This window comes from Cinclus cinclus, chromosome Z (genome assembly GCF_963662255.1).
Source record: "Cinclus cinclus chromosome Z, bCinCin1.1, whole genome shotgun sequence".
In the NCBI taxonomy this organism is placed as follows: Eukaryota; Metazoa; Chordata; class Aves; order Passeriformes; family Cinclidae; genus Cinclus; species Cinclus cinclus.
This window is the reverse complement of record NC_085084.1, coordinates 42,547,585-42,688,630: the sequence shown is the minus strand read 5'-3', so window position 1 is coordinate 42,688,630 and position 141,046 is coordinate 42,547,585. Positions and strand designations below refer to the sequence as shown.

The 141,046-nt window shown below is 38.4% G+C and overlaps 1 protein-coding gene across 2 annotated transcripts; it reads right to left on the bottom strand.

Moving 5' to 3' along the window:
- Positions 1-38,256: 38,256 nt before the first annotated feature.
- CDC42SE2 (CDC42 small effector 2) lies at positions 38,257-119,667 on the bottom strand. 2 transcript variants are annotated; one of them, XM_062513285.1, is made up of 7 exons: positions 119,414-119,667; positions 118,393-118,458; positions 104,793-104,875; positions 70,264-70,583; positions 45,083-45,184; positions 40,599-40,716; positions 38,257-40,167 (listed from the first exon to the last, which is right to left on the bottom strand). In XM_062513285.1, the coding sequence occupies exons 4-6, from the start codon at positions 70,315-70,317 to the stop codon at positions 40,618-40,620; spliced, it is 255 nt and encodes an 84-aa protein (XP_062369269.1). In that variant the 5' UTR covers positions 70,318-70,583; positions 104,793-104,875; positions 118,393-118,458; positions 119,414-119,667; the 3' UTR covers positions 38,257-40,167; positions 40,599-40,617. The 2 variants fall into 2 exon arrangements, with proteins under 2 accessions (XP_062369269.1, XP_062369270.1); XM_062513286.1 differs by lacking the exon at positions 119,414-119,667 and adding an exon at positions 119,000-119,251.
- Positions 119,668-141,046: the final 21,379 nt, after the last annotated feature.

Genomic DNA, 141,046 nt, shown 5'->3' with positions numbered 1-141,046 from the left:
TTATAACATTTTTCACTTTAAAATTCACATTAAAAATAATATTGCTGATGTCTTAGAATGGTCTTCTGAGAAATGCAGTGGGCTGGAGCTGGCATAGATTGTGCCTTTTTGGTTTTGAAAACAAACAAAAAAACCTTTTTGGTTTTCAGTTGCTAACTCTTCTTTGCAAGTTTTATTTCTATACTACTGATTTAGATTCTGAGTGATTGTTTTAAAAGGCAGCAGTAGTTTTAATTAATGTGTAAGATGAAAAAGCAGCTTATAATCAGTTGATCTTTGTCTGAAAATAGTAAATAGAACAATTCCAAATATTATGATTGTTTTTTCCAGAAGACAGAAAATAACAAACATGTTCACTATTGGGGCAGTTCACGAGTAGAAAAGAACATAAGATGAAAGCTTACTTTCTTCAACTAGTGTCAATAGCTATCAGTCAATATCAGTATCAATTAATTTGACTGATCCAAGTGCAAATAGTTGATTCTTTGGTGGAGGCAAAAGCATTTGGAGAAATGATCCAATGATTTTGGTATTGATCCCTAGAAAAGATACTTTTTTGGTTAATGTCCATACAAAGAAGCTGATCAACTCCACCAGCTCTGTTGTTTGCTATCAAAACCAGGAAGTAATGTAATGCAATCACTTTCTGTTCTCCTAGGCTTGCCACATTTTTCCAATTATAAAACATTTACATTTCATCAAAACCAGAAAACAATTGGGAACATCTAGAGGTAATTCTAAGCAAATCTTAGCTCCTTCTGTACCTGATAGGTAAAAAATCTTGGAATGATTCCTTGGAATGTGTTTGTAGTTATGTAGAAAGAAAAGAAAGCCCTTTGTTAAATTCTGCTTAAGTAGTGCCTGAAAATTCTGTGTTTAGTTTTGTGATCCTGTAACATTACCCATTTTTCTTTCTGCTCTAAGCACAGCTGGTGAAAGAAGAATAACACATTGTTTAATTGTCAGTAGTCTTATCACGAAACGGGTGGATTTTGCAATAGGAATTTTTACAGTCATTCCATATTTCAAGGTTTTTTGTATATGGATCTCATCAGGAAGTAAGTGAGACAATAAGAATTTGGAATTGTGGCACCAGCATTCCCAGACACATTTCTTTATTCCATATGGAGGAAAAAAATGCTTGAAAACCGTTTGTAAAATAACAGTACATTTTCCAAATGATTTTTCTGTTAAATATTTTAACCAAAATCGGGCATATGTGGCTAGCGACAGAAACAACACTTGTCACTTCCTCCCTTCCATACTTACACTTACTCATAGAGAAATTTGAGCAAAACTTCTGTATCAGATTCTTGTCCCTAAGACTCCAAAATTACATGGAAGGGTTTGAAAGAATATCATTGTTGCGTAGATCCTGAGATCTCACCAACAATTTTTGATGAGTGCTGCAGACTTCTACAGCCTCACTGAAATAGCTCTAGCAGCTAACATTGTTTGCAATCACCGACTCAGGAGGATTACTCTTGCTCCCACAGTCTTAGATGAGCTGTAGTGTCCTAGTATCCGAAGTGGCTAGCTCGTGCTTACTCAAGTAGCGCACACTTGGAAATGAAGGGTCAAGTAAAAGACATAAAATCCAAACTTTTCCAATTTTTGTAGTTGTTTTCTGATTTGCGTTTGTAATCTGCCAAAACCAGGATGTGAGGATGGATATTTAGGGGGCCAACTACAAAAATTCAGGTTCAGGTTAAAGATGAAATATATTTAAATACTAACCAAGGAATTCCAGAGAAGAAGGCTGACCCATTATTTTTGTGGCAAATTGGAAAAGTTACCTAAGAATATTCCTCCTTTTATTTTTATTTGTTAGTTTGTTTGAAAGCATAAAGTAAAAAGTGAATTGAGATTCACACAATTTTGATGTTTTCTCCTGATCCTTCAGTCTTACATTTACACAAACATAAGAGCAACACATTTTGCCTATTGCCAGACCCTTGTGGAGATGAGTAAAATTAAAATATTACGCTGCTCAGCAGATGAAAACTGTTCATGCTATTTCGCAACTAGCCTTTTTAACAAATGCAAAGTGTTGTGCACAAGGGGACATCTGCTGCCAGCAAGAGGCAGTGCACTAAGGGCATTTGAAGCTTGAGCTCAGGCAACAATGTTGAAGGAAAGGGAAAGTTACGGAGGTCATCAATTGCAACTAAATTATATTTAAAGTATATGGAACTTAGGTGGGATTGGTTAGCTGACCTGATCAGTACCTAGGAAACACATCAGTGGATAAAAGGCAAGAGTAACACTAACAAACCTCTTAAAAATCTGCTCAATATGGAAAGTGTGTCAGAGTGATTATCAGGGGAATTTTAGATTGGGGCACAGTGATATTTCACTAGAAAAAAAGTGTACTATTTATTATTGATATTGTATCTATTTCTAGTTAAGTAATTTTCTTAAAACACTGTTAAATTAGTTTTCCGTTTGGAAAATCTGTACCACACTGTCTATCATTAGACAGTTGCTGAAGCTTCTTTCAAACATACATTTCTCTGTTTTTATGGTATTTATCCTTTAGGAGGCTAAGAAAAATGCATTTCTTATCAGTAAGAGTATTCCTATTAATTTGGGGCATTTAACCTAAAAGTCAACAATGTACTGTAAAGACAAAACTGAAATGTTAGATATAATTGTGTTGCTTATATCTGTCATAAAGATTTTTCAAATATCTTTTAACTTCTGAGTGTAGCACATCTCCAGTATGTTCACTATCACGATTATAAACACTATCTTGTGTTTTGTTGATGAAAATATTATGGCAGTTGGGAACTGCTCAGGCTCAGCTAGTTAAAGAAGTTTCAGAGCAGGCAAATCAAAATAATCACAGGGATCAGGGAAAAAAATGTGAAAATCATACCAGAGCTCTGAACTATGTGAGCTGGTTCTGTTTAAAGAAATCCAACAAAACAGAAACTGAACAACCGACAAACCAACCAACCAAACAAAAAACCCACAAAACACAAAAGAGTGTAGGAGAAGGCTCAGGACAGCACATATTCCCTATTTTCTAGACAGCATCTATGATTTAGAGTATTAATGATAGAAAAAATACACATATACCACAAATTTAGGCTACCATACATACTATACATAGGTCTTTGCCTTGATAGTGCTCAGAAATTGAACACTTCCTTGCTTGATACCTTGCACCAAGCCCATAGGTAATTTTGTCTCTGATTTCCAGCTGAAAATCTGACTATTGGAGCTTTATCTCTGACTCTGACACTCCTGTGGATAGAGTAACACTATCTCCCACCCACAAGGAAATACTGCAGTTGCACCTGGAAAATCCTTAAGGTGTGTGTGCTCTGCCACCCACCAAGGGAACACTGCTGACTCAGTTTATCAGGATGAGTCTGAGCAAATTTCCTTTTTTTAGACCAAATCTCTGATAAGATAATTTTCCACCTGGGCCACAAAAAACCTCAACCCAATAATAAAAGCAAACCACCTTGAAAACAGAATTCTTTACAGTACATTTCCTCCCTGGGGTGAAGGATGAAAGCACAAACAACATATGGTTGATGTTAGCCATGCTGTTTTAAGCCCTTGCAGAAGCTCAGACAGCATGGGAATAGGTGCTGAGTGAGAACACAGAAGCAGTAGAAAAGTGATCTTTAGATAATTTCTGAGGTTGGTTGCAAGGTGCTGAAATGGAAAGACACACTGATGTTCCAGAAAACATTTTTGCTGGGATTGTAGGGAAATAGACTGTTGAAGTTGGAGCTTAACCTGTGGTGAATAATCTATTAACTGTTTTTTTGTTATTCAGTTTACAGCAGTTGGCCCTCAAACATTTATTAGCTGTTTAATGCACTTGCATTTATTATAAATGAAAGGTTTTTCTTGGTTTTCATTGCTGGGCTTTTTGAGGGAGGAGTTTGTGTTTTTTGCAGGAGCAGGAGAGGTTGGATGTTTTTGCTTTCAACAGTATTGATCTATGTTCAAGTCAAGGGATTAATTAATATTTTAGATGGCGAAGAAAAGATTGCAGTTGTCAAATATAATTTTTAATATTGAGTGGAGACTAGAAGAAAACCCAAATTATAATTCTGGGACAGATTTAGGGGGGTTAGACAGTCAAGACAGTTTTCATTCTGAAGAAACATGTTTTATATTTTCTTACAACTCTGTAAACATGGAAGTCCTAAAGCAATTAACATCCCCCAAAGGATTATCTTTTATTATTGCTCTAACTGCCAATTGCATTAAGTAATTTTTTTATCAGAGTTTAAAAATAAAAAAACCCAACTAATTTACGGAAAAAGACCAAGCCAGAAAGATTTAAATGTTGACATTATTACACTGGAAATATATCATTCCTGTATCTGGTACATTCTTCCTGTGGCTAGTCACTCATTCCTGACTGTCCTGCTGTGAAGAATGCTGTCTTAACCATGAGGTCTCCCCTTGCTTCTCCACAGTTCAATGTTCAATATTTCCACTTTTTGTGATCACTACTCACCCTCTCAGGTTAAATACAAATGTGTTGCTACAGCTTGATCCCAACATGAAAATCTTAGTTTGCATGTATGTATATCTTCTGGCTTTCTTCTCTTTGACCTCCTGTGAAACATCAGCCCAGGATGTTTTGAGCAATTTCTTCACTCAGTTATGCTGTGAACAACACTGCTGTGGCTCTATTTTTTCAAGTCCCTGAGAAGGGCTGCAAGTATGTCTGACCCAATACTTCCCAAAATCATCAAGTTATATCAGTACTAATCTTACAGATACTACATATGAGAAGCAGTAAATGCATAAACTTTGTACTGGTTAGTTAAGGACAGTCTTATATGCTTAATGCAAATCTTTTATTGTTGTGCAAGTGCCTTTAAACAATACTGTGCAAAAGGAAAATATTGAAGTGGTAATATCCCATTGTCAGAGAGTGCAAGTAGAAGTGGAAATCCTTGGTTAATTACAAAAGGTGATGTGTGTAACTCAGATCCAAGCTGAATTGTCACCTTATGAAGGCAGAGCCTGATATTTCATTGTACATTTACCGTGTGTATGTACACAGATCAGCCAGGGAACTGCAGATACCTGTTTCCTTACCACTTAACTGTTCTGGGTAGTCCAATGGGAAAATTTAGATAACTTTTCTAACTGTTTTGTAGCAGTGATTCCATAGGAAATAATCTCCAGAGTTTTTTAAAAATTTCAAATCTGAAACTGTATTAAAAGTTTGTGTCTTTGAATTTAACATCCATCCTGATGTAAATATTTAGATTTAATTGGTATCCTTTGACATTATACTATAGGTTTAAATTTAGTGCTGCTGGTAATTTTTTTCATGCTGCAATATAGTATTGTAGGAAATAGCAACAGGCACTTGGACAGTGGCTACCTAAGATATATCTGGGGCAGGTGCCCGGTTCATACACAGTTGAACTGCTTGCTTCCTCAGGAACTAGTTTGCTATAACTACTTTTTTTACTTTACAGAAAACAAAATACCTGTGTCTACTCTGTTGAGGCCTTTGGTTAGCTTTGTACAGCAGCCTTGTGATAGCAGAAATCTGCAAGTACTGCAAAACGCAGGAGTTTCATACAAGCATGAAACAATTTCATTGCCCCCTCTAAGTCTCCCGGGAGAGCATCTACATACACCTTGCCAACATAGCACATTTTTGCTAGTGTTAGGCAGCAGCTGCTCTGTGATGACTTTGTTTATAGAGACCAGACTGACTATCTCCCTCACCTTGGTAATTACCTTCAGCAGTTGGCACATTGGTGCCTTAGTTTGCTACCTGTTTGGGGCAGGGACCATCTGGCTTTTCTGGGGGGGTCTTCTCTAGTTGCATTATAAGGAGTGTGCAGCAAAGAATTATTTTGCAGTACTGCAATGGAGAAATATATTGGGGAAAAGTGCTAAAGAATGAGCTATTTATAGCTAATCTTGGTAGACAGGCACACAGGTTAGGCATCTGTGTGCCTTTACACATGTAAATGAGAAATTATTTCTTCTTTTGAAAAACAAGAGTCAGGACTTCAGATGATATAAACCTTTTGCTGTAGAGATTAAAAAGAGAACTTCCAAAATATTTTGGTCTTCCTTATTTTCACAAATGTAAGGGCTGGCAATTAAGAAAGTTAGCATGCTCTATTAAGTCTCTGATTGTTATGAAGCACAACCTCATTTTTCTTTGACACACTTTTTTTTTCTACTATTTTTTATTTTCTTTTTACCAAACATCTGAGAAATCCATCAAATATCATACAATTTAATTGATACAAGGAGAAATCCAGATATTTCTTAGGACAGTTAACTATTAACTCTTAAGTATTTATAAAACTCAATTTTTTCCTACCAATATGGTCAATTTTATTCTGCCATTATGCTGTCAAATATCCGGTGGCTTGGAGGCTATGGCTATGGCAGAACTGGTCATCACCTTCTTTTTTTGTGCCAGTCAAAAATGCACACCTAACTGCTGCTGAACACCTGCATATTAAAATGGCCAGTGTTGGGTAGACTTTACTTCCTGGACTGGAAACTACTGGTTCATTCCTCACCCATCTATCTATTTCAGCCAGGAAATCTATCTATTTCAACCTGTGGAAGTTGTGGCAAATTTAGTTATTCTGCTGCAGTTTCATCTGACAGTGTTCATAAGTACACATGTATGTGTGAATTACTAAAATGAAGAACGAAGTAGCTGACAAAGCAAAGAAGCTGGAAAAGGTAGTGCTACCTAGTCTAATCTAAACACAGTTATGATGTTAGGAACTAATAACAAGGTGTAAAAGTCTTCACAGGGAAAGGAGCTGACTTAAAATTCAATTGTATTCACAGTCTTTCTTAAAGACTTTTTGAAATTTCTGCAAGGAAAGATGTAAATAGGAAATTATTAAAATTATCTGATTACATTGTTATCTCCTATTTCTATGGTTACTTCCTAGTTTGAAGAGGAAGAAATGATACTGACAAGTAATATGTACATTGACTGTTGATATTCCTGTCTTAAAAGCTTTCAAGATTGCTGATTCAAATCTGCTAAACTCATTCAAAATTCATGCCAGTAGTATATTAGCTTTTTCAGTTTCTTTAAATTTGTTAAATTTGTTCTTATGATTTTCCACCGTACCTCAGTTATATTTTAAGCTGATTAAAAGAGACTGATCTGGTACTGATAGAAAAATTGACTAGAATTATCAGATCTGAACAGAATGATATACTCTCAAGTTCAGTCACTCAAATACTGATTTAATTTATCTTTTTTATATTATTATTATTACCCACGCTGCAAATCAATTGATTTACTTAAATTACCTCAGAATTAACTGTGAAATCTTCTATAAAATTGCTGTGATAATTTTTGCCACTAGAGAGCAGATTTGCACTATAAAGAGTGATGCACGTTCACCTGAGATGTCAAAAGGCTGGGAACAGCGTCCTTTGAATAGAACTTGGTAATATGCATTTATCAACATCTTCTGAAAGCTACTTTAGATTCTTCCTGATTATTATAAATTGTTTCTTTCAGAAATTATAATGGTTAAAAGTTGGGTTAAAAAGTTGGATAAAAGTGTGTTTGAGGACTTAAATGAAAGTCTACAATTCTTTTCATATTAACCTGAAGGTTAATTCAGGAAGGAACAAAACATTAATTTATACTGTTTCAAGTATACTACGCTGGTAAATGCTATATGAACTGATGGAAAATAATTAGCTCAAATTAATTTATATAAAATTTTTAAATGTGTCATTCTTTTAAATCACTTGGATGTTATATTAAGGTGTATTTAGAAGCAACTTGGAAACACCTTTAGGCTATTAAGGTACTGCCAAGTGCCTATGGTGGGGCAGGACAGCGTTTTCACACTGCTTTCAAGCTTTCTAACAGTCTGAAAGAAAAAAGGACTTGTCAAAAGCAGAAAAGAAAGCTCAGAAACCCTGTTGTCTGTCCAAATACACCACAAAACTGTAATATTCAGAGGGTAGTTCTGAGTCTGTTAAAATCAGTAGTTGTGGTAATTCCTTGATAAAATAGGTGTAAACCCAAGATTCACTGCCAGGCAAATATCCTTAGTCATGTTGCATCCTTCAACTAATGACAGTTAATAGATATGAAAAATGGTATTTTGTATATGATCTGTATATACTTTAAGATACTATTTTGATATATATTTTGTAAAACACTTTTAAACACATTTTAAACACTTCAGGATGTTTTTCTTGCTTCACAAACACACCATGGAGAAAAAGTGCTGCTCAACAAGGTCACAAACTGACATGGTTGGTGTGACAACCACAATTAATGGGCCAGTGAATAAACAGTGATTTATCCCTTAAATTATTCTGGTAGTCCATACTTGTATATTAGGTAGTACATATTTTTCACATGCAGTTTGCTAGCTGAGTTAGAAGCCCAGCATGCAATATCCTGTGATTACTACAGGATGCTTGAAGAACTTCCACTGTTAACTTTTTTCTACTCAGTTTTCTTTGCTGTCCTGCCAACTTGAATGCATGTACAAGTCAAAAAAAAAAAAAAACAATATTATGGTTCTGAAGATTTGAAAATATATCAGAGGCATAGAATGTTTTAAGTGTCCTATGATCTCATTTAAGATTAGCTTATAGATTCTAAGTACGAAGAATCTAACCTATGTAACAGTTGTGTAGCTCTTTGTGAGGTGTGGCTTGAATGTTAAGAACCACAAAAATTTCAAATTAAATTTTAATCACCTCTGAGTTATGTGACAGTTCCCTTCTGTGAAGGGATTGAGAGAAACCTTTATTTTGCTTAATCTTGGTATACTAAAAAAATGGGTGAATATATTCTTGGACATTCTTACCATATGCTTGTTCCGTGTTTTGGCTGAAGCAACTATGGAAAAACAAATTAAACTGAGATGTGTAAAACATGTCTGGACAGAGGATTTCAAATGCATGACCACAGAAAACTTCAAATAAAAGCTTATGTAACTCAGATATTCTAAAATGCTGTTGCATGGCATCCATCCTCCCAACAATACTCACACTATTTTTGCCTTTGTGATATCCATTTGCTACTGGAGAATAAGATAATGGGGAACAGAAGGGTACAGAAAGGTAGAACTTCTTAACTGCTCTAGTGTACATAGCAATTATATAACTGCTTTTTAAATGTTAGGGTTTAATGCTATCCCAATATAATTTATGCAGGGTTGAAGGTTCCTGTGAGTAAAAGAGAGGAATGGTGAGATCCGGTTCTCTTGAGCATTTCAGAAAGGAGATATGAGAATGATCAGATATGGCTCAATATTGTCATATGAGGTGCAATAATATGATGTCTCATTTGCTTTCTTCTTAAATAATCAAACAATATATTCACTTTGTCATTCCATGAGGTTTATTTCCCTAGATCTCCTAAGAGTTGCAAAAATACTAGGAGATGTCCCTGTCCTTCCCTATCAATTTCTCCATCTGTGATGGGGATCTGAGTATTCCACAACCAGCACCACAACCATAACCCTTGTGATGTCACCTTGATGATGCCACCTAGGGTTCACTGAGAGAAGAACTGGAGTCCTCAACATCTGCTGGCAGAATCCAGCTCAGCAACTCAGGTCATGGCTACTTCTATTCCTTTAAGGCATTAAAAACATTAAGTAACATTAAAAACATCATTATAAACATTAAGTAAGGAGAGAAGCTTCAGCAGAATTTGTGCCTACTACTATATCTAACTTAGTTATGCTAGGACTCTCAACTGGATGTACATGGTATGGTTTAAGTATTATCCCTTTGATTAATTGCCATACATACAGCCCTGTTACAATGAAGGCAGAGGCTGGTTGTAAGCATAGCCAACTCATCAGAAACCAGCTGATCAGGAACCAACTGTTGCCCTGAAATACTTACCACAGTATGAAAGTGTGTTAGGTGCAAGACAAAGCAGTATTTCTTTGGGCACTAATGAAGTCAGATTTGTAGTCCTGAGTAGGCAGGGTATTACTGGGCTTAATTATAATTAAGGTATGTGCAATTACCATTTCTTCCCCACTTTTTCATTAATGACAAGAAAGTGGGACCAAGAGGAAGAGTTCTCTGATTGGTGGTTTTATAACTGTAATTCTATTTATTGCCATCAACACAGTGGGAAATTCTGATTTCTCATCAGGAAAAAAGGAAGCAAAACACAACTTCCTCCTGCATTAGTCTGTCCAGCTGAACTTCCCAATATTTGCAGTTTTGCAGAAGCTAATGTGCTAAGCCTAATGTTTTACTTCCGGTGACAGAGTACAGAATTTTTTTTAAGGCTGATAGGTGTCAGAATATATCTTCTATCATTTGAATGAAAATAATTCAGACTAGATTAATTGACATTTAGATATTCACATTTACAGGCTAGACTAGGCTGGTTGTTACACAGGCTGATGCTAAGCACTGAGATGCAGTGATCATGGAGAGTGGACCAGAATATGCAGTAAGTTTTGAAGCTAGCTGGAGTTTTTGTTTCTCTTCCTTCTAATTCATTTGCAACTTTTTCTATCCTCTTTAGTGTAGTTTTCCTCCTGTTAACATGGAAATGCCAAGATCATACACCCACAAATTCTGGAAAAATAGATCTGTAACTAGTCAGAAGCTTCTGCTTATTGCAGGGAAGTGTGACTTCTTCCTGCAGTGTCAACTCCTGCTATTCCAGAATGATCTTTTGAGATTCAGGGCAAAATCGTAGAGGCTATTTGAATATTGCTTATGCTATTTTAGTAATGTTAATCAAGAGCAACATCCAGGGACCTAGTTCCAACTGAGAACAGTCTCAAAGTATTACTGATCCATTCTAACAAATCTGTGCTTTTCCTATGTGCCAGAAATTTCTAGGAATATATCATAGGATTGACTTTGTGCTTCTGTCTTAGGACATATGGTTTCACAATATGAAACAGCACCTCCAAATAATAGCCCTTAAAAATTATAACTGCCTTTTTTACGGAGGAGTGCTCTACAAACATTGGTTAGTATTAAATAATCAAACCAAGACATCTTGATGTATTTCTAGTGTTAACGTGCCAAACGCCAGAGACAGGCTGGCAGTGAAATATAATGATGTAAAAATATTGGAATATATTAACTAAATATGTTGTATATGTTCAAATAAAATTGGAATAGATAAACCTTAGTTAATATGATTTATGCAGATTCTTTAGGCTGGTTGAAGAGTGTCATTTATTAAACTAGGGAAGACTCCAGCAGAAACTTAAGTAAGGATCCCAGCCATTTTTGCACTCCTCTTAAGGCCTTCTGTCTTCAAAAATAGTAAGTATGTATATTTAGTGCAGTACTTTCTTGCAGCACTGATGACTTTTTTTAAAGTTGATGTTAGATAAAAGGTTTGTTGTGTATGTGATACTGCTTCTCATTGCTATGCGACAATTAATATATTAGTCTGGAAATCAGGAGAATGAAATTTGATTCTCTTTATTTGATACTCAAATAAAGTTTGATTTATTTCATTAGAAAGAAATATTTCTAAGTGTCTGAATCTCACTTCTCTTTCAGAAAAATGCATGTAATTTTATTTCCCTGGTATGATACATCATAAGATTTTGAGGTGCTCACATTCTAAAAAAGCAGCAAAAAATTTAATATTAAATGCACAATTTTAATATTTGCACAGAAGAGCTATCAGAGTAAGAATCATTATTCTCTCTTTACCTTGCAGATGTTCAAGGATGTTGAATTGAGCCTCCCTTGTTAATATGAGAAGAAAAATACCCATACAAGATATATTTCCCACAAATTTTCTTAGTATTCATAACATACAAAAAGAAAATTGTAGTTTAGTTATCTGGCATACCAGTATATTTTCACTTCTTTTTTTTTTCAAATATTAACAGCAGTATTTAAAAAAATATCACAAAATATCACAAGTTTTTATCACTTGTGATAAAAAACACTTGTGATAAATCACTATGATTTACAATATTTATTATTGTGCAATGCTGCATTAGATTTCTGAAAGCAATTGCAGAAACAAAAGACCCTTTGCCTCTTGGGGTTCATTCATAACCAGAACATAGGTTGAAAAAATTTTTCTTCTCTTAGACACCTCTTATAATATCAGTGTGTCACAGTATCAATTCTGCTTTGTCTTGCCCAGTTGATTTGTTCCAGAAGTGACCTTGGAGGAAAGGCAAGTCTCTACATGGGTAGTTTTGGGAAAGTCACTTAAAGCTGGTGCTTAGGCCCCTAAATAAAGGTTTTAAAAAAAAATAAAAGGGGAAGTAAAGGTCCTTATGAGAGTTAATCTTCTTTATTAATGAAATGGTTTACATTTGTGCAGTGTGAATGATTCATTATCATAATTCCTTTATGCAAACCCAAGAAAGAAGAGAAATTATTATTCTCTATCATTAAGCTAACCTGAACCAGAAATCTCAAAAGTTTTAGTTGTTTGGAGAATCCATGGCTCCATGCTTTAGCTCTTCATTGCATTGAAAATAAGATATGTGTAATCAGCACAAAAACTCAGAGCCTTATTTGTCTGAATGCTGAGTAAGTAAAAAGCTGACCTCACTTGGATGCTTTCACAATTAAATACTTTAAAGTAGAATGTTCATTCAAGAAACACACTAGTCCTAATGGCTCAGGTGGTGTGTTGATATGAACTGGGAAGCCTGGCCTAGTAAGGTTGTTGAATATAGCATTTGGTGTTTACAGCAAACTGCAGGGTCAGTCCAGCTGAAGCCCTTGGTGATAAGGAGGTCCACCTTCATAACCCCCTCCACCCCCCTCCCCCCACTGTTCCTTGGCCCTGAACTTCAGAATTGTCAAAAAATGAAAAACGTTATAGGTCCTATTTGCCTCCTCTGATAAGCAGACACAGCAAATGAGTGAAGTGTACCATAGTGATACACCCTGAAATACACACCAAATCAGGATGTACATTGCAGGCATCAGTGGGGAGGAGGATTCTGCCAGCACAAAAGCAGTGAATCTGGTATCGGATGTTGGTGCTACTTGCTTTTATTGTAATGGATGCTGCCAAAAATTGTCATCAAGAAGCAAGAGATACAGGACCAAATCCATTTCTGTAGATACTGGAAGATCAAAATAATAATGACAAACTGAATTCAGAGCATTCTTCATCTGCCTTGTCTGGTGCTGACACTTAGAGCAAGGGGAAAAGTTCTACTGCCATAAAAAACACAAGAAGGATCATGGGTGATTATCTTTTCACAATCAGGAGATTGTGAAAAACTGTGGATTAGGGTTCCTGTTTCCAGCTGCTGGGAATTTTTTTAGTTGGTTTGATTGGGATTTTTGTTGGTTTGCTGGTTTGGATTTTTTTGGGGGAGGGAGGGAGAGTCATCTTGTATTTGTTTTGTTTTTAATTTTGTTTTTAGAAGTGTTTTGTCCAAAATTGGGTCTTAATGTGAAATTGTTCTGTGAAGGACAAAGAAAGCTTGAAGACATGCTGCAGTGTTGATGCGCTTCAGAGGAACTTAAAACTGAGTAGTGTTTTAGTTGAAATCATGCTTTTTAGTAGTTTGTCAGCTATTATAGAAAACAACTATAGGATCATCTTTCCATCCTCTGGCCTACTCCTTTGAAAAACTATCAAAAGTATGATTTTATTGCATTGTAAACCTGCAGGCCCTTCTTCTTTCTACATGTTATTTCTTTTTGGCAGCCTTCCATCCTATGCTAGTTTTGAAAGGATATTTAGCTGAAATTCAGTTTTGTCTTGCAGCAGCATTTAATTAACCTTTGTCTCTCTGAGATGGAGATCTAAAACTGTCAGGAAGTCTGTTATCTATTTCACTTTTCACAAGTGATTGCTAAATGGAGCTGACAAAATACTCCACCAGAATACTGTCAATTTTGGTAGCAATCTGTAAAGAACTCTTCAATACTAGTAAGTCTGTAGAGGCAGTAACTGGTAGAACAAACATAACCATCTCACATTGTAATCCACAGCATAAGATACTGGAAGGAATTTATTTTAGCCAAAACCACATAAAAGGATGGATTAAAATGCTGAATCAAGATATCCCTATATTATGTCACCATTATGTTACAGGCTTGTCTCAGAAAAGATGACTCAGCATTTTAGTGGTGAAGTAATTTCCTAAATTGTAACATAGCTATAGAACATGACATAGATTGCCCAGAAATTACAGTGGAAGGCAGAAGGCAAGAGAAGTGATGCAACTGTTTTTCTTCTCTAAATTTCTCCCTGTTTGTTGTTTGGTTGGTTTTGGCAGTCTCCCAAGAGGTTTCTGTTCAGCTAAACACCAGGTATTTAGTTGCCAGTGTGCAAACCTCATACCAGTGACTTCAGACTCTGTCTTCTCAAAAACTCTGAGGTCGAGTCAGCTACTGATCTTGGTGACAAGTCTGCAAACCTAGATGGATTTTGTCGGACACAATGGAGCCATTTCAAATAAACCATGTTTAATAGATTGGAATCTGGCCTGCTTACTAATTCTTTTTGTTGTGGAAAGTGGAAAGAGAAAATGAGAGTATTCTTGACCAAGAGGAGTTTCCTTAGTGGCCTTATACAAATATATAAAGGAGTTAAGTAACAGGACGCATTTTTTGCCTCAGTTGCAGTACCTCAATGTCCTGATGCAGGAAAACAACAAAATTAATCACAGAACATTCCAATTACTTTCTTCTAAAAAGAGATTTTACTTAAGGACTTTATTCAGTCAGATTAAAATGACAGATCCTTAAATTAATGTATTTCTCCCTTACCCTGCATAAAAGATCTCAACACACCCGTGTTCGCATAAACTTTCAATGTATCTGTCTGTCACAATTTAGAACTGGTACTCTCAGTATTTTAGGTACATCTTGAAGCTGCATTTTACATTATATTTTCTGTCCTTAGAGCATCAAGGCATTCTCAAGCCTGGGAATCCTGCAACTTTTCACCCTCAGCTCTTCAGTCTTCATTATTTTGCAGCAGATTTAATTTTAATTTTTGGGTTGATTTTACTTATTTAGAACTTTTTTACAGCACTTTACAAGTGTCTTTTGGCTTTCCAATAATAAATCCGGGCAATTTCTACTGTTTTCTCAAGCTCTGTAACTCACAAATTGTTACATAGAGTAATTTTAGTTGCTGCATTCATGTCCTGCTTCATTATTCATGGCATTTGGTGTTTTTTGCCACCAGACACACAGTCCAGGAACAGGTGTGTGTTAAAATCTGCAAATGTTTTTTCTTAATGAAAACAAAGACAGTAGCAGCTGTTGGCTTAAAACTGTGTGCTTCTTACTTTCAGATATTTCTTAATACATAAAATACAGGTGGTCTTGAATGTATGCGAAATAAATCCACAGATGGAAGACAGAGAGACGTTGACAAATCAGAGGGCTGGGCAATCACCAGCTGTAAGAAGTTCAACAAGGGTAAGTTCTGTATCCTGCATCTGGGAGGGGGAAACCCTGGATAAACTGGCAGACAGGGGAATGACATGATAGAGGGCAGAGCTACAGAAATGGACCTGGGGGTCAAGGGCAAGGGTTGAATCTGGTCAAGCAGTGCTCTGGCAGTCAGGCAGGCCAGCTCTGTCCTGGGGTGCATCAGACACAGAATCACCAGCCAGACAAGGGAGGGGATTGTCCTGCTTTGTTCTGTGCTGGGGCTGCCTCACCTCGAGTGCTGGGGCTTTCTATTTTGGCAGTTTTGGGTGCCAAAACGTAAAGAAGATATTAAGTAATTAGGGGCAAAGGACAGTTACAAGGATGGTGAAGGGCTTCAAGGGGAAGCCGTATAAGGAGTTGCTAGGGTCACCTGGTTTGTTCCTTTATTCAAGATTACTATGAACTCAGTTTATGGTGGGTAGATGTTGATGTTATATAACCAGTGACACTGGGCAACCCTGTAACCAATGTGAATTGAATAGGCTGAGCAAACTCAGTTCTCCTGAGCAAGATGCTGGAGCTGTAGAATCTCCTGAATGAGCCAAGAAGAATGATGAAATAGTGAGTAAGTCAGGAAAATTAATATAACCTCAACACTTAGAATAAATTTCCTTTGGACAAGCTGTGGTGGGTTGACCTTAGCATGTTAGGTGCCCAGGAAGCTGCTCTATCGCTCCCTTTCTTCAGCAGGACAGTGGGGGATAAAATCATATTTAAAAAGCCTTGTGGGTCAAGATAAAGGTAGTTTAATAAAGATAGAGCAAAGGCTGTGTGTGTTAGCAAAGGAGAAAAAAACATATACTTTCTCCATCTCACCAGCAGGCTATGTCCAGTCAAGAAGGGTCTCAGAACATGCAGCAGTTGGTCCAGAGGACAAATATCTAAAGAATGAATGCTTCCCACCCCTTTCTCTTATCTTTTATTGCTGAACAGATGTCATAGTTTACGGATTATTCCTGGGTCAGTTTGTGTCAGCTGGTCCTTGTTGAAGGGCAGCCTTGAGTGAAGGGCAGCCTTGATGCTGTGGAAGCCCTGCAGCCAAAACACTGGTATGTCAACAACAACCTTCTAGCTCCATATATAAAGTGTAAAATTATCAGGATTGCTATAGAGAAAGTTAATTCCCACACTCTACAGACCCAATACACAAGCTGGACAGGATACCACAGTGAGTCAGTGATGAAAGTTTTGTTTGAACTAGTTTTGGTTTAGTTTTCACTCGCCTGGCCTTGTGAAAGGTGAAATCTCCCTGGCAGTTCAGACAAATTAGATTCCCAGAAAATCCAAAAATTAATCTAAGCCTATAAAATGAATGCACACTTAAAGGAGGAGAAATTAACTGTAAATAATGTTTCCTACATATGCTATTTAGAATAGTATAGCTCTGTAACAGCTCTGCAGTATAGGCAAGAGTGAGTAGATCCATATTCTGGTGGCATATGTACCATACTGTAACCAAGTGAGCTCTTATTTGTCTGAGAGTAACTCCAAGAGCAGGGAAAATTATTGTGGTAAGTAACTAAAGAAATGTGGACCAAATTGCTATCTAGCTGTACAAACTTAATACTGTCTATATGCATGAACACTGAAATAGTCTCCAATGCATCTGCATTGCAGTCTGCATTTCAGCAGAGCAGGACGGCAGTGTGCACTGGGGACCTAGAGGTGCAGATGAACCTTCTAGCTGGTGCATGTGTGAGGTCAAGCTAAAAATGCTGATCTCTTTGGAATAAGAATATTGTCAATGATCTACATGTTTTACTGTAGAAAATGCTGGAGTAGGTGTAAAAAAATGTGTCTGAAATAAACTGCAAATCATAGTGAAGTAAAATGTTATGTAACCTGAAAAATATAAGTAGAGGTCCCAATTTAATATTTAACATAGCAGCTTCTCATCTAAAGCTTACTTATTTTGATCTCTCATGCCAGCACAAAGAATTTTTAACTGATAATTTTTCACACCAAGAGCTGTCAAACTAGCCTTAATAAACTCTGTTAGCTATTCCTTCTCCCATACAGTTATACCCTCAAACATGAGACCCTTAATAGTCAAAACAGCTGAGCCAAAAAAGTTTGGAAGTCTCACTGGCCTGAATTCATCAACTACCTTGTGTGCCAACACAGCAAATAAATACATATTTCAAAGATGTACATTATGTCTTTTTACTCTACTCTCTTTAACCCCAGTAAGCAGAACAGGACCTAGCCTGTTAATTTTCTTTTCAAATCAATCAGTCTTTTGATGCATAATGTTACCTTTTTTGTACCACTTGTGATTTGCTTTAATGGGAATGAAAGACAGAACTGCTGATGTCAGTTCTTCTGACATGGATATGAATAAGGGGCCTTCAGAGCAAGTGTTTACCCATGGGGGGTCAGGAAATAGGGAAGACTGTATGCTAAAGTCACGACAGCAAGGATTTAATGTTTCACTGGGCAGCAGCCAATGCTACACCTGCATTAATACATAATGCTAAAATTCTCAAAGAAATAGCAGCACTGAGATATCTCTCTTAGCACTTCATCTGTAACCTCTGCTCTCAGTTCCAAAACAACCTGGTACATCCAAGAAGACTAAAGTGTCTGATGCCATCTAAGCTGTTAGCAGAGATAAGACTGTGATACCTGATCAGTCAGATTATTTGCAGCTTTCAGCACATGTGTAAGGAAAGCTCTGCTGTCTTTATACATTTATAAGCTTTTTAAGGGTATTCCCTATGAAAGTATTACAAATAGATTGCAGTGCTTTTTTTCTGATAAATAATGATCCCATTATCCCAGCAGAAGGAAATTTGGAGACATTGTCAAAGCAGACTGAGTTTTACAGAAGTAAAATCACCTTGACGTTATAAATGTACTAGAAAATTAGCTAGTGAATGCCTTCCTTTTTGATTGTATGAAAATGATTAGCTGATGTTATTGCTTAGTATGCATTCAGAAACACTTGTTTATAAGCTGCACTCCCAAGAGTAATATCTGGAGCCTTAAATTAATTAGTGGTGTCCCTTGACTTTCTGTAAAAATTACATCTGTTTTTGTAAGTTATTAAAATATCAAGTTATCGATAGAAGTGTGACATAGTATTTGGGATTTTTTTTTTTCTTTTTCTCAGTGTATTTTACATGTGCAAAAAGTAGACAACATAACTTCACCAAAAAAGAAAGAAATTATGTTTTAATATATTAAAAACATCAGATTTAATAGAAAGGGATAGATATTACTTAATGAAAATTCTTCTGGTGCTTAATAGAAAGTTATATTGTAACATGTGGGGTAGAAAAAGGGGATTTTTTTTCCTTCTTTTTTTTTTCTCTTTCAAATGTTTGTCTCCCACAGAAACAAGGGACAATGTGATGGTATGTCCAAAAAGGAATTCTGCTGACCTACCTATGGTGGACAGTGACAGGAACTTCAGATGCCTGAGAAATGTACAGGAGACCAAAGTCTGTAATGTAAAGGTAATCATGAGAAAAAAACATACCTAATTGGTCATGACACTGAGGAAGATTAATTACTTGATTATTATTGAATGTATTGAAACAGGAACAGAACCACAACTGAGTTGCTTAGGATAAATTTGATCTCATGTTCTAGAGGGATGGAAAAGTCTCCCAAAAGCTACACAGTGTCAAGATGGAATTATTCTGAAGTGATAGGAAATAAAATATTTGCAGATACAACCAACCACAGACTCCTGTTCAATTTACTGAGCATGTCTCCTTGGCCTTCTAGGCAAGCCCTTGCCACAAAACTGTGCTCCAGAATTTGAAATTTCCATTTAATACTACTAGTTCTGAAAAGGAAGAATAAACATGTAAGAAATTGAACCAGATGCACACTGCTACTTGAAGCTCAAGAATGCTGACTCACTATCATAAAGATCTTTAGCTCCAGTGGCTGATTTCCTCCCTCAAGCCTTCCCTGAGGACTATTTACCCCAGTACTGCAGGAGCATGCAGTGCAAAGATATGTATCTTCTCCCTATTCTCAGTTCATAATATATGCTAAGGTCATCAGCAGTTTATACATATCAGGCTGGAAGCAGTGGTAAAGAATATGCCATACTCACTGGAAGTGATGGGTCCATGGGTATCTGACCCCAGAGAAAAGCTACTATTTTTTATTTGCTTATTTTAACCTTGGTCTATTTTTTGGTTTTGTTGATTGTGGCTTTAGAAGCAGTCTCACAGACTTCACAGCCATCAAAACTGGGAGAGAACATGACAGGGGGGAGATACCAGGGGGCAGAGAGGCAGGAACTGCTGGCTTTGGTTTTGCCAGGAAGTGTCTCTGTCACCATAGCCAGAAGCAGGGCAGGGGATAGTGTTGATTGTGGGGAACAGGAAGTGCTTCTGTGCCTGCAGCTGAGCCTACTGCAAATACAGTTTAATAATGTCTGTCTAGACAGCATGTGAAATCCATAATTTGTCTCAAGGATAAACTGTCCCAGCAGTCTATAGCAATCTGTGTCACTAGCCAGCTGTTCTGCAGAGTACCTTGGTAATCTTCCTAGCTTCATTCACAAGTGCCTTCTAGTTGTTAAATTAGAACACTGAACTCAAAAACTGTGTGTTTGAGTACCATCTTTAGGATTTCAATGCTAAACTCCTTATCGTCAGTACAAAAATCTACACTGACCTAAAGATATAGATAAAAAAATGCATGTTAATAAAAAAAGGCAAAAAACCTCAAAGACTTGATTATTAGAGGTGTCTGGAGTTTTGTCCTGTAATGGTGGAATGACTTAATTTTCTTAAGCAAGCTGAGTTTACTCCTGAGACCTTAACTCAGGTCAATACAGAAAAGCTTTGCTACGGGGTCCTCTGCCAGATTCCTATATTCCTATATTCCACAGATTCCCTGTGTGTCTGCGAAGTTTGTCTGTCATGTCAAAGCTGAGGTGCTATTACACAGAGATGCCCTTTTCCTGGGACTTGTTATGTGGCTTGCATAGCAGGGCACATTACATTGTGTTTATATATAAAATTGAGGATAAGCACAAGCAATTCCTGACTTTGCATATGTGTCAACTAGACATATTTTTAATTGCTGCTGTTTAATTGCTGCTTCACATAATATAGGTGATGAAGGTGTCACATTCTGTGCAAATACTCATGAGAAAAAAATCCCATTTCTGCATCACCTGGAAACAGCTAACCAACAAAAGATAAAAAAAAAAGAGCGAGGGGAAGAGGAGGATTTTACACCTGCTGAGCAAACCGTTGCTAGGCTGTCAGTATATCATCAATTTCTTTTGTTGGTGGCTAAATATGTAGGATAGAATAGTGCTTACTCCACTCTTGTTGACAGGAAACAGACTTGTCATGTGGAAGTACCACAAAAATTAACCAGGATGTGCAATTTAAGATACAAAAGCTGGATAACAGGCCTTCCAAATTCACACTGCTGCCTAGAGTTTTGGTTTATCTCTACAAGGAATGAGTTCAGTGTTAGCACTAACACTATGTGTGATCCCACAAGATAAGTCTTTGCTGTCTTGGACAAAGCCTCTATCTGATCAGCATTTCAAACCTATCTGCAAGTTCTAGGTCAGCAGGTTAATTGGAAATTTGTGACTGGCTTGATGATCCAGAAAAACTAGAGTCATGTCTCACAGGTCTGAATTTGTAATACACAAATATGTTGATGTCAGTAAGTCAAAGGCCTTAGAGAAGCATCCCCAAATTTTTTCAATTCCTGTCAGCAGAGCACTATTACTATTTAGTATTTTGAGATTTATTGCCAATAGGAAACCTCTAATGTAAAAACCCCTGGAGCTTGTGATGGTATAATTATAAACAGTGTAACAATACATTTTGTAGCTTTTATCACTCTGGTGCCTGAGGCCTACAAACTGCAGTTCTGTGAGGTTTACTTCCTCAGAAAAATTTAGGAGCGGGTATTTGAGTAGTAGAGATGTTCAGAAGCCACAAAGAGAGTGATCTGTATCAAAAAGAGAACTGAAAGTAAAGGGTGTGTCTTGGGCAGGAATCTCATTCTGTTGCATTCCTCCTGCTGGTGCTACTGTTTTCTCATGCAAACCAACAGGCTTCTTCTGCACAGTGATTTGCTACTCCTGTAGCTCTCCCAGCATGCTATTCATTGTTTCTGGCATATCTTTTCCAGCTGTTGCTTGGCAAGAGCCTTCCTGTCGCCCTGTTAGTGTCTCAGTCTCTAGCGGAATGTTTGTGATGTGTATGCTTTTGGAAAGGCATATATAATGATTGTCCAGGCAGCCCCTTGATGGCAGCTTCAGGCAAAAAAAGGAGAGTGTGACCAATACCCAGTTCACATTTTGTGCTCTTAGTATACACCATGGAATACAGTAATGCTTTCAACATTTCCTATCTCTTTTAATAAAGAATTATACTTTAGTTTCTTTTACAAGATTCCAGTATGTTCTTTTTCAAAACTGTAAAATATAGTTTAAGCCTTTTTCTTTAAATTTATCTTCCTCATTCTGTATGGATTATTAACTTTGGTTGTCTTTAACACTATGAGACAGATACCATAAATTGTTAGGGGACTAAATATATTCATGTTGAGATGCAAATTTCCCCTCTTTGCTTCCAAACTTCCTGCCTCACGTTAGGCCAGATTCTTTAATCAAGAAGTGCAAAGGAGGAAAAAACCCTTGTGGTCCATCCAAAGACAAACTGATGCTTTAAGTCAGATGCTTTTAAAATCTGCATTTACACTTCCTTTAAAGCCTTACCCAATTTTCTGTCTGTAGAATTTCTCTGCTTCAGAGTAATAGCCCCATGGAAAAAATGTTCCATGCTGCAACGTACCTTATTCTTCAAAAAATCTACACAGAAGTCGTAATTCTCCTGAACTTGCTCTGTAGTTTTGGGCAGTCTGGAGTAAACCTGTTTCCTCCTTAATACTTCATTAAAAATCCTCTGCTAGTTCTTAGATATATTTGGTTAGCAATTAGATTTAATTCTGTTATATAAGATTTCCTTGGATACAGTCTATGTATGGAGAAAAAAGGATCCGCTTTCCTATCAGAAATTTCTGCTCAGAGCAATTAAAAAAAATATTGCCAAGAATCATACTTAATTTCTTGGAAGACAATAAATGTCGGTAATGAGAATGAATGGCTATTGGGTGAAACATAATTAATTTCTCAATTTTAATCTTCCATGCTAAAATTCAGTGTTCAATTTTTAACAGTTCTGCTGGGAATTCACAGTAAGAAAGGACATTTTGGTGGGACAATGTCATTATACCATCACTGGAGTGCATGATCTTAGCTCAAAATATTGGTATCTTTGTCCATCAAGATAAACAACTCCATTATTGCTTGAATTCTCTGATATCCATACCCTTTTTAATATTTTACTGCAAGATAGGAACCAGACCCCCAGAGAGCTGGCTCCTCACATATTTTTTTCTTCATCAAATGCCACAGGGTCAATTCCTGCTAATAATGCAACAAATCTTGTGATTTAATGTATCTCTCAATTTATAACAGTCTTCTTGATGTTCATAAAATGCACATTTTTCAACAGATTTTGAATTTTATCTAAAATAATTAGAGAACAAATTGTTTGGTTTGACATTTTTTGTTTTGGTTTAATTTAGGGTCTTTTGTTTGGTTGTTTTTGCTTTCTAATCTTATAGATGTGAAAGAAAACTGCTATACTGAATATGTAACACTGGTGAATTACCTAATATACTGCTTTGGAAAAAATATGATGACATTCATGACCTTTTCTCCCTTGCTAAGTTGCTAAACATTTTCCCTGCAAATCCGAAATCAGTACATTTCTGCTTGCATTTGTATAGTGTTAGGCATGTATATGAAAATATGGAGAAGCTTATATTTCAGCAACCTAATAAGTGTGCTTTCATCTTGCATTTTTTACACGCATGGAAAATATCTCTTTGCATACATGGGAGTAATTAAATCTCTTGTTTGCAGTAGCATTTTTTTGATGACCAAGATGTCCAGCATTAGGTAGACTTGCTTCAGCCCGTGAAAAACTTGCCAGTCAACAGAATAGCTGACTTAAGGTACTAAACAAATAAAACCTTTACTAAGTGAATGCTTTTCTGCCTTTCTGTACATACGCTCCATTATTTGAATAAAAGCTACATGTGACTGTTGAGCTTTTCTTCAGCCTTAGGACTTGGGCTCACGAAATGTGAATTTCCCTTCTTTAATCTCCTTCTAGGAGAAACTTCTTACTGATATTTGTGCAGGTATGGCTCTTCCTTTTTTTTTTTTATTTAAGCAAAGTGGTTTGGAAGGGCAGAAATGCTTTAGTGCCACTGAAAAGGAGAAACAGCAGACTGGATCTCTTGATGTAGTAAGTAGACAAGGAAGAAGCAAAAGTAGATTTGGCTTGTTTGCTATGAGGTTTTTCTAACACCATTGTAAAATAAGGAAACAAAACATAAGGTAATTATGAGTGGAATGTACATCTAATCTACCAGATATGAGCAGATAATGCACTTTTGAAGAAGGCAGGCTATTTTCAGATGAGAATGCATATTGGAATGGACATTCCCTCATGTAACTGCTACTTCTTCAGTAGCTTTCTTCTAAGTAACATTTTTTCATTGGGAAGGATTCCCAAGAGCTATTTCTAGGAGGAATGATAGAGAAACCATTGTGGTTTTCCTTTAAACTAGCATTTAGTTACATGAGATGCCACCTACAATGTACTAAACCATCTGGCTTGTATTTCTTTCATTACTGTAAATTGGCTTATGGAAAAAAAGAGAACCACATTAATGCCAGTTCAAAGTTTGGACTGCCACACCTACCACCTAGAGAAAAACTATAGTAATGTTAAAGTTACTCATCCAGCAATTATTCTTCAGTGTGGGCATTGATTATGTTCTGTAATGGAATGGAAAGGGAGCAAAAAGACTTAATATTTGACATGTTTTTAGGACTGATAAAAGACAGTCATGAACTATTTCTGCAGAAATACTTCCCAATTTGGCCTGTTACCTCCTTCACATAAATTAGGCCACAACCTGAAGGCACTAAATTTTTGGGGGTTGAAAAATGGCAATTCTATGTAATTTTTATCTGACTCCCAAAACTGATGTCTTATCTCTTGTTTTGTTGGTTCAGATTTCCCTTGGAGAGCTTATAGTGACTATACTGACTATTCAGAGCCTATTGAAAATGGGGTTCTCAGACAAAGCTGGAGCCTCAAGGAATAATTCTAATTTAAAAAAACCCCAAACAACATAGTTCAGGGTACCACATGAATGAATTTGTAGATTTCCTAAGGCCTTTGTTTTCCCTTGTGAGTAATTTTAGGTATATTAATTATTTAACAAGTATGACATTGCAGATGTAGTCTGAAGATTGTTGCTAATACACTTCTTTGTCCCATTGGTTATTACCTGTCCTTGAGGGAATTCATGTGCTATTCATGCTCGTAAGTCAGGATGGCTGCCTACTCTTCTGACATTGTTTGAAAGTTCAGTTGGCTGGAGAAGTTAAGAGAGATTTATAGTTGAGCAGAAGTAGTTCAGAAATGCACCAACCCCATTACTAGCTAGGGACACTCTGCTCTTGTATTTTGGGTTTGCTTCTAAGTGGAAAGGAAGAGTGGAAAAACACAGAAAAGGTCAGAATGACCTGACCTGACTCAGTTCCTCTCAATCTTTGTCCTACACTTCTTCCTCCACAGTCCCCAAAAATGTCAACAAAGAACAGACTCCAAGTTTCACTTCAAAATAACCATCCCTTCTGTGTCTGCTGTTAGTTTAAAGCAAACATTACAGTATTCATACTTTAGTAGTGATATACTTAATTTTGCAAGATTGATAACTATCATTATTTGTTAAAACAGATATGTAGCCTGGTACTGAAAGCTTAAAAGAACCCAACAGCTACTAAGGAAAGGAAAATACAAACTAATCTAAAACTATACTTCTCATGTTCTTGGGACACATCTATTTTTCTGACCATCTGGCTCCTCTTTTTACATAATTAGACTTTTTTGTGAGTGTACTCATGCAAAAACATCACAAAAGGTGTGCAACACTTTAAGAAGTGTCTGTAATTAGGATTCACGGCTAGTAGGAGCACCAACTGCTCAGAGAGTCTGTGGATCACATGCATTTCTTTGTTACTGCATTTACTGGTATGAGTCATGGAAAAGAAATGAATGGGTGCTCCAGCATGTTTTCCAAAACTGCAGTAGTCAAGTTCCTTTTGGTCTTAATTGCTTGCTTACATATGCATATTGTGTATAGACAGATTCATTTTGATCTACAGCTTCAATACAGAGGGAGAATATCTTGTAAAAGACAGAGACTCCAAATGGAGGAATACCAAATATAGGCACGTGGTGGTGCCTTGTGTGTCTCATCAGCTACTGGCCACTGTGTGTACTTTTTACCAAGCTGTTCAATCCTGGGTCATAGTGACAAAACTATTTTAAAACAGTTCACCCATATATGAATGACAGAAGAGAAATTAGAGAAGCCTGACTATCCCTGATGGAATTTGCCCATTGTTACTTCCTTTTGTTTGAGTCCTGATACATGTGTTTTTGTTGTGAAAGTTGGAAATTTTTGTTGTTAGTAGCTGCAGGCTGCATTCAATTGCTGTTTTCTCTCAGCTGGCATCAGGCTCCAGGCAAGCCTCAGCCTCACAGCTGAGTTCACAGCTGTCCTGTGATCTCACTACATTGTGCCTAATTTATTTGTTCTCATGAGAACTGCTGGAGTGCTGTTTCTTCTTCCCTAGCAAAACTCTCACCTAAAGAACCAAAACCCCAAAAAGAAAATACAGAAAAGGAATTGACTGTACACTTAGAGGGTTGTTTTCTAACCAGCACATTCCCTTCCATACTGCCTGCAGAAGAAGTCAGCAGGTGTTGAGGAAATCACAGTATTCTGCATAGCATGCTTGAAGTACCAGTGCAAAAGCACTATCTACAGTGTTATTGCTTCATCAGTCTCTGTGCTCTGTCACAGACTTGAGAACTCTTAACATTAAAATTTCCTTGCATCTTTCCTCAAGTGTATAACTACTTCTTAAGTACTCAAGAAAAGCTCATAGAGTATGGGCAATTAAGGCTCCCTTCAGTTTCCACCCCAATATACACCACTTCATGAGACCTGCCAGCCTAAGAAGCTCCCTTACAGTAGATGGGACCCAAGACAAGCTTACTCAAAGGAAATAGTGGAAATCTGTGGAAATAACTCTACCATCAGAGGTGAGGACATGTTTAACTTCAGAGGTCAAAGTGTTCTAGTAGCTGAAATATTTCTCTGAAGAGGAGCTTTTGCCAAATGCTTCATTGCTATAATGTAGAACCTTAGTTATATGAGCAAGAGTTGTGGCATATCTCTTCTAGAGAATCTAAAAATCAAAACCTAGAGTATGAAGTTGCTGGTAGCTGATCACACTAATGGGACAGTGTTGTTCATTAACTAATCTTCCCACTCTCTCCCCTGCTTTTTTTTCCCCATTTTCAATTTTTTTTTCTCTCTTTTTTTCTGTGTCAAAGGTTGAGAAAATAGAGTTGTACTTTACACTGTCCTTTTGTGGTCATGCACAGAGGAACTGGAAAAAGGGACACACACCACAAGGTTCTGCAACAACACCAGAATAAAATAGGGCAAAAGAGAGCAAACAGAAAATCACCATGAACAGCATGTGGATGAAAAAGGTAAGAGCACTCTCATAGCATGGAGACAAGGCATAAAAAGTATAATGTGACAGCAGTAGCAGACTACCCATAGCTTTGGCCATAGGATCAAACCTGTGAGGAGAGGAGACTTGAGAAAGTGGCTCCTTCTGATGTTGCTGACCCAAGATCAGAGCTCCCATTCAGACTACAACAGAGCTTTAAAAACACTCCTGTTCTTGTGCTTTTATTCAGGCTTCTTCAGTAACAGTTTGTTCGACGCAGCTTGAAGAGAAGATTGAACTTTTTTATCAGTGTTTGAGGAGTGTGGGAACAAGTAGGAGGTTGGGGAGAAGCCAGTTGCTGCACAGATATCTTGAATACTTCATATTGCAGACTGGTGCAAGAAAATGGGTTTTATAGGTAAATTAAATGCATGTACGACAATTTTCATGCCCTATATTTGCAGTGTAACTTGCTCTGGTTATTATTTTACAGAGTGCTAACTTTATTTTTCTTCACTGCAGGAAGCACACATTTATTTGTGTGTTAAATGTACCTGACACCTTCTAATAATCCAAGGTGTACAGACACATGGAGTGAAGGGAGGGGAAAATTGAGTGATGTGGAGATTAATGGAGCAATGCAACCAGCAGTCACACTGCCACCATTTTCAGTGTACAGGAAACAGCCTAGATAGCACAGCTGCATGAAGCTCAGAGCAGCTAGTCCCTTGGTAGCTGAGCAGAATAAAATTTTCAATGCATATAGCTTCATCAAGAATTGCCAATGCCCTGTAGGTTGCCTAGGCAGCTTTCAGATCTGCTCTCAAAATACTTAATGTGTCTGCAGAGCTGGTTTCTTATCCTAAGTGAAAATTTGAAGAAGCATGCATATGAGCTTTGCTGTTGCACAAAGCATATATTCCCAGGGCTGAGGGATGAGGAACTTTCTTTTCCTGGTGTTGGCAGTGAACTTCTACACATGGCACTAGAAACCAGCTTGTCCTCATGGAACAGCATTTCAAGGAAAAGCAAATGCAGAGGCCCAGAGTGGGAAACACTCATTTGCTCTGCCATTCCCTAGTAGAGAGACACTGGAGCCTTCCCAAGGGAAATGGCAGTATCATAGCAGCATGAGGCCCTTGGGATTACTGCAGATATGATGTGCTCTCTGTGTGGCTCACTCCTTATGCTTTGAGCTGTTCATGCATCTTGGTCCAGCATATCCTACACTGCTAGGATCAGCTTTAGGACAGGAAAGATAGAGTGGAATGTGAGAACAAAGCACTGCAGGAATATCTGAGATAAAGCTGGAAGGTTAGTCATACTCTCTAACTACTTAATAATATCTCATATAACCACTCTCACAAACATCTTACAGCCAATGAAGCATTGAAAAACAATACCAGGCTGTAGCCTGACCTGAGAACCAGGCATGCTTTTGTCCATGTACACTCTTCTTGTACAGCATGTTTCAAAAACAGTACATTTCCTATCTACTTCAGAATTGCATTTATTCCACCTAGATAGAATAAAGGTGATTGCACAAACAGCTCTTTGAATTTAACAATAGGGAAGTAATAGAGATGAAAGACGTCAAAATACAATGGTTTCAACAGTGCTTGCCAGGCCAGCTGCTTCCCAGATCTAAGAGGAGACAAGAGATCAAGAATTCAGCCAGACTTGTTGGAAAACAACAGTATCATAGTTTGAATAATGCATTTTCATCTTCCTCCTACATATTTTTGTGCCAACTAGGGCTTATTTCTGAGAGCCAAATGCAGCAGAAAATATGTAACTTTTTCTCAGTTGTGCACGTATTTGTTAGAACTTACTAGTCTCTTGCTAGTGGGGGAGGGAAGAAAAATCACTGTCTCTAGTTATTTCTTTGATTTGGTCCTCAGAGATTTGCGACAGTCTTAAGAGCACCTTTTGTACTTCTGAGGTGGTAAATATCTTAGTGTGGTAAAATGTTTCTTTCCAGTGTCTCTGGTGAAATGGGTAGTCTCTGTGTGGAACTGGTGCTAAAAGGCCTGGGAGAAAGGCTCATAGCTAGAAGTGAGGAGACACAACGCAATGGGAGCTAGAGCTGCCAGCAGAAAGCCATTGGCACTGCCAGTTAGAAGTTCCAGCTTTAGCAGAAGCAAAAGATTAGAACAGACAGTAATATGGCACAAATGGCACTGTGTCAAACAAGCAACTCTGTTTTACTCTTTAGATGGGAACTTGGGCTTTTCTGCCTTTTTTGCCTCTCCTTTGAGTTGAGGGCTCCGTGAGTGTCATCACAGAGGTAATCATAGTGGGCACTAAACTCCACCTGTGCTGCTGAAAGGCACAGCCCAGAGGAAGAAGGGTTCACAGTGCAGATAGGCACACAGCAGGAGTCCTGATCTCACTCAGCTCCACTGAACCACCCACTGTAAACTGATTTGTAGCAAAAGTTTATCAAGTGTTTGGGATCTAGTGGATAAGCAATGTTGCAGTGGGTTTTTTCTTAATTTATATGATTTTTTAGGACTTTAGACCATTGTAATACAGACAACCAGATGCTCAGTGATAAATGGGGTTTGGATAATGCCCTGTGTGAAACAAGTCTCCATAAAGCTGCAAAGTGCTCCACAATAGCAAGAAAGAAAAGTCAAGTGAGAGAAAAAAGCATATAGGGTTTTATTATCTTGATTCATGTGTTTCTATTATTCTCTTGGAATGAGAAACCTATATACCAACCACATCAGTGTGCTTCTTAGCTGTTTGTGGTGCCTTCATCCAGAGAGATATGCATAGAACCAAAGGCAGCAGCACACCACAGAGTCTTACATGGCAACTCCCACCATTACTTGAAGTATGTCAGAGGAACTCTGAACCCTTGACGTTCTGCACCAAATTAAAATAACCCTTATACTCTCAGAGGTAGATCACCTCTTAACATGAATTTTGGTAGCAGACATCTTACACCACCTGTTCTGTGCAGTGTTTTGAAGAAAATGAAGCTTAGCACTCACCTTGTCCAAAAGAGGTTAATGTCTGTTCACCATATTTTTCAAATAAGGTCTCAGGTATAAAGGAAAGCTTAACACCAGGGGTGTATTGAGGTTGTTTGGTTTATGCAGCAAGGTTTGGATAGAAGGGAGGACTGCAGGGATGGCTTCTGTGAGGTGATGCCAGAAGCTGCTCCCGACAGTACCAGTTCCATCTGGTTCTCAGATGCACTCACTGCTGGGCAAAGCCGAATCCATCAGGAACACTGGTAGCAACTTGGTGATAGTGTTATTAGGAAAGAGAAAAAGCCCCACTGTGCAACCACAGCTGGGAGAGAGAAATAAAAATATGTGAAGGAACTCTGCAGAGAGTTAGGTCAGTGAAGGAGGGGAATGAGGTGCTGCAGGCACCAGAGCAGAGATTCTGCAGCCTCTACTGCCCCTGGTGAAGACTATGATGAGGCAGGCTGTCCCCCTGCACAGTGGAGCAGGTATCCAACTGTAGCTTGTGGAAGACCCCATGCCGGAGCAGGTGGATCAGCCTGAAGGATGCTGTAACCCTGTGGAAAGCCCATGCAGAAGCAGGGTCTTGTCAGGACCTGTGGTGCCGTGGGGGACCAGGCAATGCAGTCTGCTCCTGAAGCACTGCACCCTCTGGAAGGGATCCTGTCAGAAAAAGCTTGTGAGGAGCTGCAGCCTTTGAGAAGGACCCATGTTGGAGAAGTTCTTGGAGGACTCTCTTGTGGGAAAGACCACACACTGGAGCAGAAGACTGTGAGAATTCATCTCACTAAGGAGGAGGGAGCATCAGAGATGTGATTAACTAACCCTATTCCGTGCCCTCCTACACCATTGCAGGGGAGGAGATGGAGAATTTGGGAGTGAAGCTAAACCTGGGAAAAAGACTTAGCTAAATTTAACTGATTTCCCCAAACTGTTTTGCCTGTGATTGTAATTGCTGATGATCCTTTCTTGACCCTTTTTTGATTCCTGTGCTTTTTGTAACATTTTCTTTCCACTACCCAGCTGAGGAGGGGAAAGGTAGAGCAGCTTTCGTGGGCACCTGGTGTCCAGTCAGGGTCAACTTACAGTAGCTGGCAAAATGACACAAGGGTCAAGAGTAGAGTGAATGGAGCTGGGCAATATAACAGTTTTTCAGCATTATGATTCCTCAGACTACATGACAAGGTGATAAAACTTGATGGAGAAATCAGGAAAAGACTCCTGCAACTTACAAAATACTTCAGTTCATCAACAGATATCACTATGTATTTCATCTTAGCCCCTTCTGCATCAAAACCATCACTGCTCCTCCTGAAGGGAGCTGCCCCAGTTCAAGGTCAGTTTCCAGTTTTCTGTGAGATTAAATAAATTAATGTCACTTAGTGTGTCATCTACCTTGAGTCCTGGAATGCTGACAGTTGTGTCATTTGAGACTTTCAGATTGCCATCTGTCAGTCCAGAAGGACCAGGTGTCTGTCCCAAAAGGGTTCCTTCCTTCAGGGACCAGGTCTGGGACCATTCCAAAGACTTTTCACATTTTCCTCTATCTAGGCAGTGTTACCTGACCAAAGAAAGTGGAACCTGGAAGTGCAGTAGCTACTGTATTTTCCTTTTCTCACTCTCAAAAACTGCTGCCAAGGCTGGCTTGTATCTGTGGGCTTTTATTTTGAGACCTGTACTCAGGCTCAAAGCAGCTGGACAGCTTCACTATGAGTCTGGCTTTTAGAGAACTGCTGATTCTGCAACACACACCTTTTAGTGCACTTTCACCTCCAGGCAGGCTAGGATTTCTTCTGTTGCTTCCCATAACACATGAATGCAAACATCAAACCCATTTGCTGATAAAGGAATCTCAAACAGTCAAAATCAATATTGAAGCATTTAGCTCTGAGGACTACATAGTGCCATGTTCACAACAGCATTCCTCAATTAATCACTCTCTCTGTACAGAGAACAGGTGGTATGTTTTTCACACCTCTGTTCTCAGAGATAAGAGCTGAAGATGGTATTACATCAGTGACAGTGTTGTGTCATTTGGGCTGACTAAGAGGATGCATTAGTGTTGTAAACAACTTCTCTGATGATCATATGCAGGCAGAGAGTCAGAAGTATTTGTCAAAACCATGCAAAGTTGCACAGCCAGAGAGCTCTGAGTCTTGGAAAAAAAAAACCTGGTACTATGACACTGTGTTTGAGCAAAATGCCAGATGAGCAGCCCTTGTGGACAGAGCTCTCAGTTGCAGCAGTTATGACTGTGACAGCCACCTTTCTGCTCTTCCCTCTCTTCCTGGAGGTGTTGCTTATAAGAACCAGAGGAAAAAGAAGCATCCCACCCACCTGTGTAAGTCCCTGAGACTTACCCCCTGTGCTAGGGTGTTTCTTCCATTGTGTCAAGATGTCATTAACAGGACTGTCTCTGCAGAAGCTTGGCAGAGGACAGATCTTGTTCCCATGTCCCAACAATGAATAATTGAGATAGATGTCACTGAAAGTTGTATCTGAAGTTGTATTAGAAGTGGAAGTTTTTTTTTCACCAGATAATTTTAAGTGTTCTTACATAAATGAACAAAGTAAAAGTAAGTTTCAGTGACCTCTGGTAAGGCAAGTTGTTCTATCCTGGCTTAGTTCCTACAGTTCTTGTTCAAATAAATCTTTTTATTAAAACAAATGAGGGTTTTTGACAAGAATGCTGTGACCCTTTTTACTTTTCTCAGAGGATCTGTATTTTCTTATGTCATGGTAATTACTTGAAGTGGTAGAGAAGTCTCTTGTTAGCCTGCTGCTTCTGCAGCAGTCTTATCTTTCTGACTACAGAATACAGGCAAGTGAAAAGGCAATTAGTTTATGGAAAAAAGCGCATTTTTATATAATTATTATTCAAAAAATATGAGTTTTTCAAAGTGTCTATTATACCCTGTGTGCTTGTGCATCTCACTAGAAAGCTCTGGAATAACCTTACAATAAGTATGACTGATGGAGTGAGGGTAAGGCACGGGATGCCGGTCATTTTATGCTATGTAACAGAAGCAGAGCATGGTAGTATTGTTAGCCTTTAGAGTGTTTAAATCCCCAAACGAATTTCAAAACACTGCTGATGCTACTGCTTTTGGAGCACTGTAGATATTTAGGGGCAGTGTTTCTATGTTCACTATTTCAACTCTCACTTAAATTCATTAAGCTGCATATTCCTGACAATCCACTGAAATATGGCTATGATGCCATCTGTTGTGGGAGAATTAAGACATTCCTCAGGTGAAACAAGAAACAGCAGTAGCACACAGTCATTAGAAATAGTTCTCAGGAACTCCAAAACCTTAAGTAGTACACAGTGAAGGAATAAAAATGCAGATGACGTGGTGTACCTGAAATTTGGGCAAGAGGTTGTGCATAGGAAAAAGCAAAGCATTGAAATCCTGAACCATTATTAGTTCCGCAAAATCCTTGCAGCCCTCTGATTCCAGATTCTCTTGGCCTTATTAGAAAAGGCTATTCTAATTTGCAGGTTTGTTCATTGTGAGAGTATTGGACTGTAGATTTTTCAACTGGGAAATAGTCCAATGTGCTGTGAAACTGGCTTTACCACGAGAAAACAGGGAATCTAAAGCAATTGCCAATCTATAGAGGCCAGTGCCCACTTTCTAATTACCTAAATATTTATTTAAACATTTTAAACATATTTTAACGTGAACATCAATACTGCAGATAATGGGGCAGGGCAGGGGAAGGTTATGAGCCTTGTGGCATGGTTTGTTGGACAGGACTGTGGAAATTTCTTACTTAAAGACCTTAAATTTAGAAGGCATGTCTGTTCCCTGGAGGACTTTTCATCATGGGTGTGGAGAGCTTTCCTCAGTGAGAAAGCTATTCAAATGAGCAGCTGCACATACTTGATCACAGTTTTCCATGCAGTGACAGCTCTGATTATTGTATTGATAATAGCCAGCTCCAGTTGCCCTTCCATTCGCTGACTGTGCAGGCATAATCCAGCTATAATGGGGGCAGCAAGCAGGAGGACCTGACTTTCTTTACACAGAGTTAACCAAGTGCCCTTTCTTAGAAAATGTGATTTGAAAAGGATTTTCTTAGTGCAGTACTGTGCAAATTTACACTTGGGAAGACAGCAGTGCAGCCCAGGAATGTGATGTAAATGCCTCACTTAGTGTGTGCGGAGGCTGGAGGAGTCTGGGGCTGCCTCAGCTGCCCCCTGAACAGGGCAGCTGCTGTGGTGGCATGTGTCGGCTGACCACTGAGCTGGGGGCATAGCACTTGCATCAGGCTCTACCTGCTGCAAGCACTGACAAAAATAGCTGCAAGTCCATCGCACCAAATGGCTTTGGCACTTTGGCTTGGGATACCATGTCCATCCGTCCTATCAGTGCTGCACTGGCCTTCACATTGCTGTGAAATGGATGTTTGAAATGCTGCTGCAAAAAGGAGCAGCTAAGAAGTGCCTTGAGCTCTCAGAAATTGCTAGGCACTCTCAGAGAAGAAATTATTATGTCTCTTTTGTATGTAAGGGCCATTGCATCTATATAGGTCAGAAAGTTTTAATTTTGCTCTACGAGACTATGCCAGTATGTTGTAAGAGGCAGAAAAGTCTACTTAAAATTGTTCTAGTAAGCAGTCATCTTCATGTAACTTTACAGTTCAAGGTTTTACAAAGTTGTTGTTTTAGCCACAGTATTTCCTTCTGTCATGTATTTCCAGTACTCTGGTTGTGATTCAGAGAATGAGCAAGGAAGTACTTAAATCATAAAATGGCATGGCAATTAAATTCCCGTCCATGGACTGGGCTGGGTGCATTTTGGCAGTCTAAAGAAAACTGCATCTGTGCAATTGCAGTTAGATGTAAGAAGACAGAAGTGAGTGGTTCTAGTAAATAAAAAAAAATATTGGGACTTGAATCTATAGCAGTAGGTCCAAGTATCATCTTGATTTTGTCCAGCTCCAGTAAATGAGTTTGGAAACAGACTTCCAAGTAAGCTTTTTTAAGAGATGTGTAGATGCATCAACTCACCATCCTACACCCATTCACAGTAAGAAAAAGTTTACATTCAATATGGACTTTGAAATTGTCAAAAAGCATCTCATTTCCTAGCTCTATTCACCACAGAGCCCTGTTGCCCTGGGCTGCTCCTATTGCCTGTTATGACAGATCCTGATTATGCCAACTGGAAACCAAACATCTTACCGAAACTTAAAGAAAGAGTAACTGTCTTGGAGTCTACTACCTAAAACAGTGAAAAATGAACAAACCTTGCTGCATTGGGCTCTGGTTTTTGTGGCTGTTGCCAATAACTCCTTGAAAAGAATGTCATAGGGAATACATACAGTGCTTGGTCATCTATCAAAGTTCACCCTTCTCCCCCACTTCTTTCTTTTCACTCAGCCATCATTTATATCTGCCCTCCCCACTGTATTCCATCCCTCCAAACCCAATACTGCTAACTGAAATGTGATTATTCCTTATTTCCACTTTTGGAAATGTTTTTCACTATTATAAATGTGAAATGAAATGCTGTACCATGCCCCCATAACATATGCACTACTGCTTAATGCATATAGCATACATGAGATTATTTTTACTGTTCCAGAAGGTGGAATTTTGACAAGTGGGAAAAAAAAAATCTATGGAGTGCCAAGATGTCCATTAGCATCAACCACTCTGAAATAGGACTCTTTTCCAAGGTGCGTGATTCTCTGAAGTTTTATTGATAATGTAAAGATGATTTCCTAAGGAAAACTGCTTCAGAATAGCCATTTCCCTAGAGTTGCCACATTTCAAGAAAGCTGAGGACTTCAAAATCAATTTCAAGCAGTACCCATTTCCCTTCTTGAGGCAATGTTTTAAGAACCGGCTTTGCACAACAGCAGCCAACCTCACACATTGGATGAGGGATCATGGTGAATGACAGCAGGTGCAAAAGATAAACCCAGGCTCCTCTGTGGTGCATGAGGGTTCCTCACACCACTGCTCCATCAACAGGAGTCATTCACCTGGAGTTTCCCACCACAAAAGGCACAAATCTGATATATGTTTATTTTGCCTGACCAATTATTTCAAATCAATTGTGACATAAAAAGACTGATGAAATAGTGAGAGATTTAAAACACTGAAAGCCAACCCCTTCCTGGAACTGAAGGCATAGTATGGGTGAAACAAAGCATGCTCCTGGGAAACATTCCTGACACGAAGAGCACTGGTAGAACACTAATGCTCCTATAATGTTTACAAAAATGTATCTTACTGCTCAGCACTCTGAGGAAATGTGACATGTATCCATAATGGGTCTCTCACTGTTGCATGCTGAAACAGCTCCTACCCTCAGTCACTTGCTGGACTAACAAAGCTTACTAGGATCCTTACAAATACCACCTTGACCTGTTGTAAAGTCAGAGTAAGCTAATTTCAGTGTTACCTACCAGACCTCCAGCCCTGCTTTGTGCCTGTCATCGCATACCAGAAGTGTCTTATATAGCAAGCTGAGTCCAAAAGCATTGTTCACTTTTCTTGAAAGAATAGATAAACCAAACACAACACTCTACTTTTATTTTCTGCTGATAAGCTCTGTTACTATTTTGTATATAAAAATACATCACGAAATTTCTTGAAAAACACTCCCAACAAATCAAGAAGTTTTCTATAGACAAATGCTATAAGCTCATGGTGCTTAAATAGCTACAAATGAATGCACCTTTTGCATTACAACTTACTAAATGGACCATTCTGTATCATATTTAAGGAAGAAAGTTTGGTATTCAGAAATTTATTGCGAACTCAGCCATCACTTTGAGTTTTTCAGGCTTAATAGAAAACTTACTTGAAATCTGAACTTATAATTTCTCCTTGTGTGAAGGTAGAAAGTTATTTCTTGTGCAGTGCTGATAGACAGAATTATCACTGAGAGCAGAAGTTAATCATACTGCATGAGGATGGCAAACTCTTACTCATGATGTGGTCTTTCTTTTGGAAATATGTTCAACATGCTCTGTGCCTCCAAACAGAATAGTCTGGATGAAGCTGCTGAAAAAGAGCTTCCAAAATGTGGAATTGTCTTTCCAGTAGATATATTCACAGCTGCAAAGTCTGAATGCTGTGTTTTGGGTGGGTTTTTGTTTTGGTTTTATTTTTGTTTTGTTTCTTCTTTGTTTGCTGTTGTTTTTTGTGTTTGTTGTTTTAGATGTATTTTTTAAATCCAGAAGAAGCTTGATGTTTTTCTACAGGTTAAGCTATCACTGTTCCCTGTAACAGATTATCTCTGATCCCATGACACTCCCATGGTTACTCTGAATAAGCATTAAGCAACTGATCCAGGTTGAAACTAACCAATTTGGTCACACAACCCCAAGCTTTACTATATAGGTTAGTATCCAAGAGTTAGCTGCTGAATCAGTGTCAGGGCTAGCATGGACTGTAAGGGTAAGCAGATGGGAGCAGTCCAAATTAGTTTCAGTGGTATGCCTTTGAAGTAATCCTACTAATTACCAGCAGAAGCAACACATAATTTTTAATAAGCGTTAATGTCAGTCACTGAATATGCACTTACAGCGTAACATCTGGTCTTCAGGATACACCTTTGTAGACAGTTTTATGTGTCTACAACTGCAGCATTAAAAAAAATTAAAATAAAAGAAAAAGAACCCTTTAGTTGATTGGTATCTCATGGATTTATCTCTGTCTTTATTTTCCTTTAGGACCTTATTTCCTCTCCAGCTTTTTTTTCCTCAACTGGCCATTTAATGGACTTGGCATGAGCTAAAGAATTAATTATCAGTCTTTAGAAAGACTTTGACATGAAATTTAAAGTAGTAAGTTAGTGCTTAAGGAATAAACATTGAGAGTGTCAAATATAAAAATTAATTTACCCAAATAGAGAGTAGGCAATATTGTACATTGAAGGTACTTTTAATGTAGATGAGCATATTATGGTGACAAGTCTTTTACTGATCACCATAGTAATCTGCAGCACAATCAGGGAAGTAACACACATATGAGTGGCAGTCAAAAGGAAAGGTTTCTGAAGTATTTTTAAGACACTCTCCCTTCCTTGCAGAAGCCCCTGGCATACACGGTAAATCAACGCAACAATACTAATAAAATTATGGTTTAATCCATCTGGCAACAAAAGGGTCAAGTGACACATGAAAAAAACTCAAGTCTGCAAATCATTTATTGTCACTAATAGGTTACTCTTTTTCACCACAAATCTGTCTCTAAGATGCAAGTGTTTTTCTAATGCAAATATAATTTATGGAAAGGAAAAAGGGTAGGCCACCAACTGAAAGAAAACATTTATTGAATCAAAGTCAATACTTTCCTTTTAATATCTACAAGCCAACAGTGAACTGACTTTATTCAAGAATGAACACAATGTACAAAAAAAGTACGTCTGTTATAAAAATATGTCAATTCTTTTCCTGGCTATTGAGCTGAAAAGATTTTGGCAAGTGCAAGATAGGTTTGGCAAGCAAATTTAAGCTTCTATTACCAATAACAAACATCAAATAATTTTGTAATAGTTTTGTAGTTTATTTAAGAGTCGTTATTAAAGTGGCATTAACCCCTAAAAAAAATATGTATCACTGCACTGCCATGTGTTTATGCACCCAGACCATTGAATATCTCATCAGGAATCGGTATCTATATCAGTGAATACTATCCAACCTAATTTGAACTATTCAACCAGGTAAGTGACATCTAGCACTCAAATACAACCTAGGGAAGGCAAACTACCTCCATGGCTGTGTATTTTATGTGTTGTTTACAAACAGAGAGAGAAGATTAGGTAGGTTCATAAATCACCAGACTGCTGCTGCAAGGTGAAATCATGGAAAGGATAGAAATAGAATAATTTATGACAGCAGTCTACATGCATACTTGCATATAGACATGGATTTGACTAGGCTCAGTTATGCCTTATTTTTTTGGATGGTTTGGGGTTTTTTCCCACATAAAAATTTAATGTAACCAGGCCTCAAATAATTAACTCTCTAAAACCACCTGCAAGAAGCAAAAAAGGGACCATTTATAGAGATAATCTGAAAACAGTGCAATATTAAAATGCAGTTTAACAACATGTGAAAGAAACATGCTTTGGAACCTGAGCAAAAGGCATTTTACTGACTTAGTAAAAAGTCACCCTGTATGTTGTTTTCATTGGCACCTGTTCTGCCAGATTACTATGTCTCTCTTAGCAACTTCCATGGCCCCTAAATATTTAGTACACAGAAACTGCCAACTACTTAGAAAGGTCTATTAAACTTTTCAGCCAATATTGCAAGCAGTCTGACATGCTGCTAATGGAAATGACTGTACAGGCTGAAATCAAGAAAAATTGTAGAAAGAAAAAGAAGCAGCCAAACATGTTGCTCTTCTGTTTAAATAGACTAAAGCGATTCCACAACACTTATTAGATACGGTACTACACTGTTTTACAGTCTCAAGGTCAGCTCTTTCAAAATAAATATACTGAACATTTACAACAAATGCCTCATGAATGCAAGCTCTCTCTTTATTATTTCAAGACCAATTGGATAAAAACTAAAATAAAGACATAGTTCTGAAGCAGCTAAGTTACAAGTCCTTTTTCAGAAACAGACATGACTTGGTGCCACAGTAAAATTTTTCACATCTGCAGTAAGCAATTTTTTTTTTCTTTTAGCACCAAGCAGGCCACCATAAAAAGCAATCTCACAAAGCATGCGGTCATCTAATCTTGATTTTGTATGAAACAATTATTTGTGCTTGCAGGTCTCAGACCTTTCAAAAATTGGGTGAACATTAGATGATTGAAGACATTAGTGGAACTCATTTATTTCTAAAATATTTGAGTGGAGAAATTATTAAAAGACTATAAAGCAACAGAATGTTGTACATTAGTATTTCTGAGGAATGAGGAAAGCTAAGGTCAGTGCTTTAATGTGCCTAAGAACAACTGAAAAAGTGACAACCAATCATAAACAGCTCTAAGTCCATGACACTAGTAGAGGCCAATGCGTGCATGCCACTGAAAGGCACAGTTGGACCAATCTGATAAATGGCATCATCAGAACAGAACAGCAACTTATCACTGGACTAATCACAAAGGGTGAACAATAAGCCATCACTTCTCTTGTCAAGAGCACAGAAAGCAGTCACCAAGGCAAAAGGGAGGACACAGGAAAGAAGATACAGGAACTCACATAAACCTAAAAGACAGAAAACATTTAACAGATTAAACCAAGTTTAGAGCATTACGAGTGACCATTTTTCAACTGTAATACTGCTATACATTGACTTAACACTATACATTTTAGGAACCACTGCAAAATGGTACCATAATCACATCACAAACATCTTATTAGATTTGTTTTACAACCAACTTCACCTGCAGAGATCAGCCTACAATATCAAGTTTGGTTAAAAATGCTTAAGGTCAGGCTGATACAGTCAGAACAATCTGCTGTCCTTTCTGTGAAAAATTAACATTCTTACAAGATAGCTGATCTTTTACTCCGAAATGTATTTTAAAATTTGCCATCATGAAGACAAAGGTTTTTAAAGGGAGATAATTATGAAGCAGTATGATTGTTTTTCATACTGCTCTAACAGCACCTAATAAGTAGAACAAAATACTTACAGGAAAGGTATCCCCAAGGCTATCCTGCCTTTGTATCTACGAGCTGCATTTGAACATTTGCAGATATGCCACCTCCATAGCCTCCCTTGGATTGCATCTGATTCTGAATTGAGCTGACCTGGGGAGAGAAGGGAAAAGGGGGATAGAGGAAAGAAGAAAGACAGTGAGCTGTAGCATCTTCTTGTTTCTAATTTTATTGTTTTTCTCTAGGTTTAGTTTTCAGTTGCTCCTTTATTACCCGTAAAGCTACATTACTTTTCCACTAGGACATGTGCATCCAAAGCTTGTTGAAATTTTAACTTTGGTGTACAGCTCACCAGAAGTGATGAAGAAGTGGTGCAGAGGCAGAAGTTTTTCCTCTCTCCCAAAGAAAACTGCCTGATTCATGGTTTCACTGATCCAGTTTATTAATCAAAAAAATAAAAGAAATCCAATCTCTTACTGGCATCGCTTCCACCTGGCAAATTAAAATTTTTCTTGTTACATAGAAAATGTTCTCTGGCAAGTATGATGAACCATAAGTTCATAATTTAATTAACATCATTATGTTAAAAGTGTAATAGCCAACGTGAAATATCTGTATAGCTAATTCACATCATTTAAACAGGGCTAAACTAGGATTTTGTAAATCAAAAAGGACCTTTTTATTTAGCATTTATTTTTTAAACCACAGTGAATCTGAGCTTCCCTGAATATAGCTGATTTGAAGGTAGTTTTAGCCTGATGCATATAAATACATAGAGACACACTCTTCATGCCCCTTGTTTCAAGACATGCACATCCTGCTATGACTTTCACTGCCTCTATAACCAAACAGAAACAGAACCCAGAGTTCTTTCCTGCTTGTATTGCATGAGTCAAAATAATCATGTCCAAGTGCCTGCAGGAAGACAACTTGAATCTTAAAGGTTTCGCCCTTTTTTCTCTGTATCCCATGCATAACAACTACACAAAGAGTGGAAAATAACATTCATTCAATGCTACGCCTGCAGGGCACCACTTGCAATTATATCATCTATGCTCCTCCTTCACAGAGACCCAAAAACATCACTGGAAAGCTGTATTAAAACAGAACAGAAGATACATTTCCAAGCAGCTTGCACGATATTCCCTGTCTACAAAGACAAAAGAAAACTATTTTTTTTTCACAGCAAGCAAAACACATGCACATGTATGGAATACATCAGCAAACTCATTCTTCCACCTAATTTTTCAAACCTATGTGACAAAAGAGCCTGTTTTTTTCATCTTTTATCTTCAACAATGCGGCATATTGCAAGGCTATGCAAAAGATTGTGTTTTTTATGTATTTAAGCAGTGCAATGTAAAACCATTTTATACTTTGGCCTTTTGCTAAAGTAAGTGATACAGCCACAGCAAAGCAACATTATCATCTTATTTTTCTTCAGGGAAAAGTGTTCAGAGCCAATTTTCTAGTGCATCTGACATCAAAGACTACAAACTCAGTAAAAGAGTGTGCCAAAGTACATGCGGACATATTTAAGAACTTTCACATTTTAGCAAGCTTCTCATCTTCTTCACCAAGCATCTTTTGCTGCCTGTGGAAAAAAAACTAAGTTTGAATTTAGATTTTTTTTGGTCATAAAATAATTAATCTACATGTAAATGAATTCACAGAAGAGAATACAGGATGTTGTTAATTTTATCTGAATTAACTCTGACTCCAGCAAAAAAGAACAAAAATCCCCAGGCCACAATGACTTCTCAGCCTAACAACTTGCTTACAAGACTTGAAAATTTTGGAGAGCAGCAAATCAACACAAATTGCAAGGCTGTGTAAGTGTAAGTTTTTTATGAGTATTTCTGATAGTTATATTAATTTCTCTGGTTCATGAGTCATACGTGAGTTAGTATCAGTCAGTATCAGTATCAGAAGTATCAGTCTTAAATGCAGAGACTGCTGCCCTTAAAACATCGAATGCAACAAATGAAACTAGTCTGCATTAACAGTTCTGTAGCTATTTGGAATATGAAAACTTTTGTAGGAGACATACAATGTTAAAATTGCTGAGCAAAAACAGTCTAACATTTGTAGGTTTATAAGGTAGCATTCTTTCTGAAACACCCTCCTTTTTTAGCTGTTTGAGCAATAAAAACAAGCATCGTGAAATGCAATTTTTGCTTTTTTCTTTCCCAAAGATGCCATTGCCTTTCTTTGATGACATGTAACAGCAAGGTTCTTCTCTCTTATGTCTAATTCAGATGGGACTTAGGGATTTTAAAGATTGTGGAAAGGAAAGAGGATTGCACCCATTAAGGATCATGTAAATTGTTGTGCTGCTTTTGTATCTCATTAAATTTTCTTCTTTCCTTTTCCTTCCCTCCCCTTAGAATTAGGAAAGAGCACCCATGGACCTTGAGAAAGAAAACAATGGAAACACATTAAATCAAAGACTGAATTGAAGAATACAAAGCAGCAGAAGAAAGAGATTTCACCATGGCCTGTGAAAGCAAAATAGAGAAATAAGGATGGGAATGAACAAGGAACATTGAAGTGAACAGAGGGCTCCTGCTATTTAAGTACACCTCTGACAAAGGAGCAAGGCACTCTACAGAGAAGGCAAACAAGAAAGGAAAATATTTCAGAAATATTCTGAATAGTCAAGAGTCATAAGGATGTAATAATGCTGATTAAAAAAGACAGAAAGTGAATAAAGAACCAAATTTAAATGGAAAGCAGTAATTAAACTGCAGGTATTCACTTAAGCTATTTAGAAAAAGAAGGCATGAAGAGGTTCCTGAAGGAAAATAATGTCCATAGCATAAAGGAAATTATGCAGCAGAACAACATGTGAAGGTTAACACTGTAATCTTGGAATTTGTACTGTGAAGAATGAATGTAGAGACCACCACAGAAGAAGCAGAAAATACTCAGTGTGAGAAAGTAGAGATTGGAGTTTCTGAACCATGGGAAGCAGGAATGATTATTTTTTTACATAAAGATACTTTCCATCTTGGATCAGAAAAATCTCTCTGGTCCCTGATGTAGCACATTATACAAATGAAAAAAAGGGGAAAAAAAAAGAGAGAGGAAGAAAGAACGACTTAAAAGCATTCGAAATGAAAAACTTTATGTACAGAGACAATAATGATTATCTACTATGTGCAGATAAATTAGATATTATGCAAGTAAAGGGCAAACAGGCAGAAAGTGAAAAAAAGAAAGCTTCAGGCCACCTAGACAAATGAAGCAGCTCAGCTGTGAGAATGAGGAAGGTTCCCTCAGGAGAAACAACAAATATTGAAAAAGCAAAAGCCATGCTTCAAAAAAGTAACCAAGCAAGCTGCTCACATAATTACCAGTTTATTATTTCAATTTACAATTACTTTAAATATTAATGTAATATATAGCATTAAATAAGGAATTGACTTTAACTAAATTTTATCTAGTGGAATCTGTTTGGCCATTTAACTTGCTTACAGAGGTTTTACTAGTAAACATTTCCAGTCCACTATATTGTTTCTGGGAAAACGTAGTGCATTTTTTGATGTTGAATTTTCTAGCTTTGCCCTTCCTCATTACATGCCGAGTTACAAAAACTTTTGTCTGATCTCGGTAAGGCCAACTAGTTGAAACTACAAATGACCTTCCTTGCCTACATTAAAACTGTTTTTTTTTAGCTCGGCTTTCTATTCTGATATCTCTGACAGAGATTTTTCCTCTTTTTCAACAAGTGTTTGTCATCTCCAAATGTGTTTTCCTTTAAAGATGATTCATAAAGTCAATAAGTATTTTTCATCTACATACAACTGTTTTCTATATTTTATATTAGTGACCGCAGAAACAGATTGACATTTCACAGAAATCTGAAGCTATAGAAGATATATCTATTTCCATAAGCTCATTTTCATTATCTATCTTAGCTTCTGTTTTTTCACTTTCAGGGAGCTGAAAGATTTATTGTGCCCCTCTTCTACAGGAAGCCACAAAATCTTACCTGTGACACTGTTTGCTCTGGAAATAATTCACACTGCAAATAGGGCTACAGAATATAGAAAAAGCTCAGCAAGAACACCCAAACATAAATTTATGTGCACCATAAACTTAGGAAAGTTAGAGTTTTACATGAACTATATTTAAAAGGAGCTTGAGGCATTTAAGATATCTAGTCAACTACAAGACACTTAGATTTTTCTATATAATACCTGAGTATATTTTCAAGCATACATCTATTCTAGGTCATATATATAATCAGGGTGAATTTTTAGTTTAAAAAGTATTCTGTATAATTTATACAGCACCTACAATGCATTATCAATAAATATAGGAATTAAAAAAAATTATATTCCATATTCTTGAATGCAAGTGTTTAGGACTTGGAATTAAAATGCTCTCAGGTTACATTCTTCAGTTTCATACAGATTCTTTCTTATAGTTGAAAGATTCATTGCTTCAGCTACAACATATGAATACAGTGTTCCTGTACTCTAATATGAAATGATGTTCATCCACTCATGCTTACTGAATTCATTCCACTGAATAGGTCTCCAGATCCTACATGAGCTGTGTGAACAAAGTTCGTTGGCTCCCCAATCATGCTTCGATCAATCCGCCGTCGTCTTTTCTGAAAGGAAGGTACAGAAAACATCTGAAATTCATTGAAAAGGCAAAATTATGTGTCATAAATTTATGTTGAAGCTAACCATCTATAGGAAAGATATTGTATACAGTGCAAGATATTTCAACAGAGTCAAAAAACAGAGGCCAAATTCTGAGGTTAACCAAAACACTAGCTACTGTTCTTTTTACTTGGAGGATGTGTACCAAACAAGCATGGATACCACTCCTAATTTTTAAGCCAACAAAACACTTGTAAATAACCTTACTAAATTCCACATTTATTAACTTGTATTTGTAATGTTTCATACAGTAACTTCTGCCCATATTTGTATGTAAATCATGGTGGGGCAGATCAAATTTGGGTCATTCAAAACAAGAATTAATGATCAAAGAATGTTAGAACAGTCTATGAAGCCACTAACTTAAGCAATTTGTTCCCTGATGTCACCATTTGTAATAGACTTCATGGCAATGCCCAGAATTTGATCAGCATTAGTCACAAACGTATCTTTACTGAACTCTGAACCCATACACTCAAGATAACTTCCAGTCTGCGTGATTCTTGACTGTGAGCTGAAGTGGTGCTGTGCATTAGTAAGGCAGAATGCCAGCTCAGGGACTCTTCTGATTCCTATACCATGTGACAGAAGGCAAGAATTGCTTATCCTCTGCTTCCCAATTTCCAGAGTCACAGCTTCATTTTTTAGTAATCTAATAACATGCAAATAAAAAAAAATAGAGGCTGTAAAGAATTTCCCTAATTAAAGCTGCTTTTGTTGCCTGCCTCCAGCTAAGAGTTGTATCTAAAGGAAAAAAACCCAATCCTCATTTCTTAGGCCAGAATCAGGAGCTTATGCAGAGCAATTCAAGCAGTGTGTAGTCACCATATGCCCATACTCTGAAAAAAGCCTGCATGCAGGAAAAAAAGAAAAAAAAAAAGCCACTAAACACAGTTCCAATATCTCAGTTTAAGGTATATTGTACAAAGCAGTTTAACAGCTAAAACATTACTTGAGCTCAAGTGAAACCCTTCCCATCACCTTAAAGTTAATTCAGTCTTGTTTTTAATGATCTCTATTGGCTATGAGATTGTAAGACCACAGTCTCAAGGCATGAAGGTATATGCCTTGAATGGGCTAGCTACTATTTCAATAGCTACAGAGGAAATCATTATGAATCAGAGCCCACAGCTATAAGAATATAGCATAGGGTTTAGCCAGCAAGTACAAAACACATTTAATGCTGTCCTGCATCTTTTCCCTGTTACAAAAACCAGATTTCAGGATGCTTCAGTACCTTCTTCCATGCTATGAGTAGCTTGGATAAGAAGGAACACAAAATTTTGTAGAAACAACTAAATACAATTATCTGATCTATGCTAAAACTACTAGTGAATTCTCTAATTCCAAAGCATTTTATAAAATCAATTAATCGATCCATCAAATAAAATATTCCAGATGTAACAAAAGTTGTATTTGCACCATCACATTTGTAATATGCTGTGAATTTGACACAGAAAGATGATCTAAAGGGCTGTAGGAAAACACACTGCTCTAATTAAAACACTTAAAATTGTTTCATTGTTTCAACTGCAGCAGTTGCCCCTCTCCCGCTTAAAAAAAAGAGCAGCTGAATTTATGTAACTAAACAATACATCCATAATTTCTTAATTTTAACAGAATTTTGATGCAGAAAAGGTGTGGACAGACCCAAAGATTTTAGATTTTTCTTATCTTGTTTATAAGTTTTTAAGACAATTTAACTTTTTTTTTTTGTGCAAAGTAACTTATTTTACTCCTTAACTTGTTGCTAAGATCACTGGCATGCCAGTAACCAAGTACTGGATCTCGTGAATGACTGTAAATAATTCTCCACTAATCATCAGCTAGTCAACCAGTAACCATTAGCTAAACTGCAGTGCCACCAAACCATGTCTCTAATCTTAAGTGAGTCCCTTATCAGGGCCATCAACATGTTACTCCCTGACATGTGCCCACTGATGTGAGCTCCATGAAGCTATGAAACAGTATTTAAATACAGTGCCACAAAAGTTCACTGTGAAAGCAAATAAAAATTTTATTTACTTTTATTTTTTTTTCCTGCTGGAATACACAGCTTGCATTTACATTACTGTTTTAGCTTGGATCCTGAGAATGGTTTTGAAGAAACTTTACCAGTTCTCACTTATCATGATTCAATTTTAATTTCAGACTAACTGTAGTGCACAAATTAGACTTTTTTAGATGAAGCTACACTGAAAGACTCACTGATGTTCTCCCACTGCTAACAGACATCGAGGCCAATGGACCAGGTGAGCCAGGCTGGAGTAGATCATAACACATCTAATACACATCATGACACCCCAATAGCAGCTGTTCTGCTGTCCTACACTGCTGATCCTACTAGAATGTGCTATTTCTGCAGACATGGTCTCCAAAGCCAGAACCAACATGACCAATTAGAATGTATAAAGGTACATGGGGAGCACTGTGTAAAACACCTCTTTACAAGGATTGTAACACAGGAGAAAGCAGTAGGGGAACATGTCTGGAAAGGTTACAAAGCTTTTACAGAGGACACCATAAATACTAGCTTTGCCAGGATTTAGTCTTGAAGCTGTATTTTCTGAGGCCTTTTATCTGTAAGAATACATGCATAACAATGTTTTATACACAGTAAGAATTAACACACAAGATTGATTTTTTCAGTAAATTGAATTTGAAAGAAGCTGAGAAGCAGCACATTTATCTCCTGCTTAAGAAGAAATTAAACATAGTTATTTCCCACTCCATCTGTGGCCTTCCATGCTCTTTCCTTGTGCAACTAACAAGCCTTCTTACATGACTGATTTGTTGTGGTGGAAGACTGATTTTGTGTTCAGGAGTTAAAAGCACTGTGCTTGGGAAGTGGACCTTCTCTTCCCCAGGGCCACAGAAGCTGTGGCTGATAAGCTGAGATAATCACCATGACTTCAGGGGGAAAGATATATAAAATACCTTGTGTTAAAAAGAAACAGAAAATGCTGACAGGGCTCAGCAAAATTTTATCCCATTAGGCTTCACCTATACGTCAAACTGCTTGATACCATACCATAAATAATTACCCTTAGAATACATTTACACACCACTAATCTAGTAATAAGTAGTAATGAAATGTGAGTAAAGGTCACCTATAAAACAAATGAATGTTTATGATGCTATTGCAAAGAACTTCAACACACACATACACCCTGCCCTGTGCATCTGTACCACCTAAATCTTTGTTTTCAACATGTTTCTAACAAAACAAATAAATGACCCCATCATATCAGTCTAACTACAATGAGTCCTGTGTCCTCTATTGGCGTTCCTTGTGGATTTTTTTCCTGAGTAGGAGGGAAATAGTAGGTTCATATTATGATTAGGTAACTTTACTGTTATATTTCTTGGCAGTTTAGGTCAAGTTACTGTAACATTCAGTATCAATGGACAAAAAAAGTTTAAAATCTGTATTAAAGTATTTCTTCCACTTTGCCTTGTGCCCTTTTACTAGGACGGCAAGGGGTGACAAGGAGCACAACAATGATGAGATGAGAGGAAAAGATCTATAAAGGGATCCTGGAAGTGGAGTATGAAGTGCCATCATTTAATGACTTTACCCAGTTTGTACCCTTGACAAAAACCTGAAGAATTTGGACTGCTGAGTACATACCAGGCAATCTTTGCAGTATGAAAAGAAAAACTGATTCTGAAACTGAAGCAGAAGAGACGCATCTTGTGTCTTAAATGCCTTGAGAGGAATGGAAGTAGTCTTAAGATCCACCTAAGAAGCCTTGCTTTGAATGCGTACCAGATGCACTGAAACTGGATCACATTTCAGTTACCACAGAAGTGATGTAAAAATGGATCTTTTCTATTCTTAACCTATGAGTGACGCTTTACACCCACACAGTAGCATTTCCTTCAAAATACCAGATCAGAAATCAGAAAGTCTCCAATAGTTGCATCACACAAAATGTATTAACCCTGCAAGCTTCTTCAAACATTAAACTATTTTAAACTTTTGCCTATAATCTAATTATACCATATATTCAACCTGCCCTTCAGCAAAGCCACCAACATTTCACTGAAATGCTGTTTTTCATAGTTCCAAAGACTACTTGCTACAAGAAATTCAAAACTGTAATTTGTTTCTTTCAACACAAAATATCCACAGATGGGTACAGAAGTATGTAAAATTTAATTTTTACTCTCCAGTATTTTTGACTTTCAGGGAAGAAGTGATCTTTTTCCACTATCTCCAGATTTTGTCCAGAGGTCAGGCTGTACTTCTTTACCTCAAGCTCTTTCATAAGTGATGGCAGCACTTCTGAATTAAGCAAGTTCTCTGCCTGTATGAAAAAGACAAGTTCTGGAATTTTTTCTCCTTTCCTCAGTGTTGCACCACTCTCATGAGAAGTCCTCTCAAAAAAAAAAAAAAGAAATTAAGACATGCAGAGCAACACCAAGGTCTAAAACATATAAAAAATACTGATTTCACTTACATTTTGGGAGGCTGACAATTACTTCCCTGCTAAAAGCTGAAGTTGCAAGTGAAGTCAACCTTTGTATGAAGTCTCACAGAAAGATATTCCTAAGTCAAGTGCTAGCCTACATTTGCCCAGTATCAAAAGCAAAGAAATCTGTCAAAACTCTGAAAGAGCACTTTCTGCTAATGCTACACCAGATATTTTGAGACGGCTGCTACAAATGTATCAAAAATCCAAGTCTAAGTGAAATGCAAGTGCCACAGGGCATTGCAAAGGGCCTCACAACACAAAAGTCTGCATGGATTTTATCTGCAGCAGGCAGCCCTCAAATGAAAATGGTATTGCAGGTACAGATGAGGAATGTGCACCTTTATGTGTTTAAAACATAAAGCAATACATGGTGGAAGCTAAAAAAATTCAGGGGGAATGATAAATTACTGCCATATTGTGAACAGAAAATCTCTGAAAACAAATGAAAAAATTCACACTTATGGCATTCGTTTTAATATCAAGGCAGACTAATATCAGTCTAATCAAGGTAGACAGATACCTTGACCTACACAATCTGCAGACTGAGTAGATCAAAGTATTAGTAACACCCCACATTTGAGTGGGTTATGGCAGGAGCATCCGTGGCTTCAGTGGACCCCATTCACCTGCTATACCCGACTTCATGGAGTCAGCAATGCTTACTGCTGGCTGGCAGGCTCAGCAACCTTGCCAAGCCAAGAAAAAGTTTTCCCCTTTCCTTAAATGAATACTGCCATAAAAGAGGCTTATCTCTTTTGGCAAATGCTAACTAAAGAACATTTAATTCCTCTCTGAAGCCTTATTCAAGATTTAATAAATTTACTTGCTAACTCCCTACATGAAAACTCTCCCTGGTGAGCAGAGAACTAAATGATCCATCTGCACACTATAAAGAGCTGCTTTGCAGAATGGATTTCTGTGGTCAGAGAATAATCACTTAACATTTATTGCCTCCAAAAAGTTTTTTTTAAAAGCAAAAAAGATGACTGTTCATTCATGGACACTAGAAAGTTGCACAGCTTTTAATACTTGTCTTCACAACATGAGAGTCAATTTTGACTGCTAGCTCAGTCATTACAATGGCATCAAATACAATAAGAAACAATTCACTCTCTGATCCTTCTTCAGAAGCCTGACTTTTATATAACAGTATGGTTGTTAAAACATAATGGAATACAGTAACCTTTAACCACACCATCTAACCCTTTGTAACACTAGGAGGTATAGTGCAAATATATCTTTCCATACTAAACCAATCCAAATCCCAAATTCTCTTAAATCAGAATAAATCCCAGTAGAGTCACCAGAGATGCCATTCTTATGATAGACAGGGCAAATACAAAGAAGGAATATGCTTCTGGCTTTCCTCAGTATCTACCTGCTATATTTGATTTCACTGTATTTTGTTTTCACACTATATGGGTGCACTATTAAGACACTGATAATATGAATAATTTTTTTTTTTCAAAATTGAATAGGAACTATCAGACTATAGGATCTCACATAACTGTGTTTGATGTTTCAGAAATAACCCTCAATCAGCAAGCCTTTTTTGGAGAACTTCTGTTACCACTTATTGTAGTGCTAGTTTCAGGACTACCCAATGCAGAAAGCAAACTCTTAACCTGCAAATTCACTTTAGGTTCTTTTTACCAATCTTTCTTTACCAAGAAAGGCATTTCCAATCTTTTCCTTGAGAACATTTCAATGACAGAACTGTTGAAACAGAGCTATTTGCTAGCTTTATATTCAAAAACTCAGCTGAAACTTCAAAAGCAGTGCAGGCCAAAGATTAAAAAAAAAATAAATCCCAAGACAGAAATCTAAGGGAAGGATTTAATCAAAGTCAAGACAGTCAACCATTTCAAGAGGGAAAATTTGCATGGTGAGAGGAGAAACTGAAATCCTTCCCTTTTTTTCCTTCTTTGACCTTTCACACTTTTTGTATCTGTTCTGAAAAAATACCAGCAGCAAGAGTCCCTCTGCTGTGGCACCCATATGATCCCCCAGACACTAACACACAGGAAGGGCTAGGTACTTGCTCAGAATAGGAAGTTATCAGATCACCCTGCAGAGGTAGTTTTCTGTCCTCCCACATACATGCTGTTCTATTTTCAAAATAGTCTTGTGCACAGAATGTCTGAATGGGTCTCAAGACAAGCTGTGGTCTGAGTGATGTGTCTGAGTTCCTAATACTGACCCATCAAAATTGCTTAAAAAGGCACTAGTGTCTGGCATCAAACTCTACGTAAGGGGACTGTGGGGGCAAGGGTACCCCTTGCATTTGTTTCTGTGCATTGCATGTTTAAGACAAATTTCTCCACACTTTCCACCCTAACCAGGAACCTATAGATTCATGTTGAAAACAAAAATAGGCCTGTATGCATGTAAAGCTGGAAATTTAACACCCATCTCTACCAACTAAATTATCAGGTAGCAAACTAGCACTATGAAACCAATGACTGGATGTATAGGATCATTTTTGAAGAAAGGTTGTACATTCCCTAAACATTTCCCTGAATTTGTGCTATTCTCTTTTTTTCAGCTGTTTTAAATCTGTGAGGTTACACTGCAGAGTCCATCATTTATACAATCTCCAAGTACTGATGAAAGAGACCTTTCAGAGTAACATTAAAATTCCAGTCAGCACTAGCGTATGTTTAACATTTCACTGTTTTAATTCAATTTTTGAACCATAAAGTGACAATGACCATTTAAAGTGGTCAGGAATGTAGGGGCCCACATACTCTCTGAATAAGCAAGAATAGACCTGTAAGTTTCAAATGCATCACATCAAACCATCTCCCACACAGAAGAAACACAGTGGTGCAGGTAACTAAGGTAATGTACAAAATCAGTTGAAATTCTAGACACTGCCTCCAAACCATGGAATTTCAGTGACAGATTTATTCTAAAGCAGAAACATCCAATATCGAAGCACAGCATAATGATGTTCTGACCAATGCTGTGAACTCCATCAACTACAAGATACCAAAGCTACTGCCCTCACTAAAACACATTTTTCTCAATCTCCTACTTGGGCAGCTTGGGCAGTTTATATCAAAATGTTTAAAGAGCCCTGACTGATTAAGGATCTTGCACACTATGGCTTCACCAGAACAGAAGCAGGAGGAAACTGGCACAGGCTTTCATGCCAGCTCTTAAGCAACAGAGGTAAGTAGCAGGTTTCCAGCACACTCAGATTTCATTAAGTTTCCAAAAGTTCATGATGCCTCATGTTTTCTCTAGCTAGAGGAATTCAGAAATTGAGACCAAGGACTGAAAAGAGCTAAGTTTTTTAATTATGTGAGCTATTACAGCTAGCATCTAGTAAGACGATTACCATATGTACACTGGATTTAGCTTTTACAGAAAAATTACTTGGCATGTATTGACTGACTCAAGTGGAAAAAAAAGAATTATGAAATCTGATTGTCTGAGCTCCTCAGCAAAACAGCTAGAAGTTCCATTCATGTATAGAAAAAGCAAAATTAAAGGAAAAATAAAATGATCAAAAATTTCAGCAAAGCTCACATCATCAAATCTTCCAGACTGATTTTAAGTTTCAACTTCTCATCAAATTAATCTATTTCATAACTTAATACATCAAACTGTATTACATATTATCTCAAACAGCTCCATTTTTTAGCAAATTTACCACTTTCTTCCATTTTTTGAATGATAAGCTTTTTTATTTGTTTACACAATATTCCATTATATTATGATGATGTTAGTCATCATATGAGAAAATTGGCAGTTGTAGCCTATGTTTTCTAAACAGGAAAATATTGCCAGATGAGGTCAAATGACTCTGAAAGACAACAGATCTTTTAAGAAATGTGTTTAGTTCACACATCAAAGGGAACTCGTTCCATTTCAGAGGCTTAAAACACCTGTAAGTTACATAGTAAATTTCAATCTCTATTCCTTGACATCACCTAGAAAGCACTGTCCTTTTCAAAATACACATTATTAAAATTTTAAAACTGTAATTGCAACTTTAAACCTGTCTGTCATTTTGTCCACAAATTTACTTATCCTTCTAAGAATTTAATTTTTAATACTTTGGGTGGTTTAATGTCTCTTGAACATAATTTTTTAAAAAGGTATTAAAACCCCCCAGCAATCTAGAAGAATCACATTGGTTTTCTGCTACAGTAAGTATACTGCTTCAGTGTCTTTAGACTGTGAAGTCTGACTGCAGATTTACAGGCAATCAATTAAAGTACAGTAAAGCATTATGAAAGCAATAGATCATAGACTCCAGAGAACAGCCTGGACTGGAAGATTAAAGACCATCCGCTGCCCCCCAAGTCCCAACCCTCCTCCTAACACCTTCCACCTGACCACATTGCCCCAAGTCCCTGCCAGGGATGCGGCAGCAGTAACTTCCCTGTGCAACTTGTTTCAGTGCCCCACTATCCTCAAAATAAATTATTTCTTCCTAATACCCAATCTAATTCAACCTTCTTTCAATTAAAAGCCATTCCCCTTTGTCCTATCTCTACCTGCCCCTGCAAAAAGTCCCTTTCCAGCCTTCGTAGGCACCCTTGTCTGTGATACCAGCATTAGTTAATCAGCAAAAAAATCAGAACTTCACATTAACATATTAACTCTATCCTTATCTATTAACTCTTATCCTATCAGCTGCCCAGCTGAGTAACTTCCAATAGTTCAGCTGTTGCTTGGATCAAGTGCTTATTACCAGTCTGCACAGATGAAAATAAAGTTAATCACTGGAACATCAGAGTCAGTCCAGATCTATCACACGGATAAGGGACAAAACCTCTGCTGTACAGGGCAGAGGGAGACTGAAATAGTGCGTTTGTTCAGCCATAAGAAAAGAGACATCTCCTTGTGGCCGTAGTGGTCTTCCACTACTTATACGTGAAGAAACAGAAGACAGGCTTCAAGGTGGACAGTGGCAGCTTGAGAAGCCTCAGTCAGAAGTTAAAAGGCAGAAAACACCGATTAAATATATAAATACAATAAAGCCACGCAGGTGGTCCAACACTGGATCAAAACCCCAGTGAATCTGAATGCCCATCCTTTGAGATCCCCAGAACACAACTGGTCCTGACCCTGCAAAACTCATGCCTAGCTGGTTCTGCTTTGAGCAGCTGCATTGTACCAGATGGCATCCAGATATGTCTTGTCATCTACATTACTTTAAAAGTCTCTAGCTTCAGATGGTGATGAAAAGCAAACTGCAACTGACTTTCCTGTATATTCTTCCCAGTAACCAAAAATGATAAAAACATAAAACAGAAGTTAAAATAATGACACAAATATTCACCACAGTACAAACCTTCTGGAAATTCTAATAGCTTCTTATAAAAATCAAACCTCAAATTCTTGGTAAGAACATGCCATGAACTGTATCACGTTGAGCTCTCTTTCCATTCCCTTATTGACTTTTCCCAACAAGAACACAGGAAATACTTGAAGGATCATCTAGAATGTAGTTCTCTAGAGGGTGTTGCCAGGATTACAACATGTAGCCCCTCCTGCTCAGCCAAATTAATGTCTCTTTACCCCCCAGATACAACACAAACAAAAGCTTTGAATGTGCTTAAGAACACCGAGTATTGAAACAGTTCTGTTAAGAAATTATTTTCCATGCTGTAATAAGACTTCTTAGAGCTAGCTGACTAATATAAAGATGTTTGTTATGTCCTATGTGACCACGTGTCTGAACACATTTGCATCTTGATGGAGGCACGCATGTTGCATAAGGTATAATATATGCAAGCCTTCTGTACTCCTTTGTACACTCTGCATAATCTTCTACATCAGAATGATACGCACATACCAAATTCTACCACAGAAAACTAAAAGAACAAAAAAATTAACTGAAATATTACCTCCAAACAGCTAATAGCCACTGTCAGACACAGGGTCCTCACACTCACCAAAACCAATCCCTTAGTAAGACTAATGCTTTCTCTGGACCAGTGAAAGCATCTACTGCACCGAAGGTAACAGCCATAAAGCCATGGCCTATATGTTGTTACAAGCCTGAACATTCTGAGTCACCTTGAATTATGACAATAAATCAGGGCCCACATGGTATTTTCAGGAAATCTCTTTATGCAACTCATTTTAATTCCCTTACTGGGAGACATTGGATTTTCATGAGTTATGGCACTGTTTATTTTTTAGCAGTAGGATCAATGAGTGGAAGATCTAGTACTTCTGCTGCAGGCAAAAACAAAGCCACAATATCTAATTGCAATATCCTCAGGAATCAACAAACATATACACAGTGAATTCACGAGTTTTTAAACACCTCTGTGAATATCATCTTAGAAACTTGGCATTAGTCTACCTGGATAGCAGCAGCTTCTTGTTGGCATGTATATATATACCTATATGTGTGTGTGTGCATATTTGTGCTTATATGCAACAAAATACCTTAATAATTTCCTGGTTTTCTAATGATGTACTGTACTACTTACTTCCCAGTGAAGTTTTATCAAAATGAACTTGCTCTAAATGTAGATACTTTGATTTTTATTGGAAAAATCCCTTTTTCAGGGAAGTAATCCCATTACATCTTTGTATGTCTCAGGCTATGAGACACAATCCTGACACCTGACCTTTCTGGAGATCTTCCCATTGGCATTTCCTGGCTAAGTTATTTGTCACCTGAGTGACCTCAGCATTGTCTCAGGGTTGTCCCTGCAGCTCCAAAGGAGTGCTGTCACATGGTCTTGGATACCCTGATTTGTAGGGGGAAAGAATTTGTAAGCATGGAATCACACATTTCCTTCAGTGGCCATCCCATTTCTTGCTCCTGTGAAGACTTCTGCAAAGGTCTCAAATTTGACTGTCAGTCTGTTCATCCAGTTCATTTTACACAAATTATTTTGTAAAAACTGCATCCCAAAAATACATTATAATGTGACAGTCTGTCTTCACCTGTGCTTGAGACATCAAAGCAAAAAGGAGTTAGAACCTACACAGGGGAAGCAGGAACAGCCTCCAATGTTCTTCCCATACTATGAAAAATAGTCACACATTTGAAAGGCGATTCCACTAGTGGACATTGAAATGGTGACATTATATACAAAATTATAAAAAGACAAGACAATAAGCAACCAAGACAATTTAGCAAGGGATGGCGCAGTAGGTATTTTAGAGATGCTTACACATCGTGCCCACACATAGCCTGGCTAGAAGCATCTCTGGAAGGGTAGTCTACCCTTAAGTATTAAAGAATGTTCAAACTCGCAGTTGTGCTTAGACTTTAAAAATTAGCTTCCTGCTCAGCTTTTGACATATTCAGAATAGCAAGTGACACAGAGCAGCAACACAAAAGCTTACCCCTGACACGTGGCAAATATCTCCAAACGACAAGAAGGCAAGCTGTTCAGGAACTAATTAACAAGTTCCAACAGAAGCATGGCAGCAAAGGAGGAGCAGCACAGTGTGCCACTGAAAATCCACAGGTTCAAAAGACAGACAATAAAAACAAAAAGCCATTGTGCAAAAAAAAAAAAAAAAAAAAAAACTAGTCAAGCACTGTAAGCCTACATTTTTTATTACGACAAGAAACATAAAAAGGAAGCCACTTGAAGAAAGGTCCTGCTTTCCTTGGCAAAACAAAGGAATCTCTACTGCCGTGTCCAGTGTCCCATCAAAAGGAAAACACCAGTTCCAAACATGTACATACCCTTTTGCATAGTCTTGCTGAGGCATGCCAAAATTCCACAGGTCTTGAGTGCAAACAATCATTATTATTTTAATTTCATCAAGTAAGAAAGTACCCCATATCCTATATTCCTAACTTATTTTTCCCATTCTACTCTAAATTCAGTGTTGTTGAAAAGATGTATTAAGGAGCAGTAGCAGACATAGCTTCTAACTGTTCCACTAACTGCACTACAGAAATTTTGTCAAGTCAGTTTACTAGTCATAATTTACTACTAGACTCATTAGTAGTATCAACAACATCACAAACATCACACCATCATTTCTAGAGATAGTGTTGGCTGTTGATAATATGTAGGAGAACCTTCCTACTTGCTAATCCATTTCTGTGGCAAGCCTATCCTCCATTATCTTGCAGGTTTTCTGCACCAAATTATCCATGATAAATTTACTCCTGCAAAAGCAGATTTCATATTATTGTCCATGTCTCCTACTTGCACAGTTTCTGATACCATTACATACAATTCCTTCAGCTTAATACTGGCAATTCTGAAGTTGGATTCACTGTAAAAATCCAGGAAATATACAATGTGGTTTTCTCAGTGTGTCAGATCTAGTGATCTTGCCAGAATAAAACCAAATATTGGAGCTTCTTATGACAAGAAGAAGAGGAAAGCATAGCTATTAGACAGCTGAACAGGAACCTCTGGCATTGCAACACTGAGCACTGTGAAGATATTTAAGATTCCTCCAGGTTCATGTGCTATTGGCAACTTTAGGGCAACTGCTTCCCAGTTTCACAGGTGTAGTCAGCTTCTACCAAAAACCAAGATACAGCCAACATTAGCTTTTAGCTACAGATTTACAGTGACTGGAAGCTGAAGTCAGAATGAAGATTAGAAAGAAGAGTAAACAGAGCAAAAACACATTTTCTGAAGAGCTGCAGACTGGGAATTATTAAACTGGCTGCATAATAAGTGTAGATTATTTTTAGTAAATATTTTTCATTTTACTCTGCAGCAAATGGAACCATCTAAAAAGACAGAACGTAACTCTTACCTTCCTAAAAACTAGAGCCATGAATACAGAAATTAATAGCATTTTTTGGTATGAAGATACACATTGTTCCTAAATTAAAGAAAAACACCAACAACTAAGATAAAATATTATCACCACCATTCTGTGTTCCATAACCTGCAACAGCTCAGGTACCCTTTAGTAACACACTAGATTTTCAGTGGACTATGGCACCTATGCCAATTAAAAAAAAAGTTTTGAACCACTGGCTTGGCAGCCTGGCAACTGCCAAACCTCAGTCATATCCAATTATTTTGAGTTCCCTATGCCACACTGTCATCAGGCTACACTACCCAGAAACATGCTTCCATGGTCAAGGCACAGAATTTGAAAGAATTTAATTTTCTTCCCAGATTTCCTGCATGGTTTCTATGGCTTAACCTTGCTTCACTATCTCACCAGGTTTCCCTGAAGGCCTGTCAGTATCTTTGAACAGATTAGAGTAGCTACCTACAACTGCTGTTGCGTACAGACATTGACAGGTGCTTCTCAATTGTGGTAAAGTTTTAGACTGTGGAGAGATGCATACTACATCAAAATTATTTAGGACAAGAAGTGACTCTGGTTTTCTCTATAACATCATAATAGACAATTTAAAATATAATTTCTTAAGCTTTGAAGTTCATTGTAGCACATTCTGAAAACATTCTGAGTACAATTTATGAATCCAGTATTTGTCAAAACTCAAGGGAAAACATTGTTCACTAAGACTACTACAAAGGTGTTTTTTTTTTCCAGCTGTGAAACTAAAAAAAAAAAATAAAATCAGGATTCCGCATTATCAGTGATACTCAAAACACTCTCTTAGGGATTACTACATAAAAATATTGGGAAATTCAAGTCCTTCTGCCCTTCCCAATTGTTTCCTGGCAAGGTTTACCTTCAGACCACTCTTCTGTGTTCAGAAATAGTGTAGTTACAGTTCACTCTCTTAAGAAACTAAACCACATGAACTTGCATAAAACCACAATACAAAACTTAGATGTGGCTGTTTATGTGGGATAATAGTAAAAGCACAAACCATACCACAGTCAGCGTGTCCTAAAGCATTTCTTGTCTTAGGCATTATAAAAATAAGTGCCTGTTATGTTCAGTCATAAAAAATAATTTGTCAGTAATACTCACCCCTGCAATGCCTGCAGAGCCAACATTGCTAAGAACCTAAGCTGAATTCTATTCCTTCTTGGGCATGACCAAATTATTTACTAAATTCCAGTGAGCTGAAGCAGAGGGATTGTTCATGGAAAGCTTACTGTACCAGTGTGGGAAAAAGATTCAGCTTGACTCTCTGAACACAGAGGGAACTTGTAGAGCTGGCAACTGGAAGTTTGGAAGTGATTCCTAGCAAGACTCAACCACTTAATGCACAATTTAGTGATTAACAAACAACTCTAGGGTAAAACAGGTTTTTGAGCTGTCTCAGAGCATCCTTCAGAAGGAAAGCTTTGCTGGTCTTTTTTGGCAAAGTTACAAACACACCAATACCAAATAAAAATCTTACTCCCTTTATCATTTTTTTTTCCTTTTCACTGGTGAATAATGTGAGCTAGCTAATTCTGGAGCACTAAATTACATAAATTATTATGCTATGTGAGGTACTGTAGGGTACCTGGTCACTTTTCCTATCATATAAAGATAGGTAAGACTAAGGTGCAAGCTCTCCTGTTTTCTGACTGAACAGAGTGAACAGTATTTACACTGCTGTTCTAGTTTAGAGGCACTGAGAAATTGACAAAGATATTGCAAAACATGATTTTGGTGGTATGAAACATGCTACTAGTATACAAGGAGAATAAATTGTACTGTCTCGGGGGATGATCAAGACACCCTCACATTTGTAAGCTATTGCAGCATATGTTTTGCAGCACTTATGTCACATGAATACTGGTCTCTTCACAAACCCTTCTTATTTCATAATCTCATTAGATACAAAAAAGCTGTTTACAATGAGCTGTTTACAAACAACCCCCCAAAATAAACAAATCCTCCACCAAACAAAAAACAATGTAATCCAGAATTAACATAATCCATTTAGAAATCCAACTAGAATAAATTTTTGCCTCAACCCAAGATGAACTGCCTCCAAAGAAAATCATGATGCTTATACACATGCCCCATTGAAACTACTAATAAGCCTCCAAGAGTACCTTGGCAGTCAGCAGGATCCCAGGGAAGCACCAAGGAAAATACTCTGGCAGTTTGGTTTTGCTGTAATCAAACAAATTATCCCAAAATACACAAAAAAGAACCTAAAGCAAACAAAAAAATCCCACTAACTAACCAACAAGAAGAAAACCCCAACAACAGGGAAAACAAAAAATCACCACCACCAACAGCAAAAAAACTCCAGCCAAAGCCCCCCCCCCAAAACCAACAAAAAACCCCAACCAAAACAGACAAAAATAAATCAACTAAATACCAAAATCCAACCCACCATGCAACAAATATTTTCACAAATCAAAAAGAAAATCTTTGCTATGTGGAAGGACCTGAAGTTTACAGTCTGCAGAAATCCCCACAGGGCTCTGCTTTTCAACCACTTAAACAGCTAGAACACACCTATCTTCATGCCTTAGTTTTTTGTAAGGTTTTAATCTAGGTGTGCATGTATGAAAAGGTGCAAACTTCCTCTTCCTTGTCTTTTATGCGTAGGAATATTCATCTCTTTTATGAAAATGTTGGCATTTTATTCCTGAATTTAAAAGAGCAGACGAATCTCAGTGATGTGAGCTGCATGGCACATGTTTTGTTCTTTAGGGGTAGGACCATGCAAAGAGGCCTCAACTGAATAGTTTCTAGTTTCCCAGCAGTTTAATCCATGCCTTAATCATGAACACATATTTAAAAGGTTTTAAAATAGACTTTTAAAGCAATAATTAAGTAACTCACACACAAATCTAATTTCTTTATTCCCTGAAGTACACACATTGCAGCTTCTTTCCTTCCTCCCTCAAATTTTCCTATCTTTGCATTATGAACCCAAAAGTAATTTCATTTTCAAAGTTTAGTTCTGATATTAAAAAGAGAAAAACATTCATTGATATTCTTCCACGGAAAGTAAAAGGCCTATAAGCTCTTCTACTGCTACTCTGTGGATCAGCATGCCTATTCTTGTGTTGGCATTTTTCTACTCTTCTCAAGTTCAACAATGCCAAACTGCTGCCACAAATGCATGCAATCCAGTATGCTGCATATGTGCACATGCATGTACATGCATGTGTGCTCACATATCCTAGCAGATCTCTTTGGAATTGTGCCTGGCAGGATCTGTTCTCCCATTTTAACAGTAATCCATTATTTGACCACCATCTGAGAGCCTAGGAATTAAATGGTGTTTTAGTGACTGCAGTACAACATGCTGTACTTAAAGCAATATTTGTTCTAAACAGTTAAATAGGACATATCAAATACAGTCTAGTTTTCCAAGAAATCTACTTTAAGTGGATTTTAGCTTGTAAGCCACTACATTTGGAATATGTACCAAATACTATACTCCGCTGATACAGAGCTCCAATTCCCACCTGATCAAAGGCATACGTGCTTTCTTTAAGAAATTTAATCCCCAAAATCATCAGCTTTTCAGTTCCCAAATTAAAAAAGCACACCAAAAGGTAAGTTTTACTCAAATATACATAATGAGGTGACAATTAATAACTACATTTTACGCAACTGTCTTTCTTAAAACTGACTGTGGTATCACCTCTAAAATTCTATCATTTGGGTGTAATTGACAATTACCATCTATTCATAAATTCTGTTGGAAGTATTTTCCTCCATTTTATTCAAATTAGGTTAATTTTTCACTACATCATCCTGTATGTCCCAATTTTTCTGTTCTTTCCTAATTTCCTAATTTAAGGTCACAGGCTCTGAAGCCACTGATGGACCACCATGCAGCTCTCCAAATAACCTGCCCGGTATCTTCCAGCTGTAAAACAAGAATTGTGATGTTGAACCTTCAAATGCATCATGCCTGAACTGCAAAAAAACCCCAGAACTCAGCATCAGTGACAGAACTAGAGGGTTTCAGCAAAGGCGAGACTTGAATTTACTTGGAGCTGTCTGAGGCCAGATTGAAAGAATGTTGAATTTCCAGAGCATTTACCTACACTCAGCAGTCATGACATCCAGCCTCTGGGAAATGTTTTTACTTTTTAAGTGAGTACAACACTTTCAAAGGTCACAACTCCTTGTAACAAACTTGACATACAATGCTCTGTGTTACACCATATCCCACTCAGAGAGGTGGACGTGAACCAGAGGGAATGCAGACATTGATAAGCAACAAGCAATAAATATTTCCTCCTACATGCACTATGATGAGATGAGCTCTGTACTTCTGGTCCACAGATGGAAACCTACAGCTGGCTGAACAGTAGAGCATGAAATGCCACCCTATGTCAGCAAAGAAAATCTGGTCCAGGCGAACTAAAAAAGAAAAATCACAATTTGCTCTCAATTTCTCAATCTCTGGAGATAAGGCAGCCACATACCAACTAGAAACCATCTTGTGCAAATTAGAAACACATAAATTGTAACGCAGTCTTGCCAAAGATAAGGCAACATTGAAACAATCTCATTTGAGAGCATCCGAGTACCAAAATTTATGAACTATGAAGTAGGTAGTCCTTTACAGTATACTATCAAGCACCGAGGGCTCACCCTGAATAAGTTATACTATACGCCAGAGAAAAGCAATTATTAAGACCCTCTCTATGCTAAAGAACATATTATAAACCCAGTATCTTCCAAGCCTGAAGGAGCTGAATTTAAAACAGTAAAAAAGATAACGTAGTCTAAACTATATTTAAAAATTCCAGGTGAGTCTCATCTCTTTTCATGTTAAGCACTTTCAGAGCATGACACACTAACAAATCACTCAGTGTTACACATTCATTTGAGACAGAAAACACGAAGAGATGGTATCTTTCCTTGACTACAGTTAACTACAGCTCTCTTGAGGATACATCCAAGTAACTAAAAAAACCCCTAAAATAATTTGACAAAAAAAAATACCTGATGGGTTCAGAGAGTCATCACTTCCCTGAATCTGCATCCAAATGCAGTTAACAGCTTCAGCTTTTCTGCCCTGCCTCCATACTTCTTTCTCCTCACTCTGGAGAATATCCTCCTGTGGCAGGATATTAACCCAGAGTTACAGAAGTCAGCATTTTAGAGTGATCAGCTAAGCCACTCTGAAGACAAAAGCAAGAAAATAATTGCCAGGGATTACCTATTAAAGTAATGGTTTAATGGATATCTTACAAAATCAGGATCTTTGAGAACAGAGAAGAATAGCATTATTTTGAGTAAATGGGAACTTTGGTACTGGAAGTATCTCATGTGCAATTAAGTGTCATGACAGGAAATGCAGAACTAGAGGTTTAAGGAACAGCCTGAAAAAGGAAAACTTTCAGCATTGTGGAATACTGATGTTGGGAATTGAAAATATAAGTACAGGCAAATACCTTTAAAAGAGCAACTTAAAAATATGCATTTTTTGAGTTGCGTATTGGTCTTAAGAATTATTACGAACAGAATATCTGAGATCCACTCCAGAAAAGTTACAATAAAAATACAGTAAGATATCAGCAGAGGAAGCTTCTAGTCTAAATACTCCCTTTCATATCAAACGCAGTAAAAGCCAAAAGTCTGAACGCTTAGCTTCAGGGCAACGACTGACTATTCACTAACACAAAGCATACTTCCAAATGGTGTCAGTGAAAGTGCACATCTCTCAGGCTACGTCCAGATTATCCCTGCCTCTAGCTATTGGCAAGCAGAAATACCCTTAAATCTTCATGCTTCTCCATCTCCCCTGCTCTGACATAAAAAGCAGAATGGGATAAAACTGACAAACATTAGAACTAAGGCACACCAAACATACCAGGGCTTTATAGCTTCACGTTCCATCAAAAAAAAAAATTAAAAAAAATCACAGAACAATTATGAAAAATTGCACTGTAAATGCTTCACAGCACAGTCTCCAACAGTGACTGCAAAACTATCAACTTTTACTAGGCAGCATCAACTAGTTCTTGTGGAAGCTCCTTTTGTCAGTGACTCATACCAGGGTTTTGCTCTTGAAAATGTCTTCTCACTGAAAAATTTGGAGATTTAAGAGAAACAAGAAACAAGAAATTCAAGGGCTCTAGCACTAGTGTCCAGATCAACAAACAGCACAATCTACTTTGTGCCCATGTTTAAGTGGAAAGCCTGAGCTCTGTGGAGCCTGTAGATATTAAAAGCATATTACATCCTTCTTCAAGTATGTTGATAATGGCAAGACACATTCTCATCAACAGAAAGCTGGCATAATTCTTGATTCCAACCTCCTCCAAAGAGCTATTTTCCATGTCATCAACTAGTATTATATTGAGTAAATAGCAGCAATGCAGCTAATGAAGGGCTAAAAATTTCACAGCTGTAATAAAAGCCATAATTTTCATTCAGGTGTTTATACATAAACACATAATGCTTTGTTTTCTTTGTAAACATTTTAATACTTGAACATCAGAAAAAATATTTTAAGATATGTGGCGGCTAATTTAAAGGTAAAGGAAAAGCCAAGAGCAGCTCTATCAGGCTGAAAGCCATACCAGCAGATCAGGTTTTATAAATAAAAGCCAAGCACTTTGCTGCTTATTTGATTCTGCCCCCTTTGATAAGGTGTTCCCTCAAGCTACTTCTAACAACAGCACTGAATAGGAAAAAGAAAGAATTTCAAGCATCTCAACTGGCACCTCAAAATGTAACTCAGTAGGGTAACTCTGAAATCTGGGGGCTCTCTAACGTTGTCATCTTTTACCTAAGTCTTTCACAGGCTAACTGAATGCCGTAGACTGATGAAATTTAATGAAAAAGAGAGTCTGAGTTTTGGATATTTTAAGCTGGAAGCTGCACTTGCACAGAGCTGTTGTATTGAACACAGAGCTTGAATCAGTACTTCTTCAAGCAGCAAGGTCCTATGTGTACCTGCTGGGGGGGTGATCTATTCTGCAGTTGTAAGGCACAATGAATGCTTAATTCTCCTTTTTAAGAGTTGCAAAAATTGCACTGTTAGATGTATCCTTAGCTGTATCTATGACTCCTTCTCCAGGAGGGAAGCTAGGGCTGACAATATCCATTCATGTGTAATTTCCTTAAGTGAATCAGGTTTAAGGATAATTTATGGCTTCTGTAGCATCCAGCATTGCAGTTACACAGCATTATGCACAGGGTTTTTCCTGCCTCTCTTTTAAGACTGGCTCCCCACTCCAAATACCTACCTGTTCATCCTCTTTCATACACCAAAAGTGACACTAAACAAACTTCACTTTCCAAACCACTTTAAACATTTATGGCATAGCATGCAACCAAATTCTCACAGCCCCTTGAAAAAATACAACATGGAAATCATCTAAACAAGAGACAAGCAACAAAACATCTACAGATTAACCAGGGAAGGAAGCCTGGAGCCAGACATAAGAAAGCATAGTTTATTCTTTTGTAGCAGAACAGTAATTTTACTTCAAGGTCAAAACAAACTGAAAAGCTCAGCTGTACTGACCTTTGGCCCAAATCAGGTGGGAGTGCACCAGATCATGACCAAAGGCTTCTCACACCAAAAATTAACTTTGCAAGTTAAAAATGGACAGACCAAGAAGAAAGCAGTATAGGAAAATAACAGATTCCTGGTGTAGGCAACAAACTTAGCCTAAGAAAGAAACCATGGACATTTTCTCTGAAAACCTGCAAGCTTTCTAAACTTCTGTTATCAAGTAATGCAGCTGGCAGTGGGAAATTGGCAGAGTTTAGTGAAACATAGCAGTGGATGACATGGTAACACAGAGGAAGCATGAGAAAAATTACTGCACTGGGAAATGCAAAATCAGCTTCCAGAACCTATTAAGGGTATCAGTGGGAGGTGTAAGAAAACTGGTGCAATCACAGAAAGTGCTACTTCTCCCAAAACAAAGGTCAGATCATAAGAAGCTGAATTCAGGCTTAAACCACCGAGAAAATCTGGGACACAGTTATTAATAGGTTAGTATCTCCTCTTTGGTATCATGGAAACAGATATGAAAGTAAGATATAAAGTTCATTGTGGCGAAATATATTCTGAGTAATAAAAAAAAAAAAGTAGAGGGTGATACAAGAATACTCTCCCTTGGCTTTTGTTTGGATTCTACTATGGTAAGAACATTAGGCTATTAAGATGCCACCGTGAGGAACATGCTTTGCTCAGCAGCATCCCTAATTAGTTTTGTTGCTTTGAATACCTGCTTTCTTCATTTTATCACTCTATTTCAGAGCAGCTTAGAGACCCAGCTTCCAAAGTGTGCCTTCAGTGATCCGGAGTACTGCCATTTTGGATACACCAAGTGAAATATTTAGCAACCGAGGTAACATTTAGGAGCTAGAGTAGAACACTGTTTTCCAAAACAGCTGTTTTATTTCACAGCAGCAGGGTGCATCCGGTTAGCATTGATAAAAGACTAAAACCTGTGCCATGATACATTTCACTAAAAGATGATGGCAACACTTGTACACTGTTTTTGAATTAAGGAACCTCAAAGAACACTATTATATAACTGCAACATTGTTACTGTTCTGCTCTGGGGTATGCTTTTAGAGAAGTAATGTGTTCTTATTGCTCTTCCATAAAACTGACAGGACTCATGCATGCACAGTTCTCATGCTAAGTGCACTATAGCTGAAAAGAATAGAGATGCTGTATCTGACCATTTCAAATACAGTACACTAGAATTTTGCCAGCAGAAAGCAGAGACAATTCTGGCATCCTTAATTTCAGGAGAATAGGAAACTGCTTAGATCAAGGAATGCTAAAAATATCACAGAAACATGCAACTATTAAGACTTTCTTTTCATTTCCTCCTCTAGCAAAGAGGGTTAACATTTATGTCAATATCCATGACATTAAAGGTGCCTCAGATATCAGCATCTGCCAAAGATAATGAGAAAAAAAAATCATTTCAGAGAATACCCCCTTGGCAGAAGGAGGAGACCTATGAGACACAGGGGAGAATGGAAGCAGGTTACTACTACTTGTGCTGACAGCCAAGTTCCCTCCCAGGCTGCCTCATCCTCCCAAGTGCCCTTACACAACAGGCATGAGGCCCTGGAACAGGATGGAGAGACAACTGAGGATGTGGACAAGGTCTTCCTGCTGTGCAGATCCTCCTTTCTCTGCTGAACCCAAGGAACACATGAAGATGTGTCAGGGAAGGTGTGGGTTAGATACAGGAAAAGATTCTTCACCAGAGGGTGGCTGGGCACTTGAACAGGCTCCCAGGGAAGTGATCACAGTACCAGCCTGACAAGAGTTCTAGAAGTGTTTGACAATGGTCCTGAGGCCACAGAGTGAATTTTGGGGCTGTCCTGCACAGGGCCAGGAGCTGGACTCCATGATGGCTTTGGGTCACTTCTGACTCACGATATTCTATAATAAATATAAACTTTAAAACAGAAGAAACATTCTAAGCATTTATCAGAACAAGTAGCAAATTAACTTCCTGATTTCTAGGTCTGTTTTGAGAGGCTGGGGATTGTTGGTGTTGCTACAAGACCATGTAAGTCCTTCCACACAAGAAGGCCACTCAACATGTAGTGGCTGAACATGAAATGGCTGGGACACTGAGGCAGGCCATGTAAAAGTTGAGATGCAGGAGTTAAGGTGAAAGAAGGCACGTGAAAGGAACGAGACTGGGCAGATCAGGCGTTTCTCCTTAGAAACTGGACTCAACTGACAAGCTGAATGCACAGCAGGGGACAGACACCTAGCTTTTATCCAAGTCTGCTTGTTTCACTTAGTTTATGATACAATGGGGAAATAAGTAACAGTATTTTGAGACTAAAAACTAGCACGTTTTTCATCTCTAGAAGATGCAATCATACAACACCTGCAGAGACAAGGGAAGCTGCTTCCTTATCACTTGTCTCATGTATCGCTTTGCCTCAGAACTACAGTACATGCTTTGCTATTTGTCAGAAATGCAAAACATTCCTGTACTGACTCAGAGGTTTAAGTGTCTGAGTAAATACTCCACTTAGTTTAACACAGCATGGCAGAACAATGGCTGTACAATACAACACAGCAAAAATGAGATGAGTTACTGCAGGGAAAGGACAACTAAGCAAGTGCCTTTCATCAAGCTTGCCAAGAATAGGGCATACAACTGTTTTTATTCTGAGACATATCCTGAAGAATTTTAGCACTTTGTAACAAGCAAGTCTCCTACAACATTTGAAAGGCACATTTCAGAAACTAGGTTAGTGCTAAACAACATGCTATTAGTATCTTAAACACAAGGATGGTTTTAATGATCAAGCTAATGCACTCCACCTTATCAGCAGAAACACAGTGGGTTGATTCCTTTTCTTCCACTTTCCACATACAGTCTCCACTTGCTGCATGAGGCATTACCTACAGACTGCTGCATTAACATATGTGGATTTCTTGGGCAGTAACTTAAGCAGACCACAGAACTTGAGTCAAGATTTCGTACAGACTGACCCCCAGGATTCTCAAAACTGAACAGAATTTGCAATTTTTCTATCTGAAATATTTTTAACTGTCACATCTTTTTTAAATATATGATCAAAAACTGAGACAAGTAACTTTTGCTCTATATGGGTGCAGCTAGAATTTTAAAAGACTGTATGGTATTTAAGCAAGAGAGGCGGATTGCAGCTTCCCATGCTGGTATCTCAGAGTTCATCTCCCACAGCTCTGCTTAATCTCTGTCTGAGATTAAGATAAAGTTGCACTCCTTAGTTCAAAATGTTAACGGTAACACTTTAATATTTGCATGCCATCAGTTTGGCATTCAGGCTCAATGCAATGACAATGCCTAATGTGAGGCACTTTTTTCCAGTCCTTTGGTTTCCCCAAACCCAAATATGAGCAGCTAAACATATTAATGTGAGGTTTCTTTATTCACTCTGAGCTTCTCTTGGTTACTGTAATACTACCAGTAGTAACTGGCTTCACTTTTTTTTAAAACATATTTGTAAAACTACTGTATGACCACTGTAATTTCTACATATTCATTTAGCTTGATCTGGATGTCACACCATGCAGTGATCCTTCTCACAGTGGTAACCATATTCCTGGTTAATTCCACCTTCATGTAGACCCAGCACAGGACTCAGAAACATAATCTAAAAGTACTTAAAAACAAATTAAAACTAAGAATATTTCTGTATTTTCTATTTTCCTAGTGTATGCTTGGAAATTTTATCTAACTATTTGCTATGTACTTTTTCACACAACAGCCATTTAAAATTCTATTTTTACAGAAGTATTTATGAGTGCAACACTTCATTCTTCTAAGATTTAATCTACTAACTAAACAGTTAAAGATTAAATTCTTTTTTAAATTAAGGTGACGTTGGACTTTTTAATGTAATAGTTTTCTTCTACCATCATTGTCAAGCTGAACCAAAAAGCAGGCCTTAATCATATAAAAGTGAGGACATTTAACATATCTCCACTAAAAAGTTATTTACTCTAGACTGACAGTCTACATCCTCATCACCCTTTTTCCTTCTCCTCCTTTTCTATTCCAGCAAACGTGGGCTCTTTGCAGAGTCTGGATAGAGAGATTTGATCTCAAGGACAGGAAAGTGACAGCAGTTTAGAACAAACTTCTTTTGATCCCCATAAAAGAGAGTATCAGTTAATTGCTTAATTCTCACCAAGCTTGGCCGAACAACTATGATTAAAAAAAAATAAAGTAACTTAAGAAAACTAAAAAACATGAAAAATTTAGTTAATGATCTAAAAACAAAGCAGTGCCAATATTCATACTTACAGGCTGAGGCTGTTCTGCAATACAGCAGTTGAAACACAACCAGAACTCACTCATTGTTTACAGTCTGAAGTGGGAACACGGACGAAAAGCAGGACTCAACCTTTGTAAATCTGTCTGCAGGTAGTAAGTTCTTTGAACAGGTTTATTTTTAATGGCTCCAATGTTAAAATATTCTTTTCTGTTCAGCTCTTCTCCAAAGACAAGTCAGTCCCAGGACAAAGAACTTGAAGGCAAAAAGTTACGAGTCTTCTTCCAGAAGGTTGGTCCCAGCACCAGAGAAATATTACTTATGCTTCTTTGGTCCCTAGCGTTACGTGAACCTGAAAACAGAAGTACATTAATCAAAAAGAGAGAATATAAAGAATCTAAGCTCCAAGCCAGCCACCCACACCACTGACTTCTTGGTAATACCCTGAATCAGAGGCTGAAGAGATATAAGCAACAAATCATGTTCTTTTTTCTACAGTGACTACCAAAAACAGCATGTACCATAAATCCATATATGATTTACTTTGGTTAGATGAAGCGATACCAAGAACTGGTGTCCAATCTTTTGGAAGTCATCTTGGTTTGTTTCTAACTTTCAAATGTCATTTCAGAAAGTGGTAATTGCCCATACACCCCTTTATGCTTCTTGGGGAATTGCGCCTGTTCACACATTGTATTTCTCATTGGAAAAGCTATCCAGTCCATTCACAGTGTGAGATTTAAATGGTATTTAACCTCAACCCTGCTACAAAATTGTCAAAGATGCGTTCTCCTAAATGTCGAGGAAACAAATATATTTTGGTATATGGAAAATTTGCAAAAATGGCTGGACCTGGTCAACACAGCGTTCTTTCCTTCCACCCTCTTTGACCCTATGCTTCATTTACAGCTGACTTCAAAACAAGGTTATTAGTTGTAGACTTTGAAATTGTTTCCTTAAACCTCTAAAACTCCTCAAGTGGAACAAATGAGGCTCCAGATTCCAACCATTCCTTTGCTCAAATAATGTTTGTTGGTAAACCTCCATTCTGGTTTCTTTCAGTAGGAGTGCAATAAAAATTCCTTTGAGACTTCACTTATCTTGCTGCATATCATAAACTTTACTTGCAGAGAAAGTGAGATAATGATTATTCAGAAGTTTTTACAGGCACACTCCTTAATAATTCTTTATACAACTTCGCTTTATGCATCTTCACTCACACAGATGTTTGCACAGCTATTATTTCTATGCAATTCTTCACAGTATGCAGTGGTTTGGAGACTACATGCAATGCATGAAACTATGCATGTGTTTATGTGTGTGTGTGTGTATATATATATATATATATATATATATATATATATATATCTATCTATAAAATGCACACACATTCTGTGGCAGAGAAGCTCCACTTCTCTTCCACCTTCATTAGTTTTCCACGTGTCAAGCACATGAGCAAAGATATCCCCCTCATTTACTACATACATGCCAAGCCACTGCACTGTGCGGCCACAACTAGCCAGGTACTTTCCAGGACTACTGTCTATAACACATAAAAAGAATACAGCAGAACCTTTCCCATACTATATCCAAAGCCTCTGGGAAGCTCTCACACTTCTCAGCTTTTAAGCCACTAACTGAAGCTCTTCTAGAAACAAATGCATGCTGCAGTAAAAACATCTAAATAGCAAAGCCCCAGCCAAAGTACTTGTGCCTCCTAGCTTTGAAAAATCAATTGACAGTGTCAAAATTAGGTTGATCTGCCTGCTTCTGGTATTCTCGGCTTAGAATAGGAAGAGGGGGGATATGCTTTGCTAGGTTATCCTGTTGCTAACACCACATAAAACAAAGCAATTTTATTAAACAGGATACCTTGAGGGCAAGAAAGAAACCTAAACAAGCAAACAACCCCCACTCGGCCAAAAACACTTTTTTTTTGGCAAAAAATGCAACCTCTTGCTTGTCAGGCATTGAAAAAAAGGTCTTAGAACAGTGCTAACATGACATATTTTAACTACTTAAGAGAAGATTTTCCTGCTAAAAAGATCACCATCTAAATTCCATGAATGAATCAAGAAACTGCAATAAAACTTGGGATTCGACTATCAGTAGTGTGAAATCCAAAAATGAAAAGAGAAGTCTCTAAGGAAGTTCTCACTCTAATTAGAGTTTTTTTTCCACAATTATTTTGGTGACTGAAAATTTATTATTTTTAAATAGCGGATTTACAAAGAAAATCTTGACAGAAAAATACTCTGTTCTTCTCTACAGACTCAGAATTTGCAAGCTACACAATTCTTCTCTAAATTTGATTCAGTATGTTACAAAATCATAAATAAAAATTATCAAAAGTAAAAAAACACAGTTAACTTCTGTTAAGCATGTAACATTTGACAATTCTAATCCAGTGTCTGTACAGTTCACATCTCCTGAAACCTGATTGACTAAGATAGAAGTGTGAAGTTGTTCTGAAACATGGCAATGTACTCCCAATGCCAGCTGTTCAGATTATGAGAAATTTATAAACCAAATACTCAAAGTTAGCATTTTGAGGTCTGATATATTGTAAGCTGCTAGAGCAAGAAATGGGTATCATGCTTTTCTTGCTCTGCAAGTGCCCCAATATTCTGATTTGTGACTCCTAAAATTATGATACTTGTTGCTTCCTTACAATATCTTTTTGACAAAGTCCAGAACTGACATATCAAATTCTTTTTCTCACGGAGGGCTAACTTAGATCTGCCAGTTACACCCAAGTACAGAAAACATACACTAAAGGGCAGGGAGATTCCTTTTGTTGATCTGTCTCTGTGTTTGCTCACTGATTGCTGGCACACTCCTCCAGCTCACTGCAGCCTCAAGCACTGTGCTGAGCTGAAGCCCTGGGAATAAACCTGAAGGGCTTGTGTGGGCACCTGAGAGCCTGGAAAGCTCTTCCTGTTTACAGAATACCCAAGGGTGCAGAATTCCTGCTCTACACAGCCACTCTCTGCATGCAGGACTTGTGACCTCCTGGATAGTCAAAACTGACTCCCTGCCTTAGATCTAAAGTTTCAGAATGACAAAGCCAAGGTAAAGATTGTAAATAATAATCTCTGATTACATGTTTATTCTTTAAAATGTATTTTCAGTTGTGTAGACTGTAAAGTGCTACATTTGCCTTCAGATTGGTGGTTCTGCAATCACTAACACTTTTTCAATCTGCCGACTTCTAACTGAAACATGCAGTTGATGTATCAGTATGTATGGAGAAAACTGACATTAACTGAACCTCTTAAAAGGCAAACAAATGCTTAGCAGTATTTGTTAGAGCTCTGGAATTTCCTACGCCTTCCCAGTCTGCTAAACAAATGATTTTTACAGGAATCAAGTTAATATAAATATCAGGTATAATTCTGTTGCACCAACATGGAAAAAGAAGCAATTAAGCTGAAACCAAAAAGATGTATTGGTGCTGTGATGTTAATGGTAACACACCAGAACTTCTCTTATACTGAAAGCTGCTTGTTTAAAGAACAAGTAGAAACAGGAAAATTCTGCTGTTCTTTTCCAAATTATTAGTTATAAAGAAAGAAAGAAAAAAATCATAGCGGCCTACAGCTTCTAGTCAAGTAATTATGTAATATCAGCATGCTAGCAACCTCATGGGAAATTTTTCCTGCAAAGCTTGAACTGCACCCCAAGCCTAGCTGCAAATAATGTGGTCTCAAAATATATGCAGCATTTCACATCTAGATCTCTGCTTTTTCATAGAATTAAGATTTGAATCATAGAACCATAGAATGGTCTGGGTTGAAATGGACTTCAGGGATCATCTAGTTCCAGCCTCCCTTCCATGGGAACACCTCCCACCAGGTCTCTCAGTGCCCTATCCAACCTGGCCTTGAGCACTGTCAGGGATGGGGCATTCACAAATTCTCTGGGCAACCTATTCCAATGTTCTGCCACCCAAACATGGCATCGTCTGCAGCACTGCTGCATCCCTCTGTGCAGACCTGCCAGACAAAGAGCACAACAGAGGCAGAAGAACACACTTCAGGGTAACACCTCTACCACTCTTTGGTTTTGCTCTTTTTGCACAGTTTATGGTGCTCAGAGTGGCAGAACAACATAAGAGCTCACATCTGTCTGAACCAGAAATTAATCAGAGTGATGAGTAGTGAAACACCAATTTGCTTTTCCCTTGTAAACTTCCTGAAGTCTGAATGCAACTTATTTTAGAGTGGATGATTCACATTACAAAAACACACAAGATTATCAGGCTGAACAACTTAGTTGCATTTTAAGGCTTATATACTGTAGGAATTGAACTGGCTGACATCCCAAGCCAGACCAGTGTTTTTGATGAGGAGCTGCCCCTCAGCCCCAGACCTTGGAGGGCATTTGTTTAAGTTTATTATAGTTCCTAAAAAAGAAGGTTGTCAAAGGTTTTAAACTGCTTGTAGTAATGCTTTATAACCCTCATTTCCCATTGGTGGTCTCTATTCCCAGCTATGTCATCCCTTTTCTCCTCCCAGTTCTAGAAAGTTCTTGAATCCTTGTAACCCCCATTGGGTTATGTTCACTGCGTTGTTCCACCCGTCCTACCCTCTTGGCTCCTGCCCTATATTGCTCCTCCCTTGAACCACTTCTCCCTTTACCCATTGGATTTTGACCCTGGACCCACCTCTCACCATCCCTTATAAATACCCTGGATTTTCCCTCACCCTTGTCTTCAACCCTTTAATTGTATGTATGTGTTTTGGGCCTCGTCCCACATTTTCTTTTACAGTTATTAAAGTATTTAGTCCCACAGTTGTGGTGTGGACCCATTCCTCATTTTGCCACCTTAGCCCTGATATCAGGGGACCCTTAGGAGTTGGTCAGGGAGACTGCCCTCGAGTCATGCATCTTAAGTATTAAAAAAAAAAAATGCATTAATGAATAGTGGGCAAAGGACATTTTGTTACAGTATCATCCATTTTTCTTACTAAAGCAGTATTAGCTTTTCTGTGAGAAATATATAGAGCAGGAAAGAGGAAAGGTAAACTAAGACATCAATTTTCCCTCTGAGCTTTTCAAATTTATTCATATAGAAAAGGTCAGACAGCATTTACCTTCACTGATTCAAACAGGAATATGCATTATGCTGTGGAGAGTCAGTTAAAATAGAACTACTTATTAATTATACAGCTTGAGAACAACCTGCTCCTTTAAAAAAAGGCATCTATATAGTTCCTTTTGAGTGAACTTTCTGTATCCTTTGACCGTATACTGCTCACTGTGGCTTTAAACAGGAAATGTGGTAACAGCGCTCTCAGACAATCACCTGAAGCAAATAAATCCACAGGAAGAGAAAAAAAATTACAGGTGTTAGCATCTGAATTTAACTAGATTTGCTCCAAAGCTCAGACTACTATTAAAGGAGAGTGGGGGAAAAAAGGTTAAAAAAAAAAAAAGCAAACCATGAACAAAAATCACGCCATGTCCTGGTATGTTACAACACAACATGAAGTGCCATAATAAGCACACGTAGGCACAAAGTCATGACTAAGCCCATTACTAGCATTTTAGCCTCAAGTACTTCATAAGAAAAAGCTTTACAGTTTTTCTTTCTACAGGAGATTCATTCCATGAAATACATGGGTATTTTGATTTGGTTTTTGTTTTATTTTCCCTTAAAGACTTTTAAAAGCTATCATTTCTTTCAATTCTGAAAGCTGTTAAGTAGAAAAATAATTTGAGTGTATTTTTAAGACTTCTTTCACGCTTTGCACTTTAGATTTCTATTGTAGCCACACTACTTCCTCTTGATGATGACTAAATAAAGTCATGTAGCAACCAGAAATGAGGGAAGGAGAGGACTAAAGGTGTGTCCAAACCAAGGGAGAGGTTGTGCTCATGCACACTTATACACAATTACAGCTGTAGCAATTGGAGGATACTCTCCAGCTCTCAAAGAAAGTGAGAGGTATTTATTCATTTGCCAGCTTCATTTTTCGAAATAAAAAAATCTACCAGAAGCAAGAGGTTTTTAACAAAGACAACCAAGAGAAAGTTACCTCTGTTCATGAATTCTGTACCAAAGCCTTATCTCATCGGGGCAATGAACTTAGAGAAGCACTTTTCATCCATCCTCCTCTACAAGAACAGACACTTCTGGGCATTTTGACACTGATTTTAATACAACAATTATGTTTTCACTTTCAAATCCTGAGAAACTTGAGCTGCAAATAACTCTTGCCACACAAAAGACAACATTCACCATCAACATAGCCTGAAAAAGGCTAAAATTCTTTTTTCATTTCTTAACAATCTTCCCATATCAATTACGCCTTAGTGACTCCCAAGTGCCTTAGTTTAGTTTCAAGACATTCAACAATCTTCAGAGTCTGAGTTAGACTTTCCTGTACATTTTTAAACCCTGAATGCATATGTCCTGACTCTGTAAAAAGGTTATTTTATTCATGTCTTCATGATACAGTATTGCACATTATTACTACAGTGGTAAGATTATAGGGCTTTATTTTGGGATTATTGATCATTTGGAGTTAGTTCTTATTTTTTGCAGCTATCAATACTGAAATAGTTTTCATTACTACATTTCCTTAAGCAACTTAGAAATACGTTGTACTTCAAATCAAGCCTAACACAAACTAAAAGCCATAAACATTTACTATTATAGGAGGAATTTGCTTCTGAGTTAAAGGTTTGAAAGACTTGTGAAAACAAGGGAATAGGATGAAGGGACTATTTACAGCTTACTTAAATGAGACAGATGGGGTGATTTTTTAAAATTGTGTTGTTAATAGTACAGCATCTAGCTTTGGGAACAATCAAATCTTGCACTGGAACCTCTCCTATTTTTGTGCTTTCAGTTTGTAGGAAGCCATCACAAGCTCCCCTGCAATAGAAGTACCCACCTGGAATAATACATGGGAGGGCAGCAAAAGATACAGGAAGGAAAACACAGCAGGCTTCTAAGGAAAATACCACGTTTTCCTTATCAGGTTGCTGATGACATGAGAGGGAGCTGTAAAGTAGGGGACAGCAGGAAAGCACACAGTTCTGTCAAGGGAAGAACAGCTAACCAAGTGTGACAGTAAACATATTTGCAAGCGCCAGCTGTGACCTTGAAGCAGAAAGCCTTTAAATATTTACTATTTTTTTTTAATACACTCTCATCTGCAACTGCCTGAGTTTTACTCTTTAGCCCTTCAGATACATTTATTTATTTCACCTGTGGGATCCAGACCTTGACAGATCCTTGCTATTTTGTGCACAGAACCAACAAATGAGACAGTACCACCTAGTCACATTAAAATTCCTCATGTCCAGTCCCATTTCAAAGCTTCCTCCTGTCTTGAATTACTAACTACTTTTGATAATATATGGGTTCAATGCATCTTTCTGAAACATCCAATTCATAGCTGATACCATTCTCCACACTTACACGGCCACAGCAACCTAATTCTCTTAAAACCACAGCACTGAAGATCTAATAGTTCTGCACTACACAAATACAGAAAGACTGACAGAAAACTAATAATCCTTTTTTTTTTTTACTAAATAACAGGAAGGCAAACCAAAGACTTAATGACTTCTGTACTACCTAAGACATCATCTAGGCATATGTTGTCCTACCTCCAAAAACAGTCAACTAAGAACAAGTGAGAAGCCTTTGGGAATTCAGTCCTATAGTTTAGAAAATCTGGTTTCATACTGACTTCCTATTTGCATTTAAAAAAACAAAAGCTGTTAGACAAAGTTTTTAAGTGGTCAATAGCATTTTCTTCTGAAGTGGAAAGTTATATAAAAGGAAAAACAAGGCTTTCCTCAGCTGGCCTCCTTGTTACTTGTAACAGGTAATACCAGTCAGGGAGGAAAATATTAACAGGGCAAAGTAATGGCTCAAGGCAAACTGTCAACAATGTACCATTTCTGTAAAGAATGGAAAGAAAGAAATCCCCAGACAAACCGATCTTCCCGAAAAATGCCCAGTTATTACCTCTATAGTAATGATGGGGAATCCTCAACATTGAGGATTCCTTTTAAAAACAGTGCAGCACTGGAGAGAACAGAACAGTCTGTGCTCATGACACACTACATGGCAGACCATACAAGCTACTGAAGAGACCCTCACCTGTTTTTAGTATGACAATTGATAAAAAGCATTACTCACAGCATTTAAAATGCTCTTTTTTTCCACAGGAAACTAACACATCAAAGTAATTTCCAAGGAAAGTCTGGGACAGAGGAAAGGAGTAAGTGTGAGAAAGATAAGAAAAGGGTCATTAAAAGTGCAGGAGTTCACAGAGGCAAACTCTTAACATCACAGTAAGTGTTTAATTTCAAAAAATATATCACTATGACGCACCACTATTGCAGATTTTTACCAGCCATTGTAAAACAGCACTGCAACACAAGTCTGACGTTGTGCCTAAAGACCCTTTTAATATACTCAGTAAATTATTGCTGCCACTTCTGTTGTCCCCAGTGTCTGGTGCACAGTGCCAATTTACACACTGAGACAAGGGATCTCTACTTTTTATTCTAGTTTATGCAAAGATTGGCAATACACAAAAGGTTGGCTCCCCGATCATCAAAACTTTACACCAGCTGTACATTTTAGCAAACAAAGAAATCACACTTCATTGTCTACAAGTTACACAGTTCTTGTATGAATTAGTATTATACCTTCTACTGGTTAAATAGTTATCTCTCTTGTTATAACAATTAGTTCACATATGCATCACATATACAGGTTTCTTTTATCCTGAGTCAGTAGGTTTCTTTAGTTGATGGGCTGAGTTGATGGTCCCCATCTCCCTCTACCAGAATTACTTTTTACCCAGTTAGAGCTGGTCTCAGAACAGTTGCTGTGTTTGCTTTATTAGTTTCTTCCTTATCTTAGGAGTTGTGCCAAAAGTCCTTGTGGCACATAAATTCTGCTTTGTTTTTGTTCACTATCAGGAGTACATTCTTCTCCCCAAGCTTTGTGAACCTCCGCTTGGGTCTGAGATCACAGAAGAATGTCAAAGCCTAAATATTACCAAGGCAATTCTACTTACAAGTAAATTATGTAATACCTCTAATATATCACTTCTTCACCTCCCCCACTCTCAAGTACATAACAATTATGGGACCAAGTGCAGCAAGTAAAAGCAGTCTCACATTTTGTGGGACTGGATAAGTCAATTTCACTATGTTACCCCACAAAACTGCCCAGGATTCACACGTGGCCATCAGAAAAGCCAGATGAATCATCTCTGTTCAAGTCTTTCTTGGCATGTGACAATGCATGCTTCAAATGGGAAGAGTGCTTCAGCAGGATCTCTCTGGTTTAACTTTCAATTCCACGGCTTGCAAACAAAAAACAGAAGTAGGTCTCTGTTCAAATCGCAAGAGAACTGGGTATTTTTAATCTGCTACCTTTTAAGGCCTTATCAGTTTTTAATATTTGCTCTCTAGCCTTTTCATAATTTCTCTATTTTAGCTCATTGAGATGACCTGAACTCAGTGTATGCATCCACATGTAGGCACACGGGAGATGGCTCAAAGAAACTTAAAAGTTAAGACAAATCACATTTTTGAAGATACTTCAGGTCACTCTAGAGTGCAATTTAGGGCTTCTGGAGTAGGTACTCACAGAAGTTGTAGGCAGAGACCTGTGAGTTCATGCAGTCCATTTTTTCAAGTGTACCAATTCCCAAGAAGCAGTACAGTCTTGTTACTGCCCAGTGTACTGTACTTTCAGCACTCACTTAAATTACCACTCTGCAACTCAATACAGGTGACATCTCTTGGCTTCAACTTCCACCATTGTTACTGTTTGCTCATTTGAAGAGCACTCACACAAGAACCACACATACACAAGTATAAATTAGGCTTTGACTGGTCTGAAGTGGTATCAGCTTTTCCTGACTAGACACTTGAAAACACTATATTAAACACCCAGCTTATTTTACATGAAGTCCATCTTCAGACAAAAAAATGGTGCAGAAACACCACCCAAATTCAGCAGAAAAAAAAGCAGGATGCAACTGGGGCATATGGCAGAGCCAGAGAGCAAAGAAATTTTAGAACTTGTGAGAGGCGGCAAGTGCTAACTGGGCCTGTTTAGATTTCACTCTAAAGATAAGCATGGGGAGTGGCACCAGCAGACTCACAAAGCAAGTCTCATAAAGAATGCTCCAGTCAGAAATCTGCACTCATGTGAAAATCCTAACCATAGCATTATGCGTGGTTTCAGACCAGACCATGTGGAGAAGAAGAAAATCGTTAAAATGCTTGGCTTTTTCCTATTCTCCATCAATAGCCAGAGACTAGCAAACACATTAATGTGCAACACATAGCACAAAGTGATGCCTAGACAGGAGGGTCTGGTTTCATCTTTTTCTAGCAGTGCACAGCAATGAATGTTTTTTCCCCTGACTCCAGGCCTTTCTCAGTTCACTTCAGGGAAAGAAAAATCCAAACATATCTATAACAACAAGGAAATTCGGTCCCAGTACCATAATTTAAGTATGCCATAATGCATTTAAGAGTGCCATAATTCTGTAACACTTAAACAAGTGAAAAGAAAAAGATGAACAGAAATATAACTACTGAGAAGCACACACAGAGAACTTCCATGCTTCGACAGCACAGAAAATCCCTTTCAGGCACTTCCACACACAAGAAGCCCACTAAATACTATGACTGCATGTGCATGCACATGTCCATATGAAGCCACACACATCTACAATCAGTAACTGCAGCAACCATAAAGTGCTTCATTCCAATGGCTAAGGCTCTCACACTATATCCAGCAAGTATGCAAACCACCAACCAGAACACTAACAAGCTTTTACCTCTACAAGCTTCAGCCAGCCAGCCTGTACTAAGGAGAACAACTACCAACTGAAAAAAAAATTCTAGGGACACCTGACAAAACAAAATCATATGTTAGAGTTGCAGTTCATATGAAATAACATTTTTCAGGTCAACAGCAATTCTTGATTTTCTGCTAGAAGGACCACTCATTTTTCAAAAGAGAATGCAATTGAGAAAAAGGAATAAAATCAGAAACTCTTCAGATTATTTGTATACCCACACTTGCTTACACTAAGTCATTATACATGAACAGGGCTATATTTCATTACTAGCAATAACACCAGTACCAATACAGGGTTGTTTACCATAGAAAGTATATTATAATTCCCAAAATTCCTTTTTTTGTGACTGTCTTCACATTTCAGCTTGATTCAGATGATGCTCATTAATAATGCACATTGAGTTACTGCTCTTTGCTCCTCCCTTTCCCAAACTAAAATTCACTGCAAATGATACTTAACATTGAGTTAGATTTGACTGCTTACTTTACTCTTTAAAGTAAGTATTTGACCACAGAGAGTTCTTGATGCTTACACAGATAAAAATGTTTACCTCCAAAAAATATGAAAAAAATGTAACTACAAACAAAATCTCAAAAATCCTCTCTGACTTTCATTTTGTGATAGATAGACAGATAGATGCTTGCTAATTTTCTGGCTAGAGATCAAGTTTGTTGTTTGGCACCATCTATGATGGATGAACTCATGCTGAGTGAAGAGTGCTTCAATTCAAACATCACCAACAAGGTCTGACTGAAATCAGTCCTGCTGTGCAGAACTCTGCTGTAATTTCACAGGAACTAAGGAATCTAGGCCATGTCTTACCATGAGCTAACAGAACCAGCCCGAGCTGACTGTGATGGGGTCAATCTCTCAGCCTTATCTTCCCCAGGCTGAACAAATCACTTTAACCACTCTCCAGAAATCTTGCCCTTGAGACCTACCACCATCTTGGTCACCCCCTCCCTCTCCTAATAGCTTTATATCCTTAAATTATGTAACCCAAAACTGGTCCCAGCACTGGAGGTGAGACAGCCCCAGCGCAGAGCAGAGCAGGACAATTCCCTCCCTTGTCTGGCTGGTGATGCTGTGTCTGATGCACCCCAGGACAGAGCTGGCCTTCCTGACTGCCAAGGCACTGCTCACTCATGTTCAAATTCAACTTGCCATAAAACCAAGCCCCAGATCCCTCTCCAGCTCTCTTTCTAAATGGCTGCTTTTCAAACTCTTGCTCTACAGTTTGTATATTCAAGCAGCATTACTTTTGGATCAGATACAGAATCTGGCATTTTCTCATTTTACATTTCATATGGCTGGTGACTGCCCAGCTCCCTGTCTAACCTGATCTCTCTACAGGGCCTCCCCACGCTCAATTGAGTCCACAGCTCCTCTTAATTTAGTATAATTGATAAAGTTACTTCATGTAATGCAACTTACTCAATACCTGCATTCAGACCACTGTTAAAAACATTAAATAGCACTGTCTCTAAGATGGAACCCCACCAGTGACAGTGACACCAGTCTGATGTCACCCCATTCACCATAGCCCTTTGTGCCTGACACATGAGCCAGCTGCTCACCCACCACATGATGTGTTTATCCAGCTGTGGGCTGGACATTTTCTCCAGAAGGGTCCTGTGACAGACACTATCAAAAGCTTTACAGAAATCCAAAAAGATTACATCAACTGGCTTCACTTGGTCAACTGGATAGGTTATCTTGTAAAAGAGGATTGAGTTTGGCAAACAAATCTTTCCCCTCATGAACTCACTGGTTGTGACCAATGATTGCATTGTCCTGAAGATGTTTTTCAGTAACTCCCATAGCAAACACTAAAGTGAGACTGACAGGCCTGTAGTTACCAGTCCTTCTCATCTCTCTTGAAAATTGGGTTAAATCACTGCTTAATTTGCATTCAATTACTTCTTAATTGATTACCATTTTATTTCCATTTAATCACTGATTAACAGTAATTTGATCACCATATAATCACAAATAAAAGCCTTTTAGTTAACCTTATAACCAAGACTTCTCTTCGTTCACCTGCCACATGACATTTTATATACTAGACAATATGAACAACTTTACCAAATTAAGTTCAATTGTAAGTTATTAAAATCTAGAAAAATAAAATAGGAAATGAGCTAGAGATGTCCAGTTTTAATGTCCAGAAGACAAATGCCATCTTTCCTACATATGCAGAAAAATAACCAAGTACATACAGTCAGCTTAAAATAAAAACACATGGTGCACAAATTTTTAACACTTCAATTCCATTGAAGATACCAGAATTAAGTTAAGAAACAAAATGCTATACAAAAAAGGGGAGTTTCAAAATGTTCCAGAAACATTTTAACAAAGTACATATTCTCAGCAGAACAGTTACTGCTGTTCTGCAATTTCCCAAAGGAAACTAGATGATGTCCTCAGAAACAAGTTGCCTATCTTGCCAAGGAACACTGACTTGTGTTCCCTGTGTACCCACAAAAAGGCCATTACTGTTAAAAATGTCCATTTGGGAAATGTCCTGTGGGTAATATAACAGTGGCAGAGTAAAACTCACTTGGAGCTCTACAGCCAGTGTAAAACCACTGCAAACCTCAAACTGTTTGACTTTCACAGGAAACACCTACATATACGGTGGTGTATGGCTTACCTACACTGACCAGGGAATCCTACAGGTATCCTGGGAAAGGAAAACCTAGAATAAACATGTCAAGGCTACAAGTAATTTTTCCCACAAGCTTTAAATTAGCAGTTCATACCAGTAAATCTTAAACAGATTCATTTTGAAACTGAAAGCTGCTGACAAAGCCATAAACAGCTTGCAGTACTTGTTCACTAAATATGGAAGAAATCTTGTGTCTCAATTCTTAGCTTCTCACTATAAGGCAGTAAATAGGTAATGTGAAAAATGTACCCTGACACCAAATAACCATGGGATGACATTATTTGAAATCCACAGTGAACTCCCAGTCATATTAACAACTTCAAAATTGTGCTGTCATACAGTAGACAGAAAATACAAGCAACATCCTCTCAAAAAACTGGAGTATTCACAGACAGGATGTAACTTGATAGATGTTAATTCAGTCTGTCAATAATACACTAATGAATTGCAGATTATCCATGTCACAAACTGTCCTATCTTATCCAAGAGCCTACCATGTGTTTAAACATGCTTAAAACATGCTTCACAGCATAAAAAAACTGCTCTTTTACACTCAGTTTTTTAACAGTTTTGCAGATTTTTTCATTAAACAAAAACCAACAAAGCCAAACAAAAAACAAACTACAACAACAAAAAAGAAACAAACCAAAAACAAAAAAACAAACCTCAACGTCTTAAACTGTCAAAACCACATTCGTATGAAACAAATTGTGAAAAATGTAATTTATCAACTAAAGAACACTCTGCTCTCTGTGATGCAAAGTATTTTCTGTAAGTTACATGAATAAGCATGGGAAGACAGACATTATACCTGGACACTTCATGTTTTGTTCCTCAGAACATAGCCCAAGAAACTTTCCAGGATACACCTGGATTCAGCACGTGGTCTCTTGCCTGCCCTCAAAACTTTCTTGGTTTTGTCTATTTCACCACTAGCTTGAAAGTTTCCTGTGAAACAGAAGCGCATTTGGTTCTCTTAAGATCTGGGCTGCGTGACAGCAGGGGACGATAACCAGATCAACAGGTACACTGGCAGGATCTGGAGCAGGTTCTTGGCCAAGGGTGCAGCCCCTGGCCATCCAGCTGGCTCCAGGCTTCACCCCAGGATGGGGCAAGCCCTGGGTCAGGGACATCACACAACCTTCCAACCCCCATGTACAGCCTCGTGGATGTTATGTACTTCTGCAAGCACACTCAGCACAGGTAGCTGACGCTTTTAAAAGCTGAAGGAGAAAACAGATGGGGTTGTAGATACTAAGATTTTATTTTTCTTCCCACAAATAAAATCTGATTCACCTGAATTACATTTATTCATTAATTCTGACTGCAGAAGTACTTCAGACAGCTGGCTTTAATGCAGTCATGCATCTGCTGTTAGTTCTCTTTCTTAAAAAATTCTTTTTGTTTACTCTTAAGCATATTTTGTACCAGGAACACCGTTCCTACTATTTTTTCACCCAATACATTCAAGATTAAGCTCATGCCACACATAAAAATTATACTCACTGGAGGGAGAACATGACATTTGCAAAGCTGAGTCACATCAGCCACTAAATACAACCTCTTTTAAGAGGATTGATATAACACAATTTTTTTAATCAGTTAATGCAGGGACCGTGAAGGTAAACTCTTGGCCTTATTGTTGGTAGAAGATGTTTTCTGAGTGCTAAAACTCAACTCTTAACAAAGTTATCTGCTTCTCAATGCAGTGCAGTTAGAAAAACTCTACTTTGTACTCTGCTACCCAGTGTTCAGAAACAGATCTTATGAATACAGAGTCAAACACAGTACCCGTGCTACTGGAGTCTTAATTAAATACCAATTTCATTAAACAAAAATTAGCAAGGTGCCCAGTTCTTCTTATCAGGTTCATTTTCTTAGACTGATCAAAGAGTTCCTTCCATTCTGAACTAGTAAGCAGCTATCACAACAACATAAGATGTTCGCAAAAAATCTTAACCGCACAAAAAAGCCTACACAGAACCACATGACCATCCTCCCTGCCACCAAATAAGGGTATTTAATTATTTAGCTCAAGGCCAGACAGCATTTACTGCTTCATTCCTTTTAGCTTTGAGTTAGTGATGTTCCTATACAACAACTTCTGCCTTTGATTGTCTGTTCTTAACATAAATCACAGATTAGGACCAAATTAATAACTAAGAAATCATAAAACATATTCTGGAAAGGGGAGGGGGGGAAAAAGAAGGCAATGAAGAACACACTGGATATGAGACCAGATCTGCCCATGGTTACATACAAGAAGAGGTAGGAGTTTAGATGTTTGAGACGTGATTTCATGCATAAACACTGTGCTACACTTCATCCACATCCCATGATGGCACCTCTGGAGATGCTAAGTGTGGCTGTGTGCGAGGGTGCTGACTTGCACAAGCAGAAACAGGCAGAATTAGCTGCACCAGACAGAATTCTGGAGCAGACTACAGAAAGTCAGTCTGGACCAGCTGTGGCAACTCCCACAGACAGACAACATGGTCCAGACTGGCCAAGCCTCAGAGCATGGCCCCTCCCAAAATGCCTCCCTCCCCGTCACACATTCCTGTACCTCAACCCCCTCTGGCCACCTCTGTAGGGTTGACAGTAGGGCAACCCTAACTAAAAATCTAGTTAAATCTAACTTCGTTGTTAAGATGTGATAATTGCAAAGCAGAGGCGTGCCATATGGCCTAGCTAAAAATTAGTCAGACAAGTGCTTTCCTCCTGAAAAATGCAGTGTATTGCTATCCAGCACAAAGAAATCAGAGCTTCATCGTGTCAAAACTGAAATAACTATTTCCAAATAATTGTAAGAACAACAGAAAAAAATAAGAGACTTAAGATCTTGTGTTTGGCCTAAGTAAATGCTTTTAAATAGCCCTGGGCTCATAAATAGCTACTCTTGTAAAATATTGAGTTACTTGTCAATAGCTACTACATAGCACAAACAAGCACAGAGCATGTCGCCAAGTCAGACACCTTGTATGACACCCGTCTGTCGATTTCACAGAAAGACACTGTTGCAATGAAGGGAAAGAGGTGCCTAAACTGAGCATAGATGTGAATTTCTCATTTAGTTGATGCTAGCTAGAAAGCTGTCAGTTAATGAAGTATTTTTAATCACTGTGAGCAATTAAGAGACCAGCAGAGTGTTTTCACCAATAAATAAAAAAATCAAAGTTAAATTACCAAGAATAATCATGAGATCAACTTATCTACCTCATTTATCAAACATATAAGGTTTTTATTTGCATGGTCATGCTTTCAGATAAATGATGGAACCATAAAACAGAACTTGTTAATTAGAAAAAGAATTATTATGTCCAAAACACAAAGGGCATTGTCAATATAACTGGGTTATTCCTTTCTAAGGCAGGCTTGCAAAACAGCACTTTTGTACTCTGACACCCAGACACCAGGCCCCCCTTACTACTCTAATAGAGACTTAATCAGTTTATCCATTAAATCAAGTTAAATGGTGCAGGGGAAAAACCAGAAAGTTATTACCAAAAAAAAAAAAAAAAAAAAAAAAAAAAAAAATTTCTGGGGTCTTTTTCCTAAATTGTACAACAGTCTCAGTAGTTAAGTAGTGGAAGTTTCAGCACATTATTCAATGGTGGAAGAAATGAAAAGGTTCTTGATGTACATTAAAAAGCTACATTACAAAAAAAAAAAAAAAAAAAAAAAAAAAGAAAAAAATTGATTCAGTAATGATTCAAAGATTTGGCTAAAACTTGGAGAAATAGTACCAAGCTGGTAAGCAGCCTATAGTTTTTTCTCTGAACAGGCCTGCTTCATCATCTTAGATCAAGTGACTTCTTGGATGTCAATTTTGAGACAGGATTACCACAGAAAAGGCTGATAGTTACTGTAAAAAAACCATCATGCTTATCTATAAGGATCTTTGAGTATAATCAATTTCATGAATTCTATTTCTAGTATTTAACAGGAATTAATTTTATTGCTAAAACCAACCAAACAATCAAACAGTAGCAGGTTTAGACTTTAAGGAAGTCTCCTGACCTCTTCCTCTTTGTATGTGTGGGAAATGAAGGCATGCAACAATTGTATTTTAAGACAGCCAAGGACATTCATAATCAGCTTTGTTCTAAGCACACACATTTCCACCATTTTGAGGATTTCAGCGTGTATCTTCTCACAGAGATGGGGCATTGGAACTGCTCACAGTTGCTAAAGACAGAGACCCTTTCAACAGGCCAACAAATATCTACTAGTTTTTGAAATTCTGTATGTTAGTATTTCACAATTCTATGAACAGGCATAACAAAAGTAAAATATGCTATCTTTTCTTAGAAAGCAACAGATATATATAACTCAGAAGTAGTTTTTTTGTCCTCTGCTCACAGAACTCTGCAGTTCATTGAATAGTATGCCTTGAAAAAAAACTCCACTGAATATGCACTGCTAATTACTTTAACTGTGATGGATTTAAAAAGAACTCTACACATCTGCCTTGGTATCTGCTTTCATTGCATTCTATCACTACAATTATAAAGCCATATTCAAATAATTTCATTACCAAACCACAGTTTTTAAAGGGAATATTTTCAGTTTTACTGCTCAGAACAAAAATAACAAGTGGACCTCTGCATGTCTGGCAATAACACATTGCTCCTCAATTAATCTAATTTTAAGAGAAGGTCAGGTTTAATCCTTCTTTAAGTGGAAAGACTGACTGAAGTAAGGATATCTAATATTAATATACTGCAGTGACTGCAGTGTCCACGGAAACTACTCCTCTACTAGACAAGCAAAACTGCAGTTATCCACATGGTGAGTTAAGAGCATACACTTACCAAGCTTTATGTGCTCTTAGTTGTGTCATTCTTCTTATGTCAATCTTCTGTATTTATAAAAGCTCTGCAGTATCCACAGCAGCTCTTTGACAAAACTCAATGTTCAACCATCTAATAAACCCCTAATGGAATACAGCAAGTCTCTTCTTTAGGTAACACCAATGAAAGATGTACACGGCTGTTGGAGTTATCACTGCTTAATTGCCAGGAACACACCAAGCAAAATGTGAAAGATTTGTTGTCTTCACTACAAATAAGCAACAATACAGAACTATAACTGTGCCAGATAACACTTCAATTCTCACTGCTTATTAATACAAGGGTTTGTGCAAGTCACTAGAATTTTGTATTCTATTTTGAAAGGATTCTCATGTGACATAACAGGATTTTAAAATGCCTCATTTTTTCTCAAGATACAGACTTTATACTTACAGCTTGACATTATGAATAAGAGTCAAAAGTATATTGAGTGAGATAACCTGCACAAGAAAAAACAGGCTAAAAAAATGAAACAGGTTAAAAAAACCCCAAAAGTCTGGAAAGAAATCTTAGTCACTAATGTTGACCCACTGAAGTTACCCAACAAACTAATGCAATCCTGATGGATATCCTATTCTGATGGATATATTTGCTAGAATTATATTTCTTTGCATAATTGCTCTTTGCCAAGAACTATTAAGTTGCAGATATATTTTTTAAACAACAAATAGATATATAGTTAAGTCACTGGTTGATTTCTGGCCACTAACATGCTTGTACTGCTTTGTATTTTACCTGAATGTTCAATCTTCTTTTGTTTGTTTGGGGTTTTTGTTTTATTTTGTAAACTAAGAAGCAGAAAAAAAACCTCCCTGAAGTTTGAAACTTCGTTGTGTAAATAAATGTCAGATTAATTAAAGGCAGCCTGCTTTGGAACTTCCAGTTACAAACAGAAACAGTGATAAATGGACAGGTGTGCTTCCATCTGAAAAGGCCTCCACAACACCATTGACCAATACTCTACACAAAGAGACACTAAAACAGTAATTGAAGATCTTGAACCTCTAGTCCATTTGTATAATTTATTTTTATAAACTGGCATTCAAACGCCATTTGAAGAAAAGGAATGATGCAGTATTCATTAGTACCCTTAGAAAGTTTTTCTGATGATTAAGCCATCTAAGTCTGAAAATTATGCCTCTTCATTTCCTTAAGCGCTTTCTCATCCTACCTCCTCTCCTTAACTTCTTCCCCTCTCTTTCTCATAGAACATTTTCTTTAACTCCTCACTTTTAAAAAGGCAAGTTATAGGAAGAAGTACAAATAAGGATCTTGAAAGTGTGTATGTTGGGGAACTAGTGCATCACTAGCCTTTTACTATTATTTTCATTATGAATTACATTCCCAGTAAAGACATAAAACATATAGTTTTCTTTTAAAATAAATTAACTAAGGCTTTGTAGTAATTTTTCCCGTTTCAAAATTTACCTTGATATTTTTCCCACAGATGCATTCCATATGTTTTGGGTTTTTAAAAAATTAATAAATATTCTGCTGTTCTTGTCTATGTATCTAGCTTCTGTAGGTTGATCAAACTGGTACAGCTCAAATCTCAAAGAAATAAAAATACTAGAGTAACAGAGTATGCAAAACTTGGGAAAAGTGACCCCCAAACTATTAGGCATATTCCTCAGGATACTTGCACTGGTATGCAGGTGGTAAGGCTGAAACTCATGTAAGAATTGTGTGCAACTTTAATCTTTCTGCTGGTATTCCAAAAAAGAAAACAATCACCCTCAAGGTGAGTCAAGCTACACAACTGTCAGTCTCTAATGTTTTTCCTTGTGTGCTCTATTCCACACTGTGAAGCAGGCATGTTAAGTCCTAGGGACAGCAGGGGCAGAAGCCAAAAGTTGGAAAACAAAGTAGAAAGAACAAGCCAAGAAGCCCTTTCATGCAGTGATGGTGAAAAACAGCCAATGAAAGAGAATTAAGGTCTTCTTGCTACAGAGTCCTTTCATACTTATGCTCCTACAACTTTTGTTGCACAGGAGAAGCCTGTGCTTTCTGCTTCTGCTCTGCGCTGTCCAGGTCTCCACACCAGCCCAGCACAGTCTTCAGACATTTCTCTTACCTACTTCTTGCCTTCTCTTCTTTCTTGAGAATATCTGTACTTATCTCCTACAATGAACATATGCGGCAAGGAAAAATGATCCACTAAATATTAACTTCTGTACTGGTCAAAATAATATCCACTTACAGCAGGTGTTATCACTGTGAAATAAAATCTTGTTGCTGCGAGATGGCACAGCAATGAAGTTACATTCTTTTCCCCATTGTGGGCACTTCAGTTTGGCCATCACGTTACCTGGCAGTATTTGCTTATCCACACTGAATGAACACTTTCAAGTACAAAGACTTAGCTCTGGAGATTTTGTTTGGTAGGGGGAAAGGGAAGAAATGAGATTATTTGTAAGAAAACATATTTGAAAACAGATCAGAGGCACATTGTCCCCAAGAAATCTCTCTTGCATTATTTTAGTTAGTTACCTGCTTGCCAACAGGTAAGGAAGGCAAATGAAACACACACCCAACATACTTCCCTCTAGTTCCCAACTTTCTGACCTGAACAGAAACCCTAAGTGAAGCTTAACAAGTAAACAATGTTTTGACCACAGTATTTCTCATGCCAAAACAATCACAAGGCATGGAGTACTTCTGCTGATAACTTGAAAAGTCCTGAATAACAAATGTGGAGTATATTTGTGCTGCCTCACTATGAAAAGAATGCTGCTTCCACACTGAGTAATAATCTCAAATATAAGCATGAAGACTCAAGTGCTTCTCACATCACTGAAAACCATTTACCCACTTGAAACAGGGAAATACAAGTTCCTTTACTCAAGATCAACTAGATTTTTCAGACAGCAAACACAACAGGCAGTTTTTTATAACACACATGACAAAACCATAAGGAAAATGGCAGTGACAACTATCACAGATCTCTGCATCAGGAAGGACTACCAGGTTCCTTCAAGACCTGAACCACCCACAGAGAGCACAATAAATTACAAGGCTTAGCTCCTGATGGACTTCAGATCAGATGCTTTCAAGTTTAAGCCTGGAAAATAAACACTTTTCCAGAACCTTTAATACTATTCTCACCATCTGGTGTCTTATTCTACTCTTCTGACAGGTAAACTTAGTTAATCAGTTATTTTTCTTGGCAACTACTTAGTTCCTTAGACCACAAGGTAAACATATGTTCAGAAGCATCATCCTGGCTCCAACTGTTATTATGGAGAAACAAGATAAACAATAAGAATTTCCTAATATACAAAGCGACTACTTTTACTGGTAGTGCCATGGTCAGCATATACTTCCCTTTCAAAACACAGATGTAGTATAGTTTAACACAGTGGAACTTGTCCCCTGCCTTCATTACAGCAATGTAGAGATACAAACCACTGACTAGTACAACAGCTTCATCTTCTCTCAAGAACTAAAGACAAAAACAGCCCAAACTAGCTCTCTGCCTTTTACAAAAGAGGTACAATGAAAGATTTTTTGACTTTGAAAGAAAATACACTGTTTTCTTTAGTTCTGTGGAGACACTTTCCCCTATCTCCAGTTACCCTGAATTCCTAAGAAGCTTTGCAGACACTTTTGAAAAAAGACATTGCAGTATCTTCGAAACACACAACTGGTATTTACAACTGGCAAATACCTTAATACTGACATTCACAAACTACAGTTTACCTTAGTGCTCTATGGGCACATTACAGAACTGCTGTGAAACTCCATTATCATGACAAGTTAAGCTGCAAAATTCAGTGGAAGCCCCTCCATCAAGAAAAAAAGAAAGGTGTTTCCTGCCTTCACACTTAATTCTGTCTGGTTTTGTTATTCACTAATATAACAGTATTTCATTTGTATAATCCTTTCCAGTGAAAGATCTGTCTTTTAGTCATTAGAGTCTTGCTGGAGAGTACGATCGAATCTGCATGTGTAATTGACTTAAGTAAACAAACTCAAATGAAACATGCAACTATAAAAGGTTTCTCTGTTTCAGACATGGTTCTATCTCCCCTAATGTCACACAACTGTTCATTTTTCCTTCTCTGTGTGTGGGAGACATTTCCTTGTATCTGCTGACGAAGATTCACTCTGTGTCAAACTTTAAATCTGTGGTTTGGCTTTCACTACCAACTTCTGAAAAGAGCACAAGATATAATCAAGATATAAATAAATTAAGTGTATTAATTAATAAATCCTCTCCCAACCCAAAATGTTTTTCTCATTTTTCCTATCCATCACAAAAAATACAGAGAATTCTACAACTTAGTATTGAGGTGTCTCCAATTATTTTAACACTTGACCTTTCCATCTGCACTTTACAGCAAGTCAATAAATATACCTACTAAAAGGAACATGCCCTCCTTAGCTTTCACCTTCAGTGCTCAGGTTGAGAGGCAAAAAAAAAACAAAAGGGAAGGCAAGAAATTAGAAACTTGTTCATTCTACCATCGAGCATCATTAAATCTTACTTGAAAAGTTTAACATGATGATAGCTTTTCACCCAGCACCTGTACAGGACAACAGTGCCTGAGTAGCACAGACAGTGGAAGTGAATGTGGTTCTGCACTTGCAATTGCCTCAGGTCAGCATTCTGGCCTGATAAGAAGACATCCAGAAATCACCCCTTCTGCTGCTCCATTTGCTCTGGGTTGTGACTGCTGGTAGGACAAATATTAGATTGAATCTAAAAGGTACGAAAGTGTAAGGGAGAACAAAAAAGATCTGTACATAACTTGCTAAAAAATGTCTACTGTATTTGTCAAGAGACTGGAAAACAGAACTAAAATAACCAAAATTTTCTCATTATAGTAACTAGATGAGCATCATGAAGTCAGTAACAGGACCTTCACTGGCAAGGTGCACTTGCTTCCTAAGTGGATTTAACTTCCCCTTTTTCTCAGGAGAAATAAGGAGTGATGGCTCACATGCAAGCTTCAGCATGCAGGCTAGATAGGACTGTGGTCCTTTCACACAGAATAATCAGTCACTGCCCCAAAGCCCTCTTTGTCTGCCACTCAGACATAGATCATTTGGTTCAAGGTATTCATTATTCAGTCTCTCCCTCAAACAAACACCCCCTCTCTCCCAGACATGCAGCCCAAACTGTAGCTTTTGAATCCCTATCCACAGCTAGGTAATTAATGAAGCCTATCATATTCTCATCAGTAGAGTTATTCTCAGCTCATTCATGGAACTTCCCATTGAAATAGATCAGATTGCTGCACCTTAAAAACGAAATACTGAACATCAGTTTCTCTAGAAAACATCTGTCACAATAAGCATAACCAATGAAGCACCAATGCAAATAACCTTTTGAATTAGTAGACTTTTAAAAATTAATTCCTTTCTTAAACCACTGCATCTTTAAGGATTTTGTAGTGCAACTACACTACAAAAATCAGCTCAAACTGACTTTATTCATGCTCCTTAACTGGTGACAATGAACTGTCTGTGCCGTACCAAACAACATTGTGAATTCTCCAGAAAATGCACTATCAAGACTCTTAAAAGCAGCAAAGACATTGGCAGTCCTTTAGTCATTGATTTATCTGTGTACTGAAACACACATACACATATTTCAGTCTAAGGTCAAAATTAAAACAATATATATATATTCCTAGGAAGAACAACAGACATGCTGGTTCATCTAAATACTATGCTACCCGAACAATTCACTCATCCTTAACCCTCTGGCCATCCTGTGCTGGGAAGCTGCCCTCATTCTTTTCTCCAGACCCTTGTTGCTAGGGTTGCAACTGCACAGCTCATTGCTGTTGAAGCTCATGTCTCCAGAGGGGGACACAAAGGGTTTCATTATCTCCCTTTCATCACTCCTCCCAGCCTCCAGATAAGAGCATTCCCCCCTCTCCCCCTGCCAGCAAGCAGGCAGGCAAGCCTTTGCCAGACATGACCACTGAAATGAAGAGCTGCAGAAGGCACAGTGCCCTGGCTCAGCTACCTGTCAGCACCAGCTTGCTCCCTCTTACAGGGACACACTGCAGAAGCTCCTCATTTATGATCCAGTCTTGACTCATGACTTGATGGGGAGCTCACGCTGCAGTCCAACTTAAGAACCACTGAGATGAGACCTGTATTTTTAAAACTAGTGAGAACAGTCTCCTAATAAATGCAGTCTTCCATGAAGAGCTCTGTTTAAGAAATGTGGCCTTCTCTGGGGCATACAGATTGAAGACAGAAAACAAAAAATGATGCAATTATCAAATCAGCATACTGTGCTGTGGTCCAAAGCACTGTTCATTCACACTGAACAACCTTCTTATGCTTTAATTTAAATCTTTATTGGCATTAAGAGCTAGACTTATTCTGTACACTTGTGAAGGAGAGAGCTATAGACAGTGTTTCCATTCAGAAAATGTAGCTAAATAAAAAAAAAAAAGGGCAATATTTAAAAATTAGTTCTTTCTTGGGCAGGTTTTGGTAACTTCTTGCTGGTAAATGCCAGAATATTGTCAGCAATTTCCTAAAAATAAGTTGTTTAGTATATCTGGTGTCAGAAGAAAGAAAACAATTAAAATTAATTGTTTTCATTTTGGATTTCTCTTTCTCAGGGCAAAAATTCACTGCTGAAGAGCAGAAAATTATTAGAGAAGAGAAAGACATTAACTCTTCATAAGAACCCTGAGTATCAACACACAATTCATAAAATATGTTTTTGTGGCTATGTACAAGTAAGTAGTTTACAATGGAAACAATGTTTATTTAACGTACATCTTACACATATACTTTAATGAAGTGATTATCAACTCTACATAAATAACAGATGCAGAGATTAAATTGAGTACAAAAGCATTCCCACACAGGGTGTCAGACTATCACACAGCAAAAGGAAATCACAGTTCACTAAAGGCCACTTACTGTCCTCAAATCAGCATCCTGCACTGTCTCTTTACAGCAGTGGACAGTGGAGGAAATATCTAGGATCTGTGCCAGCTCTGTGGAAAGCAAGTCTCCATAGAAGGCTACATGAATTCCATTGTTTCCTGCCCGTAAGATTGCCAGAGCATGCTGGCAAGGTTGTGCACTTACTGCACTTCTGAATAGTCAGGGAGTGATGACTTCCAGATACAGTCCCATGATCTAACAATTGTGACCTAGGAATAGAAGGGCAATCCATAGGCAGAAGCATGCTGTATCAACTCTGTGTTAACAAAGGACAGCCCAGCCTAGCTCATGGCTTTTTGAGAAACAGGTCAGATAGGCCCTCATTTGTTTCCCCTTCTCAGTTCTACTGAGGTCTTTGTGCCATATGATTAATTCTGAAGGACACAAAGAAAGCTGAGTTGAGCAAACCTCACTTCTTTCAACAAAATAAAAGTTCACATTTTGAAAAAAGAAGCACATTTACAATTAACTCAGTTAATTGTAAAATGTCTCAGTTCTGTGTAAAGTATCTAATCCTGAAGAATACAACTGACATTATTCAAGGGTCCTCAGTGAAATACTTCTAGTACAACAAAAGTACAACAGTCATCAAAAGAGGCTGAATCTTCTTTTTATGTCACTAGTACATGCATTATTGAACATCTGAAAATAACTAGCAGATGTGTGTATTTCTACATAGCTAGACAGATACCTCAAGCATTCCAACGGCTCTAGTAAGATGTGTACAAACTTATCACTCCCAAAAAAAAAAAAAAAAAAAAAAAAAAAAACAAAGGTGATTTAACTTGCTTTGTAATATACTGATATCCCAGACAGCTGCAAAAGTTAGAGCTGGTAACACCAGTAACAACAGTCATTGCATAGTGGTTGGCAACTTTGACTAATACAGTACTGGTATTTTGATGGAAAAAGGCACAGTGCTTAGGATCTTTGCAAAAATCCTGAAAACAATGGCCAAAAATACATTTTTTTCACTTCTTGATGAATATTCTATTTTACTGTAAAATTTAAAATGCAGTTTATCAAAAATTTGGCACTCTTTAAGTGTACCAATACTCATATCACAACAATGAGATAATGAAAAGTCTTCTAGAAATTCCTCTGAGAAACTGCTGGTCCTAATTTGTGAAGTGATAAACTTCTGTTCCTTTTGTAAGTGCATGTTATTAGTAACTGTGTTATTAAACACACCCTCAGAACATCGTAAGCATCTTCAAAACAAGCTATTATTTCTGGATATATGTGACTCTTGCTTCTAGAGGATTCTCAGCTACATATATATTTAAAAAAAAAAAAAAGAGGCAGTGAAACAAACAAAAAACCACTTCCACACTTGAGATCAACTTGAGCTACCAAATTAGCAATAGCTGCAGTGCTACACTATTGTAAAGCTTCCGGTGAGTAAATGCTACGTGACTTCTTTAAACACATATGGAAATGAAAGTGTATCAACCTCTAGAGACTGGAACAAGCACTTGCTTTTCTAACAGCTTGCTTTGGGACACAGAGATTTTTCTGCTACAAAACTTTACACTGGGGAATTAGATGTCGATTTACAAGGGGTTACTAGTCACAGCAAACCAACCTACAGGTTAACAAAGAGCATCCATGAGTCTCCAATACTACCTCAAAGGCCCCTTTTAGCCCAGACCATTCTGTGATTTGTATCACGTATCAACTCCCTTCTCCCTTAATGTCAGTATTTGCAGAGCTATCACCTTGTCCTGGGCTTTAAACACAGACATAGTTACAGTCTTTTTCCTGTACCACCCACCACAAAGGACTTAATAATGTAACACAATCCATCAGTCTTCAAATTCTGTGTCAAACTAACAGAATCACTACAGTGGTACCAACCACTACAGCTTTTCTGAGATACAAGCAGCAAGAAGGAAGAGGCAGAAAGGTAACAGGAAGAGTTAGTGCTGTATTGGAGATAACAGGAAAGGCTGGTGTTCTAATGGGGGAAAGAGATGAAGAGCAGAAGCAAGGCAGAGTATAGCAGAGAGAGAAACTACTTATGAAACAGGTCTGAAGTCTGTACATGACATGAAATAAGTGGGTGGGAGATTTGTTTGGTTTTAAACAAAAAAAATCTAAAGAATGGAAAGTAAGAGCACAACAGATAATCTATTGCATTATAAAACTCTGCTGAAATATATCTAAATATTCACAGGCAAAGATAGTTGCAGGAGATATGGAAGAGCAAGATGGAGAGAAAAACAAAGAGGGTACAGAAACAAAGGAGATGTATTTATGAGAGAGCACTCGTTGGCAAAAATCATTCTCTAGACTGGGTTATCTGAAGGTAAATAAAAATTTTGACACTAAGTTGTGGTTTTCTCCCTTAGCAATTCTGTTAACAGGGAGAAATTTCAGCAAAACACTGTAAATTTGTTTTCATTACAACAAATAAATCAAGTAGCAACACCTATATACAAACTACTCTGGGGATCTGCACTTTAAAATCCGTGGGGGCCAGAGATTCATGTCACTGTGTGGCTTTTCACTTACCTGTTAAGTCACAGTCCTTTAAAAGGCAGAAAAACATTCAATACAGCAGGCTCTTGTGGCTTCTCAAGTTAAGGCCCTTATGTTATGGCCCCATCTCAAAACTCAAATGGAAAGTTAGATTGCTAGATTGTCAGAAGTGCCAAGTACCCAGCAGTTTCCACTCAATGTCTGACAGATTTTTTTGAGATGCAGGTGCTACTCAGCTGCAGATTTAGCTTGCTACTTTACAAATGAACAATTCCTCTGGCACACCTGCCTCCCAGTAATTAATTACAATGCTCCTCTGTGTCTCATATCCCTCTTCTGCCTAAGGTAATTTATGTACATAAACACACACACACACACACATACACACACACACACACACACACATATATATGCTATAGCAAGTAACTATCACCCTTGCAGTCTTCTTTAAGAGGAGGTACTTCACACATCCTCTTTACCACACAAAAAGCATCTCTCCCACAATATTAGCACTAACTTGAATAAACTACTCTTCAAAAGGGAGCTGGGGTAGCCTTACATTTTCATTTTTAAATCCACTCATATTAACTAAAAAGCAAATAAAACCCCACTGAACCCACTGAAACTCCCCACTATTTTCCTGCCTGAGACATTTCAAAAGCAGCATTCCTCTTCTGCCTGTCAATGGGATTTAAAGAAGTTACAGCTTGAGGCCATCCACTCTTACAGGTCTTCCAACTGTGCACCAATGAATGAATGAATGTGCCCAAGATGTACAAATGCAGTTCAGCCTCTGAACGTGATTCAAACTTAGGGCCCAACACGACTAACAAAGTAACTGCTGACAAATACTTGAAGTCTAATAAACCAGCCCCAAACAGAAGGTCAGTCATGCATAATACAGTCAGAGAGAGGCAGATCTATTATGCAACAGGAATAATGGAAATACTGGCCTACTTACCCTTCCTCCTCAATTTGCTCAGTAACAGAAAACATTCCTGGTAGGATTAATAACCAGGAATGAAGAAAGACTAGAAGGATTAAAGACTAATATACATTTCAATGCAGAACAAGATTTAAAGACAAGACATGTTTATTTTGAACTGCCTTGGTCAAAAGAAGAAATTGGATTCTTGAAAAATCTACAGCCACTACTTCATGCTAAAGGTGACAGAAGCAGCAAGATACTGCTTCACTCATTGTATTTTAAAAAGAAAATGACATAACTAAGTGATGTCTCAAGGTAAGCCTAAAATTATTTGAATGAAGCATATTCCAAGAAACTGGATCAGTGTCTCCTGAACATGAGGCAGCACCCAAACAGCCCAGTCAAACAATTCTGGACATGAGCAGACACGCAAACTAGGTCTCTGTGAAATGACAGAAAGGAAGCAAGAAGTCTGCAAAATCTGCATGTCCAAAGCAAGATGTTACTAAAATTTTCAAGACAGTATTCTGAATCTATGTGCCAAAATTCTGAACACGTGCATATTGGAACACATCACTTCAAGGCACACAGGTTAACATGCTTTTCCTAATAAGGCAGTACACAGCAAGCTGCACATAGTGTTAAAAACAAAGCTAGAATATAGTCCATTCTATGTCCTTCAGCATGCTGTACCAAATGCTGGTCAGAAAGCCATACTGCAAGACTATTTTGTGTGGCAAAGATGAACTTGAAAATTAAATTCTGCCATTAGCACAAGTCTGTTCATTATTTGCTCTTTCCTTCTTTCTATTAGATCATTAATATAGGAGAGAATAGAATTATTTTCTTTCCTTTCATGACAATGGACAGCTGCATGATGAGAAGCTCCACCCAGAATTCAAGAAGATTTAGGTATGTTAATGGAACAAACAGATCTCCCCTGCTTGAGTTCACTTTCAGACAGTTCTTAGATTTCACTGGAGCTTTTCTCTGCTTCTGAGTTACCTAACTTACTAGGTAAGTTCTTACGTATTTCAAGTAACATCATGCTGCAAAATAGGAGTTCTTAATTATTTCATACCTACAGCAATCTAATTTGACTATGTAACACTGACACATTGTCTGGCAGCTTTAGTAAATGCATAGCATGGCACATAATAATCTGATATACAGAAGACAAACAAAAAGCACTAAACATGGCAAGAACTATTAACACTCAACCCAGGATCTCCTGGAAAACAGGATGCCAATGTTCAAGTACACCCAGGACATCTGTCCTTGGCATTCTCTCTGCAGAGGGCACTGTGTCTCAAACATTAAGTATTGAATGGACTTCGGGGCATTTTCTGTGGAGATGTGATTATTCAAGGTGGAAAAAGCCAGAATTATAATCTTATGCTTCTTGGGCTTTGTGCCATAACTACAAAATGGCAGACATTTTTCCTGTATGAAGTCACATTTAAAAAAAATTATTGCAAAGTACAGTAAGATGGCAGGAAACAGGTTTTTCAGGAAGTCTTATTTTCCACTGTACATAAGATTAGCCAATTTAAGGAAAAGATTAGAGCACACAACTTCCAGAAAGGAAAAAAAACAAGTCGTATACAGAACTACTTGATCTGTAATATAAAGTGGATTCTATAACAAATTAGAAGTCTAATAATAGAACTCCAATAATGAAAAATCTCTCAGGTGTATATTCAGTATTTCAAATTACACAAACTGGACATCATGCAGGTGTTATTTCCCAGCATAATTCCTCTGTGAATCTTGTGCTTTCCTTCTCTTCCCCATTACAGCACAGAGGGGGACAAACCAGTTTAAGTATCTAATTTAGACATCTACCAATATTCCCTACACACTTTTCTATCCTACTTTTTGTTTATTGTTCTCCTCATACACACAGATATAATGAAATTTGGTTTCTATTACTGCAATTCGCTTATTGACAGACTTTGATTCCTGGCCTTCCTCTGTTTTTTGGTCTCCAACGCCACAAAGCTTCTGAGAATTTGTGCTTCATGTTCCACATACTGTGAAAAGCGAGAGCAAAAGGACTGTGGACTTTCACATTAACATAGTTCAGCTGGATCAGCTATGTTCTACCTCAAAACCCAAATAAAATGTTTCAGGGAAATACACTAAACCATTTCTGAACACTTACGTGAGATGCTGGATCAGTCACATAACTCAGCAGCACCCCAGTGATTTGACACGAGTTTAACAATGGAGGAAGTGGAGGACAGTCAGATACAAATACAGACGGTACAAGAGTCAGCAGTAATGAAATGTGTTGCACAAAGGGGCATCTGAAATGGAGTTTCTACACACTCCATTCCGAAGTTTTCTACCCATGTTACTTTAGTTATCTTACAGGATTAATATGATGATACAAACTAAGAAACTAAAGGTAGTTAAGCTACACTGAAAACTGAAGTCCTTCATCAATTAAACTGTTGAAATCCAGCATCTCATGTGAGTTCTTTTTGTTTTGCCCTTAAAGTAAAAAGCACTGAATTAAATTTAAACTACATAACTTAACTAAAATTTCTCTTTATGGCATTGCTCCAAATTATTGAATCAATTTTTAAATTGAAAATTAGAATAATAGAGAATTAATGGAAGCATGCTGGATGAAGTCTAAACATTTCCTCACAAAGGAAACTAAAATGCTGTGCAGAAAAGTCAGCCTGTGAACCAAATTTGGAAATCATATACTAGAAAAGCAAGGAAACATGAAAGACATAACTGAGATTTCGAAGATGTGTAGTTTTTCTATGCTGGCGCCAAGATGCACACAACATATGAACAGTCCACCAACATTTTAGGGTATGACTTCTGGATGGAAAGAGTAATGCAGGAAGTAGCACCAGCTTTTAGTGCTAGACATGAATAGAACAAAGGTTTCTTTGCCAAACTTAAGTAATTTACAATTTTGACACTACCTTCACATGAGAATTTTCTTCCATCTTTTCCCTGACCCCAGTATTCTAGAACTTCAGTGATTTTGCAATATGAGAATGGAAAAATTGGGAAAAAACACTTTTTGTTTTGTGTGTGAGGTTTGGGTTGTTTTCTTATCAGATTTTTTTGAGCTTTCTCTAAACAGTTGCAAAGTGTATGTTTAAGAGTATCATGAGGCCACATGAGGAATATACTAACTATGAAGAAGAAACAAAAGCCTAAATGCTTCTACTTACATGACTGGAAGTACATCCACAAAGCACATGGTCAGAGTCATGCGACAAAAAACTCTGGCATATGAACAAAGATGCAACTCCACCCACAAAATTGAAGTGAGGCAGGGAAAAGTTGCAGGGTTCTGGGCAAAGAGGCAGCAGGAAATGGTGCTAAAACTCTGTCCATCACTATCCTACATTCTTTCAATTTCTGAACCTCAAAAACTTAAGATAAATACTAAGATCAAAGGATTGTTTTAAAATATGCAATAGGCCACATGACAAGGTGTTTATGGAGATTTTACTGTCACCAATTTCAAGGCAAGTCAGGAAGGCTGTACTTCCTGATCTATGATTGAAGCTTCCTGCAGACACTCCTGGAGCTCGTGCAGAAAGGCCAGCCAACAGGTTGGGAACACCCACTGCATTTCACTTGTTTCTGGCACAAGAATGAAATACACGTATTTTTTCACTTTGCTTCCTGTCAGCTCCTGCTCCAGGGGGGTTCACCACTCACTGAACCACCGCTCTAGAAGTTCTGTTTCCTCCCCACTTACCTTCCTGCACTAATTGTCATCCATCCCTGTGCCCTCCTGCTGCTACTTACAGTACAGCCCTTACTTCCCTCTGGTTTTAAATACTGCTCTTCTTTTCCTCTGAGTCTTATTCTTCAAACACACATCATTATCATCTTTTACCCAACCTTACCACCCCTACAGATGCTACCGAACTGTCTGCCTTCCTTCCTCCCTCCCCCCTCCATCCACACTCACAGGACAGGATTTTTCTGGTTGTGAATTTTATGGGGTTGGCAGTTTTAAAAACTATTTAATAATTACCTTAGGGTTGGGTTACTTACTACGATTGGTCTACTATTTCTCTCTCCCCTTTCATGACAGAGACAAAAGAAAGGAGATTCCCCACCTGCACAGCCCATTCTCATTCTGCAATGAACTATTTCTTCACATGGTGGGTATATAAAATACCTGGGGATGCCCCTGAGTCCCAGCAGTAGCAGCAGGCCAGAGGTGGAGCTGCAGGGTCAGCAACAGAGGCTGCAGCTCCTGCTCCAGTTTGGGATGCCATTTACACTTCAGCTTCTCACACTAATAATACAATCACCTTTCTGTAACATGCTTGTCCAGGGTCAATTCCCGTGCAGGCTTTCTTCCCCAGACTCTCTGGCAGAAACATTTTGCAAGTAATAGTGAAATCACAGCTAAAAAGATCAGTTGATAATGGAGAGGAAGTGCACAACATGAAGAATAAGCCCAAACATGTCTGGTATCGTCAGTCATACCGAAAACACTCCAGAGTTGTCAAAGGAACATGGGGGAAGGGAGACAGAAAGAACAAAACAGAAAATGTAGCACTAACCAGTATTTTAAAATGTTAAATATAATTTTACCAGTATTTTAAAAAAATTTAACACAGAGTATTTTTAGGGTAAAGCATCGATTTCAGCTGCTACTTGAATTACATGATACATGAATGATCAGAAGCACAGAGAAAGGTGAAAGAGAAAGATACTTAGTTCCTGAAAAAGAAATTGACAACAAAGCCTACAAAACACCGTATACAGAATTTCTGCAATGTGTTCCACAAGTTAAATTTCTTTCTGAAGAAACAGCATGTGTAAGATAGTTTTATGTATGTTTCCTAAGGTACTAATATCCTAGAGAATCCTTTTCCACGCAGTTCATTTGGATTTTTAGACAGTAAAATATGAAAACAGTAAAGAAGAAATATTGAAGGAGAACTACAAGCTTCTAAAATTAAAACTGGTGCATAGAATTGAGTTCATAAGAAATCAGCAGTAGTTTCAGGGTTTAACTGTTCAACTGGCATTCCTGTAACCCACAGCAATCAACCCTATATAAATGTGCTACAATTGTCATCAAGGACTAAAGTCAAATAGGAATAGATCTATCTGAGAATTTTAGTGGAAGCAAATTCAGGTTATTAAAACCACAGGCCATTCCTACACATTATTTAACACCATACCAAAGCATATGAACTTGAAGGAAAAACTATAAAGTAGTGAAATACAGCTGCATGGATCCTTAAAATCAGAGCAAAAGAGGATAAACAACACTGTATTATATGGAGTTGCAAATTAAATTAGTAAAGCCATGAAAGTTATTACACAAAGAACACCGAAAGAATTTTGTCATTTTAAGTAAGAATTAGGTATTGGAGACCTATTTAGAAGCCTTAGTTGCAACAAAGGAAGCAAAATGTGAAATAGATGAAATTAGCAAATCCATCAAGAATTTTCCTTGGTCAGGAAATTGGGAAAAGAAATTTAAGTGCTTATGGCTGCACAGATCATGAATACCAGTCTGTTGGGGCAACAAGACAAAACTGTCCAAAATAGTTTGCTAAATCCATTGAGCATTACAAACTACCTGGACTTCCTATCATAATAGATATGAACATTAATATATTTTTATTATAAGCACAAAGAACCCTTGAATATCGTAAGTTTGTTGGACTTCTTATCAGGGGCTCCTTAGAGTTCACAAGACATGCCATGAAACCACATTCAATCTTAGTAAGGTAAAAATCTGTATCATGCTTTGATGGTTTTGGTACCACAATGAATTATTTATACATCTGTCATACATATTTGCTTCAACATTCAAAGTGAAAAGTAAACCAAAAGTATTACATACCTGAATTTCCCAACTTCTGTTACTTTCTTTAAGCAGCAAGTTATTCAGTGAAGATATCCCCAATTGTAGAGAGTGAAGAAAAACTGAAAAAAACAGCACTAAGTTACTATCTGTTACAGCACCTAATCCAAACTATTCACAATGAAAAGCAACATAACTTCATGGTTTGAGGAAAAGCACCACAGGTTTCAGAATGACTGAGCTACCTCCTTCCATTTGTGAATGATTACAGGGACTATGGACTACCTTGTTTACATCAGTGCTGAAAGAAACTAATATTGACTTGTGCACTCTCAGGTACTCTTAATTCTTATATCCCAGTATGATTAAACACTGTTCAAAACATTATTTTTTTATATATACACATATGTTTGACATAGTTAAATGAAGTAAATAAGGAGCATGGGTACAAAAGTGGTATCTAGTTAGTTTTGGCTGCTTCCTTTGCTAGGATCAGACTTTTATATTAGCAGGGGAGGTGTGGGAATTGTATGTATATTCCAACATTATTTTTGCAAGATTAGCTAGTTAACCTTTCTTAGTGATCAGATTTCAAATTACTGGTAATACCAGGTAGTTCAGAGAATAGCTGTTTTGTACTAGTTCCCAATAAAATGTATAACTTGCCAGTTAAATGCCATGAAGTGTGTGAAATTAGCAAACAAGTCTGTTACTGAATCATGTCCGTGACATCTGTTACTGAGTTCAGCAGTTCTCAGTAAAAGAAAGGATGAATTACAAGTACTGCAGGGAACAGCAGAAAGGAAACACATTCATAAGAGCTGGCTCTGAGTAACAAGTGCACTGCTACTTGAAGTAGCTTAGTGCTGTTAAACCTCTATTCAAAAAAGCCCAACCCAAACAAACCAGAACACCCTGGTATTCACAGAGCGTCTACCTGCAATGACATAGTCATGACAGCACTGATCTATCAGAAAGGCATTTCAAAACAGACAGAAGACCTGAGGAAAGCCGAAAATACCAAACAATCTAGTTCACACTTCAAATGTGCATATAAAAATAAGTAAATGCAGTAGTAAATTAAATTTTCTACATTTCCTATGTTAGATAGGGCAATGTTTTGCGAACTTTATTAAAATAACCGAAACATAACAGAAAAACACTCCAAACAGAAAGCTCCACATCCCTAATAACTTGAGATCCCCAATGTTTTAGCCTTCACCCTACATGGCAAGGCATTTCCTTGCTGACTTTTACCGGGGGCTTTTATTCATCATCTCTCAGCCCTTCAATGCTCACAAATTATGGAACCAAGTCCTCTCTTTCTTCTCAGACTGACATAAGGGAGATTTAAAAAGAAAAAAAAATAATTCTCTTTACCCATTTAGTTTTCAGAAGAGGTTATCAGAAAAATTATGGACTAGAAACAAACAGCTAAGGCAGATGAGAGCAGGTAAAACAGAGTACAAATGCAGAAAAATGAAAAATGTTGTGAAGGAAAGGGGAAAGGGGTAAATTCGTCTGCATAGCATTACATGTCAAGAGCTATGAAAGTCCAATATGAAAGCAGCAAAATCCTTAAAGCCAGAAAGGCAAGCATGTCTTTTTAGAGTAGATGTTAATTTTGTAACAGAGCTGCTGTTCAAAGTTAGCTACCTTCTAGTTAAAGGTTCTGTGGACAATATCTGATATACAGATAGGAGGAACAACTCATTTAGCTGCAGTTAAACACAGACCTCCTCACTCAAATGCAATGCAACTGAAAGCAAAGTGGAGAATGATTCATATTAGTAAATTTCACTGAGAGAAAGCTGCATTATGAGAAATTAGCAAAGAGAACACATTAATAGCACATATAACATCCTAAGCATGTAGAGACCAATTCTGTAAAAACAATTTAAATACATAATAATATTTATACAAATGACATAACAGTACATATAAGAATATCTATATTTACAATCCCTAAGCCAAATGCCTTCCTCCACCTCTCTCCTTAAAAAATAGATTTCAAGAGTTTCCTAAATTTCAGCATTAGAAATCCAGAGCCTTGCTGTAAGAGCAGCAGGACAGAACAATGAAAGCTCTCCTTGTACAGCAGTATCTTTAAAAGTCAGTCACAAATGAAATAATCTGGACCAGTGGTTGTAAGTCATCATGTCACAGCTATTTAGAATCCCAGATGCATGAAAACTGTAGACTAAACCTACATCCTAATGGACAATTTAATTAACAAAATAATTTCTATAAATGGTAAACTTCTGGCTTGAAAGGCTATTAAATGACAGCAGAGTGGAGAAAGTAGTTGTTTCCAGGTACTGCCATGGCTCACTACTAATCAAGCTGTGTCAACTCTCTATTAACTCTGGACAGCTTACTGCAGACTTGCCCACATCATATTCATTAAAAAAGGCAGCTATAACAAGCATTTCTCTGAGTGGTATCATTTGGGTGAGAATTTGGACCTGTAGGCTTGTCTGAAGCCATATTTTCAAGACTGTATTTCTAAATAACAATTACATTACTGATTTAACCAGTTATAAGAAATCATTAATGTTGCCACATTAACAGGTAATTTCATTCTCACCCTGATATTCTATTCTCAGATCATCTTTCACTTTACTTAATCCACCCCAGCTTATAAATCACTTTAGCCTTTTATGAAAAATTCACTATAAAATCTGTATATGAAAACAAAGATGATAACAAATGAATCAATAAGGTAAATGAGATTTCAGTTCCCTTAAAAAAGTGAAACACATCTATTAGTACAGTGCTTCTACTGTACTGCTTCTACTCTCTGAAGAGACACAAAATATTTTAGAGAACCTCAATGCCAAAGAAGTGTATTTTACTGGAACAGCTATAAAAACATCATAAGCATCAACAGAATTTAGAAAATTAATACTGCTATTCCTAAGTATCAAATTCAGAGAGTAAAATCATTAGTGTAGGTCTGTAACATTTTCTGAGTTGTTCTCTAATTACACAAAACAGGTTGAAATTTGATAGAGAAGTTGAAAACACTACACACATACAGTGTAAACCTTAAAACATTTATTTGTACATAAAGAAAAATATTTTCTAAACTAAAGAGCCTATGAATTTGCAACACATGAACAGTTAAACAGCCTGCAAACTTTCAGTCCTGTCCACTGGAAGAAAAAAAAGCAGTGAACTTCAGCAGTTTCACTGTTCTATCCCTTAGGAAAAAAAAAATCTAAAACTTTGCATTGGGTTTCACTGCCTTCATTAGAACTTTTTCATCCTTTTTAAAGCTGCCGAACACAAAAATGGAAAAAAATACGAATGATGAATCGTGCACCTAAGTAATTTTAATCTCCGTAGACATATACCATATATACACACAGATTTACAATATTCTTTCTGTTCTAGTCAAAGGCAAAGTCAGATACATAGAGAAAATTACAGACAGCCCATAGAGGGTATTGTGTTATTTCACTATGAAGCTTGTAAGTGGTACAGCAGTTAATTACACAGTACCATAATGAATGGAGTCAGTGAAATGTGAGTTTAGATCTCTGCATATCTGGCACCAAAAAGAGACATAAGGTATATAACATTAAAGGTAAGTTGAAAAAAAATTATGAAGGTTCATTTTAGTTTCTCCCACTCCAATCAGAGGGATATAAATCTCAAAATTAGAGTTCCCTAGAGGACAAACTAGAGATGGAGTTTACACTTAAGATATGTCTTTAGGAGAAAGACACTCTGTTTCTTTAGGACAAAGATACTTCTATTCACCAGCTTAGCCTGTAAGAGGACTTGGGACAGTAGCGTACTTCAAAACTTAACTCTGAAGGTCCTTTCCTCACCTCAAACATTGTTCTCAATAGATCCTTAGAAGACAGCAACACCTAGACATTTCAATACTTAATAATATTTGCATTTATCTTGGTTGGCCTCCAGAAGTCCCCCCAAGTCAGGAAAAAAGGTAAGTAACTCTCCCATAAACTACCAGGAGTCAGACACCCAGAAGACTGGTGCCTAGGTTATGTGTATCTGTACTGGCATCAGGCTTTCCTATTCCTTCTCTTTCTAATGAAATTCCTTGGCTCCTCAGACACACATGTCTGCTTTAGAAGATGAACACATAATACTGCATGAACACACCATGGAGAAGACTGAAAGGTACCCTGGGATCAGAAGCAGAAAGTGCAGAAATTTAGCTACATAAAGGGTGAAACCTTGTATTTCACTTTATTTACACATTGAATTTCGAGTATGGAAAAACTCAGTACGTATTACAAAGTTTGAAAGGCTAAACCTTTCTAAAGTGAAAGTAAAAGTATATGTGTGCTAATATTTCTTTCTCAGATTATTTTAGTACTATAAAGGCTTTTCTTTTTTCCTAAGGAGTGGGAGTAAGGTGCACTTAGTAGCATGCTTTTCAGAGCAGGTACTCTGTTTTCATACCTGCCAATACAGACTTTGAAAACCTGACATGAGTAACTTCACTGATTCATCAGATAAAGGGTGTAGTTTACTCACTTTTTTCCTTCAAAATTTAATATGAAAAAAACCCTTAGCTGTCTGCTTTAAATCACCCAGGTGACAATCAACCTGTGTGCTACTACAGACACTGTACGTAACAGAAGCAGACAGGTCAAGGGAATGATGAAATTTAAAAAATCCCACCCAAAACTACAACAGTTCACCGTCTAAGTCCTACTGACCCTCAAGTTTTGTCTTTTAAAGAACTAGAAAGAGAGATAGTCTACTGGATGGTAGATATCTTCCTCCCTAAAAAGCAAAAAAGGAACTAGCAAGTCTCTACATACACAAATGACTATACTGCATGCAGAGTGAAGTTCAGTCCTCACAAAAACAGCCTTGAAAAAACAGCTTGTTTTCCTAAGGCAAAGACCGTCAAAGTCATCACTTCCCACACTTGCACTCTGAAAAAGAGGCCTGGCATTTTGAAGGAAAAATACCACAGCAATAAGCGCTATTGCTATGACAGATTGCGTACAACAAGTGAATAGCACTGTACAAACAAATGCACCAAGCAATGTGAATGCACACACAGATGGCTCAGAGTTTCAGATGACCTCCCAGGTTATAGGGTAGTCTGAATGTTCACATCACGCCAGGCTAATAACACTGTTCTGCTGGTGTAAAGGCAGCTCTGGTGAACCTCCTGGCTTACCTCAACTCTGATGCAGCGAAAGCATCTCAACTCCCAACCCTTCTTGGCTGTTTCGCTGTAAGGTTTATCTACACAACGAAAGAATTAAGAAGCCCACTCTCTCAGGCCATCTAACAAAAGTCATAATGACTTGGTCTGCATTTTGAACCCATACCAGTGCCCATAATTCTCAACAGCAGTGGGCCAGTATTTTTAAATTAGTAATTAAAATTTCATAGAATCATAAAATATACTGAACTGAAAGGCAACCACAAGGATTATCATGAGAGCCCCCAGAGTCACACCATGTGCCCAAGAGCACTGTCCAAACACCTCTGGACTCTGTCTGGCTTGATGCTGCAACCACTTCCTAAGGGAGCCTTTTCCAGGAACCAACAACATTTTGGGTAAAAAACCTTTTCCTAATATCCATCTAAAACCTCTCCCCGCACAGCAGCTTCCCTTGGGTTCTGTCACTGGTCACCACAGAGATCAATTCCTGCTGCTCCTCTCCCCCTCACAAGGAAGTTGTAAAGTGCAATGAGGTCTGTGTCCCTTCTCAGTCTTCTCCAGGCTCAGCAAACTGAGCAACCTCAGCCACTCCTCGTATGGCTTCCCCTCTACATCGTTCACAGTCTTCATTGTTCTCCTACTTTGAGATTTGAGACAATCAACATAGTGATGGGGAAAATACATTATTCTTCATGCAAGTCTCCCAATTTTTCCAACTTTATTTAGACTACAGTAATAAAGGGACAAGAAAAGTCAGCTTTAACTTTTCTCTTGTCCGCTTTTCCTACAAATTCATAGGCATTTTTAAGTTTATCTGTCATCAGCACTAAGGGCTGAAGCAGCTTCAGAACACTTCTTTATTAAAAAAAAAAGCATTGATGATACTTCACAGCTAATTCTGCATCTGAGAAAACAACTGCAAATACAAAAGAATCCAAATATGCTTACCCAAAAATCAAGCACCTCAAACATTCACAGTGTTTTGGCAGCAATCACCAGGACATGCATTATCAGCAGTAAACGTACTTGGTAGATATCTCTGGCTGCAACACAGTGACTTTTAAGTCTATCCACAGGTTATCAGAGAGGCAAGAAAGAAATTGTGGAGCTTCTTTGCTGGTTTAAAAGATTATCATATGCCATTTTCAGAATGATTCAGAACAGAAAGATAACACAATTACCCGTATCTGATTATTTCAGTAGATTTGTTTCAGAAACAAACACACACAAAAAAATTAAAATCAGACAATACGGGCTTTTAATTCCAATGTATTACTTTGTTTTTAATTAAGCAAAGAACATGCAGTCAAAGAACACACGTCGAAGAACAAGCAGTACTAGTGCCACTCAGCATATGCAATATTAACAGACTCTGTTAATGCAGATTCCAACTTTAGCCTTCCTCCCACATGCACACACGCACATTACCATGGTGATTTGCAAAATTTGCTGCCTGGGACTTCAGAACAGTACAGCATTTAAAATGCCCTCAGCATCTTTGAATAGATGCAAATACAAATTAAGTTACATTTTAAAAGACAGTAAGTCACAAATAGATTGATAAAATTGTCTGTACAGAAGAACACTGACAAAAAATATCTGGATATGATTTCAACCAGTAGAAACAAAGCAACAAAGCTTTCAGATCACACTTTCTGTCCTTGACAGAATAACAACAAAGTTTAAGAATTTGAAATAAGAGGTAGCATATATACAGTATAAAAAGCATAATCTAGAATCATCCATTACCTCTGTCAATACTTGAGTACCTATCTGATCTGTGGAAATGTCACATTCGGAACAATGTATTTTCTTTATTGGAATTCTTCAACTTACATACTATTTCACTAAAATGCACACTTGTTTGGACTATCACAGGTCTGTGCCTGCTGTGAGTTTATGTTTTTCCTTATATAAACTGATAATGCTCACACTTTGGTACTTAAGCACCTCTGGATACAACTATCTGCAATTCTACTGAAGAAATACAAGGAGAAATACTCCACCATAACTGCTGGCTGATAGCCAGTATCACCCTTGCAAATTCTTGCAGAGATGCAGTTAACTTGTTTTGTAGACTTTAAACTGTGATGAATTTAAGATCTCAATGAAAACTTCACCACTAATTTAATCACAGCCAGGGTTTGACCTGCAATGCCTGGAGCTGAAAGGAGTCACCACTCCTGCTCACTTCCTGGGAAAGGCCTGTGCTAAGTGGAAGTGTCACTTAAGCATCACTCATGGAACATAAAGGCACCAGTGCAGGGCTTTAGAGGTTCTTCTACATAAAAAGCTTACAGGAAGCTTGGATACGGTAGCCCCTAGAGGATGGTCCACATGTTTCACAGCAAACTGAAACCGTCTGTACTGACATACTACCCCTTCAAATTTACCTCAAGTTGAACTAAGATTTTTTAAGAATATCACAAAGCTTTGCCATTTACAAGACTGCTTAGAAGAAAACATGGTACAATTATAGGAAATAGCAGAACTGAGCACACCTAGATTTATCCTTTACAAAAAGTCACTATTTCAACAGTGAAATAAAGACTTGATTACAAGGCAAACCAAGGCTGTACCAGTGGCATGCTCTTACTGTGAGCACATCACCTAAACATTTGTGCAAGATGAATTTTTGATAGGACAAAACCAACCAACCAAAAAGAAGTAAAATAACAGAATGCATCAAAGCTTAGTTCTCTACCACCTCTGCAAATTATTCCTCATACATGCTTGAGGACAAAACCAAAAAAATCAGATGAGCAAGGAGTGCATGGAATACCAAAAATAACACAATTGGCGAGGACTACTCCCTGCTCCCCTATTCATACCCTTAAGAATTAGAAGTTAATTAAATATGCATTTTATGCCTTTCTTCCAGTCCACTGTACACTGACTTTTTGAATATGTTCTACACCAAATAGAATGGGTAAATTCCTATTTCTGAAATGCTTACACATAATTTTGGCTGGAGGAAACAGTTTCTACTGTATCTAAAAATCTGTTTATACAGTTCAAGTGAACAGGACTTCTTAACTTGAAACTACATTTTTACACAAATTCTAGTTTTTTTAACTATATCAAGGCAGAACAAACCTTATAAAACTCAGCTTACTAGAAAAGAACTCCATTGCAAATATACCAGGGCAAGATAACATTCACTTGAAGGGTTAAGAGAAGAAACAGGTAGTTGAGCTCAAGTAAAAATTTGTTCTCAGGAAGCTTTAAAGGAGTAGGAGGCATTCCTCTAGCAACTGGTGTTTGATGCTAATACCTGCATCACATGGGGCCAATTAAAAGAGATGCTATCAGACAGCACAAGATTTATTGAATATGACTTGTAAGATAAAAGCAACCAATAAACGTAACAAGACATTTTCGGCATATAATATTTCAGCACTAAGCAGTGTGACTGTTTTGACAAGGAAGCCAGATGCAAATTAGAAAAGTCCTATTTTTGCATGTGATTTAAACAGTTGGTCTCCAAATTCAGTGAGTACAAAAAAGATTATTTAAAAAAATGAAAAATGAAGCATGGGAAAAGTATATCAGGCCCATACAAAGACAAGCCAGAAGGTTCTAAATACTAAATTTAAGACAGAATTCACAAACCTCAGTCTAAAGGCACACATTTTTTTTTTTTTCTGTGAGGACAATTGGGATTTTAACTGGGGAGGCTTTGGTGACAATACATTCTATTCTGTGAAAATAAAGTCTTCCTAAGGAAACATTTTTGAACTCTTTGTAATAACTGATAAAGTTCAAGGCACATACAGTCAGAAAAAAACATGTTGAGTTGTATAGAGATTTGTAAAAAAGTACAAGATACCAAAATACCCAGTGAACCATGATGCAGCCTGTAATCAGTTACTTGGTTCAAGCACAGTTTTGCCCTTGTACTGTTTATATATTGATAAAACAAACAGCTCTCTCTTTTAGCCTAAATGACTAGAGATACTTGCAATATTTTATCCCTGCTTGCCTAAAGCACAACTCAAAGCGCTTTAACTGTTTAGCTGTGAAAAATTCCTAGATCAGAGAAGTCATATCCATAAGCAATACTCTCTCAGTACAACAAGCCCCTTACTGTTTAGAATAAAGTTTCTCCTTTTCTATAAAGATGAACTGCAATTTCTCCTCCAGCACCTCTTCCCCAACACAGAGGCATTGATTTATGCAGTGCAAACAAACCTCATCACAGGCCAGCACACTTCTGTTACAGTTTATGTACAGTGGGAAAAGGATTCAAATCCTGTCCAGTGAAGAACTGAGGTAACTGCTTGCTAATAACTATCAGATCAAGGGCTCAGGTAACTGCAACTCAATAGACCTTTTACAATACTAGATGTCAGCCTATAACATGACCCCTACTTTCAACATCAGCCAAATAAGTAAACTGTCAAACAAACTCACAGAGACCCATTTCAGTTGCTTCTTGAATACAGTTTAGCTATAACACAGAAACAAGCTGTATAGCAGTTACTAGCTCTTCAGACAGTGCAATTACCAGCAGCTTGCTCCCCCATGCACCTTTGTACTAGACAGAAGGTACCACCGAATCACAGAATATGCCAAGTTGGAAAGGACCACCAAGGATAATTAAGTCCTACTCCTAGCCCTGCACAGGACATCTCCAAGAGTCACACCAGCAGCTAGCTCTTCCCATGATGTCCCACAATAACAAAAAAAAACAAAACAGAAAAAAAAAAACCAAGAAAAAAAAACACCAAAAAAACCCCCCAACACCTAGATAAATTAGAAGAGGACGTTAATACAGTTCAGTTATGTTTCCAGGAAGAAGCCTGCAAAACCTGCTGACAACTACATTGACATCTTATATCTTCCTCCTTATACCTCCTTCCTAAGCCGTTCTATTAATGTGATATTGACAAAGAACACATAAGGCTACTTTGAAGTAGGTCTGCACTCCCTTAACTTCGTCTTCTACATAGACAAGAGAGCTCCTCTTCCCCTTGGAGTTGAGGCAAAGCAGTCACCAGAAACTATTGTTCTTCTTATGACTACCCGTGGTCTAGTAGTTTAATCTCACACATCCACTTCTAAGCACATACAAAACATTCAATTTGAGAAAGACCAAAGGAGTCCTGAGGCAGAGATACCCATCTATGCAATGGGCATTGAGCCAAGACCCTCTCGTAGGACACTCACCAGCCCTAATTTTCCTACATTCACTTTGCTACTAATAGGCAGCTGTCTTGCTGCTAAACTTCCTTTTCAATCTGCCCTTTATGTGAAGCCCCCACTTAAACATGTTTCAGTGCAGCTGTCTGATTTCCCTCTTATCCACATTCAATTGCTTCAGGTTCCTTCTTCCTTGAACTCGTCATTGTTTCTTATCATTGCTAGTCATACAATAAAATGAGATGCTCATCATGCAAGAGAGACTTGCTTCATCAAAATAACTTGAAACCTTTAAGTCACTGTGAATACTCAACAGCCTCTCTTCAGATCAACTGATGCTCTTTAAGAAAAATTAATTCAATCCACCCATCTCAAGACCAGCATCTTTCAGAGCTGCATTCCTTCCCCCCCCCCCCCCCCCCCCCCTTTATTTTCTTCCCAGGCTTGGCTACAGAAAGGAACATCATGTGCCTGCTCTTCTACTGCATCTACATCTAGTCTATTAAAAAAAAAAATATTTGTGCAGTCATCAAATACACTTTGCTTCAGTACTTTTTAACACAAAAGTAATACATCAGCTGTAACAGTAAAATAATGCCTTCATGTTAGCCCTGCTAAGTGTACTTTGAGCATTGATAAAATTGAGATACAGGCATTTATGTTCCAGCAGTCAATTGTCTACAGTCTTTCAGAACATATAAGAAAGCAATTCTCTCACTTTTAAAGTATGAAAACAGTGACTAACACTTTCACAACACCCTAAGCTCCTTTAAAACTCTTCTATTCATTATACAATACAAGGCCAATACTAAAACTAGGAGACACAAGACGGCTAATTTTAAACAGATATAGTAGTGACAAACTTTTTAATGAATACAGCGCAAGGAACAAGGGCCACACTAGCCTTCATCCACCTTCTCTATCTACATGCACACAGAGGCAGGCGTAGAACGAGAAACACACACCCAGGGGTAAGGCGGTGACCAAAGATAACTATTTACATATGTTTACATAAGGCTACAGTCTATAATGCTTGCTAGAATCATACCTAGGAAAAACATGCATCCCACTAATGAATTACATGATAAAATGCCATTCACTACCTGGACTCAGACTGTCAAGGGTAATCAAGAGTGCAACTGAGCTGCTGAAAACTAATTCGAATAGGCAAAGGAATTCTCACTTAAAGTGAAAATTAGTCACATTTCTATCCAAGTACTCACTGACACTGACCAGAACCCAGTGGGTTTCTGTCCAGAGCTAAAACTAAACACAACAGAGTATGCAAAACATTTTGGCACAAGATTTTCCTCAGCAGTATGGTATGCTAAGTTTACAATTAATTTGTCAAGCTAAGTCCACTGAAAACGAAAGTAATAGCAACAAAAAAAAATCCAACAGGAGCAGCATCTCCAGGGAGTACTTCAACACCAGGGTTCTTTTTTTCATTATTGAGTCATTTAATTTCACATTACGCTCCATGCCTAAAAGGTAGGTCTATAAATCACATTAAGCAAAGCAAGTATCTCAGTGCTATTCCTAATAGCTTGAAAAAAAAAATCCTGAACTTCAAGAAACTGCCACCTCAAATACGTAACACAGAATAAAGTATGTTCTCCTTGTCAGTGGTGTAAAGGAAGAAGTATTTTTCTAACAGCACTCTGTAATTCTAATGACAAGAAACTCAACAGGCAAAAAAGAAGCCCCTTCATGCCCCACCGCAGGGTCAAAAGGTCTGACACAAGTATCTTAAGGGTTTGTGGAAGCTTGCTCAAGTTAATGAGTGTTACATGGACTCCTCTGCAGTGAACAATCAATTACAGCATCAACTGTTGATTAGCGCTATTTCACCACCAATAACCATTACTCCTAGAAAAGCACCTTCTTGTTGGGGAAAGAGTTGAAGTGAGACATTTAATCCAACTTATTTACTGTAGCAACTCCATGGCACATTGATCTGATTTTCTGAAAACATTTTAGTGTTACTATTTTATCACTGCAATGAAAGCTCTGATATCCAAGTTAAAAAAGACACAGTAAAATACATAGAAAGAAAGCTTGAACACATACTCAATTTCTCATCTCATTTTCCAGTTTCTAAATCAAATTTTTTTGACATGATGGGATATTAGAAGCATTTCTAACTGTCTTTTCTCTTTTGTGATCAGCCACCATGCCCTCAAGGCTCCCCAAAGACCACCATACTGCACACCAAGCCACCACAGAACTTCCAAAGCACTCACAGTATCAGAATTAACAGCAGGCTTCAAAAGAAATTTATTTGGTATGGTAATATGACAGCACAAGTAAATTGACAATTTTTTTTTTTTTTTTTTTTGCAAAACAGCCTCTGAATGTAAGATAATTTAACTGTAATATCTCTGGGCAAGCTACATATCTCAACAGTTTCAGAGTTCTTCATTCCTCTATTGCACAAATGATGTAATTTGTAAGCTATACAACTCTGAGATACAGAGCCTAGAGACATAGAGAAATTTCACCAGGAAGTGTCTTGAACACTGAATAACTCACACTTGTTAGCAAAATCATTTTAGATGCCCAGACACTATATCTGGGTTCCAGCTTCTCACCCAAGCTAATGGGAGAACCCAAATTTAAAAGAGCAGTGATGTAGCTACTGAGATACAATTAAGCTTTTATATATATATACATACATACTAAATTTGTACAGCAAATTATGTCATGGCTTTTTTGATCTGCTACTTATTTCACTAGTGGTAGTAGTCATTTGCTTGATCATTTCCTGCAATTTCATCTTCAATAGCCCTTTCACCCTTCAAAAAAACCCCATTATTACAGTAGAAATTTAATATTTAATTACACCTTTAAAAAATGCATCTCTATTTTAACACTGTAAGAAAAAAACCTCAAAATTATATTTATACCTTCAACAAGCCGCTATTAATTAGACCACCTAAGTAAAACACTTGACTAAATATGCCTTATGAGTGAGGAAAAAGCAGCATCTAAACTCAGTTATTTAAGTAAAATATAGGGAAACACACTAGTATTACACTTACAGGCATTTCCTATACACTGATTTAAGTCTAAAAGGTGACTGTAAGCCCTGCAGGGTTATGTAAGATCCACCACCATAACCATACCTAAAGCAAGAGCTTAAAGCATCACTTTCTCCCATATTTTCTTTTTTTTTTACGAGTTATTGCTGTATAGGAGAGACATGTATATGCAACGGGCATAGGACAAGTCTGCTTAGGGTGTCACTTAAATTACTTCTGAAGTTTTTGTCTGGCAGACACGAAATAATCACGCCATTCATCAAGCCAAGTTCAGAAACAGAACAGGAAAACTCACAGTTTAATGCATATCCAGCTTCAGAGTTAAATGTCACAGGGCCTCACGTTCTCCTGGAACGCTCTCCTACGGAAGAGTTACAGCTCTGGTAAGCGCACGGGGTCACACGCGGAGTAGCCGCCTGAAAACCACACGCTCGCCCCAGCAGACAAGCGCCACATTTCAAACAACCGCTGTTAAACGCTAGTTATACCTCTCCAGCTGCGCACCACAGTCATTGCTGCGCCACCCCAGCGCCCTCCTTGCCCTGCCGGGAGGGCCCTGCACCCTTCCGCGGCCCCGCGGGGCTCCGCAGGGGAACACGGCTGGCAGAGACGGAGGCGTCGCGGCGCCCCCTCCCCGCCGGGGCACCACGCCCTGCCTGCCCCCGGCACTGCCCGACCCCGCGCCCCGCTGCGGCACCTGCCCTCCCGCCGCACGCTCGGCCACGGGGCGGGGGAGCACGGCATTAAAAAAGAACGAAAAGAAGAAATACCAAAAAAACAAAAAAACAAACAAACAAAAAAAAAGACAAAAAAAACCTAACCCAACCCACCCCCCAAAAGCCTCACAACAAACGTAAAAATAAAATATAAATAATAATAAAAAAAACCCAGGAAATCCATACCCCTCTCCGTTTTTCTTTTTTTTGTGTGTGTTTTTGTTTTGTTTTTTAGTCGCCCACCACGAAATGCGTTACTCGCTCCTCTTTGTGCCAGCGCCAAGCGGGATGACGGCCGAGCATCACCCGCCGCGCCCGCGGCACTGTCCGCTCCGAAGCGGCGCGGCCGGAGCCTCCCCCGCATCGCCCCGCCCAGCACCGGCCCCGCCGCCCCCGGGCACCTCGCTCGGCCCTCGCTCGCCGCTGCCCGGCCGTGGGGCCGGCGGTGCGGGAAACATCGGCGGCCCCAGGCGGCGGCGCAACACCGGCGATCGCTCCCAGCGGGGCCCCGGGAAAGGGAGTGTCCGCAGCCCAGCCCACCGGCAGGTACAGGGAAGGGTGGCGAGAGAGGAGATCCCCGCAGCCCTGCCCGCCACTCACCGCTGCCCACGGCGGCGCCCGCTCCTTTGTGTGCCCGCCGCGCCCCGGCACCTCCGTCTCCCGCCGCCGGGCGCCCCGCGCCCCCTCCCCGCCGCGCCGGGGGCGGAGGAGGACGCAGCCGAGATCCGCGGAGGAGGCCGCTACCGCCCGCCGGTCACATGCAGCGGGCAGGCGCGGCGCAGGCTCCCGGCGGCTCCCCGGGAGCCCGGCCGGCAGCGTCCGAGGCGAGCTCGGGGGTGAAGATGGCGACCTCGGCGGCGCGGGGAAGGAATCCCCAGGCCGGCCCGCTCCGCTCCGCGCTGCCGGCTGGGCTGGGCGCGCCGGGGAGGGGAGGGGACAAAGAGCGGCTGCCGCTGCCCGTCAGCGCTATCGCTGTGCCGCCCGCTCCTCCTCCTCCGCCGCCTCCTCGCCGTCCAACCTCCGCCGGCTCCGCAGCGCTCCCTGCCCGGCCCGCTCCTCAGCGCGACCCCAACCCTGACCGTGCCCTAAGCGAAGTGTGTGGGCATCGCCACGGCCTTCAGGAGTAGCGGAAAGCAGGGCACGAAAGCTGCTGTGCTTGTGGCCGGACTAGGAAACGAGAAGGGGGATTTGTGTTCTGCCCCCCAGCTATTGACAGCAGCAAGCTCGCTCTGCTTGTCGGTGGAATTTCCGCGTCCCATATCCCCCGTTTCCCCAGGTTCACTTCAGTTGCTGACAGAGAGGTGGTGAACCATCATGGGTGCTCCACACCTGTAGCTGGTTTACTGATTCAAAAATAGGTATGGTGCCCTGCGACTCTCGAAAAGAGCTATCTCAGCTCCGTTCCAATAGATCATACCCTGTATTTTAAAAGTGAAAAATAAGGGAAAAATGCTGAAGGTGGCAAACATAGCTCTGATATGAAACACGATGAACATTCAATATGAGGTATTCCTTGCTGGGTGCAGAAGTATGGCTGGAAGCTATACTCGGGGACAGACGCGGTGTTACTGTCATGCTTTGGTTCGTTACAGAGAGACTTAGGTAGCCATCTCTCCTGTGCACTTCTCCTGGTTTTGTGGTTCAGTAGCATGAGTTAAAGTGAAAAATTTGGCACTATATATATTTTTTTTGTCAGCATGTTTATGGTTTATTATTTCTCCAAGCTGTGATTTTACAGTTTTGGATATTTTTCTAAGGGGACTTTGTGCACACCGATATACTTATGTCTAATTTTCTTTCAGAAGGACATAGTGTGAGAAGATTGTCAAGTCTAACCATCAACCCAGCACTGCCACTGTAACACCTAAACCACTAACCCACATCATCCAGCACCAAATGCACATGCCTCTTAAACACCTCCAGGGATGGTGACTCCACCACCTGCCAGGACAACCTCTTCCAATGCCTGATGTACCCTAACAGTGAAACAAAATAATTCTAGTATCTTATCTGATTCTCCTGCCTCAGCTGAAGGTCATTTCTTCTGATCCTCTTACTGCAGGCACAGTAGAAGAGACCAACCCCCACCTCACTACAGCCTCTTTCCAGGGAGATGTAGAGAGCCATGAGATCTCCCCTGAGCCTCCTCTTCTTGTGACTAAACAAACCCAGCTCCTTCGGCAGCTCCTCATAAGACATATTTTCTAGACCTTCAGGAGCCTTACTGCCCTTTCCTCCAACACCTCAATGTCCTTTTTAAAGTGAGTGGTCCAGAACCAGACTTGAGGTGCAGCCTCAGCAATGACAAGTACAGGAGGATGACCAATTCCCTTGTCCTGCTGGCCGCACTATTCTTGGTTCAGGCCAAGATGCCATTGGCTTTCTTAGCCACCTGGACACACAGTGGGTCACACTGAGCTGGCTCCCAACAACTTAGCTCCCCAAGTCCCTCTTTGCCAAGCAGCTCTCTACCCCAGCCTGTAGCACTGCATGGGTTTGCTGAGACCAAGTGCAGGACATGGCACTTGGTCTTATTTTATAACTGCAAAGAATAGCTGCAATTGTTATTTTCATTCTGCTGACGATTATCATTACTGTTCATGGATTTTACTTCACAAGAATCCTGTTATATAGAGAAACTATTATTATCCCTGCTTTCAAGACTGAGAAATTGAAGCATAAAGAGACAGTATACCTTGCCTCAGGTCATATATATATATATATATAGTATGTAGTAAAACCAGAAACTTAATCCAGAATTTTCGTGGAGATCCAGTTAGTTCAAAACCACAAGTTCATTTTATTTCTCAAGCTCTGCTTCTCAGGACTCCACCTGTGAAAAACAATTGTGAGAAGGAACAAAACAATGTTGAAAAATACATGCTAAAAGAAATTTTGTTGAATTTGCACAGAAAATAATGTGTTCTTACATGGAAATGTTGAGAGTAAGCATATTTACACATAAAGCATCAGCAGAAATGTCTGGTTTCATAAGCATATGAACCAATAAGGGGAACACCATGCAATGTGTTGTTTCAATATTGTATATTTAAGGTATGTGATGTAAGAACTTCGAGTTTTTATTGGTTACATTTCATGCAGGAGCAGGTGAATTGCAGAAACATCATAGAAATCTTTGACCAAAACTGCTAGCACAGTAATGATATCCAGAAGGACTGCCCACATTAGTAGTAGCATTATATTCTAAAGAGTTGTGATACTTTCATCAAGCACTGTGATAACACACAGTTTCAACTGTTCCCCACAGAGATTCCTGTCAAGGCACAAAGATATGTCAAGTGCATCCACAGTCATCTGTGTTAGATGCTTCTGGTACCACTTCAGAGTTTCAGGTCTCTCCACTGTCATGTGTCTCAACACACTGGTGTGCCCAAAGTGACACACAAAGTATAGCCAGCAGCATGAAGCTGTAAGAAGCCAACCCTTTCAAATCAGGTCTAGCAGCAGAGTCAGAAGATTCAGCTGCATTGTGAAAGCATACGTCAAATTCTTATCAGAGGACAGTCATGTGCCAGGCTTCTGGCAGCAATGGTACATATTCAGCTGCCATCATTTCTAACAGAGTACTAATCATATTGTGTGTGAGAACAAACTGTGTATAGAGCCAGCCCTGCTTGCAAGTGAATTCAAGCCTTCAGAAGACTGAATTATGTTGGACAAATGTGCTCTGACCAACAGTTTTTATTCTGCTTTATTATGGTTAGTTCCTCAAAAGTGCAGTCATAGTGCTTTTACCACTTTCCAAGTATCTCTCTCATGTCCTTTTGAGTAAATACTGGCAATGCTCCCGATCTCTTTCTTCAGTGACAGTCTTGCCCATATTACTGACTACTTTTACAAATTACTTCTCCCATATCCAAAGATAGGCAAGAGCCTTATTTTTTTTTCAGAAACCTATTCCTCTCCTGCTGTCCTCAGGGCCTCATGACAAAGCCTGAAAGAAATGGTCAGGCAGAAATAACTCACCATTTATATCAACCTTTCACGGTTCCCACTCTGTGGTCCAGAATTTTTGCTAGCTAACATACCAAAAAAAAAAAAAAAAAAACAGATAGAAAGAGCTATCATTATTGAGATTGGTGGCATCTGTGAAAAAATAAAATATTTATTTTAAAAGGGATAATTAGCTTATAATTCCAAATTTTAAAATGTGTTGTCTTCTTTTTCAAGTGAGCAATAAAATGCACATGTTAATTGTGACTAAATAGTTGTGTGTGGATATAATACTCATGAGCACAACAGGATTCCTCCAATTCTGATGTAGCCATATACATGTCAGTGAAGGTATGCATCAGCAATTAAAAGTGGTCAAGACAGCTACGCAGTGAGTTGCATTAGCAGACCATACCTGCATTTCTCACCTGTGGCAACTGTCTACTGTCATACCCTCATAAGGAATTTTTTCATGGAAAGGGTTGTTAAACATCGGAATGTACTGCTCAGGGAGGTAGTAGAGTCACCATCGCTGGAGATGTTCAGGAAACCACTGGGGGTGGCACTCAGTGCCATGGTCTAGTTAGCAAGGTGGTGATCAAGCAAAGGTTGGACTCCATGATGCTGGAGGTCTTTTCCAAACTAAATAATTGGTGATGCTGTGATCCATGATGGCAGCCTAGGCAGACTTATGTTATTTTGGAGCTGCCAGAGGCAAGGAACCAGAAATAAGGTCTGTTAATGTGGCTCAGCTAACAAGAGGCAATGTGTTATGCTCTGATTGCTCACTTGGTTGCAAGGCTTGTGACCTTGCAGAGCCTCCAATCACAGCTGCCAGTTTTAAGGGGAGCTCAGCCCAGTGAACAGAGGTGGTGTGGGTGGAGCAGAAAGGTTAACTCCTTGCTTGCCTTCTTTTAAGGTAAAATAGGAGGATATTCCTGTTCCACTGCTTCCTGTAATTGGTTCTTCTCTGTAAACAAGCCACTGGAAGGAAAAAACTTGTGGGTTTTTTTCCAGATGAGGCAGAAGTTTCATCTGGAAGTCCCAACAAATTCCCTTAATCTGTACATGTTTTACATCCAAGTCCCTCTACATGGCTTGATAACTACCCATGTGGAAGCTGATGCACTGTGCATGCTCCCTTAAGGCTTTATAGATAGCATATGTCTTTTTCTGAAACAGATCCAGACACCTGAAACACAACCTGGGGTGCTCTTTCACCAAGTAGTGTGAGGCAGATTCATCACTCAACAAAAAATTGTGGGGAGAATGGAAAAGCATGTGTGTCCTCTTGACTCAGTAACTTCTCACTCAACATGTAAAGACCTGAACTTGGCAAAGTGGCTCAGAGCTTTTCTGCATAGTAAAACAAAGATCCTTAAACAAAAGAAACTCACCAAATGGAAATCCAATGGGAATTTCTCAGATAGTTGTATTGTTTCTGTCAGAAAGGAATTTTGCTAAGTAGCTGCAGTGACATAGTTGTTTCATTGTGAGCCTGCAATGAAATATCTGCATACCTTCATTCATTGTCCTTTTTTTCTGACAGAAATGAAACTCCATGAACAATAGCATTTTTGCTATTGCACTTGCAAGAACTCGGATGGTAATTAGGTTTCTAATGTATTTTCTGTAACTTCCTTTGGTTTTTATTCTGGTTGTGGAAATTTGTTATTATTTGGCATGAATCTTTGTTTCCTCTCTCACCCTCAGGCTCTCTGGTCTGTTTAGGTTGCATATTTCTATGATGTTTGTGCTATGTTTGTGTATTGCCCAGTGTTAAGCAACTCACAATTTATTTGGCTTCTCTACTTGCTATTGTGATACAAATTATAAATAATTCCACACTTTTAAAAATCATTATTATTTATGAAGCTTTAGGGATTAACTTCAGTTTCCACTTTATGAAAATATAGTTTTGCTGGGTAAACCAGAGATTGGGGACATTCCATTAGGCACAGTAAACAGCAAGCTTTGCATTTTAAAGGCTTTGCAACATGCTACTATGAAAACTGGTAGGATGGTCTGTGAATGGGAGGAAACATTCTGGAAGCCTTTGTGACATCTAATTTTCCTTACTGTTGCTGTTAATATTCCTAGTACCTTGCCAATGACACAGAGAGTTTTACAGACTTATCGCATTAGTGCTGCTAGATAGGTTCAAGTATTTTCCAAGGAAACTTTTATTTTTGTGGGAAAAAGTCCTCTGACTTTTTTTAGCATCCAGCCAGCATTTTATGAAAACTGGCATGGGTTTAGTTATTTGAGTTAATTTTCCTGCTACACATTTTTCCTTTTTTAATTGCCATTACCACTAAAGGTTTATACTAATTTGTTTTTTTTTTTTCAATGCAACTCTGTTCTGAACTGCAAAGCAGGTGTATTCACATTCTAACCACTATTAAGCTACCTGTCCCAATAAACCAGCTCAGTGTAACTGAGGATTAGTGACAAGTTGGCAAGCCTTCCTCCAATAATGATATAAACCTCCATTGACTTTTCTTACTTCAAGCTTTTTAAACCCATTTTGCCCCATCACCAAAAGGAAAGGAACATCAAAAGAAAACCAGCATTCCCTGTACATTCAGAATAATTCTATTTCTAACTTCTAACAAAAATATAATAGGATGGTGTATCTAGTGTCAGGGGTATTTTGTGCTTGTAAGGTGAATTCTGTCGTATCTATTAAATGTTCCCTGGTTCTTAAACACAGGGAAGTATGTAAACTCAGGGAATTCAGCCTGATCCTGACCTTAAAACTTCAACAACTTAGTGGAAGACATACCACTGTCTTCAGTGAGACCAGGTTTTCCCCATGTAAAAAATTTTAGGTCTTGACAGAGGGCTGTGTGTGTTTGGGTACTTTTTCTTTGTACCAGGATCATGTTCTGCTCCACTTTATAAAATACTCTGCATCTTTTCCTTTGATTTTGTCTTTCTTCTCTTACACTGTTTATTGTAGCTGGTTAATAATTTAATTTTAGGCAAGTCAATACAATCTTACTCAACTAATGAAAAGGTAACCTAAAATGATGTGTTAACTCTAAAAGCCTCTTGCAGTAGTCTTTGCTGTGCTATCAATCACTCCATTAAGATGCCTTCCTGGTTTATGTAACTGGCAGTAAATTGCATCAGCTCATACACTGTTGGTATTTTTGATCTCTTGACAACCTGCTAGATTAGTTCGGAATTGTTTCCAGTCCTATGCCACCACAGATTTCCAGCTTTTATTATTAGGATATTCATATTCATGAGAAGAAAACAACCACCCTCAGCATCAGAGCAGTGACTGTAAGCCTGAAGCATATGCTTTGAACTTGCAACTGTGATGTCAGACAGTGATGAGTAGAGGTGTTTATTTCATGTCCACAGTGCTGGTCAAAAGAGGTGGGGCTCGCAACAGAATTAGTTGATGTGCTTGGAAAACCATACTGTGTTTTTGCTATTACAAGAATCTCACTAACTTCTAACAGAGCTGGGAGTCTTTCAGAAAACTCTCAGGTCAAGCTAGAATATATAAGAAATCACCTCAAAAATTAAATTCAGCTGCTATTCACCCTTCAGAAAATGTGTGTGTGAGGTTACAGAGGTTTTTTATCATCTTGCCATCAGCCTCACTGATTCATTCTTGGGGAAGGTGCAGTTTTGCACATCCAGCTGCACTGCCAGACAGACAGAATTTGCCACAACAGGGTATGGGTCTGCACAGGCCTGCGTCCAAACACATACCTTTTCATTCCCGAACCAAACAAGCCCAGTGACAGCAAATAACATTGACAATGGTGCAGGAGAATGTTTTTCTGAAGCTGAAATTTGTATTAGTATCCATTCTGAATGCTAGTCTCAAATTTGCAAAGGGAAGAGATATCTCAGTCTGTGCCAAAACTACAAAAAACAGAAGTATGCATATAGGTTGAAATACAACTAAGATGGACTTGAAATTCCATTAATTCTCTAACCCATATATTCTAGTTTCTTAGACTTTCTGTCCTGTGATTGATTCCCCAGTGTGTGGTAGAAAGTCAAATGACTATGATATTCCTTACAGAGGAGGCATTCAGGAAGTCTCTCCTGTGTCACTTCTCCACAATCTGATAAAGGGAAACAAGATTCTGTTAGTTTCCATCTCCTGGACAGTTTTAATCTTATCTTTTGGGCTACCTCTTTTTCTCAAACTTGTAGAGTCTAGAAATCTGTGACTTTACCTTTTTATGATAAATACACAGGTAGGTACAGCATGTACAATTTGAATTAAGGTAAGAAGAGCCTTACTTATGCAGACAGCACAAAACTGAGAAAGAGAACAAATGGAATAAAAGGAAAATAGCTGGAAAGAAATCTCTTATTTTCACATGTATTCTTTTGGGAGAATTGGCCTAGAAAATGGGTCTACCCAATTACCCAACAGACATGATGGAAATCACACCTGCCTTAGGCAGCCAAAATACATTTTTTCCAGCTTTATGCCTGTGGCAATATACAGTGGCAATAAAATCTGCCATCTAATCACACTGTAATTGAAATATTCTGCTAAACTGTATTTCCTCTGTGTGTTGAGTGACTGCCTTTTCTCCCCTATGGCACAAAGTTGAGAAGGCATCATTAAATCAATGGGTTTCTTTCAGTTTATTGTATAGTTATTTCCTTTTGCCAGGAATCCATGCAAATCGTGGGAAGCTTTCCTCAGATGTAACTGCTGAGCTCTCAGTAGCAACATTTCTGTCTAACATATCAGAGCATCATTATATTTAACCTGAATTAAGTACAATCTTGTGATTTTGAAAAATGAATGAAAATACAAATGTATTTCTAAACTAAGGGGATTTAATGCCTTGGAAATTGTGCTGGTAAAAAAAAAAAGGTTTGGCTGTTTGAATTCATTAATAAATTGAAAACTAAAGGATAATAAATTATACCTTCCTGAGAAGTGTCAAAAGAAGTGGGTTTCAGAAGTATGAGCACTCAGTGGAAGCAGTTTGCTGCTGTGCCTTTAGGGTTCTACCTGGCAGTCTACAGCAGGTGCAGTGCAGTAGATTGGTACTGGTGTAGTGAGAGTGGGGTGACCAAAGCTTCCTTCCTACTGCAGCGGTATTTGTATCGGGTGTTCATTCAGTGAGACAAGACTTTAAATATGTTTTATTATGTTAACAAACACTTTAAATGGCACAAAAGTTGTTTTAACTGAAATTTATTGCTCTCTGTTGTACTGCAGGTATTCCTGGAACCTTCTTTTTTGTGGGATGTCAACAGTAACACAGCAAGAGGTGATTGCAGTGCTCAGAAACATCTTCCATTTGCTCAGAGAAATCTTGGAACATTCAGACTTCACAACTTGTCTAACAGAAGTCTTACCTCAGTCTTGTTCTGGAACTGTTTAAAGAAAATATTTGAGGTAAAAGTAATGAAACAACCACACTAACTCATTCAATTAAGTTTGTGTGAAAAAAAAAACTGAAGTTATGCATACCTGATTTCCCCCTTTAAATAGAAGCATTCAGATCCTGCTAATTAGCAATTTTAGTAGAGCTTGGTGGACTCTGAGTAACTGCAAAGGAAAAACAGGCACTACATGATAAGACTGGGTGAACAAACTTAAAACAATCTGTGCTTTAAATGGATAATAAATGTAATTCAGGTTCCAAATTAGATCTGGGTGGTGCTCCAGATATTGAATTCCCGTACAGCAACTTCAGGAACGTCTCTTATTAAAAAGCAATAGAATTTTCATTGTGTCTGAGTAGATTTCAGCTATTCAGTCCAGTACAGTTCATTCTATAAACAAAGCACACCAGTGTATGAATACCAGTCAGGTACTCTACCAGACCAGGTTCAGCAGTTTAACAGGCTACCCTTTGCTAAGTAGAACAATGATACTTCTTTAACCTCCCAAAAACAGTCTGAGCAAATTCTTGATGAATAGTGTTCCAGCTTAAAAATCCCCAACAGAGACTGACCACACTGCATGTAAGAAACCAAAATCAAAACCAAAAAAAAAATAAATAAGAAGAGTTATAATCAAAATGTGGAGAACAGCAGCAGGGAACAACTATATAAAATATCTCACTCATTTATATATTTAGGAAAACATTCCAAGGATTTCTGTCCTGAATACCTGACTAAAACTGTAAAAGGTCTTTTCCTCAAACAGCCCACAGCTGAGCTGTGTATGACAATGATATCTAAAGAGGACTGTGTCCTGGAGGATATATGGATGTGTAATTTTGGAAACTCAGTATGTAGTCCGGCGCTTTGTCTCCACCACATGATTGTTTCCCTTGGCTTCTGTATCTCCAGCCCTGCTGGTCCAAATACTCACTTGGAAACCAGCTAACCACCACCTGCTTCACCAAGGGTATTGCAGCCTACCTGTGGGACTAAACCAGAACCAGGTGTGACATCCTTGTTAACACACTGTCCAGGAGCAAGGAAATTAAAACATCTAAGAGTACACAGGCTCTTATGTGCTTTATTGGGTAGAAGAGCATGTGTAGGTCACCAAAAGGGAGTTGTGGGAGTAAGACTGGGAATGATGTTTTGCTTCATAACTCCCACCCTCAGTGTTCACAGCTTTGTCAGCATCTGGTTATGTATTGCAGTTCAATTTTGAGGCCCTGTCCCTGTGGAATTTCATGTGCTGGTAGCTAGATAGATCTCTGTTTAAACCACAGTCTTGCTGGAAAATAGCCCAATTTACCCGTGCAAAGTGGGATCATGCTTAAAAGCTATTTAAATCCTCTCAGGCACCAAGCTTTTTTTAAAGATATTTTTTAACCTGAATGCTGCCAGTGCTAGAACAACTACGGTAATGTGGAAAACAAGTGGGAACAACAGCAAAGATATGTTGCTGGCAAACAATGCTGCTCAAACCTGTTCCACACAGTTGCCAGAGCTTTCCGTGTTATGTTATGCCAGCAGATCCACAGCAATCAGAAAAGGCTGGAATTTTTTGAGAAAAAAAAAATTCTAACCTCTAGCAAAAGTTTACAGATTGGTATTGCAAGATACTTTGTAAGATATTTGCAAGGGCAAATCAAGTTTAATGTCTAGGCATATGTTAATTGGTGTTTAAACAAAAGCAATGTACTAACTAATTTGGGTTACAGGACAGTTTTGGAGGGCTCCTCCAGGTTTTTTCTCCCAGGTCATTCTAGATTTGGAAGATAATGTGGACTTTCCTGGGAAATGCAATTCTTTATCTCCCATGCCACTTCCTCAAGAATGCAGTTGTACTTACGATGACATAATGTGACAAAATAAAAGGAAATAAATAGTAATGGAAGGATATATCCTAAAGGCCTGTTTCTGTTCCCAATGAAACCAATTTAACAATTGCCATTTACCTCAGTAAGACCTGGGTTAAGCTTTGGTAGTTTTAATGGAGTTTTAATACCAGAATAGTTGTCTACCTTTGGCAAAAAGAGAGTGGGGTACTTTTAAAACATCAAATTAGAGACATGGGATTGTATTCCATTTATTACAACAATCTGGTGTAGGAACAGAATAACTAAATATGCTCTGGTCTTCCTTTACGAGTTTCTTACTACCAGTTTTCTCAAATGAGACTTAAAAAGAATACAAGCACATACACACACACTCCCACACACACGCACAACCCCAAACTTCTCCTCTTGAAGATATAAAATTCCTGCCTACTTCCCAAAATTACCTCTGCATCAAACATGAAAATTTATAACCCAAGAACAGGACTGATTCAGTTTCAGAAAATGTTTGAAAAGGATAACTAGTGCTGGATCCTCACTTGTCAGTACAAAAAGAAAACCTCTTTTATATATACTTGTTTAAGTTACAGGTAAATCTATTATGACACAGATATCTCAAAATATAGTAGAGTGCCCTAGAACCTGACTTAGGCCACCTGAATTCAATGATGTGCAATAAAAGATGTAAATTGAATAGCTATGCATAGAATATTTCACTTCAATATTGCTTAGAAATGTTATATTGTTAGACCCTGGCCATAAAAGGACTGTTTTATTGTTGTATTTATATTCTCTACAGAGAATTAATAAATATTTAAGTTGAATCCACGTGCATGCATGGATGGTTGTCAGAGAGAAAGAACCTTTTCCACGAAGCTTCAACAACTCCATACTCCTGTCAGGATATAAAAAAATAGAGAAGTGCCTTTCCTACTGAGTCAGTGGTATGTACTAGCAGGAGCACATTTGCAAATAACAGCATATAAATACAAAGTAATCGTAAAAATAACCTTTTAAAACTGCCTGTGACAGAACAAGAGATTGATTAAAAACACCACCACTGTTCTTGTTTATTCCCTTTTGTATCAGTGGTTCTGCTGGAATTCATATTGTATTTTTGAGTCATTGCCAATGCTGCTATCTGGAGAGAAACAACTGAAGCAACTTTAGTAATTGCTGTCTTTATATAGTCACAATATGCCCATACTGTAAGGCTGCTAATTCTGTAAGCTGACTTTTTCTCATTTTGTGCTTCTATTATCCCAGATAAAATAACTACTGCAGAAAATGTTGTGAGTAGCTCTGTAATATCTCCTCAGGCTGGCAGCAGGATGCTACAGAAAAGTGTGTTCTTAGCTGCTGCTTCTCCTACACATCCTTCCCAGTTGTCATTTCACTCTGCTGTCTTTGGTGAAGTGGGTTTGCAATTGTCAACAGTTATAAACCTCTTGCAGCAATGCAGAAATGAAAGAAAGACAGCTACTGGCAGGCAGGAATGAAATTACCCATGGAAGAAGGGCCCCTTCCTCAGTATCCTCTTCAGCAAGGGAATAATCTCCTTGGCCTGTGATTTTGACTGGGTTAGACTGGATGAGTGTCCATTCTTTGATGATGCAAAGGGTCCCCATATCTGTTAACCAGACAACAAGAATTAAAAAAAGAGTGCCTAACTTGCTTGAAGAACTTACTGTGGTGAACAGACAAAATGCAATGTAAGCAAGCCTCTGTGACTCAGGCCTGCAAAAAAACTCAGAGGGATGGTACAGTATGTTGCTTATGTTTGGGTCTCAGGAGATTTTTGTAGGATTTAGCTTTCCCTTTTAGTTCTTCCCTGAAAATATAATTCCAATAACTCTAATATATTGCTAAAGCCTTGGCCCTTCACACATCCATGTCAAACCTCGTACAGACAAGTTGTCCCATTCATTTAACAAGTCTGAAGGTGCTAAGCCACATGTGTCTCATACTGCCTGTCACCTTGCTCTAGCTTTGTGCTGCTTGCACTCTCTGCCTATGTGTTCTGAGGGGAGTGCAGGTAGCCCAGCTGTTAATTGCTGCCTACGTGACCTGGTGGCCCACCTCCAGAAGCTGCAATTTTGCCCAACAGATTGCCTGTGGATAACTCTAGAATGGCAATCTGCCTCACAAGCTAAAAAGTCATATTTTTCTTCTTTATCCTCTAGCATGGGAATATTTCGATTGCTTTCAGTAAGACTGTTCACAAATTTGAATGCAAATTGATGTCCTGCTGTGCTGATACTGCTCTATGCTGTCTCACTTCTCTGTCTGATAGAACAATTCAGATTAAAAGTTTAGGGTTTTATTGCTATTTTAAATGTCAGTATGAGGAGAAAATTAATTGTGAAGAAGCATTCACTCCATTCAGAGTTGAACTGATGAACATGAGAAGAGGTTCAGGATGTTGCAAATGTTTTAAGTCTTAAAATGTCTTGTTACTAGCCAGAAGCTTTTATTTTGCAAAGAAACACTATTCCTGCCTTGTGTAATCTGATGTACTTTATTAAAAGTCTAAGTTTAAGAAAGCTATTTTTATTTTCAGGAAGTCATAGTTTATATGATTTAAGACATGAATACATGGAGGACAACCCTGGGGAAACTAAGCCCATATCTGGAAATGCAGCAGAAGATCATTTGTGCCAGTTTTTAATTTAACAAATTCTGTTTGCAGAAGCCAGAGCCAGTAGTGTTCATGCTCCCAGTTTACTCAACATAGCAGTCTCTCAGCACTAAATGTCCTCCTCTGTTTTATGAATGGTTTTAGCTGTGGTCTCATCATTTACCATTTCTTATGGTTCTCCTTTCCTATAATTAAGTATCTCTATTATATAAAAATGCAGGTGTGAATAATAAGATGCCTTTCAAAGAGTGTCACTTAGATCAAGGTAATGAGAATTAGTCTCCTTGATATACTCTCTGCTCCACCACCAACTTTATCTGAGACTTTCAATAAACCACTTAACCTCTCCACATCTATTACTCCACCTGTCAAATGAGAGTGGCAGTACTTTACAAGCTTGCAAGCTACATTTTACTATGAGAGTACTTTTGCAACTGATGAGTACAGAATGTCTCTCAAGAGGCAGATGATGCTGCCCAGACTTTGATGGACTCAGCACATTAGGAGGGATGGACATAACCCTGGTCTGAGCAGGGGGTTTGTGCAGCTGGCTGACCATGGCTACTTTGCAGGTCTATACTCTAGTGGAGGCCTACAATTACTTCATTGCAGAATCTACCTCATAGGTTTGTAGGTCAGGGAGTTATTTTACTGGTATATTACTTAGCAGATGTCCTATACTAATCTGGCAGAGACCCAAAGTATATACGCAATTTAATCTTTCTCCAAGGGTTTCAGTCTATTAAAATTGTCCGGATAATTTTTTTTGGGTGCATCTTGAAAATGAACTTAACTTTTAGTATTTATACAATTTGATTCTTGATTTGAAGATTTTCTGAAGTTGAGAAATGTATGGAGCATTTGGGAAAAGTGGAAAATTATCCTGAGAAGAGGTGCTTGTCACTCTGTCAATCTCCCCTGTTCTCCTGACTTACTGTTGTCTTTCCCTTTCCCTTTCCCTTTCCCTTTCCCTTTCCCTTTCCCTTTCCCTTTCCCTTTCCCTTTCCCTTTCTGTTTCCCTTTCCCTGCGAAGGTTCTTTCCCAAGAGTCATTTAACTGATGGTAGAGCTCCCTTTTGCTAAAACACTGCCAGTCTTCCTGACACTAGCACTTAGTTTCATATTATGAGCAATATTATACCACTGTGCTGCAACACTAGGGAGTAACATCTGGTTGAATAAAGGATACATCTAAATTTCATGAATTTTCTAAACTAAAAAGATAGTTTACTTAAGAGCTGTTTTATGGAAAGAAATCAGGAGAGGTAGATAATTCCTTGGAGGTCCAGTAAAAGACAGAAAGTCACCTATCTGAACGGAACTGAAGCCTAACCTTGGCACTTGATTCCTCCTCATGTAATTCTGTGCTGAGAACTTACTGATGATGGCCTTTATAAGCCCCACTTCTTAGCACATAGTTTATCTCAAGCAGTGATGAGAAAGCCAAGGGTACAAAGTGCATTCCACCACTGAATTAGACATCAAAAACATAAGGGATACAAGATTCAGAAATGCAATGGTTTTGTCCTTCTGTCTAGATGCTTCTAGTTTTTTCACAAGTGGCAATAGCTGGAATATATCCTTCTGTGATCTAGGTTTTATTTGGGTACCTTATGGTATGGAAGGGAGGCGAATAAGGAGAAAAAAAAATCACATATCAATCATCAGAGTAATTTAATTTTTATAATTGATCTAAATTTCTAATATTATTGGTATTTATTACCAGCAACTTCTATATATGGACGCTGATGTTATTTCCTTTAATGGGTTTATTTTACTCCTCTGCCCACATACTTCTTTTGCCTCAAGCATGCCTTCCTGGCAACATTGATTACGAATCAGTTGACTTCTGACAACTGTTCTGAGTACAGCTTTTAGGAAGACATTAAATCCTTCCTTTCCCAAGGTGTTTTAGGTACCAAAAAAAGGTGCTTATAATATAAAACTTGTGTTTGTAACAAGGTTGTCTACAGTGAAGAAAGAGAAACTGGTTCATATTTTTACCAAGGCAAAGTTATTTTTGTTCAGTGCTTTTCACCACAAGGTAAATCAAAAAAAATTATGTGATAGATACCCATAATAACTCTCTAGGACCAGGCAGACAGAGATTATAAAGCAAGATATCAGGTCCACAAAAATATATGCTGACATAATTTAAAATGGGAGTGTGAGCCGTGACAGTTTCTGGGAGGCCCTAGATCTAATGTTCATTTACTCCTTTGTTTTCCTTCAATAACAAGCATGCAGCAGTACCAGTTTAGTGAAAAGTTCCATAAAGACTACTAGTACCTTAGAGGACTGGAAGCCAGTTTGCAAATGTCTCCAGCTATAACTGAAAAAAAATTAAAAAAAAAACAAAACAAAAACAAAAAACATTCAATTAATGAGAGTCACATCCAATTCACCTAGGAAATGCAGAGGGATAAATTGTCTGTGGCTTCTTTAAGACTTTTTCAACTCAGAACAGGGATTCCTTATGAAACATGCCAGTAGCTGTTTTTTTCCAGGTGCTCTGTTATCCCAAGAGTCAGGAGGAGCACTGAGCTGATCCTGAGTGAGGGTGTGGTTTCAGTGTCACCCTGAGCTGATCTTAGGCCCTCTTGCTGTTAAAAGAAGCAATTCTGCTTCTCCTGTGCTATCCTGCTGCTCAAGCTTACCATGTGTTTGCATGGTTGCAGGGGTCCCTCAGCCATGAGATGTCAACTCTCTGATCTTATTGAAGCCAGTCTTTCTTTCTTGAAGGTACAGTTTTCAACCAGACCCACAAGCTTATCTCACTTGCCAAATAATTTCTAATTCTGGAAGGAAAAAGACCACATTCCTGAGAGCAAGGCCCAATACCCCTTTTCAGTGGCAATTCCATCATGGAGAAGCTTAACCCAGCAATGATATGCTAAGAAAGTGTCTTGAATACATTTTGCACCACCTGAACCTATTGTTTGAACAACTTCAATGTTTCCTTATATAACTTTTAGCAGTATGGGTAGGTATGCAGTATGAAGGGTAGTTTTGTCAAACACAGCCTGCCAGTGTCAGCATCTGGTTAAGCTGACTCCAAACACAACCATTACAGTTGCCTGAGAAACCTGCATGTTGCAGCAGGGAGTGTTTGGGTCTGTCCTTGTTCCCCTGTAAAAGCACTAGCCCTACACTTAGGCAATGTCCAGTTTGTGCTGTGGAGCAAGAAACCCACAGACATAGTTCAGACCTTGAGCTGAGCTCAGCACTGACAAGGGCAGCTCCCCAGTGTTAGAGCCTCAGGATCTAGGTCTCCTCTGGTGGCTCAAGACATTTAAGCATTACCTATGTATAAACATGCAAGCACACAAGACCATGAACAAGAATCTAAACATTTTGTTAAACCACACAATCGTACTTTTCAGAGCTCCTTCTAGGACAAGCTAAAGTCAGTCAGGCTGTGTTTTTTCTTCATGTTGTAGGAATGTATAACATTGAACACAAGCACATACAACAATTATTATCAATTAGTGATTTATAAACTTCCAGCAGTTTTCTATAATCTTTCATACCTTGTTATGGGCACCAGCAAATTCTCCCTAACTTTATTCTGAATAGTGCATGTCTGACAGATAATTATTGCTCAGAAAATACATTCCATGTGAAATATTTTGTAGCACAGTGATGCTGTCTGTAATTCATCAGAGAATTGTAGCATTGCACTGTATCTCCTGGGATTGACTTTAAGGAGTGGTTTTTAACAGAAATTCCTGCTGTGGGAACAGAAAAATTTGAGCAGTATTGGTCCCTGTATTTCTGTATTCTTCAGATCCCAGATTTCCTATTCCAGATACAAAGCCCTAAAAAGCACTGCTGTTTCACTGTAAAAACCAGTAGAAAGTAACCTTTCAACCTTATCAAGCCTGACATATGATAAGATGACAATAGGACTATCAAGACTTCATATATGTGTTTGTGAGTGCATACACAAACATGCAAATCACATACACAGGTATCATACATCTCTTCATGTAAGGGAGGAGAGTTCTAAAACTTGTCACTGCAAGATGAATAAGACAAGGTACAGTTATTTGTACAAGAAGTAGACTAAAATAACAAAGACATGACCTATATGAGCAGGACCTTTCTCCCCAACAGTATTGTTACATCCATCTTGGACACACACTGTGAAAAAAGGACTTGACCTCCACATCATTATCCAAAGTCCCAGACTTTTGCCCTTCCTCCAGGCCTTTATATGCTGGTTTTAGGTCTGCTGACATGTCATGGAAAAACAGGTGAAAGAGGCAAAGTTATGTGTTTTCTTCTTAGCAATCTAAGTGAACCCTCCCCCCCCCCCCCCCCCCCCCCGGTTATTTCAGGCAGCTTCCTCTTTGGGGGCAAATTAATTTAAAGATGAGAAATAAGAACTGCCTTTGCTGATACACCTTCACAAAGCTGTGCAGAGAAGGCCACCCAGGTGCATGAGCAGGTCCTGGAGTGCATAAGGAAAAACAGTGCTTTTAAACAGATAGCCTTATTCCTGGAGGACCAAGCTCTTGATTCCATTAATATGAAGAACACATATCCCCCTAAGGAAACTTTGCAATGCCACTATAATCTTTCTCTTTTTCCTAGCCCCCTTTCACAGGTCTGCTTGTGGCCAGCTGCAAGGTGGTGCTATTCTGCTCCTTTGACTATTCATGTTGCATATTCTGTTCCAGTTTAAGAAGTGTCCTCTTCGTTGTGATTGTGTGCACAGATGCTGATCACTGATACTCACTTTTCCCTGGACTATCTCTTACTCCCTCCCACCCATGTGCCCTGACGTTGTACAGGGTATTTGGGTGAAAACCAGAGCAATGTCTGGTTATTCTGTACAGTCGCTATGGTGCATACTCATCACCCTGCTGCTTCTTTGCTGTGGATGCAAACACACACCCTACACTGCTGAATTTTGCATTGGTCCTGTTCCTGCAGTTGAATGCAGAAGACAAAAGGGAGACACAGTGACTCTGAAAAGAAATTGTGGTGTCATACAGAGAGCACAACCTGACTGTGGCTCTCTGGCTCGCTTTCTCTGCCTTTGGGAGCTATAATCTGCTCTAGTCCTATCTGCTGACAGCATCTATTTTTTTACCCTCAGTTGCCTTAATGCATGGGGCATTAATGCAGTGCAGATACACAGCCAACATTCATCCGTTCACTCAGCCAGACATCTGGAGAGCAGTGGCATTTGACCTCTTCTTCACTCTGACCAGGCAGCGTGGGCAGGTTTCATTACACTCCCTGGTGCCTTTATGTTGCCACACAGATGGACACTCCAGACCCTGATGCAGATACCTCGCTCCTGCCTTGGCTCCAGATGTTTTCTTCAGACAGGATATGTAAGTAAAGGAATCAACAGCTAATTTCATGAAGGGAGGAAGGGAAGGGAGTTATTACTATGAAAACAGTATTGTGCTTGCAGGGCAAACACTTTGGACATAAGAACTTCAAAGTAGGACAAGAGTGATAAGAAACAGATCTCAATCAGAGCTTAATTTCCTGTTTTCTATTCAAAACAGTCCTATGTCACAACCAGTGCAGTATTTCTATCCTAGCTAGGTCAGGAAGATTTTATCCTAAACACTACCAATTGCTATGATCAGAATATGAAGAAATAACAACTCACAAATTCTTTTTCTACAGAAGATTTTGACCTGTTCTCTTTCTGCTGTTCTGGTAACGCAGCTGTGAGTATGGATTCCCACAGCCTACTACCATGATTACTAAAACTTCCTTCTCTTTGGCTCCCCACTGTCCTTTAATCTATAAAGCAGATCTTAGAACTGTTCAGCTTGTCTATAAACCTGGCCTTGTCAACACCCTTCACTACCTTTAGTTCAAGGCTGATGTTCTGGTCTCCCAGATCAGTGAGAGCCAGCTCCCCTGTAGGAAGTCAGCCTCTGATGCATCTCTCCCTCTACATCACCAGGCTACTACCCTCACATCATGGTTTTCTCTCTGGAGGTGCCCTCAGTGTCTTTCTGGCCATCTCTGGGTTCTTTTCTTGATGAAAATCACAGAATCACACAGAATCACAGAATATGTGGAGTTGGAAGGGACCCACAAGGATCATCATGTCCAACCACTTGTCTTGCACAGGATGCTCCCAAGAATCACACCATGTGCCCAAGAGCATTGTTCAAATGGTTCTTGAGATCTGTCAGGCTTGGTGCTGTGACTACTTTCCTGGGGAGCCTCTTCCAGTGCTCAGCCACCCTCTGGGTGAAGAACTTTTTTCTAGTATCCAACCTAAATCTCTGAGAAGAGATCAGTGTCTGCCCCTCTTCTTCCTCTCATGAGGAAGTTGTAACTGCAATGAGGTCTCCCCTCAGTATCCTCCAGGCTGAATAGACTGAGTGAGCTCAGCTACTCCTTGTACATCTTTTCCTTTAGGCTGTTCACCACCTTGTGGTCCTCCTTGGGGTACTCTCTAAAAGCTCAGTATCTTATATTGTCATGATCAAAAGTGCACACAATGTTCAAGGAGAAGCTGCACCAGTGCAGAACAAAGCAGGACAATCCCTTCCCTTGAGTGCCCAGTGACGCTTTCTCTCTTTAGTTTCCATTTCTGTTTCATAACTCTATCTCAGCTTATGCATTTCTGTTCACAGAGAACACATATATGTTCTTAAATAAAACTTTGTGGTGTTCATCTGGGTAAATAGATCAAGATTTTTGGGTACCCGGCTCCATTTCTACCTTGGTTGCTTTTAAAAAAAAACAAAACAATTTATAATTACTTCTTTGCATTTTAAGCCTTGTCCTCCTGCCATTTGCTTTTACTACTGTTTTGCGATTACAAATAATTTTAGTTGTTGTTAATTTATAGAGAATCTTTAGGCTCTGAAAGTTTGGTCTGAACCATAAGATAATATTTTTGGACACTACAAAGAAGCAGTCAAATATCACTGAGTGATGAAATTCAGCAGACAATAACTTTTGAGATCTTACTCACAGTTTCCTGTTACTTTCTTTGTTTGTTTAATGACCTTAGGTCTAACCTCAACACCTGGCCTACCAAACTGAACTTGGATAAAAAATCCCCCTTCGAAGTACCTAATCTAACTAGCTTTGCTACTATGACATATATAAGGACTTACAGACACACACTTCCTATAGGTTTATATTCTGGTATTGACATTTGAATGTCACACAATCAACTCCTTTGACAGTTTGCATCTAGCACAAAAATCCTGGAAAAGAAAGGGAAGGGAAGGGAAGGGAAGGGAAGGGAAGGGAAGGGAAGGGAAGGGAAGGGAAGGGAAGGGAAGGGAAGGGAAGGGAAGGGAAGGGAAGGGAAGGGAAGGGAAGGGAAGGGAAGGGAAGGGAAGGGAAGGGAAGGGAAGGGAAGGGAAGGGAAGGGAAGGGAAGGGAAGGGAAGGGAAGGGAAGGGAAGGGAAGGGAAGGGAAGGGAAGGGAAGGGAAGTTCCGGGAAGGGAAGTTCCGGGAAGTTCTGGGAAGTTTCGGGAAGGGAAGTTCTGGGAAGTTCTGGGAAGTTCTGGGAAGTTCTGGGAAGTTCTGGGAAGGGAAGGGAAGGGAAGGGAAGGGAAGGGAAGGGAAGGGAAGGGAAGGGAAGGGAAGGGAAGGGAAGGGAAGGGAAGGGAAGGGAAGGGAAGGGAAGGGAAGGGAAGGGAAGGGAAGGGAAGGGAAGGGAAGGGAAGGGAAGGGAAGGGAAGGGAAGCAGTGGATTTAATTAGGCTATTTATATAAGCAAAAGTATGTATTTGTTCAAATGCTGCCCAGTTCAAATTCTATGCCACAGTTGAAATTTTCACATGAAGTAATGTTTTAAGGAAGTAAGGCACTCCTTACTGAAAGCCCTCTCCCACTGCTGTGGCAGTACCGGTGTAGGTGAGGGCCATAAAACCAGGGGCTTTAAAATTGTATTTCTGTACAGCATCTTTCTTCTTCCTTGTTATGAGATTGATGAGCAAAGATAAGGCAACAAGAATCACCGGCCTTTCTAGTTTCAATGGACTCAGGATATCCACAGTGATTTTACATGTTGCATATACAGCTATCTGTCATGGAGTAGGCTGCTGCTAACTCTTCTCATAATTCAGCAGGGGTAGCAGAAACCATCAACCATTCAAAAAGAATAATCTGAGATAATTGCTACATGGTTAGCACTGTTGCCTATTTATTTACTTTGAAAAAAGGACATTTTTGTTTCTCAGCAAGAAAATTATAAAAAGCTTGATGGAAGAAAGACAAGACAGATAGTGGCGAACATACAGAAAAGATAGAGGAAAAAAACTCTTTTCTGTACATAGTCTGAGTCTGTTCTGACTAGTGTACCCAAGTAAAAGTTTGCTGTGAGCCAGCATTACACAGGTAAGCAGAATTATGACTTCAGACTTACAAGAAACCCTCTCAGCTGTTCCTGAATAGCTTTTGAATTAACCTGAAATGTGGA

What these genes read in the sequence shown, in the direction of transcription:
- CDC42SE2 (XM_062513285.1), bottom strand. Translation starts at nt 70,317, where the DNA reads ATGAGTGAGTTCTGGTTGTGTTTCAACTGCTGTATTGCAGAACAGCCT. An exon ending in TTGCAGAACAGCCTCAGCCT is followed by an intron (nt 45,185 to 70,263) that starts GTAAGTATGAAT and finishes CCTTCCTTTCAG; the next exon opens with AAAAGACGACGGCGGATTGA. An exon ending in TATTCAGTGGAATGAATTCA is followed by an intron (nt 40,717 to 45,082) that starts GTAAGCATGAGT and finishes TTCTCTCCCCAG; the next exon opens with GTCAGCTCAATTCAGAATCA.